This window comes from Argopecten irradians, chromosome 11 (genome assembly GCF_041381155.1).
Source record: "Argopecten irradians isolate NY chromosome 11, Ai_NY, whole genome shotgun sequence".
NCBI lineage: Eukaryota > Metazoa > Mollusca > Bivalvia > Pectinida > Pectinidae > Argopecten > Argopecten irradians.
In genome coordinates this window covers 28,263,620-28,406,403 of record NC_091144.1, presented here as the reverse complement: position 1 = coordinate 28,406,403, position 142,784 = coordinate 28,263,620, and the positions used below count along the sequence as shown (strand labels likewise).

Here is a 142,784-nt window from a genome sequence, read left to right as displayed (position 1 = left end):
CTTCTCCCAGTGCCGGCATTTGTCACGTCTAGAATGGGTTCTGTTGTAATGGTTACCGATAGTGAGGTGTCAGACAGTTTCCGAAACTATATCTCATGTTGTGCATTTAAGCTTTTAACTCTTTTAAGAAATTCAAATATATTTACTTACTTTAACTTTTTGATAAATGCTTATCGTGAAAATGAACGGCCGCAGAGGTGCAAAAACTGACAATGTCGACCAGGATTGAAATAATTACCCGCTTTGACTGTCTAGGTTTATGAGCGAAACAGAAATAAATTTGTAACAATCTTGAGCCGTATGTAGATCTCATTATGGATATCAGGTTTCTTGATTTATGTGCTTTTAAGAAACATTTACTTGCTGTAATGGAGCAGAGAATTTATTATATCTTGGGCACGCTCTCAAGAAACATCGCGGAACACGCTCAGGAGGCGGCTGTTCCTCTCAGCTTCTGTAGCAGACGATACCGGCGTCGTGTAAAATATAGACCCTGACTTGGGTCTCTCTCTGCGATTCTTTACGGGTTTTATACTGAATCTATACGACAACGACTACGCCTACGTCCATTTTTCTTGTCCAAATCCTTCTACAATTGCTTTTCAAACAATTGCTCACCCCCCCCCCCCCCCCCCAAAGAGGAAGAAAAGAATAAAATATCTAATCTAAACACAACAGATTCTCTTCTATCAAAATCTTTTTTTTTTATTTACTTTCAGTTTAAATTACTTCAGAAATCTTTTCTTTGCCCTTCTACTATTATAATTCGATGTTTAATTTGTACTACGGGGATTTTTTTCTTTTGGACATTTTCATTACTACATCGATATATCCTCACTATTTCACCTTCACTGTCAGTGATAAAGCATTTCCCACTATATCCCTGCGTGTATTTTAAACGTTCATTATTATTTTCCAAACCACCTACTGGACAAAAATGAATTTATTTTTGCCTTAGTGAACAATGATGTGTAATAATATAGTTTCAAAACCCGTAAAGTTTTATAAATGATGTTTCGATGTTAAAGTATACTGTTTACACAACAGTGCCGAAATCGACATCGAATATTGATCTTCTATGTAACACTTTTACATGTGTGTACTTATGCTGCTTGGCCATAATTCTGACTATTACTATTACTTATGTTTTATTCTACAGATATCTTAACGTATGTATGTATGTATTTGCTTTTTATATCTCATCAATTGATCATTATAATACGCCCTAACCATTTTTTCCGATTTTTCCCTTTTTAATTTAATTCATTTATTTTTTCTCTTCTTAATTCCTTCTTCTGTCCTTCCCATTTTCGAAACCTTGTTTCACAAAATGCTGAAATATTGAACTCCTTTACCTGCATCAACATCATTTCACTTCATCTTCCCTACACCATTCTTTCTTCACATTTCTCATTTTCCATCTCATTTTCTACTACCTATCCCATTATTCTTCCCATATCTATTTTAATTCTGTTCTTCTTCTAGTTATGACCCTAATAATTTTTCTTTATGAAATGCCTCACTTTTCAGAAATTTTCGAAAATCCAGTATTTTCTTTTAGCTTTTCCATTATTCTTCCTATACCTGTTCTAATCCTTTTCTCCTTCTCGTCTTCATGCCAATAGATTTGCTTTCTTTATCAAATACTTCATTTTTCAAAATGTTCGAAAACATTAATCCAGTTTTTCCAATATGCCTGTAATGAATCCTTGCCTAGCTACTTTCCCGCCTCCGAAGACCTTTGCCTTATCACTGAATCTGATCTCTGAAAACATAACAAAATATCATCAGTGACAAATATATGCGTTTTTGTGTAAGTAATAAAAGCCCAGATAGCCAACTTCTGGCATTTATAACCGCGCCCGTCAAACAATACCGGACTAGTTAAGTGAAAACACGTCGGATTGGAGTCACTCTGGGTCCGCAGGGCCCAAGGGCGAGCTCGACAGCCGCGGTCAAATCTTGTTTACAGCGAATGTACGTCAAACAAAAAAATAAAGGCAAATAGTTAAGTTTGGTAAGTCAATTGAAGATAATGGTTAATATATTATTGCGAGTAGATATCTACATTACCAATTTGATTTGGGTAAAAAAATAATTTTCATTGTTATGAAATATGGTAAAAAGTGAGCGAATGTAAGTGGAATACATAAATGTTTTCCTTCCATACTATGACAAACTAGGCTCTGCGGACAAATGTTTCCCTCATTTCCATGTACTCTGGTAAAATTCGAGTTGTCTCCTTCTTCGCGAATGAAGGCCATCCGTTTACTCTGTCGGTACCCGTATACCTACAATGCATATCTAAACCAAGATAACGTCACAACGTCATGATGTAAACAAATTTTATTGCAACAAAAATACATATGTAGATGGTTCTGATTTGAGAAATTAAAAACTGAATGATTATTTAGTGTATTTGTCTTTGTTTGTTTATTTTTTATCCCCTCCCGCTTTTGTTTCTTTTTTTTCTTTTTTTTTAATGTATTTTATTTTGTATTTTTGATTATTATAGTTTGATTAACAATGTATTAACAAATATGACAAAAGCTTCTTGTGAAAATAAAGTTGATAAGATTAATATTTTTTGTTTTCAAAATTTGAAAAAAATGTAAAGGTTCTAAAAAAGCTTGCCTTAGTCGTACTCGCAGAACATTTTTGAAACTATGAAAAACATGCACACGTTTGCGCATTTTTATCCCCACCCTTGCATGCCTGTTTTTGATGGGTATGGCGATTTGATACAAAATAAATCAACAAAAATATCAAAAAAGTCTAATGCGTTTAAGAAATTTATACATTCTAGCGATTTTAATCAAAAGTAGATATCCAAGATGTCGAGATTACGCGACTCTTGCATATCCCGAAGAGGCGCCAAATGCCCCACATCAAATATACATTAAGACAAGGACTTTAAAAAAACGTCAGAGACTCGAACATAACAAGATTATCTATACGATTGGAAATAAAATATAAATTGATAATTATCCAAATAAATCTGTGATATTAACCATTCGAAATCAAGATATATTCACTAATGTGCGATTGTATTTGCGATTGCGTTCCTGTTTTTAACTATCTGGACTAACAGAAGATAATCAAATTACATTTATGCACTATAAACGTCGCGCAGTATTACGTGATAATTCTTAATGTGAGTTTCTTCATATTACGTAATTTAGTAATTGCCATTATCAACAAGTACAGAGAGAGACAAGAGTGCACCTCTTGAACGCATTGCATCAGCTGGTTTTGGTGCAGTTATAGCGTATCATTGCCATGTCTTGTTGTATAAATACTGTTGACATCTTTTATTTCATTTTTGTGTTAAACTTCCGGGTCTTTTTTACTAACACTCATAAACTTCAGGGGATGCTTAACTTACATGTTTCCATAAAAATAAGTTTCAGAAGTCAGATACAAGGTATAAGAATCCTCTTTATTTCCTGTCAATTGAATATATATCACATACATTGTATAACTTGAGCTATCGATAGCTTGTATGTCGACAAACATACGCAAATAAAATAAATAAATAAATAAAAAAATAAAAAAACTACAAAAACCCACATATAAAAAAGACTACAAAAAAGAAAAAAAAAACATACATGCACTGCAACATATAAGGTCCGATACTTATATGAGACTGTAATTTGATAATACGTTCACAATAACATCGTCGCTACAGAAGTATAGTATCAGTCTGTGTCTGGCAATGAGGATCTGTTGACTGCCACTAGCTAAAAAATATAGCACTGTATATTATTTACAATACTTACAGATATTTTTCCTTATTTTCTGACTAGCCATGTTTTTATCGTCACTTTCCCAATATTTGGCGCCATTTTTAAGTCATTCTTTTGTATCCAATATGACAATCAAAAACGAAATTTGACCTTTTAATATTTATGTTTAATTTTTTAGTTTTGTCCTAACTCTTAGAGAGCTGACAAATATCGTAAAACCTAACAACCACACTATTTTCGTTGAAACAAAAGTACATTAGGGTACATGTATTTGTATATTTACAATATTGGGAAAGTGAACCGTATCTTTTGTCCGTTTATTTTGGGCGGGCTATTTACTGACAACATATAACTCCTTCAACACAGCAATTAAGAATCACCATGACAACCATGTAAGTCGGTTTGACCAATGATGGGTCTGAGATAAGCAGAACGATATGCGCAGTTGTCCAATAACGCTGGTTTTATTGGTTAATAAGGGCAAATGATGATAAAGCTTTCACATAATAAGTATGCTCACAGCTTCTGTCAGCGGTCGCTGCCAAGGTGTTCCTAATGGCATGTAACGCCGACATATCGCAGTCTTCGAGAACATATACCACTCGTAGATAAGGCCACTCGGGCGTTATTGTCCAGTTTCTTATCGTGACTGAATCTAATCGGTTTCCTGGCGTCTGCGTCCACTGGTCATTACCGGTACTGATACGGTCATTAATGGTCATTTGACACATCACGTGATTAGATAAACCTTTTATAGAGTACAGAAGACTGACCATTTAATGATCACGGTTTTATTAATCGGAAGATGTGCTTGGGGACCAAGAAGAAAATTTGACCTTAAATTTGTAATGTCTTATTTTGTTATATTTAATGCAATGAATTTATAGCGAACCCGTTATACTTAATATTGGTCACTACTCTTTTATTCATTGTCCTAAAAGGCATTTTTGTAAGTTTTGAAAAAGTAATAATAATAAGAGAAATGTTCATTTCAAGAATTATTTTGTTTTATGTTTATGTATACAACGAGATTAAATTAAGACCACTTCGGTGAATTTTCCTTGCGATCGCAGCCAAAACTCATAATGAATCCTTATTAAATAAATTTATTTATCACTCCTGTTTTATATCACAATTATATACAGTAAATAACCGGATTCGGAATTTGAAATTGACAGGTATAGAAGCTCGTATATGTTTGGGAGTTTGGGTATAGATGTTAGGTATTTAAGCCTGTATTCGAATGGTCACCAGTTCGAATCACAACATGGTCACTTTACCCTTATTCAACAATACTTATTCTAATAAGGGTGTTATATCAATGGTTAACAAGAACGTACATGTAGAATGGAAGTGGAAATTATATCGTTTACATTTTGTTAGGACGAAATGGCAGCTCCGTTTCGGATTTAGTCTCCACATGACATTTGTCTTCTCTGTGATGATAGTGAGCCAAGTCAACCAGGCTTCTTCAGTAACGTAGCGGCACTATTGTAAAATAACTAAAATATACCGATATGAATTATGTCCATGACACAATGTATACATTGACTTCATATAAAATGAATGAGTCAAATACAAATACAATTATTTACCATATGCGTCCTTTAAATAAAATGAATTGACCATTATGTACGTATAATATTATTCCGGCCAAACATATAATATATACAGAGCACTCTATCACGTATCAGACAGACAAAACAATATATAAGTACTGCTAGTTTTACCTACAAATAATGTCTCACGTTTCAGCAATGACGGGGTGCGGGAGATCGATACGTAATTATCTCCCCTTGATATATCGATCTGTCACTGCCGTCGCGCGGGGACAATGGGCAACCGGAGGGCCACGTCCGAGATTGTCGTCCAATCCGAGAAGAAAATGCGAGGTTAGGGGCAATAGTGATCAACCCAAAGTCATCTTTGGTCTGTTTGTGTATGACAGTGAAGGATCTGGCAATTAAAAACGTAAATTGTATCTATAATTCTTCTCTCTACTATGGCTTGTGGTCTGCCCAGAACTGTCTTTATACCGGCTTTCACTCGATGGTTTTATAAGCTAGTTTTCCGTTGAGGGTGTATGCTACCTTTGTACGAACACCAGTAATGATTTCGAGTCTCGCATACCATGCACAATATCGTCATAACATCGCAAAATCTCCACTGTTTTTAAAACAATTATGCATTTTGCATATAATTGTCCATGGTGACCAGGATCCAGTTTCATGTACATTCCTTAACTTAAAATTCCCAATGAAAAGCATAACAAAAGTTATAGAAACAATTAAAATTAAGGTGCTTTCCTATGGAGACTTTTAGTTATGGAGTCCCTTAAATTCGAACTAAGAGCCCTTCCTACATTATCCGAGTAGTCTTTATGATCATACCACTGCAGTATACGAAAAATATGAAAATTACAAGGTAAATGAAAAAACTCTGTCATGATATTTCGAGACAGACTTCTAAACAAAATTCAAAGAAAACGCATTTTTCAAAAATTGAAAAGGTACCTCTTATAATTGATTAGATAATTGATTTTTGCACAAAGCAATTAATCTTCTTTCTTTGCAATGCAAAGCATTCAGATTTATTCCACAAATGTGCAAAAAAAATAATGCCGCTTAATGATGTTCAATGTTTTGATGGTAGAGACCGGTTTCTGGAGAAAAAAAAATCATCGTCGACTGTCAGTACCCGAAATCAGCACGTGGGTACTGTATATGCATAAAGTTCAGGACCAAATGGGTGAAATGCTTGTGTTATTATGACAAACTATTTTTAAAACCACTCGACCACCACGACAGCCATCCGTGAACTTGTATTGTGTATAGAGTTACAAATGTACTGTAAGTAATATGATGTTTATAAAATGAATTATGATATGAAAGTAATTCATAATTAAGCTTTCCTTCGAAACTGTGAACAATTGATAAATATTTACGTACTAGCTTGTTAACTGATAAAGTGTTTCGAACTTCAGAGTCATGTGTCGGATATACCACAGATCGTATCTGTAATTATCGATCACACATCACAATAAAGGCTGGTTAATTGATTGTGAAATTCAATTAATTTCAAATTTTAAATCCATAGGAGCAGTCAACATTGTAACGTTATAGATCCCGATAGGTCTACCTGTCATCCGTAAGTGGTCGTTTAAACGTTTAAGTAACAGAGTATAAAAACCTATTTCTTACAAACACACAAGGGACGTCAAATGGCAGACTTTGCGATGGAGGACATCGATATTATAATTATAGTATATGTTACACAAAGCTTCGAAATAAAAGGAATTGGCGACATTTTCACACGGGCTAAGTGTCCAATGTAGTTTATTGGCTTGTTAAAATGGAATGTATTAAACTGGTTACGACACAAATTTGGCCTTATGACGGCACCTGAGTCATACTTCATTTCAACCAAAAGATAGGTCGAAGTAGATTGTTACCAAACTGTGAATAAGTTGTTGTCAAAATCTTTAAATACTTAAATACACCATTAAGTTGATCACAAAGAATACAATTATCTTTGATCTGAGGTATTAATTATAACAACAACTTAACCTATAATATACTGACATATTCTCCCCTCTTGATAAATAGAAAACTAAACAGAAACTATATATTATAGTGTTAGCAAATATCAATAAAGACTAGCATACTTATGATACAAGTCTATAATATTTATTTTAATTATGAATATTTCATTTATTAATTGTTGTACATGTATTTGTTTTGGTTGTTTGTTTATTCTTTCAAGTCCTCGAAATGATCTGTGTAAATATGGAAGGGCTAATGGGACAGCAGGCGAACAAAGAAATGGAAGAGATAGGACAAAACAAATAATATAATAACGTAGCCGGAAAAAAGGAGAAAACATTTTTGATAACATGCGTAAGATAATTACGTATAATTTAATCAGAATAGGAATCGAACCGAGGACCTTTATCACACCGACCCCCGCACGATGTAGAATCTGATCGATGTCCTCCCACACGTAATGAAACGATAGCTCTGTTTTCAGGCATTAGATCACATCATTATTCATCATTCATGTCACACTGTTTAGTCTGCTATCAGCGGTCGACTGGTGTAATTATCGCCCGGATATATAGCGTTCTCCACCAGAACTAACTACCCGATTACGAATGCATATTATTTGGCCATAGTTCGTATTTATAAGATACTTAGGCTGGAAATGACAGAATTTGTCGGATTTTTATTTGTTTTTCTGCGGGCAAAACTACCCATTTCAATTCAGCCACAAAACCAATTTCCTTCTTATTGCACATGGCAGTGTCAATTTTAGGTTTATCAGAAGTCATTAAGACAAGCATTTCAGGAAATCGTTTGATAGAAATGTTTAAATCTTCTGTGATTAGTTGATATCGTTTATTTTACTTTGTGATAAATTTACGACAGCTCCGCGCCGACGAAAAGCCGGCAGTGTCCTGCTACTGTGTCACTAGGGGGCGCTCTGTAGAACGACCTCACGTGCTACAATACGACACCAGGGGGCGTGCTGCGGAGCCAATTCACGTGCAGTATTATAGTTCGTAATGAGAAATGGAGAGATTAGCGATAATATGTTTACACAGTAGGAGACTACAGTGATGGAGGTGGACACTCCAGAGGGTCAGATCCTGCACGAGACTTAATCACGTGCTTATAACCTCCACATGGGCCATTTGGTTTTGTTACACTGAGAACCTGGCGCCAATCAACGATGGTACACATTGATGTGTACTAGCATGAAACATCAGGACACTTTAAATATCTTACATATTGGTTTTGTTAATCTTCATCAAACATACCTCCCTCCCCCGCCTCTAACACCCAATTATAAATTCTTGTACTAAAGTATACTGAAGATGTTAACATTCCAAAAGGAACAAATAATTCCCACTGAAAACTAATTATATGATAATGCTTTGTTTGTTTGTTTGATTAATTAACTTCTTATTAACGGTTAGAGTCATGTTAGGACGGCTTCCCATGTATGCGGTATGAAGCGTGTATGAAGTGTGAGGTGTGTGTTTTGGGAGACTGCGGTATGTTCGTGTTGTGTCTTTTTGTTCAGCGGAACTGTTGTCCTTTTTATAGTGCTATTTCACTGAAGCATGCTGCCGAAAATACCAAGCAATACACCCCACCCGGTCACATTATACTGACAACTGCGAACCAGTCGTCCTCCTCCCTGTATGCCGAGTGCTATGCATGAGAAGAAACTATCATTTTTAAAGACTTCAGCACTACGTTTCACCATTACTAAGAAACACAACACGGCAATACCGCAGACTCCCAAACTGCACCATTCACATATGCAACACAATGCATGGAATATGCCTAATCAATAAACCAACTAAATATTATGAAATTTGATAAAGAAAGATGAATGAAAATGGAATTCATTTTTGTTTATCATATTTATTATAGTTAACATGCAAAGCTAGTCCAAATTATGTATTCTGTCGTTCTAACATCCTGTTATATATCTTGAGCGGATGTACGGCCTATGTACGTAAAAACAAACGAGGGAATAATACAAGATATAATCTCAGTAGAGTCCCCTTATACGCATCTGATCGCAAAAATGTTATTTTGGAATGCTCTACCAATACCGACTTTGACATTGAATGAACAAACATAAATTATACTGTAAACCAATTATGTTTCGCGTGCGAATTATTTTCGCAAAATTCGCGATCACGGTAAATTCGCGAAATTTTATCTCCACGAAGTCTATATGTTCCAAAATTCTTGCACGAATAAATTGCAAAGCATTTCCATTTAATTTTAACTCTGCGAAACTTAATCTCCGCGAACATGCTTTGAAACGGAAATCGCAAAGTTTAGTTGTCACAAAAGTGAGCTCATTTACAGTAATGAGTAACCAAAACAGGAATTGCAATTCTTTGTCAAGTATGTTCTCCCCCAAGTGTTGTTCTCAATCTAGAAGATGGAATTTTCTTCGAATCGTCTGTGCTGACGTGCGGACAGGTTGATACGATAAAGAACCCCAATTGGCCTACCTGCTGGGATCAAACTCGCGGTTCCACGGGGTATGGAATATCAAAGTGTCAACGTAAGGTCAAGGTGGCCGCTGGTCCAGCCCTCTCCATATGATGAAGATATCAACTGTATTATTTAGACTAAGTCTATCTTAATAACGCTCTTTAGGACATTAATACATGAATATTTCTAGACTAGGCTCATCACTGGTCTTTAAATAACATAATATACAATCATCGCCCTCTGTGGAGGGATACATGTATCCCGACACATAGGGGCATAATTATTTTATTAAACCGAACAAAATTAAAAGAAAAAAATCTCTGTTAAAAGAACCCATGAAGATATTTCCAAACAACAACGTTGCTAAACTCGTTTTGCTACAAAAAATAAGCAACAGCGTTGCCATTGTTGGTTGACGATGCAGATGACGTTAACTTCCGGTCACGTGCGGAGCTTCCAAGGGGTTATTTCCCTGGGGTTATTTCCCTCGGGGGTTTGTTCCCTAGGGTTATTTCCCTCGGGGGATATTTCCTTGGGGTTATTTCCCTTGCCTTCCTATTCCGGGGAAACATCTAACTTATTCGATGTCATGTGATCAAGTTTAATCAAATTAGAACATTCTAAATGAAAGTGAGGTGTAATAATATATATTGTTTGCAAATATCATTATTTTCAGACAAATAGAACCTCGGCTGAGATAAAATTCATCACATAACTGCATACAACTTAATGAAGCATATAGTATAGAAGCCAGAAAATACATTCATGGCTGACGAACGTCAAATCATATATTCGAACATTCTAGCTAAAACCACATGAAAAGCTCCATGTACTTCGTCACTGCCAGATCACTTTGTAAATCAGTTTGTATGTAACGCGAAAGTAAACAGGCAATGCAATGATTATATAAAGTGATTTTAGAAACAATAAGTCACGCTATTTAAATCTAATCTAAACCCTGAGGTTTATTGCTAACATAGAAAAAATGCAACAATGTTCGAGTTATCCCCCTTAGTACAACGTGTAATGGACTCATTTGAAACCAGCATGCATATTATTGAATTTTTTACTTTGGAACATCATCCTCAAACAAGCGAATAACACACTAAAAAACTATTTTGCAGAACTGTTTCATACAAAAAACGAATCGAAGTTCGTTCTACCATATCTTATAGCCAACACATCAGACAAGAAGAAGGTTATTATTCTGGTTTATCTGATGTTTGGGCAGTGTTTGATAACATAACATTTCACACAATTATATAGAATCTGAAATTAATTGACCTACCTTCTTCTATTCATATACATGTTATGTAATCTAATAAACAAACATCATCATTTTCAGCCAAATAGAACCTCGGCTGAGATCATCACATAACAAAGCATAATAAAGGTCGGTCTACCGTGTTGTGGGTGTGTTTTGGGAGACTGCGGTATGTTCAGGTTGTTGTATTGTAATAATACAATTATTGCCAACTATAAAGTGTAATGCCAAAAGTATGTTGCCAATGACCCAGAATAGAAAATCTCTTCTTGTCACATAAAGCACTTGATATTATATTATTTCATTTCATTACTGTAAACACAGTGTAATGTAATCAAGAGGTCGTGTTCATATTATGACATCATTGTTTTCATTTTGCAATGATACAAGAGCATTTAAAAAATCGTGAAAAAATAATACAGAAAAAATAATAACAAAATCAAAACTTAAATGCACACCTTAACATATATGAAAATATAATATAACATAATCGTCATTAAGTTTCATAAATAGACGTGTCTGAAGTCGATAATGAAAAGACGTAATAACAAGTGTCTGAATAGTGGTACTGTTAGTGAAGTTACATATATCGTAATAACAAGTGTCTGAATAGTGGTACTGTTAGTGAAGTTACATATATCGTAATAACAAGTGTCTGAATAGTGGTACTGTTAGTGAAGTTACATATATCGTAATAACAAGTGTCTGAATAGTGGTACTGTTAGTGAAGTTACATATATCGTAATAACAAGTGTCTGAATAGTGGTACTGTTAGTGAAGTTACATATATCGTAATAACAAGTGTCTGAATAGTGGTACTGTTAGTGAAGTTACATATATCGTAATAACAAGTGTCTGAATAGTGGTACTGTTAGTGAAGTTACATATATCGTAATAACAAGTGTTGAATAGTGGTACTGTTAGTGAAGTTACATATATCGTAATAACAAGTGTCTGAATAGTGGTACTGTTAGTGAAGTTACATATATCGTAATAACAAGTGTCTGAATAGTGGTACTGTTAGTGAAGTTACATATATCGTAATAACAAGTGTCTGAATAGTGGTACTGTTAGTGAAGTTACATATATCGTAATAACAAGTGTCTGAATAGTGGTACTGTTAGTGAAGTTACATATATCGTAATAACAAGTGTCTGAATAGTGGTACTGTTAGTGAAGTTACATATATCGTAATAACAAGTGTCTGAATAGTGGTACTGTTAGTGAAGTTACATATATCGTAATAACAAGTGTCTGAATAGTGGTACTGTTAGTGAAGTTACATATATCGTAATAACAAGTGTCTGAATAGTGGTACTGTTAGTGAAGTTACATATATCGTAATAACAAGTGTCTGAATAGTGGTACTGTTAGTGAAGTTATATATAAGCAGAATAAAGAAAAAAAATATACCTTCAATTTATTATACTGTAGCAGAGCTCCTGCTGAACCACTAATTACATGCTTGGCCAAAATAAGTCAACCAAATCGACATAAAGCAATAAAAGAAATACTGCTTTATCGGCAGTTTTATTTTGATACATGCATGAAACACTTCAGCTGATCTACAAACTTCAATCAGATCGGGTTGCCTGCCCAATTTGACGCGAGAGAGTACGGAGAGGAATAGGTTTAAGGTTTTTGCATGCTATATCGACTATTTATGAAACCAACATCCCTACTCACATCTTTATGTAAAATTTATTGGCATTCAGATAATAATTTTCATTGGCTATACAAGTACCATGGCTTTTTTATGCAGATTATTATTTTATCAAAATAACATTTGTCTGAAAATTACGCCAAAATATATCTAATATCATCATAAACTGTCGACTGCGGCCTTACCAGTGGTGAAATTCCAAGTTTTCATCAATATGAACTCAAATTTCGCACTTTAATGTGGGAGGAAAGATATTAAAATGTTGCAGAAACTCGTATTATATCTGAAACTTATCTGCGTCAGAATGCTCTGTTAGCGACTTGATATATAGGCACCAAAGCTATCGGTGATGTGCAATTTTAAAAGTACATTATTATATATACCTGTCGTTGAATGCACTGTGGCAAAAGATACCATGACAAGAGATTCTACCGAATTTTATCGCTACCAAGACACAAACGAGCGATGCTATCCTCCTTGAAGTTAGAACTATTAAAACTCGCAGTAGTTTTCCTATTCGTTTTATTATGAGTCCTTTTCCCGGAGATTTGGACCCAAGATAATTGTTTTAGAAGTCCCACAGATCAGCGTAGGGGTGCGCCGTTCATACATTATCATTGCACTTTGCAGCATACTGTACAGATATTTTCGCACTTAAATATGTACTTTAGATGTAATCAGGATTTGGCTAATAGTGCTTTATGTGAAATTACGATGTTTTTGATTTCTCTGTCGGTCTCGAGATCTGGTTTTTGTTTCGAGGGGTTTCTCGATACCCTTTATCGACTGCATTTCTAGCACCTACCTAAACAAATCTTGTCATATCCGAAAGGATATGATACATATACCACGCACACTCGGTTACAATAATAAAGCAATTAACAAACATCAACGAATAGTTTATATGCACCTTATTGCACGATCTTTTATTTAACATTTTAGTACTGTACATGAACTATTCATTGATACTTTCGTTCATGATTTTGAGTTTTGAAAATATTCTGTTGGTCAATTTGTTCGACACAATTTACCAAATAACATAGAACGTCATAGCTGTCATGTATAATTTTCACTTAATATATTCATGATGACGTAAGGTCATTATTTGATTAGATTTTATACTGATATAATATGATCTTTATAATATATGCTGCCATGTTTCTAATATATGATTATATTGCCAGAGAAAGAAAACGTCAATAACTCACCATAATGATAACACAACAGCAAAGTAAAAAATGTTAAAAAAACAAACAAACAAACATTTAATGCATATTAATTTGAAAAGCAATACATAACAGCAACCACATGCACGGACCACTTAGACGGTGGTGCAGTCAGAACAAAAATGTATTTCGTACATTGTAACATCTTTTAAACACAAGTATCGCATAGTGAACACTATACTCACATACAACACACATATATATATATGATATACATACATTTAAAAGTCCGCAGCACCCGAAAATTATCTAAGACACCGCAAAACTCGACACGAACGCACGCCATCCCTCCAATTAGCAGGTCAAAACTAATTTTCGGAGGATATTTCAAATATATTCAAGAACATTTTTATATATATATATCCCTGATACGAAATACATATAAATGTTGTAATAATTATTCTGATTGCCTTAAGGAAAATATAATCAAATAAACAAACAGATAGAAAGTGAAATAGCGTGAAAGAGATATTTTGATTGATTGAAAATAAAGAATGAAAGGAGAATGATATGTGAAAGCCCTCCTGCTAGAGGACAAGATTTGTAAAAAAAAAATGTCTTCGTTTTTGAAAATAAAATATATTGTTAAAAAATATTATTAAACATTATCAATATTGTATTCAGTTATGATGATCAATTATTTATTATTTTACTAATATATGCATCTCTGAAGACAGCGAAAGAAAAAGAAGCAAACGAAATAGATCTGTACATTGTATGTATGTGTCTTTATATCAAGGTCAATAGTCCTGAAACCAATACATTGGAATCCTTTGTCTCTTTTGGTGTTTGCTTCTCAACCATTTGATTGATGTCTACAGCAACCGAAGACTACCAATATCAACGTGATAGATGTATTATTGGCGTTTTTGTTATTTGAAATACTGAACTGTGTTTGAAATGTATTATAAAACTAGCAGGGAAATAGTTAATTTCACGGAGAAGAAAATAGCCAGACTGTTTCGACGTTTGTTGTATGACTATTGTAATTCGCAACTGATTGTAAAAGATGAACATATTATTCAAGCGTCTGTCTGAATCAGAATCCAAGTTGATGGAACGCTTGTGCTGCAGACAAAATCTACCGTATGCCCTAATCGTCCACGTGATCACGTGATAAAGCCTTTTCTTAGGATACCACTCATAAATTCCTTTAAAATGTTTCTTTGCGATTCCATGTGGAATTTTGCGTGTTACTTACAAATTTAAACAAATTTTGCATGAAAAATTGTAACAACAATCATCATTTTGACAGGCATGCATGTTTTGTTGAATGTTTTACAAAATTATTCTACAGAGGTAAATTGATGACTACATTTAAAGATGATTTGGTTTTCGTGTTGGGAGAACTGAGGCCGATAGGGCGGCTTGCACGAGCTAACAAAACACATCCATTACAGTGACAGGCTGTATTTATTGTCCAATCTCCCCAACGTCTGAACACTCGCTGTATTGACACAAATATCTGTTAAATAATTCCCATCGCACTTAAACTGTATGAAAACGTTTGAATTAGTGTTCGAGTCTGAGACGTAATTCCTTTCGGATAAGGTGATTTGAAATCATTAATTGTGCTTTAAAGTATCCCAGCATTGGGACTTGTAACTGCGCAGACTGTCGAGAACCTGGACCAAGTCAGATCTGTTTTGAAGAGTAAGGACGTCTATTTATTCCTTCATATATAAAAAAAATGATCACCAGATCTCTTTACCCGTTTATCAATACATATACCAACGGTAAGGTTGGGAGAAAATTATTCCATACTTTTTTTTAAATAAGCGCAAGCATTAACACCGTTAAAATTATGAACCATTTCAACTAATACTTAGTATTTTTTGCATAGAGATTATCAAAAAAATTGTACTAATTCAGGTACCACGTGATACCTTATATATAACGTTGGTGCGGGACTAGTATCTCCAGTGGTGATGGAACGTAACAACATGTATTTGTAATCTTCACGCTAAAATTACGTTAGCGCGGAATATCATTTTTAACGGCCTTCCATCACCAATAGAAACAAAAGCCCCGCACAAACGTTATCGGGTATCGATTCCATATAAATATTTTATGAAATTTTACGTGCAAATAAATTTCGTGTATGTTGTGGACATCTGCAAATTCGCGAAAACAAATCGCCTTGAAAACGTTTCAACTTCTGTATAAAGTTTTAACTGTAAACTGCAAAAAATAATTAAACGAACAAGTTGTTATACATAAAAACGTGAAAATAAGTTACCTCAAAAATAACTTGATTTACAGCTGTTCTTTAAAAATGTTTGAACATCAGTTTTAGCTAGAAAGTACGCCCTCACCTATACCTTTTGAAACCATCGCCCAAGATTACATTCAATCTTCAAAAAATCATCAAACTGTAATTATTCTACATGATTCGATCTATAAAGAAATTCTAATTAATTAATGTTCATTTGATTTTAAAGAATACTACGGTCACATTGCACACAACAACTTCAGTCGTGGTTTTTAACCAATAAGATATTTCGTTCGTCACTTAGATTTTCCAGAGTAATTTCTGCTACCGCCTCAATCCCACGACAAAATAGATAAATATTATTCATATTACAGATATCTTACTACAATCAGTGTAGTAATTTTCAATGTTCTTGTAAAAACGTCACATTCATTGTAAAGATAATTCTTACTTCCGTTACTTTTATCTTTAAAGTATTTTTTCTATTGCAGAATCCGCCCGATAGGCCTATCTATCGACTTCGACCTGGATCACCTTTTTTTCTAAATTGCTCGAAATTAAATTTTGACGTCACGACTTACCGTCGGTAAACATTGACGTGACATCAGGATTCGATAACGTCATGACAAAATGGGAATCGTTGATGAGTATTTGCTATCAATTTTAGAGTTGAAAGGTTTTTAAATGTAGGTCGTTGTAGTTATGTGATCAAAAGTATCTTAGGTTCGAGTTCATTTGATACGATTTTTGTAAAATTTCTTACTCTCTTTTCATAACATACATGTAGGAAATGGACACTCATTTAAGATAAAAAAATTGTTATCACAATAATTGAATCAATTAAAACGAAGCTATTTGTTTTGCTATTGTCTATTTCCTTTGAATAATTTTTTTTCCGAAAGATGAATTGTTGAATCTTTTTGATACTTTTCAATTGACATTAACGTCTATTTAATTCATAAACATCCTCTATCGCTTTTTTTATTGAAAACATAGCATTTCAAAAATAATCCAAATAATTTCAAATAAAAGATATTTGCCAAATAATTTGTTAAAAGATATATCTTGATTTTTGGAATAGATATATGGCAGATGCCAAACGGAGTTTTTGTTTAAATTTGTTAAATTAAGTTTGTAACATGTTTATCGTCTTTCCGAAGTAACCTTTCCATTTGTTAAAGTAATTTTAACCGTTATATAATATTATTTTCGATTAATGAAAATAAAAAATAAAACAAAAACAAATTAAAAGTAAATTCTTAAATTTAATAATTGTATGCATTTGTGATGCCTAAACTGTTTATGGACAAACCGATTGAAAAACATAAATCATTCCCCATACGATTAGAACTTTTAAAATACTAGTTGGGCTTTAGAATAATTTTGTCTCCAAAACAATGTCTCCAATAAATTTTATTTTTGGAAAATTGTCTCATTACAGAACTTCCTTCAAAATAGTTTGGCCTCGTGAAAACGGCGTTGGATGTGTCTTGTCCTCTACAAGAATCGGCAAAAGGATGAGGTACCTATCTTCCAGTGTGGGATTAAACAGTTCGTTTTCCCGTGTGGCTTATAGCTAACGTGACTCCTACCATTCCGCATCCTGGCCATGATTAATAGTCCTAAAGACATAGGATAATTACACACACACGCATCAATTTATTTCAATATTCACATCGGCGTAATTGATCAATTACCTCTCTTTCTCGTAGTCCTTTAATGATGAAATTACAGATAAAATTGTAGGGAGTATTTCCGTGGTAATATTTTGATAGGAAATTAACTGTTTTATAGTAATTCTAACGGAGAACCGTCGATTCTGGAACTATCCATAATCCTCCACCGATTGTCTGGAATCACACCAGTTCGGGTTCCGTCTAAGTTATTGTCACACGCTACATTTATCGATTACATTTGCCTAAATCGACTCTTTGAATGTGACTCGTTCCATATACTATGGCAATAACTTGTGCTCGAGTTATAATTAGCCGTCGCCTATAACTGATGATTCCGTTTCAATCATTAACTGCAAATTAAATTGAAATGAAAGTCAATAAAAGTCATAGCATGGGTCTGAACCCTATAATCAGTATTTGGATGATTCGGGAACGCTCGGTCATCGCTGGAGGAAAACGTTCATCTTCAATGTTGATGGGTTGCCGCAAAACGTATAGATAAGCCAAATAGCGTTTTCTTTTATCGGAAAAAACGAGACTTTTCTTGATGGTGATAGTCACGTTTTGTGTTGTCCATCAACGGCCTAATCACAGCGGCCATGCTGAAACTTAAAGTGGCTATTCAGCGTAGTGATCGAGTCTACAGCACGAGTTCCTCGGCTGGGATTGGCACGTAATTGTTCAATTAAATAGAAGACAAACTGAAAATATTTATAGTCATGCGACGGAGATTTCACCCCCAGGTTCATAGACCAACACGATCGGTTTATAATATCATTTGGTTCGTATTGGAATTACAAGCGACGGATTTTTCTTAATCAAGTGCATTTGAGCGTAAGAAAATAGTCCCGGTCATTACCCAAACGCAGGTTCTTAATTGAAAAATTAAATACTCAGTTTCAAGGTCAATATACAGCGAATATGCTTAATCAACGTGCCATAAGCTTTAGTCTTGTGAATCAACTATAAATTAAAGTATAAGGTTTACTTGTTTGTGCAGCGTGTTATGTAATTGTGCTGTGGTTACCGGTTTCAATCAATAACCAATCGCGGCTTAATACACAGCGGATGTAGACATGCATTTCTTCTGGTCACGATGAAATAATAAAGCCGATATATCAAATAAATGGAGACAAATTGTCGATATTTGTTGTAATGTTTGTAGCTGACTAAACAGTAAATCTGCCCTATCTTATCGGCAGGAAGAAAAACCACTGCACATGTAAGTATAACGACATTACAAGGGTAAACTGGTATGATTATATTAGTTTTATCTCCACGTTATCAAATAAATCTCCAATTGCTGTTGCCTATTAATATTTTTCAAAACTACGAAATCTGCCTATCATGAATTTATGGAACGATAGTTGCATAATCGTAAGCTACCCAAACGACACGGGAGTTTTTAACCCTATTAGTTGTTTCTTTGATGCCTGCGAACATCTTTCATTTAGATAATGCATAAGATAGTTCAAATATTCCAATGCCAGTCTAGTGGCATACATATTTGATGTTTACACACAAAAGTAAATCCCTAGGTCTTAATGAATTAAAAATAAGATATACTCCATTAAAATGACATGAAACCTCAAATGTGTGTCATTGGAATACCAAAGAAAATCCAGAGTTGAATTTTAAATATGGCTAATTCCAATCGCCAGCTTATATTGCTAAGCGTCAGTGTCTGTATTACCGTGTGCAGTAACTGTATCAGCATTTATGAAAGAGAGCGGTGTATGCAAGAACCTTTTTAAGTTTTTTAGTTGAGCTCACTGAAGAAAGCATTGGGCAGCAAACCCTATTTGAGGACTTCATACATGGGTTTATGTTTATTGTTTGAAAAATCGTAATCAACAGGTATTTTCATTTTAAAATGTTCAAGATTTTAGAAGGTAAAGGTAGGCAGGAGTACCCATTGTAGACATTTGGCCACTTGCGCACTGTGGTCTTATACATGGACTGAGCAAACCATTGTCGGTTACCCACGTTAATATAAGAGGGTAAAGGAGCTTAGGCACAGGGTTTTCCGTGGTGGAGCGAACCATTTACAGACTTTAACTTAAAACAACGATATTATGTTGTGACAGTATTATTATTTTCCGCTCTTTTTTTCAGGCTTTATTATCAGACTTTGTATATGATGATATGAAGGATAGGGATATTCTACCCGGTGATCACAGACTATATACAATATTTTGTTATCCCGATGACATGCTTTTCCTATTCTTCATATATACATATCATACACTGTACCTCGACGCTTTATTGTAATTTTACAATTATGATATCCCGCCATTTCGAAATACATTCAATGAAATCCACAAGTCAATTATCAATACATGAAAATTGAATACAAATATTTTCAACGTAAACTGTCTTGTTTGCATCTTTTATAGTAAAATAAACCTAGTTTCTGAACAAAATTTAAAACTTTAACGGAGAAACAAAAAGTAATTTTGTTGACGCCGTGACGTCATGTGACCTACATAGAAGTAAAACAGCCTCAGAGGGCTGGCGAACATAGCATTGCTTAAACCATTATTACACCCATACATGTATGAGAAAAATGCAACTATTTCCCAATATTTGGGCGATACAATTTCGTTGAAATAATATTATTGTGCGAACTCGCGAAAATGTCTTTTCCGCGAAAATAACCATCTATATCGTTATAACGTTATTTTTTCCTTGCTATAGATAATTTTTTTTAAATCTTATTCTCGACAATTCCATATTTGCATGTAACAGAGTTAGTTCTCTTGCAGGTAGGTATCCATTGTGACGGTATTATTTTGTGGGCGCAATTCACATCGTTTTCTCCGAAAAAATATGACTTTACGCTCATAAACACATGACGTCACATCCAACCTACCCGTAAGTGCAGATAACTTTGCAAATACAGACTATGAATATGTAATTCAATTTTCCTTAACTTCTTTTTGAAAATGACGTTATCATGTCATATGGATGATTAAAGGTTAATGTTTTCCACTTTCAATTTCGAAAATCTCAATAAAAAATAGACCCCGTGCCTTATTGATTTTATGGTGTAATCAGCTCCATTGACAGTGTAAGCACAGATTTAGCGAAAATAACACTATCCTACATTTAACATGACAAACAATATCGTTAAGATCCCAAAATCATTTTATCATCTACGATAGCGTGTCAGATTAAAAACTAAAACGTTTGCCAACAGTTTAAGCAAAGAAACATTGTCCATCAAGAGTATAGCAATTTTCCATTATTAGAAGTTTGTGGTTGTAATTGGAAGGACACTTTGTATAGTAGTTTTAGACACTAATTGTCCCATTAAGTGTCCTTATACAGGCAAGGACCGTCTACATTGTCAAATAACATTAAGTATAAATGGATAATGTTGACATTATAAAATTGTGGTCCAACGCATGTTCATGGGAATTTGTCTGACAATGACAAAGTAAACTAAAAGAACAATAGCATTATCAAAGAGCTTTCTTATCATAATGGATTGATATTGCTAAGTTTAGGTATGTTATTCCAAATAGATTAAAGGCATATGGCAAAAAAACTTAAGTACAAAAAATTAAAATTCTATTACAACCAGTTTTCAATTGTCCATGTATCGCTTTGATATAAAAACCAACTTGTGGGCTGCATTGTTTTATTGCGTTTCAGCAAGTTGTTATCTCATATTTGGTTACTACATGTATCAATGTTCTATAAACCACATTGTTTTATCAGTGTGAGTTGTTAAATAAATACGCATCTAATGAAAAGGTACTTAAAATTAATATCGGTTATTGTAAAAGTCCCTTTTTAGCGGTTATTCAGGATAATATAGATATCTCTATAAAATAAGTTTACGCTAAATATATTTTCAGACTGTTTATATTTTATAAAGCTACATGCAGTACGGTGATTCTCCTCTTCATCATTAGGTAAACTTGTCAAGGATTCATGATAAATATCATAACGTTACTATTGATGATAAGATGTTTTGACATATCTAAATAGTGATATAGTTCGAGTGCTAGATGAAGTGTGTATGCTTTAAGGTTAGAATGAAAAAGACAAAGTTTGATGGTATATAGTTTTTCTATGTAAAAAAGACAAAGTTTGATGGTATATAGTTTTTCTGTTTAATATACATATGTAAAAAAGACAAAGTTTGATGGTATATAGTTTTTCTGTTTAATATACATTAATTTATTGAGTATTATTTATAGTAGTCATGTGAGATGTCTACGTAAGGTGTGAGTGTGTTGTTTTTGTGTATTTGTGTGTTATTGTCTGCACTGTAAACCATATACTACGTAAATTAACTATTAGAGATATCACCTGTTGGCACCAATACAAAACATCATTTTGTTTAAATCAAGACCTAGCCAGTCCATTTAATCATGGTATTCGTTCCATGTTTGACTTAGTAATGTGTTTTACCCCATATTACTTTGATGCCGCAATATGAATAATAAATTAGTATTATCTTATACACAGACGATATAAAAAAGAAGGATTATCACATAATATAACTTATTTAAATTATTAATGATAAGTGTAACGTATCGTATTTCAGTCGTCAGCCGTAAGTCTCCGAACAGCCTTGTGTGGCGAAGACGGACTCATTGTAATGCTCAATTGTTGTATCACGAGTTGTGGTTTCATCATCTTGTAGAAAAAATAAACAGGATTACGAAAAAGAAATAATATGATTTAAGAGTGTGATTATTCACAAAGTGTTAACACCAATCAGCTACTTCGATTAGAGATATGATAACTTAATACATATATTTACCACTTTGATAAAAATACCCAAAAACCAATAAAAGGGGCGCTACTCTTAGAAAAAATTTTTAAATGAAATATCGATCTTTGGTATTAGCCATAGCCTTTTTCGGTAGGATCGCAGCATCCAAGAATATTCTTCTTTCTACTCTATATTCTCCTCCATTCGGCTCCTCCTCCATTTCCTCCTCCTCTTTCTCTCCCCTCCTCTTCTCGATCCTTGATTGTAGCATCAGGTCTGAGCTACTCAACGTGCATATAGTTGATTATATTAATACTCTGTAGAAAAAAATAATGCGTTTAAAAGCTACAAAGAAGATTCAAGCAAATATAAATCCGCACGAATGTCCCATTCAGTAAGTAGCGAAATCTTGCAACTACTGTAAACTTTGTTCGAATTCGCGATTTATCTTCGCGAATTTCATGATCTAGGTAAACTCGCAAACGTGTATCTCCACGAAGTGATATATTCCTCAATTCTTACACAATTCATTTCAAACACATTTCATTTCAATTTAAATCCAAGAAACTTAATTTCCGCGAAAATGTTTTGAAACGGAAATCGCGAAATTGAGTAGCCACGAAAAAAATGGTTTACAGTATACATAATCTTACCTAACTAATTACTCATTAGGCTAGTTACTCTAATACACAGCTTAATAAACGGTTATGTACATATATTCACAACAACAGGATGGTCGTTAAAATTTCAAATTAAAGCTACCTAACGGTATTTGATGGTTATACGTAGTTCCATTAGTAGCCGAAATTTTAGCTTTGATCATTTTTTACAAAAAATACCTCAAACCAATTTACTTTAATCCAAAACTGTAATGTCGGCGTCATATCTTGGATATGGGGGATATCGCTTAAATTTGCTCTGACAGTTGTCTGCGTATGGTCTCTGTATTCAATGATCCACACAGCGGGGTAAATAAAGCCGTCAGACGGAGAGGAATTTCGGAACCATTAAACAAACAGCAAGAAACATCATTATAGCAAGTAGATCACGCTTAATGTCACCGATAGGTTATCTTGCTAATATTGGAAAAAATGGCCGTTTTACTAGGGACATTACTCAGTTAAGATTTACGCAGACCATCCTGTATTTTTATGAGCATATTTGGGCTTTATCAATAATGATGAATATGTTTTGCGAAAGCCTGCCAAAACCATGCCCAACCGTCGGCATAAGCCCTATAATCTATAGTTAAATGTCTGTGGTATACTTCCGGTATAAATCAATTAAGAGCGAATGGTAATTTTTTGTTTATAAAAGAAAAACAATCGATTTATATGTTTATTTGATATCATTAAGAAAGTGGGATGTGTCGTTTTATGTGTCGTTTTATTTGGAGAAAACAAGAGCTAAAACTTGAACCTGAAAGCATAATTTTGTGTTCACCAAAGTTCAGAAAAATAAAAACCAAATCTGAGATTCCTTTCATAAAATCTTATATGAATTGGACACTCCTAGATACATTTTTTGTCTCATAATGTTTTAGTAAGGGTATCCAGCAATCCCCTTCAATCTTTGTCTCGAGGCCCACATAGAACAGTTGTTCGGATACATGTGGTGGGTCTATTTTTTTCTACGATTTCTGATTTGCACAAATCAACAAAAGCTCTGAAGTAAAATATGCATGTTGTTTAAATTACTATTCCTGGAAGAAATTGTAAAGAAAAATATACTGTCATTTGGAATCGGGAAGGATAAATTGTTAAAAACAAACATGAAAGGTTGGCCTAGCATCAGTTGAAACTTTAATTGCGTTAAGTAACTAAATAAGGCCATTGAATTACAGTCTAAGTTATTGGTAGATAACTTATACAAATTAATTGTAGATATATAAATCAAAAGCACAAACATTTTACATTTTAATAATTTATTTTGATCACAATATCGCCTCAGCTATGCCATAAATAAGTAGGAATCATCGTATATTACTTTAACTTGTCATTAAATCTTATTGATATAGTATTACAGTGTGCAATCAACATTAAAACCAATCAATAAAAGTATATTAATATACACTGGGTTTTTTTAATTTCAAATTATAAAAAGAATATAACAACGATCAATGCATATAAGTAGCAAGGTAACATTCTATATATCACAGAATATGGTGATTTTGAACAGTCCTATAGGCCACACTCATAGACTCAAATGTAAATGGTCTGTGAAGTGCACTAAAGAATCACTGACCGTTATGAAGTTCTGGAAAATTTCAACATGTCGGTTCGAGCTAGGATACCGCCAGATGTCAATGGCGAACGAGCACGTGGAGCAAGACCCCCGACAATTCCTGGTAATCGACGAAAATTAGAAAATGACGACAACCTAATCGCAGCAATAGAATCCATTTAAAAAGGAATTTGTACGTAAGTTTTTTGATGAATGGAACGAGTAAAAAAGTATATTTGTCCCGCAGCGTTACTTTACCACTGTATCTAGTAATGTCAGCAGTGTTGGCGCTAATGGCTGACGGTGAACAATATATAACAACCTCCCGTAGCCTCTGGCAATGATGGGCTGAAGGGGTTCCGTATCCACATGGCCGTCCATTGGCTAATGGTGTAAGAAAATGATTCATTTCGTACGCATTACCTACTAATTCTTCTGTGGCATTCTGTATATAAAAAACTGTGCTCTTTATTAGCAAATATCCAGTAAATGGGCCTATCCGTTCTTCATAATTGCTTTTAAATGGTCGTGCCTCGGTTTCCCCTTCCTCATACCCACTTTTGATATCCTTCGTTGGTAACAGTTTCATGCCTGCTGGTCCAGAGCTTTCGATGATTGCCCCTAGGTGTATGCCGATAGAGAATCGCACTTGCTGTGCTTGTTTGTGTTGAGTATTTGTGATCAATTCAGGGGGCCCTAATCCAAAACAATTTACACACTATTTTAGAGAACCATGAAAATTGGCCACACGTATATTCTATAAAACAATTTTCACTAAATATAGACAAACATGAACTTGCTATTTCGATACGAGAAATTTATCAAAGGTAAATTGTCCACGGGTTTAATTTATACATGTACAAGTCCTTTCCATATAAAAAAAGTTGTAAATGTTCAAATTCGATAAGAGACATATGACAAAAAAACCTGTCATTTATATTCAAATACTTGTCGCAAAAGGAGTTATTACTTACTAATCGTTGTTTTGATCACCAGTTTAGTATCTATTGTGTATTCTGAAATATTATCAATAGTTCATTTATATCAACAATTTTTCAATTGCTCATTGTTTCTATGTCTGCAATTATACCTAACCCCATGGTCACAAAAAGCGTAAAACTATATAAGCGTTGAAAAAACACAATTTATTCGATTGCATGATATGAGGATTTTATTTTGAACCAAAATTTGCACTCAAAGATCAAATAGTAATATGGGAATTGTTGAACTGTCTGTATAAACATATGTAACAAACAAAATTAGTTAGTAACACAAGCGCCAGGAAAAAAACCCGTTTATATTCAATGACATCATACTGTGAGGGACTCGTAATATTGAATACATTTACAGAACATTCTATACAAATAATTTGCTGAAGTAGATGTCCTTCTGAGAATGTTTATGTCTCTGTAATGACTACATACTGGTGTCATAAAGGTGTGATTGCAATGTAAAACAATAATGGGTCGCTCTTGAGCACTTAGCACATTCCATGGCAGAGGAAATCTGGAGGCGGGTCTGATATTATATTAAGTATGTAAGATGGCATGCATTTTAAAACAAAAAACTCTTAAAAATGGACCATATGACTATCCTGCTGTGACAAAAATAATTTGGAATTTCAGAAATAGGCATGGATAGTGTCAGCAAATTTTTGTGCAGAAACTTTCATTTTTTCTTTTAACGACGAACATGACATTTGAAAATGAGTAAACCGAGGTCAACATTTGGTATATGAATGTTACACGTTGAATAATATAATAACTTATTTAAAATGTATAATTTGATAAGAAATTATTTCATAATAGATGGATTTTCATATTATGAGTTTGAAGATGATTTTCGTTATGAAATTTAATACCTTTTTTATCAGTATTTTATTAAAATGTAAATATAGTAACTGAGGTAAAAGAAATATATTTTAGCTGACTATTAGTGTTTAATGCATATACAGAAATGTACAATATACTACCAGCATGATCTGTCTATAAACACCACCAAAGGTAAGGGACAGTGGCCTCTATAAATAAGTGGTCTTTATACGTAGGTCAAATTGTGTTATAAATAACATGACTCTTAATACATTGTAGTTTGTTTATTAATAACAATGGTATACATGCAAGCAATTATTTTACGTCTCAGTTTTGTAGGCATGTCATAAGGACATAAAGACAGAATAAAGAAGAAAGATATTTTTTAATCCAAGAAAAAATGTCTACTTCAGCATTCATCTGGATAAATGGCATAGTATTGCACGTGCTTAAAATATGAAATAATAGACAGGACGACTGTTAATAAATAAGATAACACTATAAAATGTAATAACTGTTGAGAAATAGGATTTTGAACAAGAGACATAGAGGTATTTGTGATGGTGGTGGTACAAGTAGTTAAATAGGGGGAGAGGAGAGGAGGATGAAAAGAAGGAGGAGAAGGACGATCATAATGACATAGTTGAAGCAATGGAGGAAAATGAGGAGGGGAAATGAAGGAGGCCGACAAGGAGGAAAATGAAGAGGATAAGGACGAGAAAAAGAGGAAAGACGAAGTGGAGGAAGAAGACTTAAACGAGGAGGAGTACAACAAAGTGACTGAAATACAAGAGGGGAAGAGGATGACGAAGACAAGACGAGGGGAGGCGGAGGGGTGGAGGAAGACGACGGGGAATTGGATAAGGAGGACAAGTAGAAGGAAAAGGAGGAGGACAGCGGGTAGGATGACGAGGAGGACAGCGGGGAGGATGACGAGGAGGACAGCGGGGAGGATGGAAGACGACGGGGATTGGGATAAGGAGGACAAGTAGAAGGATATGGAGGAGGACAGCGGGTAGGATGACGAGGAGGACAGCGGGGAGGATGACGAGGAAGACGAGGACAAGACGAGGGGAGTCGGACTGGAGGGGGAGGACGACGGGGAGGAGGATTGCTTTCTGGCATGCCTAAACAATTTTAAAATGATGAAATATACAACACATTATCAAAGACATGCATACATAGCATATCACATATAATGAAATACCCATCTACACACCATTAATCGTGCTAGGAGATGTACCATGCGCACTTTTCTACCATTCCTTAATTTTGATCAATCATCTACAGAAGCTCTTCTGCTAGCCTATGTCAATTAGTCTCGGTGGGCTATGATGCAGTTAACGTTGTTGGTTCTGTTCATTCATTATAGAGGTTACATGCCCAATCGTTCCTCACCCATAAATACCTGTAAAATGGTGGAGGTACATTGGATGGGAGGAGTCGACATATGTTTACATTTACTTACGTGTTTGTCTCTGCACCTGTTTTTCGTTGACTACAACATACACACGTCCTCGAATTAGCTGATATTCTATAATTATTAAGAAAAAAAAGATAAAGTTAATGTGTGGGGTTTAACCTCTATAGCTGACAAATTTATTATGTAACTATTTGGTAAAGCTGATTAAATGAGTGGTCTCAGTAAACGTGTTTCTGAAGTGTTTCAATCATCAGCGTTCAACATATTTATTACACACAATACCGTCGTTGTTAGAATACTGAGACAATATCATAGAATTTACGCAGCTATATGTATAGCTAACGCGAAGGGAATCGGACATCAGCTATGGACGAGGTAATCCAAAATTAAACTTGTGTGAAATAATGAGATGATAGGTAGTCAATCAGGGTTCCCTAATTCGATATTCTTCATATACATTGCGGCTACAGATGATCAGTATGACAGATTTACCGGCGAGACGATATACTAAATGATCACTTTCTGCCTTAAATGATCGGTAGCGTTGATTTACTTAGTTTCTTTGGGAAAACATAACTTTCCACAGCACGACTGATAGGTCCTTGTAAGCCATGAATACATTTTATTCAAACCATAATTATATATTGTGATTTCTCTTTCATAATATGATAGTACAACCCAACTTTTGATAAAATAACCAGTAAAATAAGTTGTTTTTTTTCTAACAAGTTTCCTTTTATGATATTATGATTATAATTTTTATGTTTGGATACTATTTTATTAACGGTATATCTCTCGAGTATATTTTCGTGCGAACATATCAACAAGTTCTTACTTTGACATGTCAATAATGCTATCATTAATACACGGCGCGAAAAGCAGATAGTGATTGGATTTCGCTTTTATATCAACCATGCTTGTAAATGTATGTAGCAATTCTTCTAAAAATATATTCTATGGGCCGCGTTATGCAGTTATGGTAAACAAACTCGGCTAGTATTTGCGTATAGTAAACAAGCCTAGCAATTGTAACTTTAACACCATGTAAAGTTTGTTGTTGTTTTTCTATGATAGCATTAAGAAGTTATATTAGCCAATCAGAATCGACTTTCAAACAGCAAAGTTATTTTCCTTTTTTCGTTGATACAATATTTTAACCCAATGAAGATGTTCGCTACAAGCAAACACTTGAACTTACAAGCAATAACAGATATAGATGTTATGATTTTTTTTCTTCCATCAATAGCATCTATAACTGGACAGATAAAAACACAACTGCGTTGTCTAATACCAATTACGCTTTGATTTTCACACAAGCAAAAAATATTTACTTCGTGTTTATGTACATGCATCTAACATGCATCTTTATGTACTTAAAGCAAATTTAAGTCTGTAGATATATGATATATTACTAATAAAGCAGTAACTGTCTGTGCTACCGGAGATAAATGTGGTAGACTAAAGTAAAATGTTGTAAACTTAATGTAAACACTACACACAATTAATGTTATACTGTTATACTTCTCAGAAAGAAAACGCAGTACTGAATAGTCGACTGAAGGGAGCCCACTCGAGTGAGTTAGTAAATCTTGATATATAGTGGTTATTTCCCTGTACGCCTACGGATCGAATGAATTTCTGATATAATTGGAAATCACAACATATGTCAACACCATTTACTTTTTTGGTCATTTTCCGTGAATGTTTAATTTGCTGACATCGTATATAGCTGTATATGTATCTTAATCACTAATAATAAATGAATAGGTTCAATTAAAAAACGTCGGTTTCGAAATATCAAAACCAAGTCTAGATCTGGGTAAAGTACAATTAGCCATCGATTAGTCACACCTTTCAGTAATTGTAACGTCAGAAATATTACGTCAATGATTTTACAATCACCGGGAGGCGGGACTAATCGACGATGAATTGTACAACATCTACGTTTTTCGATTTTTTTTTCGTATCTCGAAATCGACGTATAAAATTATTATATTATTAAAAAGTTTCTCATGAGTTTTAGTCATAAATGCATAACATAGAAATTGTGATAGTGATATTCCAAATAACATTTCGACAAATAATAAAATAAACCTTTTATGCTAGCAAACAAATTTTGTCAAGATGTGTTTTAAAGTTTATTTTGATTTTAAGCATACAACATCCATATATGCCATACGTAATTTATATACATATAAATGAAAACTAGAGCGTTTACACAGGAAAAAGTGCATACACGTTTTACGTACGTTATAAAACGCATGTAAAACGCATGTTGAGGACCACGCATGTAAAACGTACGTACAAAACGTATGTAATACGTGTGTTAAACATGCGTAATACGCATGGTAAACAGACGTAAAACATAAACGCATGTAAAATGGATGCATCAAAACATGTGTTATACATACGTTTGATCCTATTACAAAATCCACTTTTTTTAAAATTATATACATTTACATGGCCTTTGAAGTTGCATCATATATTTGTCATTTTCAAAAATAAAGTTCCATTTTATTTGTATTATCGGTTCCTGTCCAATGACTGATATTTTTTTCATACATAGTATGATGTATCTACAAACGAGTGACTACATATTGATAACTTTCATACTCTTGGGATGATTTTATTTTTCCTACATCAATTTGTCCTTAACATCACTTCATCACTTACATTTTTAATAAAGGCTAAAATCGTACCCAATGTTCAATTGTTTTCAAATGCTGGCTCAGTGAGTCCATAAATTAATTTATGTTATGTTTGCATATTGTACGTGTAAATACATTTTTTTTTCCTTTACATATGCATAATGAAGCTACACGTATAATCCTTAGCTACATAGGACATATACCCATGATCCCATTGATCAAAAATTATCCTCGATGCTCCAGGGGTTCTAATTCTTCATTCAACATCTTATCTTAATGAAATGCATCCGATATCTTGAGATATGTTCATATTCTCACGCATTTTTCTCAGTTTTGCACGGATATACCATCCAGGTTACATGTTTGGATACAAACCAAGAGACTTTATTCTCATTTTCACATACAATGGTTGGACGTATTAAAATGGTAAGCTTTCATTGTTCTAATTTTTGATAGGTTTCAATACACAAATGAAATAATATCGAGTTTTTAAAGCGATTTAGCACGTACCCCTCTCATTTGTTTGGGTACGATATTTCCGGAAGTAGATACCAAACAACCGGAGCCGGATCCCGTTACCATACAGTGTGTATAATGACAATTCTAGGACATATACCCATGATCTCGTAGATCAAAAATCATCCTCGATATTCCAGGGGTTCCGATCACTTTCGATATCTACATATATCGTAAGTGATCGGAACACCTGGAGTATCGAGAATGATCAAACAACAGTTGTAGACCTACTGCATTGTACATCATGAAGCGCTGGTCAGCTGATATTGATCATATGTATTCAGAGCATTAGTTTTCAAAACTGTTCAAATTAAAATTTCAAAAGACGGAATCCACATTAGCGGTTTTGCTTCTGTTCACAATCAGTAGATGTACATATAATTGTAGACCTACCTGTATCATCATACGATATTGAAGCTGCATTATTCTATCATGAGGCTAGTATATATGAGGTTCACTAAAAGTCGGTAGAAGACATATATAGATAACATGAAACCAAAACATAGAGGCTATTAAACATGTATTAACCCTACTGCAGGTCTTCAAAAACAATAAAACTATTGTTTTACATGTATTTAGTAGGTTTTTTTTAAAGTCCGCTATACATGTGAAGGAAAACAAACGTACGTAAAACATATGTTAAACATACGTTTAACGCATGTTTTTTTCAAACGTATGTAAAACATGCGTTGCACTTTTTGCTGTGTAGGACAATTTCGATAAAATAATTGTCTGCAATGATCTGACATCTTTGTTTACCATAAATATCACATCGAGATGACTTATCTTACATGTATTTGTTCATTCTTTGTTTATCTCAATGTTAATCGTGTATACGATCCTGAGGTTAAAGGAAGAAGGAAAAAACTTAGAACCAATAATCAAATTCATGAGTCATCCATTTCAACAGTGATCAGTTGACATGTTAATATTATGGACGTCATATGTAATATTTTACATGATGCCATTTATTGTCTGTTTGACATCAGTTTGTATTGCTGAGAGGCGGCAGCAACATTTCATAATTACATTTAAAACAAAATACGTTTCTCTTGCTGTTTCTTTTGGTATTTATTCCGCATCCAGCATCCTTCTAATTTTGTACACAAATGCCGGAACACCAATTCAGGAAAACATTTTAACTGATATATATATATATATATATATAATATAGAGAACCAGTTTTATAGACTGAGTTCTATAGTACATCACAAGTTCTACATGGTTATCATTGTGATTTACCAGCGTTGCTCTCCTTCGTTTCACTTCCTCAAGCAAAGGGAAGTAACTCTGATAGATCAGAACAATTGAATAACAGTAACAATGAACATACATTTTATAGTAATATTGACTGGATATCTATCTCACAAAATAATAATGTAAACGAATTTAATAATATTCTAGTTGAAACAATTAACACACAAATAAATGACCATAAAAAATAGTTACAGTGCGACCAAATGATAAGCCTTGGTTTACAAACACGATTAGATTAAAAATTAGACACAGGAACCGCATCCACAAAAAAACAATTAATTCAAATTCCCCTACTCAATGGGAAAGGTACAGATTAGTTCGAAATGAAACTATTAACCTAATTAGAGAAACAAAACAAAATTATTTCATGAAACTTGAATCATCGTTGAATAATAATAGCTTGTCTCCAGATAAATGGTGGAACATTGCTAAATCTTTGTTAAAAATTGATAAAAAGCAAACGTCTATCCCCCCTTTAAGACATAATGAGTCTTTTCTCCAGCATCCTTTTGAAGAAGTGGAACACCTAAATACATACTTCTCTTCAATCTCCACTTCTTCTAATGATCTTGATCCTCTTCCCCCTCCTCCCGAGTTTCCTTTTAAGATTGACAATATTGTATTTACTGAACAGGATATCAAAGATCAGCTTTCTAATCTTAATGAAAAGAAACCTGCGGGACCTGATGGCATTGTCCCAAAATTCATAAAACTATTGACACCCTCTATTTCTATTCCTCTTACCCTTCTCTGCAATAAAACTATGGAAACCGGTTGTATTCCCTTGCCATGGAAAGCTGCTAACATCAATGCCATATACAAAGGGAAAGGTGATGTAAATGATATTTCCAACTATCGACCCATATCTATCACCTCTTGCTTCAGTAAAATAGTAGAAAAAGTAATTTTAAGTATCTTTATAATTACCTACGTGATTGTGAAGTAATCACCAAACATCAGTCCGGCTTCATTCCCGGTGATTCAACTGTGAACCAACTTCTTTCGATATACAATAATATCACTGACTCATTAGACAAAGGAAAAGAAGTTCGGTCTGTTTTCTGTGATATAAGTAAAGCCTTTGATAGAGTGTGGCATGGTGGACTATTATATAAATTAGAATCTTATGGTTTTAAAGGGAAATTATTAGGGTGGTTTAGAAAATTATCTTACTGATAGGAAGCAACGTGTTTTAACTGAAGGCATTTTCTCTACATTTAAAACTGTTAACGCTGGAGTCCCCCAGGGATCTGTCTTAGGCCCTTTTTTATTTCTATTATATATTAACGACATAACTAATATTGTTACTAGTGATTGCAAATTGTTTGCAGATGACACTTCGATTAGTGAAGTAATTGATAATAACCAAATCTATGCTGCCCATACACTTTCACAAAATCTTTCGAATATAAGTACCTGGGCTCTGAAATGGGACATAAAGTTTAACCCCACTAAAACTGAATCACTAATATTTTCAAGGAAACGAAACGTCATTCATCCCGATATATACTTTGACAATAACACGGTTCATACAGCTAGCACACATAGACATTTAGGAGTTTTACTTTCTGACGATTGTAAATGGACTCATCACATAGATTATGTATACCAGAAAGCATTTAAAAGGATAAATATTTTAAAAAACATTAAAAAAGAGTGTCACGTAAAACTCTTTTAAAACATTTATAAAAGTTATATTTTACCTATTTTAGAATATGCTGATGTTTTATGGGATAACTGTACTGAACAATGTAAACTTCTGTTAGAGTCTGTCCACTTAGAAGCCGCTAGGATTATAACGGGATTGCGCAGAGGTACCTCCAATCATATACTTTATAAAGAACTAGCTTGGGAATCTCTCTCTGATCGGCGTCAAAAACACAAACTTATTCTTATGTTTAAGATACTCCGTGGATTTTCTCCACAGCATTTGATTGAAACTGTACAACCATTTTTACATCAGCCTGAAAATGAGAGATATCCACTAAGGATGACAAGATATTTTAATATTCCTATCTGCAGAACTGCAAGTTACTAAACTAGTTTTTTTCCAAGTACCTTTAGAGAATTTAATTCTTTCGCTTTAAAACTTTGACTTATCGAATGTTAATACTGTTGCACAATTTAAAACACTCCTTTTTAACATTAATAAAATGGAACCTAATATAACAAATACCTTTATAAACAAAGGTTCTCGAATTATAAATATTACTCTGTGCCAGCTCAGAAATTCCTCTAGCAATCTAAATTCTGACCTATTTCGCGATCATCTGAGAGATTCTCCAATTTGTTCTTGTGGCCTTGGTAATGAAACAGCCGAACATTATCTTTTCATATGTCCTTTATTTAATGAACAAAGATCATCACTCAGAACCAACATACATAATTCTAATATCCCCCACTCGCATTTTAACACAAAAAATCTACTGCATGGTTGTGACAATTGTGATGTAGAAAAAAATACATATTTATTGCAATGCATATCAGAATATATATCTGAAACTAAAAGATTTTTTTTAGATTTTTCTACTATGATAGGTTGGGGAGATACACTAATAATACTATTCATTTATAATGTAATGTTAAATGTTAAAATATTTTGTTGATAATTGTACTATACCGGATTTGTTTGGAGATGGCTAATATAGGCTGTGCCTGTTGCCAAATCCATTTGCATATTTTTTTTTCAATAAAATTTGTTGAAATAAAAAATACATTTTATATTATGTATATAATGCGATATTTAATATCGTTCTTCTTTTTATTTTGAAATGATGATCAAAACCAGTAACTCTGAAGCGATCATTTGAATGCATACCCATCTGTCTGATAAGTGTTGGTGATAGTTAGATAAATGTTTATCCCAAATTATCAACAAACAGCTCAACAGCGAAACAAAATTAGAGATCTAGGAATACACATGCTTTTATTCAGAAATGGAGAAATAATATGAAATCAGTACGTTTGTTACAAAATTTAGTAGTAAACTAATGCATTCTTAAAGATTATCCATCGCTGACAAATGAAAAACACCATAACCACCATTGAAAAGTTTGAGCTTCTAATTTTTCTCCAAGATAAGAATATTAAAAATGATTTATTGCATCCCTAAAAAAATCTGTGACACTTTGTCCTTTATGGAATGAAGAAGTGATTGCGCATGCACCGAACGCAAAATACATGAGTTTCTATTAGTTTTTGTGTTAATTAGACATATTACGATTAAACATCAATTATTGTTCATATGATTAGTATTATTTATGCTTTGTCGGTGGTGGAGCATCTTTAAATGTTTCTGGCGGTATAAATTAAACCAACAACTGAAGATATTAAAACGTTTATCAAAATTCCCCTGTTACGTTCACACTCATGTTGATCGATTTATAAGTCTTAAATAGTTCAGATGATATCAATTGAAATTACTAATGGTATTGGGGAAATAGCAGTCGTTGTGTATTATTTTAAAGAAATAATCTCTGTGTAATAAGTGTAATCTACTTAAAGGTTTTGTTTAGAATTGATATTGTCATTATTTTTATTGATTTTGGGTTGCTACAATGGGTTTTATCGAGTCTATAGTTAATATGCTGTTATCATTATAGACAAGGTACATATGTACATCTGATGTTAATTAAATAAATATTCAAATGGACCTTGTGGTAACCTTTTCATTCGATCACTACCTCTAGGCTACTACATGTAACTTATAGTAACTGATTATTATTAACTGTTAGCAAAATATAACTTTCCTATTCATGAAATAAAGATTTTGATCAAAGAGGTTATGGTTTTGGCTGATGTCCCTTTAACAAGAAACGTCATATTATATGAAAACATCTGGTTAATACTGATTATAAAGACTTATTTACCTGTTGTCAGTATAATATGACCGAGTATTATGTTTTTGGTTTCTGGAAAGAAACTGCATTATATATATGGACGTCTTTTTGATTGAGCTAAGCTTATATAGGTTGGTAGGAATAGTTAAGTCACCAACCACCGAAGAACCAATTTTAAATAAATATAAGTAATCGAAATGCCATGATATCAGGATGGATGATGCCAACAGAATTCGTAGGCAAGATGGAGCCATTTTATTTCATATGCCCCCTGTCCGTTAATAGCCAACCAACACCCATTTCTTACACCCCTACCCGCGATACTGCTTTAATTTTGTCACTGAGTTTAGAGTTTGCTCCTGGGATAAAAATCCTACCCTCTATCCGTGTCACGCTATAGTCTATATACAAATCTGTTACTTTGTAACGTTCCGAGTAAAGAGTGTTTACAATACACAAGGAGGTAGCAACACTGACAATACAACGATAAACCCAGCTACGAAACAACCACTGCATCTCCCATACCCCTTCTAGCACTTTCCATTATTATATGGATACACAACACACCTATGTCGCAGCCTCCCGAGAAGCATTTGAACTTTCCACACGTAGAACATAAAATACATTCATAGGAGCTATATCCTCCTGAAAGTATAATGAATGCCATTATGACGTTAGACATAGTTATCTTAACAAAACAATCCTAACCTAACACAACCCCAGCTTTCTAAAATCACGTTATTCCTACAAGAAATCTATTGTTATAAATATTTCAAGATCAAAGACCATTTTTATTTCTCTCTGCAGTCTCATTTTCAGATAATTCCTGGGTCAACAACAGATAGATATATCAATATTTTCCAAGACGATTTAAAATTAAGACATTAGTCACGTTATCGATCATTTACAACGGGTTTGACAGCACGATTGCTTTCGTTTTCACCTTTTTGATAGATACCTATAATATCATCAAGGATATTTTGATTGAATATTAACGAAAATACCATACCATTGGGACTTTTGGGTCATTAATCACACCCTGCATGAATCGTTATCTTTTTGAGATAGGCATTCAACACAGATATTAGACGTTATTTTCAATTTTACATTCGGAGATAACTTAAAATAACATTGTCTGATCCAACAGCCAATAGTAAGCCTGCAAAATCAGACGTTTTTACACAGCTTCAAAGCTTCATTAATATGTGATACGAAATAAAGTGATTTTCTTCTCATACTTTTAATAATGGCATTATTATTAGTGTAAAGATTTTAGTGTAAGATACCTAGCAGTGACTTACAGTCTAAACGAAAATTATCTCAGATGCACTCATCTTAGACTATCCGCATAAGCAATGGGCAAAAAAAAATTAAATCAGAAGTTAATTTGAAAATCAGTTCTTTTGTTTTCTTTTTGTAAAGTTAATTACAGTTTCATTCCAATAAATTAGTTTATAAAACTTGATTTTTCGAACTTTCAGTATTGTTGCTCTAGAAAAACCTTAAAAATAAAACAAAAATAGTATATGAAAATTAAAAAAAAACTGTATTCAGTTCTGGAATAGTCATATATCATTAACAATGGTTGTCTCTACATGTGAACACAGAATGAAATATGCATAAGAATTGCAGTCTTTAAGTCTAACCTTGGTAGACCCCGTATAAAATATTCAAATTTATTAAAGCTAAAAGTATTAAAATATTTGGCCATGTCACGCAATCTAATTCTAGTCTAAGAAAACAACATAGATACCGTTCTATTTATAAATAAACTTTTCTGATTATCTGTCTAGCACGAGTAAACAATTTAATTATTGATCTTGGCACCAGGTAAAAACAACAACTAATTTCAAAGATGTGAGATTTAATCAAACATAGAACACAATAGGGATGAGCACTAAAAATCATTAAGTGATTGTCTTTGTTCTAGATATAACTGCTTTAATTGTTATGATGTACATTGTAATATCCGTACGTAATATTATTATTTAATTGGAGAAGACTTCTTTATGGACCGGTAAACCCATGTCATTGGTTTTCATTCTACGATGTATTTTTTATAATCGTCAGTCACGCAAGCTTTGTTATCAAACTAACACACACTTATTATGCCAGTCGTCAACATTGATGTAAAATTTTGTAATAAGACGATAAGCCATCAAAAGATCAACAAATGGTGTCTTACTATACACTTGTAATGATTGCATTGTTGGTTAAAGAAACGTTGTTACACGTTTCTTTGCTAATACATTTGTATGTTATTTATCAACTCTATGCTACATGTATATTATGATTTTTATTTATTTATATCGATTACGACTTACAACTTATACAAGTCACTTTCGATGACCCGGATGGAAGCGCAAGATTGGTCTTAGAGTGGGAGGAAACCGGATTGCCCGGCGAAAACCGAACGTGATGGGGCAGGTGACGCTTGAACGTTTCCTGTCCGTGCCGGGATCAAACCCGGCCGGCTAGGTAAAAGGCATGTTTATTTATAATTTGGAATTTCACTTTCCATCCAATCGTTTTCCATTACCGTTTGATTCTCAAATTGCATTCGCATATGTCATACACTTATACACAAAGCAATATGTATTAATAATAAGTCAATATTGTTTAAGACTTCGATTATTCTACCAGAGTCGAAACAATACTAGGGACACTTACTAATCTGGAACACATGGGTCTATTATCAAAGCTGTCTCGTTTAAAATGTTAATTTTGTTCATACTTTCCCTTGTGTGTAGATCATGATATCTCACGATGTCCTCATTTTCAATGTTTTTTTCTCTATATTACACGATGTGAAGAACAAAAATATTTCGCATACATTAATTTAAATAGCCCAATCAATGGTAGTTGTTATGTCACAATGAAAATGTTACACGATTGTTAAAATACAATTCCAAGGCCAAAACTATGAGTTATATTTTTTCTTGCCACGGGAATATAAGCCTATTACATTTGTCCGTGTGGTAACAGGCGATGCTAGATTTGAATCATAGACTTATGTTTGTCTGGTCTCAAGACAATAAACCGATTATTATTTCTATTTAGAAACCAAGCCATGCAACATTTGAAACCTAGAATTATATTTGTCTTGCCTTAAGCCTATTGCTGTGTTCCTGCAGTAACAAAGACATGCAACATCCGAAACATAGAATTATGTTTGTATGGCCTTCGGTCTATTGCTCTGCCCGTGCAGTAACACCACCATGCTTGATCGGAACACTAGAATTAGGTTTTTCTGGGCGGGCTTAAGCCTATTGTTTTGTCTGTGCAGTAAAAGCCATGCTAGATCTGACACACATAATTAGGTTTGTATGGCCTTAAGCCTATTGCAGTGTCCGTGCTGTAACACCACCAGTCGTGTGACTGAGTTGCCTCATCCAATTCAATAATCAAAGTGTAAGGTTTGGTAGGTAAATAGCTTTTCATTACTCACACTTTTTCACTACTACATAATGAAATAATCATTGAAATGTACTTGTACTCTATAATTGCTTCCGGCGGGTTTTCGTCCAGGCCTTCATAAAAGAAACTACCAAAGGCTGAGTCAGACGAGACAATGCTAGTCTTTTTTATGTAGATGGAAGTATGATCCTCACTTAAAGTGTGTGACAATGAAGTGAAGTTATATAGACTTTGCCATTTGCATATGATTGGAATTTCATGTGCATATGTGTTAAACGTCGGCCGCTTGATTGAGAATACTTCAGTTGCAAATTTGAAATGCATTGTTTTAAATTTTCGATGAAGAAGGAAAATGAATGCATTTCAAACCAATCTGGGTTTATTAAAATCAACTGTCCCCCCTATATAGTAATTGTTAAACTAACCTATAGTAAATACCTTATAGTATAACGTTGATATAACAATGAAGATATTGGCGAATACGATACCCGAGGCGTTGTTTGCAATCGATAGTAAATAAGCATGTGTCGATGTGGAAGTAGATAATAATTATCATTCTTCGGTTTTTTTTCGGTTGCAAAATAAACAGATAAATCAAATGTCACTGACCTCAAACGATAGCAGATAAGTCTGCATGCAAAGCTGAGTGTAGTGGCTTGGAGTGACAGGTTTGAAAAGCGTTACTGCTGCATTGCCATATAAGTTAATGTGAGATTGTATAGTTTACTACATATCGGAATCATACTTGAAACATCGACATTTACCATACGGATGGAGCCAATGTAATGAAAAACAATTTTAGAGAAGACCGACCTTTTCTCAGACCATTCAGACATGTACAAGTGCTAGGAATGCAAATTTAAATCCTGCAAACGCACAAAGGCTGGCCAAGGAGTTATTATTTACACCGTAGAATAATTGAATTGGTTTCCCAGTAAGGAGATGTTCTGTGGCTTAATACCATATCGCATCAGCGAAACATAACCCCAAGTAAGGAGCAGTGAAAAGAGGATCGTAAATTATTTACATGCTCTCAGACAGAATGGAATGTCATCGTAGACCATTTTGGAAGCTTTCACCCACCACCATTCCGCCGAAAGGGAATATTCTAGATGGGACCTCTTCGCCAGTTCTGTGTGTCGATAACGAGGCTGTGTAATTTATTAGCACGTGTAAATATGGACAAGTACGTTACCGATAAGACAATATAAATCAGCCCACTAATAAGCCACCTCGCCAGTCCTGGGCCGGGAAGTAAAGTCAATACTCCTAATTATAGTCACGCTAAATAGTCTGCATCGGAGGGTGTATTGTGTGTGTGCTAACTAGTACTTCAACCCCAGAAGATGATTGGTACAGACCAAAGCAAACGAAGAACGGGTCAATTGTGACAAATTAGGGGTGGTCGTGATGGTAAACATTTCAATCGTATTTTTGTTTATTGTGTCCAACTGTTAACAATGTACACTAGTATAATCTGTATATAACATCATTGATTACAAATGTAAATAGTTTTCTTCGACATCAACGGATGTGTCCACAATGCCATTCGACTTGTGATGTTTCGTAACAACACCTTAATAGATCATTCGAGATTTGCAACAGGCATAAAGGGTTATTTTTAGTGTTATCAACTGCAGCGTTGGTTCATCTGGTAATGATAACTGATTTGGAAACAATCTGATCGCTGTTTGGAGATTTCACGAGGCCAACTGAATATAAAAACATGGAATCACAAATTCTATAGTCTGAATCAACCTTTGAAGTGATAATGGCGCAATCCATTCCAGCATTGAATAATTGAAGATGAATTAATACCATCTTAGGCGCTGATTTATATACATTTTTTGAGAAGTGAATGACATTGATCACGGATCATCGGGATGGATTTTGATACTCTATAAATCTTATACCTGGGTTTTGTGTTGTTGATTTCTATCAGAATGGGATCATTGATTATTGATCCGGAAACCAACAAAACTGTATTTACATTTTTCTCGGAGTTTGGCGAAGAATGGTCGGGTAGGTACTATTTCTTTATTTTTAATTATTAAAGAGGAATAAGAAAATACGTCGAGTGATTAATCAATAGTATAAACCGAGTCTCTAATTCTACATCAAAAGGATATTTCACGACTTTTATTAAGTAAATAAGAACTTTTAAAGAAGAACACTCTACTCTTCTTCATTACTCTAAGATATATTTGTTTTTACTAAATGGTTTCCTGAACACAAGGTTCTAAGAACTGTATGTTGAGAAAAAATGAAAATTGAACGATGCCAATACAAATCTACATGTCGTCTAAATGTTGTAAAAATGTAGTTTAAACCATGATCAACAGAGTGTCTTAATACAGAACGATCGAGAAACTTACTTGTTTCACTAAACTCTGGCAGACTGCCAATGCATTAGGCCTTTTTCCCGTTACAGATCTTTTCTAGTTACACAATGTATTCATACAAGCGCTATTCTTATATATGTGCTATACTCTTACAAATAACGATACAAAAATGAAAACTTAAAACACTAAAGTAATGCATGTGTGACTTGGTGAAGATTTTATTGAGAAGTTCACAACTTATCAAGGCCTTATGATAATGTCCGACATTCCATCAACTGTCCATTGTGACAAATAGACAGTATATGGAATTTTACGCATGTCGAACCGTAAAGATGCCAATACAACATAAATATATCCTCCTTTTTTAAAGGATTTTACTGCAAAGAATGTGTTCCATTGCCATTATAGTGAAACGATATTTACCTGTACAATAGTGGCAGAAGATACGCATATCAAACGCTCTTCTCAACACTATCGATATAGCAGAATAGTTACTCCACAGTAGTTGTAGTATAATTTTACATAGACCACAGTGTTAAACTTTGTTAAAGTTTTGTACTGTATTATTAAAACAAAGGAATATTAGTTAGCTATTGTGTTCTATAATTAAAGTCTAGGTTCTCATATAACACTAAATAGAAAAAAAGTTTGGGTCCTTCTGCTCAAACTCCAACCAGGGTAGCTTTATTGAAATCAGGCGCATTTTGCACTAAAAAATCCTGAAATTCTAATATTTTTACCTATTCATTATCAAAATTGATATTTTGAACCTAAATCTCAATATAAATTTACAAATTCATATCATGGTTATCTAGGAATAATTACCTGTCAGAAAACATTTTTACTTTTGAAATTCATAATTAGCCAGCCAATCAGCGGCCGGGTTAAAATTCTATCCTGGGCTCAATCTTGTATACATAGGGGCCATTTCGAAGGTCTTTTGTTATTTAGTTTGTTGTTCCCTAGTAGACATGAATAAATGATAAACATTGTATGACATTTACAATAGTGATACTTTAATCACTATTTAGCTGTTCGGTTATGACTTCCAATATAATTGTTTTTTTGTTTTTGTTTCTTTGTTGTTTTTATTTGTTGTATCGACTGATACCAGTGTAACAATGTTAAAGCCACAAAGGTCATCAAGATTTTTTACCATAAACAATTAACTTCATGACTAATGATGCAATGCTGAAATGAGACTGGTAGTCAGTTTTTATTTTCTTGGTGCAGAAAGAAATCAAAGTGATTTGACTATAATCCTTCAGTACACCTAGTCACGATTTCCACCATAATCAATAAAATTACATAACACAACCTTGTTTGTCTGGGATGTTTGGCCGTCAGTCAGTACACACTGACGAACCAGTCCAATGCGGAACAATACATCTCAATGTTTCTCTTATTTTCAAAAAAAAAAAAAAAAAAAAAAACACGCTACGAAGCTTGAAATTCCCTCTCTCTCTGTTTCTCTCTGTCTCTCTATCTCTCTCTCTCTCTCTGTCTCTCCCTCTCTGTCTCTCCCTCTCTCTCTCTCTCTCTCTTTCCCTCTCTCCCTCTCTCTTTGTCTCTCTCTGTCTGTCTGTCTCTCTCTCTCTCTCCCTCTCTCTCTCTCTCTCTCCCTCTCTCTCTCTCTCTCTCTCTCTCTCTCTCTCCCTCTCTCTCTATCTCTGTTTCTCTCCCTGTCTCTGTCTCTGTCTCTCTCTGTCTCTCTGTCTCTCTCCCTCTTCCCCACTTTCCCTTTCTCTCTCTTCCAGGTTTTCACTCGTCGGTTATACGATTTAAAACATTTCAAACTATATCCTGCATATTATCTTATGGAACGAACCGTCAATAGTACTTGAAACCTATGGAAAATGCCGGCTATGTGAAATTATCATACACGTCTATCACTTACTAATGTATGTTATTAAGGGATCACAACTACCGGAAATTAGAAACGCTTACATTATATATACCTGATGATAATTTCTATCATTTCTATGAATACATTCATCCTTCAATGGCAGGTGTCTCATAATTGCGTACAAGTAACCCAAACTTAATCTTATCCTCTCTTGTCATTTTTGTTAAGAGGATACCCTATATTGTATATCGTTGCAATGCATGTTTCAAAGATAAACTACTGTCAAACCTTTCTATAAAGACCATCCAAGGGACAGAGGATTTTTTTTATAACATATGGTGTTTAAACAGAGGTGGTGGCTAAGGAAGGATGCATATATATCAACCGCTTTATTTTCGCTCATATAGCATTTGCGGCTTCGTTAATTTTCGTAATTTCGAAAACATAACTTCGCGATAAAGTATGCTTACCTTATTGACTTTAGAACATTTTTTATAAGTTGTATCAATTATTTGCGCAACATTCAATTTCGCATTCGAGATCTCTTTCGGAATAAAGTTAAAATTTGTTAAGTCGCATGAATAATGTTGTTCGCAGTATAACAATTACTTGTGGACAACGCAACAATGCATGCTGTCCATAGCATTAAAACATACACCATGCATTTGATCATCGCAGTGGATCTACTGGAGCGAGAATTACGCAAATAAATAAGATGATGGAATTTGCAGTCGGCCATATTTTCGGTTGAACAAATAAGTACTTTCTGACATGTTACCTTCTTTTTACACCATTGTCAACTTGATTTAAAACTGTGGATTACGAAATTGATTTATTACAGTCAAAGCCGAAACCTGCTTGTCCAACATGTAAAATCTAATAGACACATGTGAATTTCAAGCAACTACTATCTGGTAGTTATTTTGACAGCATAAGAATCTTATCCTTAGATTTGAGATCACCTGTCTTACCATAGACCATAGAGGGTGAATGATTCTTTTTCTCTTACCCTATATGAACACGTGAAATGATCTCGTGTAGCGTGACTTTACCCTAGAGAGAGATAGACTATATTAACACTAGTCATATTGCGGATATCCATGTCTAGGGTAAGATAATTATACATCCCTTGTGTCGTCGACTGTAAACATTTTCCTATTCATACAAAATCCTTTAATTAGCGATATACGGTTGTTACTATATAGAAACGAAAAGTGAACAAACAATTTGACAATTTTTAAGAGTTAACCATCTTTCTTACTAACATCCAGCTTAGTCGTAAGGTGACCCTGCTAGAAATTGTTAAGAAATATATCTAGGTACTATATTAGTATTGGTTGATCTGTTTCTATAGTATGATGTTTGTATCACTGTGTACAATCGATAGGAACCAGACAAGTGCAGAATCCTTACACCTACATTGATTTTTTGTGATATATGTGTAGGGAACCCGCAACGGAGAAATATTTTTTTCTCCGAATAGACCTTACCAATGTAGCATTTGTTTTCCGTTTTACTGTTAGATGTGTAAGAGCAATCCCTCACAGCTATATATTTTCCATACAAAGCGAAGGGATCTTTGTTGATTGTGTTATACAGCACTCTTATAATATTAGTATCGTTATTGGCTGCCAGTACATGAAATCAACTTCCTATTTCCCATTGACGAACATGTTATTGGTTCAATAAAAAAAAACTTATTAAGTTTACAATCGTGTGAAGTACGACTTATTTAGGGTTGTAGACTATTTTATTGCTTGTATTTTTGAAGTATTGCAGATTCCTACTGGTTCTTAAAGGTCTAGTGAAAACGCAAACATGATCTAATATAAGCTCAATAACAATGTACAAAGCCAGCCTAACATGTCAAAACTATGTGTGCTTTCAAGTTCAAATTCTTCGGAGAGCAATGTAGGCTCATCGCGCTATAAACAGTAAACGTGTCACGTGATTCCGTCGTAATAATCTGATTGGATGCTAGAGCAAGAAAATGAGAATCCACAAAGTAATTTAAATTATCGCTGTAAAATAAAAATTCTGTTTGTCTTTAGAAAGATAGAAATGGTTTGTTGTGTTGTGTTTCTTTCGGGACTGAACACCACAAAATCCCATTATAGCAAAGCTGGAAAGGGACACTTCTCCTGTTTATATGGTTTATGTAGACATCTCGAGACTATTCTGGCTCTGCGATATATGTTGTACTTGTTACGGTCGCGAGACTTACACGCAAGCAATATTTCAAGTGCCTTTAGGCTTTACAAATAGTTTGGGTAGTAAATTATAATTTGAAATCCGCTTAAAAGGTATTTATAAATATAACGTGAATGCATGAAATAAAAAATACATCAATCACTCTATGTTTTTTTATTGAATAACTTGTTCTGTGTGAAGTCAAATGGTCCCGTACGGTATGCTGATTTATTTATACAATATTGTTATTCCGTCTGTGTCCCAATTTAGATAAATTTTGACACCTAAGTTCATTTAACTATTAATTTTATTTGAAATGACGTTAGTTCGTAAACGCAAGCATAGTTACAGTAATTTATTGTATTGATACATGATGTTTAAATGTTCTGTTTAAGCAATTAATTGATAATGACTAATATACTATAATATACCCAAACCAATACGTCAGCCTGTAAGAGAGCTGAAATCTATGGATCATATATTCCTGGTTTTGAATAAAACGCCTTCAATCACCGCCATGTTCAGTACCTTTGGGTTTTGTCTGAATTCCGAATCGTATCACGTGACTGACGTCCACACGTCCTGCTAGTGGTCATGTGTTTGTTTACGTTTTCCTTCTGGCTAATATAACAAATCGTGCTGGTATATGTCCACAGAGCGAGTATTTGAAACATCTAATTCACGCATTGCCGTAATTGAATATAGTGTGTATCAAATATTGTAATGTGCGAGCATTACATGTTTTGTTTACGAAAAATTATTGACATTTCTCTCGGTTTCACAACTATCGTGTTACTTTGAGAGATTGTCGCGACGATGTTCGGAAGAGTTCGGAATGAGTCGGACTCTTTCGAGCCTAATTTTCACGTGTACACGTTAAAAATATTTTTTTACATTTTTAATTAAAAATACTCACAGTGCTGCAACTTTATAAAAAGTGGTAAAATTAGAAAGTTTAAAACTCAGACAGACGGAAAAAAATATGTATAACACTTAAACAGTTTTCACTATGACAAAAAGAGCGACAGTGATAGACCATACAACTTTAATATGTATACCTCTAAATGTTTAACATAACAATCTCTATATGATACAAGAAGCAGAATATGCTACTTTATGCTACTCAATTTGCCTTTTGATTGTGAATTTGGAAAAAGAGAGTTTCTATTTAGTTTGAGGAGTTCAACTTTATTATTTCTAAAGATGTAGTCGTCAATTCGGTCATAATTGCCATGCTTATCAATTAGATATGTAACTAATTATACTTATTTAAAGGGACAAATCAGTCAAAGAGTACTTTAAAATTTGCACTTATATATATAGGAAGCAAACCAGTTCTAATAGAAATTAGATAAGTTGGTTTTACTTAGATATGCCAGAAAAGCTCACTGTAGTGAACTGTACGTGAAATGTTCAAACTCGCTTACTGTTCGCCATTATATATTGTGGTCGGATATCTTGTATGCCGAACCCTGGTCCATGCCAGTGTAGTAAATATTTTTGTCTAGTGCTGTACTACTTAAAGCGTTCTGTCTAGTGTGTTTACCTTATTAGATGCACGTTCTTGTCTAAAAATAATTTCATCAACTCCTCAGTGGTTATGTATTGCATTTGTTTGACATACGTGACTATTGGTCGGGTATAGGTACTGCGTACATGTTGCACCTGCTTTATCGCATTGATCAACGATTTGGAATTTCAACGGTGTCAATCAAAATACTTAACAATGTGAAATTTGTCAATTTTTTTTTATATGTTTCAAAAGGAATGTAGAACAAAACAATGTCATATTTTGCTTCGTGGTTATGTAACAGAATTAGTCTCACTGAATTGTCCCTTTAAAACGTTGTTTACTTTTTTTTTTTCTTTCTAAATGACTGACATAGACATGTTAAAGTATGCTTATTTTACAATGATATGTTGTAAAACAGTAGCACAAAACTAAAATAAATATACAAAACAAAACTATAAAAAACGTACAATACAATCGGTTTCAGACATCAAACCATTTCGGCTATGGCGGCGAGATTCCTTATAGAAAATAGTCGAGGTCATACACAGGCCAAATCATTATCTCAAATCTGTATCGAATTGCAACAATGGAGCCTCATGGCATATCAATTGTCATTGCGTTAGTGTGATTGCAATTCTCGAAGAGCAACTGGATATTTATAATAATACCATATATGTTGATCATAAATCGTTGTTGATCTCTGCCAACTTGCGTCTCTTGAACTTAGCAATAGATGTATGTGACGGGTCATAAATGGAAATAGTACTGATATTATGATCTTCGTATGACATTCACCTCAATGTCTCCGACAAGTTTGTTCTTTTTCTTGTTGTGAGACTCGATACTATGTTCAGTTACCTAATGGATGTAAGCTTATATCAGAAGTATTGAATCATTTATGTTTGTTTGGAAAAAAGTTCTAGCTCACATGGGAAAAATCCATTGGATATGTTTTGGAATGCACTCATTTACTATCTAAATTAAATATGTTTTAAAAGTTACACATTTTTATTACATTTTCACTTTTGGCCCCTAAATGACCCTGGCCTTTGATGGACCGTTAAACGTACATAAACAAACAAACAAACAAACAAACAAACAAACAAACAAACAAACAAACAAACAACAAACAAACAAACAAACAAACAAACAAACAAACAACAAACAATCAAACAAACAAACAAAAATACAGTGTATCATTCAGACAGTTTAGAAACTAGAAATAGATGAGAACGAAGTGTGTTGTTCCGGTACTTGTTATATAACCTCGGTTGGGAAGTCTTACTGACACCTTGTGTAACGATGCCATGGAATGTTCCAGAATCCAATAAATCGTATTGATTCCCATCATTCGATATGACAATAGGGTTTCAGAGTGTCTAACCCACAAGGGGAACACAATTACAGCTGTGTAGGCGGTGATCACACGTTAAATCCGTGACTTTCTTAGTACGTGAGGACCGAATTAAGTTGTATTCGATATTTGCTATTGATGGTGGACAAATTAAAAAGTAGGTCAATGTTATTTTGTGGAATTCAGTAAAGATATTGATATGTAGAAATGCTTAAAACGTTAAATACAATGATGTACATGCACTGTATTGTTGTAACCAAACGACATTTTAAAACTATCTTCCTAAAGCGGTATCTACAGCTGCCCGTTGATGAATAATTTCTCAATAAAATGACTACAGTGGGACACACTTGACACTAACTCAAAGGGTTCGAGATAAAACTTCGAGTTATCCGAACGTTCGAAATAAGCGAGTTCTCAATTTATGTACATTGAACCCTAATCATATCGTGGGAGTTGTTAGTATTTTTACATGTACAATGTACCTCGATATCCCTTGGTTCAAAACCAAATGAATTTTTTTTTTATTATTTTTATGGACATTGTAGAATAAATAAGTTTATTAAGTTACAAATGTGAACTAGATGTGAAAAGTTCTATTTTAATGTCGCAAAAACAACTTTTATGCTTTTTCGTCTGGTATTTTGTATCATTTCGAAGTACTATGCAAATATTTGCATTTTTAAAACCTTCACATGCCTTGGAATAATCAGTAGAGTTGAGTTAAAAGACAATGTGTAGGAATGAGAATATAGGAAACATACTGTCTTTGATAATATATTCGAAGACGTACATGTAACTTATGTTTGTTCATATGTTTTTTCGTGGTTTTAGGACAATCAGCCATCGAGGCTCTCGTTCTGGGAATCATTATGGTGTTTGCCTTCCTTGGAAATGGAATGGTTTGTATATAATTCCATTTATTACTAAAACAATGTCTTTATTTCTTAAATGGGAGAGGCCCATATCCCTTTGAATTTCAACCTTACAATAAACTATTCTGCAATGAAAATTCTTAAATTAGCTATTACTTTCTTTTTAAACGATTCTTAGAAAAGAATAACTAGTACGTTGTACTTTACCACTTTCTTTTGTCGTAGTTTGATTCAAATTTAATTAAATCAAATGCCATACTTAAAAAAATTGTTTGGTTTAATCAGCTGATCTATACATAGTAACAGCACGTGCCTGTCATCCTTCAGTCACATGTAATCAAGCACACGTGAACATGAATAGTACAATGCAAGGTTGGACGGCAATCAGCTAATGGAGAAGGAAATCTTTGACTAAACACACAATATATCGGTTAATTATCCTTGTTATTCTTTTATCGGTCTTGTAACCTGACCTTGTGGTATATGTTCGTTTCGGGACTGAACATATCTTCTTTGGTGTAATTGCAATGTTCTTATATGAATTGCAAATTATTTGCTAATTTATTTCAATGTTTATTACACCAGATGCCGAATTCTCTCGAAACAAAAATGAAAACTTTAGTCAAAATTTCAGTTTTTCTCCTTCTTTAACTTATATGAAAACTTATGACTCAAGTCAATTTTTTACTTAAGTTTGTTTTATAAGAAAGTCAAATATTGGTCTTCTATACCATTTACATCGGTTTGGTTGGGTTTAAATTGATCAAATACAATTTTGCTTGCAATCAATAATTTTGGGTTAAAATAAATTCTTTCTTCTTTTCTTTGTTTTGGTCCTTTCAGTATTACCGCATATTGTTTGTATCGGATATTTTTAAACGCAAATATAGGCAATATACGCCTAAGTGTTGAGACTAAATTTAAAAATTAAAGTTCTGTTAAAACTGTTGAATAGAAAGAAATGAAATTTCATCTTTAGCTTGCTTGCTGTATCTCCAAAATAAAGATTTGGTCAGAAATCACTTAATGCTATTTGAATTTGAAATTTCAGGTAATATGGGCGATTTACCGGAATCCAAAGATGCGGAAAACTACCAACTACTTTATTGGTAACCTTGCTGTAGCAGATCTTCTGTTTGCCCTGTGGATACCATTTATAATGGCCACGCGTATAACGCGGGTATGGGTGTTCGGCGATTTCATCTGCAAGCTGGTCACTTATGTCCAGTTCGTGTCCGGAATATCTTCTATACTTACCCTAATGATGATCAGCATTGAACGATTCTTCAGCATCTGTTTGTTGTCCAGTAAAAAGATGACCAAAGAAATAGCTTGCTTCGTGATACTTGGTATATGGATATTGTCGTTGAGCTTCCCGGTCCCAATAGCCTGGGCACAACTGGAAAGGGAGTTGGTCTTGAATGACGTCACTCTTACGTATTGTGGTATCATCTGGCCGGAGCATTTCCATATCGATGTTTACCTCTCATTCATGGTCACGTTTTTCTACATCGCACCTTTAATGATCATCCTGACAAATTATTACAAAATTTTTAACTTTGTTCGACGGTCATTGCGACGCACCGGAAGACTTACCAGATCAGAGCTCAGAACGAGGCGGAAACTCCGACTCACAAAAATGTTTGTCGCTATTGTAGTATCTTTCCTTATCATGTGGTCTCCATTTTTCGTCGTTAGTTTTCTTGCCGTGTATTTGCATTCCATCACGTCTACACAATTCACCATCACTATAATTGTAGCTTTAGCGAATACGGGCCAAAATCCAATTATATATGGATTCTTCAACAAAGCATTCAGGAAGGAGTTTAAAAATATTTTTCATTGTAAGCGTCAACTGCAACCTGCTGAAATTACTGATGTAAGTAAGAAATATGTCGCCACGAGCGAAACATCAAAGTATATCGGTACTGGCACTGAATGTTCTGCGGGTACGAGTCAAACAGTGTGATTGTAATTATCCTTCCTGTTAACGTAATTAATTTATCAAGAACATCAATGTACGAGGAAAGACACAGTGTTTGGAACTTACCTAGATAATATTATGTTTCGCAGGTTTATCAGTATAGAACTCAACAAAGTATTTGACTGTGGATAAAATACTCTTGAATTGTTCTACAAATGGACCTCCATTTTAACTCAATATATATGTGTGTTTTGATATTAGTCTTTCGGGACCACCTTAGACTTTTATTATTATATGTTTCCAAAGCAATTCAATTCAGTGTTTTAAGACCATTAAGGTTGAATCCATATCACGGCAATCAATTTTCGCGAATTCTAAATCTTTGCAAATTTCATGGAAATTATTTACGTTTCAAAATAAGTTTAGGTATTGTATGTATATAAGTAAGTCATTACCGATCTTGTATGATAATATATTTGTTGCATTATTTACCAATATCATTTTCCAGTTATTGTTTTCTTTCTGAAGACACATACTTTATTTTAAAGTACCGTATATCGATTTGTTAAAACTTTTAAGAGCATTAAATGAATGCATGTGTATGTAGAATTAAATTTTGTATTTGCAATGTTCATATGTTTTCATTTATTATACATATATTTCCACAATAAATACGGTCCTGAATTGTGTGTGTATTTAGTGAGGAGCGGTGTTTTATATTCTAGAACACAGATAGGTCCCGTTTTTATATGACTTTCTGTAAACGTGGCCATTTACGCGAGGGTACAATTTATTAATTTAACGCGATGGACTTGTAACCGCGAAATTTTGCAAATACGTCATATGTTGTGCATAGATGAAGCAGTGCTGCTAAAAAGTCGAATATTTCCCTATCGCGAAAATAACATAGGGCGGTACATAGAAGTATTACACTTTCAAATCACAAAAAAATAAACACTCGCGAACAAATTTCATGTAAAATACATTTCAGACTAGTATCTCAAACTATCATATATTTTCTTTTATTACATGATAGTTATACGCATAATTAGTAATGCTTAACAATTAGTACTCCTGTTTTCTTTTCTTGTGTGTTCGTTGAAATAATAATTGTGAACTATTATGTTTTTACCCAGTTTAGAAATTGAAATAATTAATGTTCTTAACTTTTATAGGAGTGGATATTTGTATAGTTAATTATATAAAAGCAAAACATCAGTAGTTAGCATCAACATATTCAGATCTGACTGAGTATCTGTCCTTGTATATTGTTCTCTATGTTTAATATGATATTAACCACTAATGTGTTTTACAAATCTATTATGATATAACTTATATGTAAATATCCCATGTTATGTACGTTTTGTGTATATTTTACAACTGTGTACGCTTTACTAAGAATGCATTCAATAAACTTTACATTCATCTTAATATTTTTTTACTTAATCATTTCTCCTCTTGAAGAAATTGGTTCCTTGATTCGGAGACAGTTTGGGCTCATAGTGTAAAGAATGTTTCATTTTTTATTAGTTTAACATCATTTTAACGATCAGTGTTTGACGGTGGAGGAAAGCAGGATAAAACTATCGACTAGCGATCATTGCCAAGCAACTGCCCCACATGGAATTCGAACTTTCAACCCAGAGGTGGAGGGCTTTGGGTAATATGTTGGGACATCATAATCACTCGGCCGCCGTGGCTGCATGTCATTATTGCATTAAGCTATCTTCCTATGATATTTATGGTCTATGCCAGATGCCAGAGCTTAGCAGACAATCTTCATGATGCGCGCTAACCATAGGAAGATAGTTTAATGGTTATATTTACATTATCAACTCTTTTGGGGTCTCTGCATTAACATTGTTTTAGCTAGACCAGGAAAACCGTTTATCAACGACGATTTAATCAACAAAATAGAACAGCCATTTTGAGAGTGACAACACCACGTCAACATTAATGACGCCATAATGGTCACGTTCTGTGTCAGTTAAACCGTCATATACTTCACTTTACCTTGGTTAGTTTATAGAGTAGAAGTGAATGTAAATATAACGATTTAAAGTCTAAGTGTCTTGTAATAAAGACTTCATGATGACAAAGTCGTAATAACAACATAACTTACGTGTATTACACTAAGTCGACATTACCAGATACCCAGTCACTATGAAGACATCATTGTCTTTCAATATGGCCCTAACAGAACTCTGACTGTAACTCCCTCAGAACGTTACCAACTATTCAATTACATTTCTGTCAGAATCATCCAGGCGCTTTTCGCCTTTGCGATGATCCACTCGAAACAGCTCGACCACGTCTTTGAATGGAAGGAAGAGTTGACCCTATCGCAATGACCTCACACTTGTGGCGATTATATTGTGCCGCTGTTAATACATGTAAAACTACTGATAGTTTCGTTTAGCGTTATATTAAATAAAATTTAAAAAAAAAACATAACTGAGGCTTATTATCAATTGAATGTGATGTTCGAAAAGACATATGTATGATGAGTGTACATAATGATAACGAATCTATAAGGATATTTGTTGCGCCAATCCTGGATAATGTTCTTAAAGTGCAATGTGGCCTTACCTAAAAAAACCTATATAAATATATGTATATATGATGATATTAAATATCTAAATATCTAATTCAAATCGCATATACCTGCGGCAAAGTTACACATAAATCTATGAAGTCAATTTCACAAATTTTATATATATATATATATATGTTATCCCCATTTCATGAATGTGGAATATAGTATTTATAAACTACAAGAGCAAATATTTGTCATATTTAATGCATTGTCAGCTTGAATGTAAACACATCATTTGCCTACAAGGGAAACATCCAAGACAACTCCATGTCAATCTGACCATACTCCATGCGGATATCTACAGATTACATCGCGAAGTTTTTATTTCGTAACTGAATCATTGATTATCATAAACATGGAGCGGGCACTCTAATAAAACTCACGACTGGGTCGATGATATTTGTCGATTATGGTATTAGCGAATTATCTATATTTGGACAGTATTAGATTGTCCACATATTCCAGTGCTGACTCAATTTTATAGCCTAATAAACTTGATAAAAGTAAACACATGTATAAACAAATGACGTAGTAAGTAGTACCATGTAGTTCATTAAAGCTGACAATGTAAAGAAAACAGCTTTCAACTGAGATTGAAAAAATAAAGATAAAGAAAAATAAAAATAAGAATCGTTTTTAAGACATTCCCCTGTTACCATTTACTTTATCTCTCTACCATTACTTAATCGCGACCCCTATATAAAGCGCTCTGTTCAGTCTATTTGTACATTGTGGATCACCCACCATTTTTTGAAATCCATAATGCATGTTCTTTAACTTGCATTGCCAGCTGTAAAAAACAGTAACGTTATTTTTTTAAATCCCAGGAAGAACTTTTAACACTATCATGTTAGATAATGAAAAAACAAATGTGATTTTGATTACATTTAATGCAGAGCGTGTGTTAAAACTTAAAATATAAATATTATGTTATGGACAACATAAAATGCATAATATTAACTCGTGTATTTTTGTTTGTTTGTTTGATTGTTTTTATGTATACTTTTTTATGGCTAATTGAATTCGTGATCAAGACCCTTTTGGTTTTATTTCATCTGTATTTTTAATATTTTAACGATTTATAATGGTTTGCGAAATTTAATCCCACTCAAAAAACCGTCCATTTTCATTACAACAATGTTTGTTATGTCATTAAAATCTAAATAATTGATTATACAACTTCAAATTTTGTCTTTTCGTAGAAACATTGCATTTCACCTAGCCGACCGGGCTTCGATCCCCGGCACAGACGATTAAAATATAGGGAACATTTAACCAAACACGTGGGTTTTCTACGGGAACTTCTGTTTCCTCCCACAAGACGATCCCTCGCGCGCTTACATCCGGGCCATCGAGAGTGTTTTACATAAGTTGTAAAACTTGTTTTGAAATCGATGTAAAATAAATAAAATTTATCGTTATGGACCTATTTCCGCACGAAATTAATAAATATTTCAAATTTGATTTTTTTTTTGTTATGTTGTCGTAGTTTCGTTTTATTATGCAAAACTTAATATAAATATTATGTTATATACAACATACTTTACATAGCGTAGATCGTCGGATAAACCAAGTAGCTCTCATATTAAAATGAAAACGTACGTATGACGTCATAAAATCGCTACTTATATTGTTCGGTCTATCACCTCTCAGACAGAACAGATCAACCAATAAAAAACAGCGATACAAAACACAATTAAATTATATAGCTAGATGCATTTTGGAAAATGCTGTGCATCTCCCTAGAACACAGTTCACTACTTTCTTATTAAATCAGGTTGGGTGTGTCGACGATGTTTCAATTTCCCTACGAGATAATGTCTTGAGAACTCGTATTAATTTGAAATGGGAATGAAGGGTCTATCTTTAGTTCTATAATGAAAGTGCCCCCTTCCTGTCCTCGACAACTTAGCGATATCCTATTACCCAACTTACTCGTCCGTGAAATAGATAGAAGAGCAGCGAATGTATTTCCATGACAACTCGGGGACGATTTCCAGATTTGTTCTCAGTTTGTCCGAAGGTTGAACGGTTGAAATTCGCAATGGTAAGTTTTTTTAATGTATCTGCTAATTTGATTTTTTTAAAATGTATCTGTCAAGTTGAAATTAATTATTAGCTTTTACATAGGTCTGTAATGTTTTAGAAGAATTGATAAGAAATGATATTTCATAGAAATTTTGAATAACAAAAGTATGAAAATACAAAAAAATGGTTTTAAGATCACTTGATAATCTTGATGTTAATTCCCATGTATCTTTGTATAATTGTAACATTGTAAATGGTCTGGTCTGATTATGGCATTTGTACTAAACAGGATTTATCATTTCTGGGTTATGATACTTTGTAAATATTAATATATTTGTACGAAGTAAATGACAACGAGGCACATAATTCCTTTATACGTTAACATTTTTATTGATGATATTCATATGTACACTGTCATATCTTGAGATAATCTACTTATTCTTTATAATCTTCAATACATACCGTTCTGTGTTGGTCAGCCATTGTTGAGGACGAGTGTTGTCGAGTGGGGAAATTCTATATTGTCACAAGCTAAAACATCTCGAGTGTCAATACTTGTGCTTGTTTTCTATACCAATATGCTGGACAACCTTCTACTAACAGCAGTCGGTAAGTCTTTAAAGATATGAAATAATATATATATCTATATGTATCTATAGCCAAAGTTATTAGATGCAATTTATTATCAAGACTTTATAATGTTTATGACTTGAATAAATACCATACACATGATTATGCTAATTTTTGACAATTAAAACTTATTTTCAATGTTTAATGAGAGAGGAGTCCGATCAAAATTAAAAATATTTATGAAATAAGGTATATAATCTCTATAGCCAATGTTATTATAGGCAATTGATTTCCAAGACAAATTTGTGTTTACTGAAATACAGCATTTAAAGCTTATTTTTAACATTTAAAACTGATTTTCAATTTTTTATAAGAGAGGAACCTGATAAAAGCCATTGTTTCATATACTTAATACAATATTTACTTTTGACTTTTTATGTGACAAATAAGAAAATAATTACATACAGATTGTTTTTGTTTATTTGTGACTTCCTTTACGCATCTCCTCATTCATTAAACATCGGTTCAAAGTCATTATGAAAACATTATTTCACATGCAATATGCAGTCGATTTTTTTATGTTGCATATCTATATGCATTGGTGATTTCGATATGCCTCTTAATGTTTTTTCTTTGGCCTTTGCAAAATTTCAATTGACGTCTGTAGCATACGAAGGGAAGGAAAACTTGAAGAGGGCGCCTTTATGCTTAAACATACTTAAACATTGTTTTATGAAATTAACTCACAATTCGTGTATTATTTTCGTAGTTCCTGTGATCCCAGAAATACTGATAGACTTGGATAAAAAGTCATTAGAGGAAACCATTCGTCAGGAACATTATTTTAATTACGTAAATGTAACGGATAAAGTGATGATGATAAGCGCGGATGTGGAACAACTCAGCAACGTCACTTCCGGTAATTCTATCGGTTTGGCCAAACGTCTGCTCATGTCTTTTAGTGCCGTAGACGAAAACAGCCGAGTCGGATGGTTGTTGTCATCCAAGGCTCTAATACAAATTATAGCTAATCCAGCAGCTGGGATGTTGTGTAATAGGTGAGTCTGTATTGAAATATATTGACAATCGTCAACCATTATGATCAGAGTTATTTCCCTTTGTTGCATTCCGCCAGGGAGTAATTCTTGTAGTTCAGAAGGATCGGCATATATCCAGAATTGCTTTCAAACGTCTTACTACATATTGTTGTTGGTACGTAGACTAGAACAGTAGCATTTGCCTTTAGTAGAACCATATTTGATTTGTAGAGAGAATACCAGTACAAAACGTTTAAAATTTGATTATTCGATGTACCAATGACATCAGTCATATATGGTTTTTTTTTTGGTTTTTGTTTTTTTTTGTTTTTTTTTTTTACTATTGCATTAAGATGTCATTTCAAGTTTTTTAAGAGTTTAAGGGTTTTAAATACATAGCGACTATATAGTATACTTACCCATGATTTAGAGTTTAGATTATGGACTATTCTATACCTTGTTGGTATCATTCTTTGTACTTTGAATTCATGTGTTGTTTTAGCGTGAATACAATCAAATAAGCAACTAAAGCACTTGTACTCAGTCAAGTTAAGTCTCTTCGAAAAGTATCCACAATCACCTTACTGTCGGAAGTCTTTTTATACAAGGTTCGGTATAATGTAAAGCCAACTTAAAATATTGCGGCTGGCTTATTTTTGTTATCTTCGCGCTTTCACTCACATCCACAAATTCTTAACACCATCGAGATATTCAGAATTTCATTGACGTACATAAGAGCAATAGTTAAAAGAATTGAAAATTTACCTGCGCATATCTCGTATAAAAACATGGGAAATATTGACCCCGTTAAGCTAAAGCGCTGTATGGTTTATATATCTAGATACATTGATATAGATTTGTGTGATAATTGGCCGTTTATATACATTACAGATTTGGCTATTCTGTTCTGCTTTTTATTGGAACCAGCACATTACTCCTGTCATCATCTAGTGAGTATGCATTGATTTCTATCGTGGCGATAGTGTACAGTGTATTTAACCTATCAAAAGCGTTTTCGATTTGTAATTAATTAATATTCATTTTCGTTACGTGATCTTTCTGAGAAGCAAATGAGTCGGAATTAATGGATCTTAATTTGTTCAATGTTTAAATCGTATAGCCAGTGTTATTAATATTTAGTACGAGAAAAACTTTTTTTTTTGTTAATCAAAAATTGGCCGTTTGGCTACATGTGATATACGATTTATTATTGTTAAATTATCTCACACATTGACCTTTCTAAATACTGCAATGTTCTACAAAACCACGAAAATGTCATCCCAACGAAATGTTGTTAACTATACAGTATACATGTTTTCACCTGTAGTCTACATTTTCGCGGCATCTATGGTCCCATTGCTGTTGGCGAGGTGTATCCAGGGAATTGGGTCGGCTGCCTCTACCATAGCAGGTAACACACGATATATTGCTGATAAAATACTTGATTGCGTATGTATGCAAATACATGTATGTATCTACGTTAGTTGAATGAAAACTTCAGCCGTTCAGCTGGTATCACTCCATATCATATTAACTTTTATAGAACAAGTCTAAAAAAAAACTCCGCGAGTCGTGTGGAACAAAATTTAAAACTTCATAAAGTTTCAGAGAAAGAAACGTTTTTAATAACACATCTGTAATAGTCAACATTTTTAACGTCAGTAGAGGATCTTACATGAGTTGCCATGTGATATTTATTAAACAAGTTCAATAATTTATATGTCACGATACATTTAACGGCTTTGATAAATTTCATATCACAAAAGATTCAATTCATCACACAAATTTTATTAATCGAAATAAGTTCAACTTTAAACTTTGTCTCTATATAAATCAGTTGAAATCCGGCTAAGATGTGACTTCATATATAAAATATGACGTCAAAACTACATGGGACGTCATGCTAGTGTTATTGCACATGCGTTCTTACACGATAGTTCTGAAATGGCCGGATGGCATGGCTGGACAGGCCAGTTATGGGATAAATTTTAATTTCAAATGATGCATTTTGTCTTGACATCATGTCATAACGGGTTATGTGATTGAACTCTATCAGTGTAATCTTTAATGAACCGTATTGTACAATTTCACGTCTAATTGATTTGCCGAAAATGTACAATTAAAAATACATGATCCAACGTTTTGACAAGCAATTACTTTGTTTAACTGGCAATTTACTTTAACAGGAATGAGTTTACTCGCTGATCGTTACCGGGACGATAAAGAAAGAAGTCGTGCTATGGGAACGGCGATGGGTGGAAGTGCACTCGGTGTTGTTGGTGAGTGACACAGAACATATTCTTTCTGTTGTTTGTTTACAAAACATAAAGCTTACAACTAGTACATGATATGAAAGCATCTCCTTTATTATATTAACTGCATTCCATTTTCCTACTATATAATAGCGTGACAATTATCAACATGTCACTTGGAATAAGAAAGAAGCATGCAACTTGTGTGTTGGAAATAATCAATGTTGTGTTTTTACGAAAATGATTAGTACCATACTGTGTGACAATATTCAACAGAATCATGTTACATAACACTACCTTATTGATATGACTCTTGTCTGTTCCAGTCGGCTATCCTTTTGGTGCTTTTCTGTATTCATATAGCAGTAAATACACGCCGTTTGTAACCATAGCTACATTTGTAGCGTTGGATATGGGTAAGAATATTTTAATCATATTCAGTAGCCTTACTAGTCATAATTACACTTTTACTCTTAATTAAACAATAACTCAAGTACTTAATCCAGTTTGATTCAGCGATATTAAAGGCCACATACCAAAATAACGTGTACAATTTACCGTTGAGTATTCCCAATTTCTGGTAATTATGACGTCATGTTTGACGTGATTCTTGTGACGTCATACTCATCGGAAACTGGGGTTCTTCGATGATAAATTTTACATTACACACGTCGTTTTTGATTCTCGAAACCCACATATTCAAAAGATTGGATTCAGAATCTATATTTAGTAAAGCAACACAAACCATAGCGAAATAATCATGTTTTATTTCAGTATTACAGATAATGATTGTGCGACCAACACTTAACCAAAAGGTAAGATGGTGCATACCATTGCACTGGTTTCAATAAAAAGTATGTGTCTTGCGCATGCGCAATGCAGCGCTCCGGTCGATTTATGACATTTTGTTAAGTTATAAACCAGATGTTCAAGATCATAGTATTATTATCATTGAACCCCGCGTAGTAGAAATAATATTCACAAATCACAAAAAAGAACCAAATGTATTTACTTCATTAGAAACATGTTTTAGAAAGAGTTGTGCTGTTTAACCACGATGCTTTACTTTCAGTTACCTGTATTAGGTACACCACTCCATCGACTGTTGAGGGATCCATACATTCTTGTGGCTGCAGGTACGTTATTATTCAGTTTTACATCTGTGTTACATTCTGGATGATTCAGGTGTAACATCATTGTCCAATGTCGTATCAATATTCATATTAATGAATTTCTTAAAATGCTGAGTTCATCCATTATATTGAATATATTGAATATATATCGCGCTTTTCACTTATTTGACACAAATTAGTATCTCCAATGAAATGCATCAGAGCAATAGAACGTTTCAAACCAGCTTAGTTACATAAATGCCTTTACAATGCTAAACTGTTTGTTTTTATTTGAGTTTATTTCCATGCCTGGCGTTAATATCATAAAGCATCTTGTAATCACTTTTTGATTCCTTATTAGATTTATCTCCCCTATTTCTACTGTTAGGTGCTGTCATGCTGACAACCACTGCCATGGCAACCCTCGAACCAACCGTTCCTTTATGGATTATTGATACAATGCATGCTCAAAAGTGGGAACTAGGTATGCAAACATATACTGTTGTTAATTACTATTTGAATGTGTAGATTTTCTTAATTTATTAGTGCCGATGTCCTAATTGCATGTATTTAATCATTTTATTTACGAACACCTCTTAAAGGCCCATTACCTTTCCGGAGCAAAATATAAAGGTTTCTTAAAAAACATTAATAACACCAGAAAATGCATACCGATGATCTAAAATAAGGTTACGACACCAATCATATGCAAGATTGCCTGCGTAATATATGAAAACAGTGGAGAGTCAATTCGCTGTTTTGCCATCTGGCGCAGTGATAGTCAACTACCGCGCGGTATTTAGGACGACGGCGGGAAACATAATACGACCCGCGTTATGAAAATAAACATTTTATTTATTTTAATCAAATCGTTCAGAAGGTGATGATTAATGTAGTATTAACGGTAAGTTCATAACTTTTAGGACTCTACAAAATTATCGATCTTGTTTTACATTCCCATTTTAAAAATTAAAAGCCGTTTCGGAAAGGTAGTGGGCCTTTAATTAAAGAATTGATTGAGTATACTCTAAATAAACTGCGACATGTTTTTGATTAGACTATTCACAGATGTTTTGTCTTATATCTCCATATCATACGATATTTTTGTCCGTGAAATAATTACTTAGTTATATCAGCCAATCAGAAGCGACGTACTAAAATGTGCTTATAAAAGTATTTAAGCTAATGATTATGATCGTTACAAACAAGTTTTTGTTTTCATATGGACCTCAGAATGCAATTACGATTATAAATTTAACTAATGTTTATTTTAAATAAGGATAAAATCTTGTACTATATGTCATGATTATGTACATTTTCTTCGCGATTGCTACTTGCAATAATGAGTGTCATACAATGAGGGTGTCTAAACGACTGACATTTATTTTTAGGTTTGGTATTCCTGCCTGATAGCATTGGATACTTTGTAGGCGCGAACTTTTTTGGAGTTATTGCTAAACGAATAGGAAGGTACGTGTTGCACTAGGTTTTCAGCTATCAAACTACAGCTGAAATAAGTAAAGATTATAACAAAGGAAGGGAGATAACACTTGCTTTCTTATTGATGAGAGATGAGCACTTTTATTCAAGCGAATGAAAATATCATATCGACACCGTGATATTTCGTCTTTGCATATTACAGAGTTAGTTCCCTTGCGGGTAGGTATCGATTGTTACGTCATTATTTTGTGAGCGTCATTCACGTCGTTTTTTCCGAAACGCATGACGTTACGCTCGCAAACACATGACGTCACAATCAATACCTACCCGCAAGTGCAAATAACTCTGTAACATACAAATTCGGAATAGATATAACGATTTCAATCAATTAATGGATTTCTTCTTATATATATCATGTCTAAAGCTCAATTCTCTCACAAATTGTTATTCTATCATCCTTTTTTCCAGGTGGATTTGTTCGTTATGCAGCATGCTTCTGATAGGCCTATGTCTGTCGCTTGTAAGTATAAGATTTTTTTTTAAAATAAATTTTCAAACAATTTTATCACCGGATTTTTTGACTTGCATCTTCCGAAATTATTTTCAATTGTTTTTATATTATTTGCGCTATTAATAATGATGCAATAAGCCACATCTGGGTTTTTTTCTCCTGATTTGTTGGTGTTTAATGACCATATGTTTTCAATATAATTTTCTTTATGTCATGTAGTCGATAATTATAAACAAATATTTAGGCTAATAATTCGCAGAATCATTTTTATCTGGTTTGACATCCATAATATTAAAATTTGGATTCATATAATAGTCTCTGTGCAAAGACGAAAATCCAAATATAATTTATATTGATACGGGCTCTATCTTTTGTTTTTAATTCAAGAGCACTGCATATGTTTTTATTTCTTATTCAGATCCCACTTGCTAATAGTGTTGCTGAGCTAATTCTTCCACACTTTGGCCTGGGATTGGGCTTAGGTAAACGATTGTTTTTGTAATTTTTATCTAACATTTAATTTGAGGCACAATAATTGAAATAAACAGCCAAATATAAATAAATAGTTTACATGTCAATTTAGCGGAAAAGAGATCGTTCAAAATTTCTCAAAATCAATTTTACTAAAATGAAAATGTTTTCATTATTTCAAAATTAATTTAATAAAAAAAATGATAGAAAATGTTTTCAGTATTTCAAAATTAAATACTACAAAATTAAATTATGATTTCAAAATAAATTTTTACAAACATAAAAAAAACGTTTTCAAAATTCCAGCTTTTAACAAAACAAAATAAGTTATAAAACTCACTACAATCGTGTGGTACTTTGTATTTTGACAATTAAATACAGTTATGTAATCTACAGGTATTACTGACGCCTCTATCATGCCGTTACTGGCTCTGTTGGTGGACACACGCCATGTGGCAGTGTATGGGAGTGTCTATGCTATAGCACAGCTCGCGGTCTGTCTCGCCTACGGCATAGGTAATACATCATATAATCATATAAGTACACATGAACTAATATATCCTTGTATCTGTCTTCAGAAAAAATGACAAGGGCGTAGAACTACGAGTCTTGGTCATTTTCACGTTCATTCAACACTAACGATTAATGCATCCAAATTATCAACAGAAAAAAATAAACCATGACATACAGTAAGAATATTATTGAATGACATATTGCTAACTAATTTTCTTTCGCTGCTCTTAAATTGTGGGAAAAAACCATAAATGCATCCAAAACTATCAATGGAACACAAATGAAATAACGATATAAAACTATAACTAAATGGCATACTGCAATCTGTATCAACTTTCTTTCGTGGCTACATGTACTTAATTTTGAGATTGTTATTTCAAAAAATTCGCGAATATTACACGGTGAATTGGTCAAGCAAGTCGTTAGTGAGGGAACCAAGATTGTAACATTCACAGTATTGATAAAAACGAAAGGACATTTCTCTAACGAAGATATTATTCCGCGGATATCTATTTTCGCAATTTTACTGTGATAGCAAAACTCGCGAAATTAAATCGCATGCGAAAGAAATCTGGTTTACAGTAATGTATATTAATCGTCTATCTTGCAATAACTACATCTGAGAAATGCTCAGCGTCAAATGTGTTAGTTACTGTCGTAGAGATATTTTTGTTTTTCGTTTATATCTACATTCAGCTATTTGACTATTTGCATAGCATTTGATTATTAATATACCACACATATCTTATGCATTGAATCACTTTTCATTTTAGGTCCGTCAATTGCTGGACAGATTGTAAAGCTAGTAGGATTTTCATGGTACGTTACCGTAGGACAATCACTGATTTAAAAAAACAACTAATAATGCAAACAGATCATGTGAATAAAAATCGATTTGAAAAATAATATCTTTCCAATCAACAGGAAAGGAAAATACTTTTTTTCAATTAAAAACCTCGTGTGTTCCATACTTGTTTTATTGGCATGTAAGTAAAATATTGATTGAGATAAATAATAGTTTATCTGTTTTCGTGAGATATTGATTCACATGATACAGTACGATCATAATATAGCTAGATAACGCTTGCATGAGGTAAGCTATGTATTCAAATACATGACAAATATTTAGATATATTTCTTAGACTGTATTCCTCAGACAAAACGTGATTTATATGTACTTATATATGTAGTATGTACTTAATACATATTTAACAGTTTTAAATATTCTTTATTTATTTCCTGTGTCTTTTGAACTGCATAATGATGCGTTATTCACACACTCAGTAAAGAAGTTTATATCCTTTGTTCCTTACAGGCTTATGTGGGGGATAGCCATCATAAACATCGCCTTCAGTCCATTGTGTCTTCTGCTAAGAAATCCCCCTCTGAAGGACGAAAATAAGGTAATGTGTTTGCCGTTCTGTGCCTTTGATAGTACACTTCAGCGAGATAACACTATAATATATCTAAATGTTTAATTATCTACTAAATGAGGACATCTTGAATGTGTTGTGTATCCTACTAACACATGCACTCACCACAGGCAGCATATAACATACGGTTGTCTGCAAATAACCGAGCCAATACAATGTAAAAGACATTATAGCATCGATGCCCCCGCTCCATCACGGGGGCATCAATCGTTTTATTATACGAATATTATTGTTTCTATCCAAATTGGACTTATTGAAAACATTGAAATATTCTGTTTCAATTGCCCATACCATCTTAACTTCGGTGTTTGCACAAAAAAGCTAGATAGCAGGATACATGTATAATTTATTAAAACAAGATGTGAAAAATGTAACAAAACACCCAAACCACACAGCATATGTTGTAACTACTATCATTTCCCGTACTTGTTGAGCTTCGTATTCAGAGTAACACGTTAGGTATACCCTTACCGTACATGCACATACATGTATTTCCGATATTTACGACTTTGGCTGTGAAGGGGACATGGTGGGTAATTACATTCAGTTTGTAGATTTCAATAACTGTTTTAATTAAAAATGTTGAAAATGTCGAGCAGTAATCTACTGTGTTAATCGTAAGCTTTAGGCACAATGTTACGGAAAATATACTGTCACCACAGATTGCCTTCATGTGTCATGTCCTGGAGTCTTAACAACTGTCAGACCGTCTCCGTTCAAATTATACACGTGAAACAGAGATGAAGTGATGGTTAAGAAATACTAAATAACATCTAGTCAATGCTGGTTTTACATTTAATCAGTTGTTAATATGATATAAATGTTCCGTTAACCAGAGTAAACTAACACATGGATGAGGTATAATAATAAGATTTAAGAAGATGAGGTAAAATAATAAGGTTTAAGACCACTAGTGATTTTTATATGCCTATATATCAACTCTTGGGTATATATGATGATAACTTAGTTGATATAAAGTGGGTATGCATCCATCCTACCCTGAGATATTACTTCTGACTCATAGATTGGTGTGTTGTTTGTGTAAAATATGCAGAAAATGTACACTTGTATTGCAAGTCCACATGGTTCAGTATATATTTATGTCACCAAATAACCATGTCATTATGTTTACCCGTGTTTATCAACTAAGTTATGTTCAAGTGCACCTAGGAAGTGATATATAGTCATACAAAAAGTCACACGTTTAAGCGGAGTCTTAAACTTTAACCGCCAAACTATTCTTATGTCGCGGAACTTCAAAATACATTTTGATGATGTTACTTTATCATTAATTAAGAAAGAAATGTTTCATTTTTTCAGCCAATACTGGATTGCCAAGACAAAATGGACAAAATCGACAACTACACAGAGACAAAAGCTGAATAAATGAATAAATGAAACTAACATCAACTTCATGGATGCCTGATGCTATATCATAAACCGTAGTACATTATCATCTCGTAATCATGTAGCAATATTGAAGAAAATGTATTTTATCTAATAGATATACTGCAAAAACATACAAATGTCTGATGTTATTTTTATTTTAATTGTTTATTGATTTCAAGAATTTATTTTTACGACACAACGATAATTTTACATTAAAAAGTTCACATACTTGTTTCAAATGACTTTCAAACCATTCCAAAACTGTCGACATAACTTATACTTTTCATTTAAACGTATCTGTTGGCTAAGTCATGTTGATCATCTGTACGAAACACACAACAAGAGAAGATAACTCCTTTACCGACAATTGCATAAAGCAAATATTCCAAATATTTACATAATGGAATAAGTTCTTCTCGAAGAATAAAATATCAATTCCAATTATCATTGCTATTAAAATAACATTCCAAGGGTTTAGAATAAGATTTTGACCAAATCACATACTACTTACAGATATACAGTATAAAATCCAAAATAAGCAAATAAAATTATCTTTGGAATTTACCTTTGTGCAAGGAAAAAGTTTACAAAAATGGCACCTTGAAATGCTGTCCAATTTTGCTCATCTTTGCATTTGTACTGAACTGAAAATTCATAGTTGAATTAGATGTATTGCTGTGATATTTATAAATGTGTATTATTTGCAAACCACCTCGAGCTCGTTATCTAGAACACGGGAGTTTTGAGATACCAAGTTGATGTGGGTAAAGTTCGATTTACCGTCGATTCATTCCACTTTCTGGGAATTGCGACGTTATAAAAAATACCGTTAAAATATGACGTCACAGTAACCGGAAAGTGAAACTAAGTGACGGTAAATCGTACTTTACCTACCTTATGTTATGGTTTCTTGAAATTGACGTATTCATATACTTTGCTTAATTCGAAGTACTTTATTTGTCTCGACTATTCTTGTAACTACAGACATACATGTCTGTCGTTATGGACACTAAGCCTAGTACCCTTTTCTCCCTCTATCCCCATCCTACCACCTAAGCTGACATCTTACCTGAGATGATGATCAGTAAGGCGTGCGTCACAGGTAAGGTATGCATATTTTCTTCAACCCTAGATGGTCCATTATAGCAATAAATTCAAATGATAGCATGCTGTGACAGCCTATGTACCTGATTAGTTTAGTAAAGTCTAACTGTCTACTTGACCCCAAGTGGTTTTGTATCAAAATGCGCTTAGTCTTTCCATTGAGAACAATTGAAATTCTGATTTTTCTCCAAATGAAGATAATATAAATATACACATTGTTTTATATCATGTTTTCATTCCATTTACCTTTTTGATGAGACTGAGATGGGTTTATCAATCATGTACCATAGTTAAATGTATACTACATGTGTACAAGTATATATGTGTTTTCCAAACATGCTTCGAGACAATACCCCTTATGTTACCTTATATTCCAGCCCCACCCCAAACCTTCCTAGCTACTGTATGTGTATTTCGCCACTTTGACACTAATTCTGTCCTCTGGCCATGAATTGTTTCACCTGAAATTTAACTAACATGCTGGCTCATTTAAACATACTAGTCCAACAGATCTAGTATAGAAAATGATATGATGGCCTGAATGAACGTACATAAAACCAGGTATTTAGATAATATAATATTAAAATTTCTGGTAGAAGCGATAATCTAGCTAGAATAAATGTAGTTATATGTACCCTGTATCTTTCAAACTATTTTGTGTTAAATTTAATTATCTAATGAAATTTCTTTATGAGATCACATGGCATTATTTTTCATTAATAAAACTGTCCTGCTTTAAAATATTTATATATTTTTTTTACAATAGTTTTTTATGTACAATCAAACTTTAAAGGGACAATTCAGTCTAAGAGAACATTAGAATTTGTACATATATCGGAAAAAACTATTTCTAATGGAATTTAGATCAGTCGGTTTTACTGTGATATGCCAGAAAACTCAATGGTGGTGAAATGAGTGTGAAATGTTCAAACTCGTTCGCTGTCCGCCATTAACACATTGTGGTCGAACATCTTGTATGCCGAACCCTGTCCCTTGCTCGTAGAGTAATGCTACTTTTGAGACCGCAGAAACAAATGATTTTCCATAGACGATAATGTTAACGTTTGCCAATGTCCAGGTTAAATGAAGTTTTCAAGTCTGGTCAACCATCACTAATTTTGAAGAAGATCATCTCACATACCTGTGAATAAATTTTTTTTCAAATCTACCATCTTGCTAAACTTTTAAGTGGGGGGTGCCATCTTATGTTGAATTCCGCACCAAAAAATGACCAAAATTTTCATAAAATTCCAATCTTTATTAACTCACCCTGTCGGAAACAGACATGATAGAATTTTAATTTTTTTTTACATATTTTACATCTACATGTATTGCCCAAACAACAAATAAAACATTTGAAACTGATCCACCCTGAATACCCAATCAGCAGCCTCCGAAACATTCACCCCTCTATGAAATCTTAAAAAGGGGATTTCCAGGATTCTATTTTTGGTTTGATTCTGCGGTCCCTTTTGTCTTGAACTGCTCCAATCGCTCTGACAGTAGTGTGTTTACCTTGTTATGTGAATTGTCTTGCCTAAAAATCATTTTATCACCTCCTCAGTGGTTATGTTGTCATTTGTTTAACGTGCATGACTTGGCTCGGGTATGGGTACAGCGTACATCTTGTACCTGCTTAATCGTATCAGTATCAATTAAAATACTAAACAATGGCGTGGAATTTGTCAATACTTTAAGTTAAACGTTTCATAAGAAATGTAAAACAATATATTTATGCCATATTTTGCTTCTTGTTTATGTAAAAGAATTAGCCTGAGTGAATTGTCCATTTAAAACTTAAATATTGTTCAAGTTTACAATAGAAATAAAAGTTTGAAGATGTTTATGTAGTAATTCAACATTGTACGACAATGTTTAGTCAAGTGCACTAAGTTGTTCACTACGTGTGCATCACAAATTGCACTAGATACCAAGTTTAGATTGCTCCCATCTGTATCTCTCCATGTTGACTTTGTGTTATCTCGGCCCCGCCGACTTTGTATAATATACACTAAATGCATTATATTGGCACCTAGAATGTAATGACACATGAGCGTCTCTTTAACTTGCCAATTATTTTGATTGTCAATATTGGAGTGGTGTTTATACATGTACAATGTATATTACACTGGGAAAACCCAGAATTACGCGGGGTTAATTCTAGATATATGTTCAAAAACGAAAGACACTGAGAAAGGTAGGTTGGTTAATTATATTCTACAAATACAGAAATGATATCAATGAAATATGTTATTATTTATTAGATATGAATAATAACTTCCCAGAGTTGAGGAAGTAATTATGAATAATATAGAACAGCACTACATGTATACATAAGCAGTACGCGTATACCATAATAACAACTTTGCATATCTCGAATTTCACAATCTGTGATAGCTTTTATCGCATTCATAGATCGATCAATATTGAAGTTAGATATTGTAAATCATTGTATTTATCAGTTTATACATACATTATACAGATAACAGCACTAGTATTATATACTTGTGAGCGTGTCACAATATATAATACATTTGTAAGTCCAGTTTACACCAGGCGTCACGCTTTGCTGACTCCGACTCCGCATGGCCTATCGCAGTACAGGTACGTTCGCATACATTATTCCATGAAATATATATTTCAATGAAGTATAAAGAAATGTTGACATTTATTTGTATTTCTGTTTTGTGTTTACCTGCACAGTACATACAGACATACAGTCACAATATATGAAAATGATTGATCTCATAACATGCTAAAGGACAGTGGCGTGAGCTAACAACGTTAACGCGTGGGTAGCGACACGTGACATGTGTATGGGTGTGTCACATAGACAAATACAAGATGTATATATACATGTGTTTCGTTAACGGCAATGCACTATATACATGGACTTATATTTAGACAAGGCATATGACCTAATTACGGGATGGAAATCGAGATAGTTACGTGTAATCTGACCGGCTTTGACACAGTTGCTCATAAATTGCACATATTGAAATTGATCACTCGTACACTGTAGTCTATCCATAAGAATATAAATAAAGACATCTGCGCTGCTATCTCGGTTAATTCTTTCTTGTTTGTGTGCCTAACTATGCTAGGAAATTTAGATAATAGGACAGATTTTGTAACATTTTGCTACAGAATTGAGAGATTGATTACTCGTCCTCTTTCCATGATTGCAATGTTCTAACAATATCAGGAGTAAATAAAGATGGTTACTCTGGTATCTCGATTACTTCTTCTTAAATATTATGAATAAACGAATCTTCCAATTGACACTTTTAACTGAATGTCATTATTCACAACTTCCTTGTCGCTACCATCACCGCCACTCCTTTCGACATATATAAGGATATGAGCTGCATCCGCTTAGCTGATATTCACTTCCTTTGAGATCCGTGTAACCGACCAGATAGCTTTTCAAATTAGTATTTGAACACTCTTAAGTATGTTTATATGTACTTCAACGTAGCACGGTATGGGTATCTCATACTCATTATATGATTTTTTTTATTAAAGAAACTACCCCGCTGACGAATGATATTCTTACGCTATCACAAACAGAATAAAAATAATCAGGACTGCATTCCATATACATGTAGGATATAAATAGTGTCACGAAATTTTTATTCGGGACGCAACTAATTATTTTTAATATTTTCAATTTAAAGTTAAATTTGAAGCTCAAAATTTCAATGGTGGTAATAATATAAAGTAAGTAACTTCAGTAACTGAAGAAAAATACTTCTTTGTCTTTTCCAGTTTTTGACGGAGAAAAAAATACCATTTGTCAGCGGTGTAACATCTTTGATAGAATAATCGTGTAATGAGTGTGAAATACTGAAATACCCATACCATGTCTAAAGAAACGTAACAAATAAAAAGGAAGAAAATTATTCAGATCTATTTCATATTTTAAATGTGTTTTCTTTGTCTGATATTTCTTTTATTATATATGTATGTTAGTTTATATCATGTATTTTGTTTCTGTTAGATATTGTGTCGAGGGCTCAATGGGGAGCCAGGGAGACGAAGGAGTCGGACCACATGGGGACGCCAGTGAAGATAGTTTTCATTCATCACACTGCTGGACAACACAGTACAACTCAAGAAGAGGGTGGTAGAATATCACGAGGGATTCAGAATTTCCACATGGACGATCGACGTAAGAATATCGTTCTAATAAAGAGAACAACTAATCAGTTGAATTGTTTGGATCATATTAAATTGGCAACTTCCGACTGACAAGTCAATATCGATTTTACATTGGCATAGCAAATGGGGTCGGTAGATCGGATTTTTTTAATTATTTTTTAGTGTCTTTCACTCTAAAATAATGGCCTGAACAGGAGTCTGAAATCGAAATCACGACTTTTCTTTATTTTTTTTTTTTTCGTAGAGAAGAGGGGAAAATTAGGGTCGGTCGAGAAACCTTAAACAGATATATATTTTTTTGCCTTAACTATATATACGCTACGTGTAAACTGACATGTAGAAGGCATTGAATTGATAACCACGTTCTCTTGCGATGTTGATAAATAAATTACACATGAAATAATATTTTTTATGATCATATTTACACATACAGACGACAATGAGAAATATGTCGAGCGTATATTTGACTAATCCCTCTTACTTTATATAAAAAATCTGATACAATTTACTGCTTATCTTTTAATCCGGATTTGACCTACATTTAATGATGGTTGTTGACAAGATATAATTGGAGATTAAATTGAGTTTTCTGTTAACTAAATAATGATTCTATCATTCTTACATTTTTTACGCAAATCTGCATTTTTATGACATTAAGGTATTTTTAGATACATAGTTTCATATATGAATGCGTTATGTTTCCATCTATCCAGAGTGGGCAGACATAGGTTACAACTTCCTAGTGGATGAAGGCGGTCACGTGTACGAGGCAAGAGGATGGGACCGAGTGGGTGCTCACACGAAAGGCTGGAACGCCATGTCTGTTGCATTTTCTGTCATGGGGAACTTTGAAGAGACCAAACCGGATGTTCGCGCTCTTGAGGCGGTGCAAGGGATGATTCAACTTGGTATTGACAAGGGCAAAATATCCAAGGACTATAAATTGTATGGCCACCGTGATGTTGGTCAAACTGCCTGCCCGGGGGAAAATCTTTATAAAATTGTTAGAACATGGGAGAATTATTCTGAGGAAAAACCAAAGAAATAATCGCCTGTGATTAAATGAATGTGACTATTAGATTTTATTTTTTTAACAATTAAACGACGATAAAGAATTGATTATCTAACATAAATTTTATGAGAGTGGTTTATCATTTTTAATCGTAAACAATTTTTAATTTTTGATAGTTTTGTATAGTTAAATGCATTATTGACAAATAATTATTCTAGCTGTTGGAACATGCGTTGATAGAGACATTTACATGCAGTCTATCAAAGGAATGACTCCATGGATTTGACTCACTCTGTTTCGGGTTTCCTTCTTCGTGTTGTATTTTTTGTCTACTTTTAGTTGGAATCATCATTGCATTCATGATATGTCAATATCGTTGTTTCATATATTGCATTTTTGATATTTATTTTTATATTATATGAATCCAGTTTATGTGTGTCATTTTAACCTTTTTTGTTATAAATATGTAATATGTCGTATTAAAGAAATAATCACAAACTTTGTTTCGTGTAATAATATAACAGAAACCATGTCAAAAAATTTACTGCAATTATGAAAGTGAAAAAACCAAGATCACTCAGAATCGTGAGACACGGACTCCAATCAATGGGGTCAATCGAGTACTTTTTGTTGAAAAAGACAGCCATTTTTTATCATAATCTCAACTTGGTATCAGTTTTTTTTATTTTTATTATTTAAAGATGATCCACCGCTGACAAATGATATTTTTTTTCTCTATCAAAATTGGAGTAGACTATTAAGTATTTTTTTTCAGTTACAAAAGCTACTTACTTTACAAAAGTAGAAAAAAACGCAGGTCGCAAATTCATTCAGCAATTTAACTTTTACGGAACAATTTACTTTGAAAAAGAATGTGTTGTATGTAATTAAATTAGTTGTTTATTATACGTCACTATTTACGTATTCCAGTGTCCATAATGTACATGATTACATTAGGAAATAGAAGATATATAGCAATAAATATTTCTATGGACTGTCGATGTCAAATCCATCTGTAAATATTAACTATGATGGAGATCATCTCAAAACTGCATGCGTTTTCATTTGGTTAAAGTGTTTATTGAATTAGATAACCAATATGACAAACAGAAATACCATCAAACATATTTTGAGTGTGGTGGAATTGGCATAGTTCATGCGTTTTCCCCTGAATGTTGTCGCTTCGATTCCTCTAGTAATTGGCGACTTTGATTTTTAACTTTTGAGACGCGAATCAATATGAGCTCATGTTCACAGCTGCTCATGTCTATTAGTCCTTTTGATTACACAAACATGCCGCCCATAACATTATTATTCGTGTTCATCCATAGTCTTGCAAACCCCATTAGCGGTGACATCATCGCCTGGTTGGTTCTCTGAGAAGTGTACGCATTACTGTAAGCACATTCGCCATTTTGGGGTACTGGGATCAGAGACGATGGGTACACACAAACTGACGTCACGGCCTCTTCGATCTGTTTTAGCTCGTCCTGGGTGTGTCCTTGCCAGTACCGGTTTAAGGTATAGACGATTGGTTCTCCGCACGTGCCGTCCGCGAGCACGGAAGCACACGAGTACACTACGGCGAACCCCTTATTATCGGTGCGGAGTATCCAGAGAGTGTCGCCAAATGCATCTCGTCGCAGTGAGTCGTCGCTGTGGGATACGATCCTGAACTTTGTCCCATTCGAAGAGGGTTCGGGTATTGCTGTGGTTTCGAATCGCAAACAACCAAACATCACAGCCTGGGAATCTAAAAAAATAGGCAACATAATGAGACTTTCTCAATTCACACGGACATTTACATTGTGGTCAGTTTGTAATTATAAGCATGCAAAGTGTGTCGATTAAATAACATCAGTTCTACCAACAATCTATTTTTGTATCTTGAGATCAAAACATTGAAATATTCGCAATCCAAAAAGAGCAGTAGATTTTTTGATGTGCATAAATAGCAAGCAAATATGTAAATAGTTGATAATGATGAAGTTAAACAATGATTAAATTATGTAGAACTAAACGTTTCCATTCATAGCCTACCTAAGACAGATAAGATAGTAATATATACCTGCTTTAAGGTCATTGTTTAAATGAGGGCAAACATAGACCGCTGTCAATTTTTGTATTACATTTCGTGGCGACATATTTTCGGCGTTTACAGGTAAAACGTACTACTTCAATTATTTTCAAGAAAACTTAGCATGCAAATCTAATAACCAGCAAAATGCTCTAAAATACGTCGGTGTAGATTATCATGTTTCGGCTAAATTTTGTGTCTGTGATCTTGTATGGATTACATTATGTTTTTACCGTTTTTATATAATTTTCTAAGAAAGTCTTTCTATTAAAAAATACAAAATTCGATATCGCTAACGATATTAGATTTGAGGAGCGTTTGGTTATGTTTCAGATTTATTTTGCTTAACGTTCAATCTGAAGCTTAGTACAGTTGTATATAAAGAGGGGGAAAGGCATATGTAATAAGGAAAGGTTAATCCAAATTGAAGTAGAATAATGCCAAATTCAATGAGGTAAGCACTACCTGAGGTGCAACGCTAAGTTAATAAACCAATAATAAGCATGATATCTAACTAATATAAAGTCGTGCTCGATTGGGATTTTTGTATATTGCGGGTGCTCAGAATATATGACAATTGATCAGAGCTAGAATATATAAGATGCAGTATAGGGTCTCCAAAAGTCTAATTTCAAAATTAATCACCGTGAAAAATGGTAATCTATGGAAACGAAGTTAGCCTGAAAATACGAGAATTTGCTAATACTTACTTGTTTCCATCATCAATGTTCCCCGAGCACCTATGGTATATCGCTGTCTCATGCTTGAGGCCAAATACTCTTCGCCATACTGCGATGTCCATGGATTTCTAATTGATATGACATACCACTCGTCCTGAAACGCACTTATGTTAAAATTTGGCTCCATTTTAAACTGATGTATAGAACATGGACTATTCAAGTTTGCAATGCAAACTTGCATGAAGCAAACAAATACGACGACGTAGAGTAATTTCATTTTGAACTCTGTGGCTGCTCGGTAATGTGGTGCGTGCCAAAGTGCCCACTGGTCGAAATGTAAAACTGCTTTTACGTGCCGTTAAACAAAAGAAAATGATCGTTGGCCAATTGCATTCCCCGAACAGATAAGGCGACACAATTATGTGTCAGAGGATAGGCAAGCCATCAATGTCAACGTGTCTATGTCTAAGAAATCCAATACTTGACAGAATAGAGCGTTTTCACCTTCAGCTTCGTAGTCGCCCTGCAGCCAGTATACAGTTGAGTACCTTGACCATACATGGCTTATCTATTATGGTATCTGCCACCAATGAAGCAGTCCACGTTAAATCTCTCAACATCTTGTCATTTATTCTACATACTCCTTAGCTACATTCCTTCTGGCTGTGGTCAAAAAGACTGTATTAATTGTCTGCTCTTCTCGTTGTAACCCAAGTAGTGAATCACATTAGTCTTTAAGAAATTGCAACGTGGTTAAGATGCGACTGATAAAATAAAATTTATGTTTGATTTTTTTTTTTTTTTTTTTTGTGAAATTATTACTTAAAAAATGATGTCACTATTTTTCATTTCATGGGGCATGAAAATAAATTTGTTTGTAAATATTGTGTAAATCTGCTTAACGGATTCCCACAAAAGCTCGCAAACCAAATGTATTCTTTACCAGAAGAAGTAAAACAAAATAGCGATATAAACTAAAATTACTTTTTCAGACTAGTTGAGCCAATAACAAACATTAAACGTACAAATCCGTTGCTTTTCAAAGGGATCCTTCTCTCCCAAATAAATACACAACGTCGATGTTGTGAAGTCACAATAACGAAACGTTTTCACTTTCACGCCATTCACGTGTTTGTTTTTTTTCATAGAGGTATGAAGAAAAAGAATCGGTCAATCAGAAAAGTCGGATGTCCTTTGGTACAAAAATGATTATAAAGTTTAATTTCATTTTGAATTTGCGTGCGATTTCGCTCGCGTATGTAAGCACTAATTTGAATTTCGAAAAAATAATTTACAGTAAACGCAGTTTAAATGATTTGTATTTAAACAGAAAACGTTCATTTAAATTTGTGATCGAATTCCTCAGGGTACATTTTGTACCAATCTACATCATCATTCTGCCGTATTTTGGTTGGAATGTCGGCCATTTTGTAACCAACGCGTACGGTTGTTAGTGAAAATTTTATATTTTGGATGAGAATACTAAGCTACAATGTATATTTATACTTATATTGCATATACTTATATATTTATATTGCACAACATATTTTTTTTTATCATTATTATTTTACTTGTGACCATACTGGTTGACAAATGGATTGGTGTCTGCTGATATCAGTTGAAAATGAAATATTATCTATCTTTTGTATTAAAGATGCTCCACCGCTGACAAATGGTATATTTCACCTATCCAAAACAGGAGCAGACGATTAAGTATATTTCTTCAGCTACAAAAGTTATTTATTTTACACCATTACCACCATTGAAAAGTTTGAGCTTCTAATTTTACTTCAAGTTAAAGATATGAAAATAATTAATTGCATCCCAAAAAATCCGTGTCCCTATATCCTATATGGAATGAAGTACTGATTGCGCATGCACCAAAGGCGAAACAAATTATTTATTTTTTATTATTTTTTTATGTTAATTAGACATATATATACTCGATTAAACACCAATTATTGTTCAAACGAAGAATATAATTTATGCTCTATCGGCGGTGGAGCATCTTTAAATGTTTGTATTGAAATTAAAGAACACGTCGTGTCCTTTGGATTAAAATACTGTACATAGCACATAACACATGGCCTTTCAACGCCATTTTTTCATTTTTGTTTATTCAAGGATTATTTAGAGTATACTCAGATTTTTGTGCCATATAATGTATTTCCATAACATACATATTAAAATATTTTAGCCAATGAAAATGCTCCTTACAAGTAAAATTGAATTGTTTTAAAATAATTAAAGAGATTATTTTAAACTTAAAATGCGGTATATTTCTTGAGAAGTAGTACAACAGTACATATTATAAATGTTAACATACAATGAATGTACACAAACCATGTATTCATATTTTGATAGCACAAATGTTTAATGCTTCCATAGTCAGCATTGTCCTGTCATCTAAATCGTATCTTTAGTGAATTAGTATTCGCTTTAAGTATTCATCTGTGAAATAAAGATGCTCCCCCGCCGACAGAGTATAAACGAAACTCAGCAATAATAGGTGTTTACTCATGCAAATGTATGTCTAATTAACACAATAATAATAAAAGATTTCGGCGGATGCTTAATCAGTTCTTCATTCCATGTAGGATATAGTGCCACATTTTTTTCAGGACGCAATTAATTATTTTTTTGATATTTCTGTCTTGAAATAAAATATTAAGTTTAAAGAGCCGACAAAGTATAAATGATAATCATCATTTGGACAATAATTGATGTTTAATCATGTATATATATGTCTAATTAACACAGAAAATAATATAAAATAGTTAATTTTGCTTTTGGTGCATATGAAATCATAATTTCATTTCAGTAAGACATAGTGCTACGGATTTTTTTCGGGATACAATTAATTATTTTTGATATTTTTGTCTTGAAATAAAGACGGAAGCTTAAACATCTCAATGGTGGTAATTAATGGTGTAAAGTAAGTAACTTTTGTAACTGAAGAAAAGAACTTATTCGTCTGCTCCTAGTTTTGATAGAAAAATTACCTTTTGTCAACGGCGGAGCATCTTTTAACTTTTTCAATGGTGGTAATGATTTAAAGTAAGTAACTTTTGTACATTAAGAAAAATACTAATTCGTTTTGAAATAAAATATGAAACTGAAACTTTTCAATGACAAAATTGGTTTAAAGTAGGTAAACTTTTGTAACTGAAGAACAATACTAATTCGGTGCTCCTGTTTTAATGAGAATTCATCAGCGGTGAAGCATCTTTCATGTTTGTAATATCATGTTGTACTGAAAATCAATAGAGTATATATGTATCGTATTGTTTCATGATACACGTTATCGTTATATGATATCCACCATTACCTACCGCTGTGATCAGGCATTGTCTACCACAAGGTATGTATATTAGTACGACAAAACCAACGCTGACCTATAAATGGTTTGAGGGCATCATGCGCATGTATTATATAAATGACAAATATGACACTGCCTGCTGACAATAATATGACCTTATAAATTTGACCCTGACCTAGATAAATCCTATTGTCTTTTATCACATTTGCATAATGTGTTTGAATTTAATGTTGTTGTATACAATGCGAAACAGAATGAACTGATCCGTAAAATGGGTCTATCACATAATCTATAAAATCTGTAATTTTGAGATTTAATCAAAAACATAACAACAGTTTCAACAAAGCCTTACTTCAATGTCCTATCTGTGAACGTTAATACTCGTACGTGGGCGACCACGTTTTCGATAGAAATCAACTGCCGCTCTTTTCTAAATGCTATCGGAAACCGACTGCGCATGTCGTGCACACAAGAGATGTTCATCAATAAAAATTATGTATTTTTGATTTACTTATACTTAGAACTACATGGTAAAGTTTGTATAAAACCAAAGTTGATACTTTAGGCACTAAGGAAAATACATTTTTATATAGTTAAAGATATTATGTAGTTAAAGCAGGGACCTCCAAAATAAGTAGATGGTGTAAATGTAAACATTTTATCAATCCCTAATGTACAAGGGCGCAGTATGAAGATTATCTGCAAAGCTCTGGCACATATAACGGTAATAGATTTCATAAAAAAGAAAGTGAAATGCACAATTAAGAACTATCGCCATTTTGGAGGTTTTATATACACAGTGGAACTTGGTTAATATGAACTCGGATAATTCGACAACCCGGCTTAATACGAGTACTTTGCCGGTCCCGGCCGAATTCCCACTTTATCTTTGTTAAAAGAACTCGGATTATTCGAATTCGGAAAACTCGAAGATGTCGGATAATACGAAGTAAATTTTGGGTCCGAATGACAAAAATCATACATAAAATGTTCTAATCACTCGAAATGAGATTTTTTGGACAACGAGTTCGCCGAAAATGCCGATTTTCTTTTTCATAAATGTGCTGTAGAACAGCATTTCAAAATATATATCTCGGTTTTATTTTTGTAATTTTGCAACTACCATCGGCGATTTTGACATCTCTCTTGTTCACATCATTTTACGACATGGAACTAGTCTAGATATACCAAGTAAAGATATCGTCAGTTGACATGAGAACTCGCTTAATTCGAACACTCGGATAACTTGAAGTTTTATCTCGGTCCCTTTGAGTTCGTATTAACCGAGTTCCACGGTATATGTAAATATGAAACTGAATTGTCAAACAAGCAGATGTCTACGTCACTCTACTAACGATCGCGTTTTAACGAGGAAAGTAGTTCATTATATTTTTTTTTTAAAGTGAGGCAAATGACTTTCGTTTGAAACTGCACGAATAATTAGATTTGAGACAACAAAAATCTTACTTTTGTCAGTGTTCATAACTGCTTAACTGTTACATGTTATTACTAGGTTCTGTTAACTTTTTCGTCCGTAATAACTGCATACTAAGCTCACTTCAAACGAAGTTTGTCGTAACACAAGCAAGGTGGGACTAAACAAATGGCTGGGAAAAAAACTTAGTACCACAAAAAAAAACACAAAAAAAACAGATCCTTTGCAAACCCAAAGAACACCATTTTCCGACAATTTTATAATAACTTAATACCTTTCTACTTATATAAACTGTATGCCGTCCGTATTGGTGTGTAAAATATAGTTAGATTTTCATATATTTCTGGAATTAAATTTAGATTAAGTTTTTAATTAAATTTGAGTGTACATTCAATTTTTGGCAATATCTTTGTATTATTTATTTGATTATAGACATGTTGGGTGATAAATGTTGGAATTGTAAGTTAAAAGCTTCGTTTCGTGTATTTTACATATACCCTTATACAACTATGTGAAGTCCAATAACCTTAATGCTTTTCATCGCGTATACATGTATATGCATGTACAAAAACAACAAACAAATTTCGCTTTGATCCAATTGATATAATTGGGAATCATATCAAGGTATATACATATGTATTTAATGAAAATTATGTCCATATAGGCCCTGAATTTTATTATTTAAATGCAATACTTCGTTGAAAGATACACGGATCTTTTTGAAAGTCATAATCACTTTTTAAATATATGGTATGGTGTAACGCATTTACCCATGTAACTTCACAATAAGCTTGCAGAGCCTATGAATTATAGAAGAGTCCAATTATATGTATATGGGGTAATATGTTAAGATGTCCTCAAAAGATAAAGAGAAATCCAAGTGCAATAGTTCTCAGTTTATCTTTTGTATATATGGGCCACCCCTCTCAACCAAATGTATTTATCCACTGCCGGGCAATATTCATCCAACCGGGCATGTTGTTGTTGTTTGTGGGGTTCATTTGGTTCATAGGATTGTTCAATTGTGTTGGACGTGTAAAACCAGGGGCGTCATTTAACGCACAGTCGCCATCTTGGGATACCGGAATGAGAGTGGACGGATGAACACAGATAGACGCCAAAGCTTCGTTGATATGTACTAATTCGTTCGGAGTATGCCCGTTCCAGTTTCTGTTTAAGGTGAACACAGTCGGCTCCTCACAGGTACCATCTGGGCGAATATACCCACACGAGTACACTACAGCGAAACTCCTGTGGTCCGTACGTACTATCCAGATAGTGTTCCCAAATACCCGGCGTCTTAAAGCCGCGTTGTTGGATATTATCGTGAACTTGGTCATATTGGAATAGGGGTCAGGTGTTGCTGTGCTATCAAAACGCATGCAGCCGAACATTGCATTCTGTAGATCTGAAATAGATTAAATGTATTGGTACAATAAATATATCTATGCGTCCTCCATTTTGTCACATAAACAACGAAACATAGATGTTTGTGAAATGGTGTTAAGAGGTTATAATGTATATTAAATGTAAGATGTTACAATAATGTACAGCACATATAACACAGAGTCTTGTAATTAATCGTAGAGTAATTTCAGGTTTAGGTCTTTTCGATAGAAGGCTAGTTCAGTCCTTCACGTTATCATCGTGTGGCACATAGAGAGACAGTCAGCGCGTGATCGAATTTGCTGGACCAATCAGCGACATTCGCATCTATGGAGGACCAATCATTTGGGTTTGCACTACTGGGACCAGAGTCTGTCCAAGCCCCCTTCTCGGTGGTAGACTCAAAATTTGTCGACCCCGATTAGTCACATCTTATATCTACCTCACCAAAAAATCTCACCCATTTGATACATTTGCGATGCTGTAAGCCATACGTGGCTGTATTTTGTACAATTTATGACTATTTGTCTGTGCCTAATTTTGTATCCCATCTTTAACTTATTATCTTAACTCATCGTATTTCACATTCATGTGTTCAATTTTTTAGTGTTTTACTTCTTTGTTTCGTGCCATTGAGAAATGATCTCAACAACGTTTTCTCTCCCTTTTTCACGTTGTACAACAAAACTAGATTCAGTCACTGAACAGTATACCTACCTTTTATAAATGTATTTTATTGAAATTAATTTGATATTGAAATGGTCATATATTGATTAAATATTTGTATAATCTAAAGATGCAAATATTAAATTAAGATTTAAGATTAAATTTTTCCATAAGTTAAAGTCAATATTCTATCATATCTTATTTATTTATTTCCATTTTGATTTGTTTTGCATCAATAAGTGTGAACATTTTAACTCCAGTAATCTTTATTTATGTGACATACAGTATAAACTGTATTAAATTTTACTTTAAATATCTTTCATATCAATATTAGTAAATAATCAAAATTATGCTTTCTTATCTGTTAAATTTAAGAAATAATACAAAATTTCGAAAACATTTAAATGATTTTATTCATTATTTATTCTTCTATGAAATTGTTTTATTTAATTTGATGTATTTATTGGTGTAATTATTTATTTATAATGATATGTAATTCAGAACTCATTTAACTCAAACCCAATGCATACTTGTTTCTAACGATAAACTTCCATATGCGCCCATGGTGTAACGCTGCCTCATGCTGGAGCCTAAATTTGTCCCTCCGTTCTGTGCCGTCATCCGGTTCCTGATCGAAATGACGTACCATTCGCCTTGAAATTCACTCATAGTAAAATTAGGTTCCATTTCAAATTCGTTAACATAACACTTCTGATTTCCCTGTCCGACAGTGACCTCCGTGAAACAGATCAGACCTAACAACAGAACAACACAATGTGAAACTTTCAATGGCGGATCCATGGCGGAAAGTTTTAAAAGATACGACGTGTTGTGGACGACTGTTACTTGTCAAATGTTCTCTGCCGATCTAACCACGGATATAAGTATATTGTTATTTCTCTTTTTTCCCCAAAAAATATACCTACTTAATGTCTTTTGACCAATGGTCATTCTCAGAGAGCCTGTGATATATGTATATGTCAGAAACTTTATTTATCATTATTAATTATTGTCAGTATTATTGTCTGCATTCTACATCGCGTGACAATGGGACATGCTTATTTTTTTACTGGTCGCAGAAGCCATATACTGTATTTCTTTATACCTTTCATAGCAATGTACGGGTCATGACCCCTTCAAATATCCATATTGCCCATGACTGACCAACGCCACTCATGTTTATTATCATTACATTTATAAATATTCCACAATCATGACACTATAGACATATATATTTCCCTTGACAGTCGCAAAACTATTTGGTATGGCGAGCTAGCAATTTACTGTTTTAGCATTTTTTAGTATTATTCATTCTGTTTGGAAACTTCTCTGAAATATCTATACGAAAGCCAAATAGCACCACGTAGAAATAAAACATGAAACGTGGTTTTTTCTTGTAATATAAAAAAAAAATCTCATAATAACGAGAAAAACGCGTTCCATCGGCTTTACTTTTTATAATACCATTAGCCTTTCTTAGATATCTCTAGAATGTATTCGTAGCTTTACAAAATGATACTATTGTGATGGAAAAGAGGCATGTGTCTTACATAGAGTTAGGAAATGCTTCAATTCGATCTCATATGTAATTTGTTTGTTTGTTTGATTGATTAACGTCCCATTAAGAGCCAGAGTCATGTAAAGACGGACTCTCATGTATGCGGTGTGTTTTGTGTCTTCTTTTATAATGGAACTATTCGTTGCCTTTTTATGGTGGTATATCACATTGATTTCATTTGATTACTAGAGAACAAAATAGCATGTGAAATGTCGCCCACTTATGGCACATATACATGTAACTTTATGATGTTTATCCGACTACCTGTCATCTGTTAATACGCATGTGTAATGGAAATGTCGATATATTGTTCACACACAATATTTTTTATACCTATTGTTTTCAGTACTACTAACCTCTTATCAAAGGACAAGAGACAACAAGGGACGTTATGGGCCACCTGGCTTTTTAAACCTCGTCACCGACTTCGTCAGTTTTTTGCTCCTAAACTGCCTTTAGTTTTACTATGAGATAGCACAGAGATGGATATTACGTCAGTGATAGTAACCCCTGGAGTATCGACGATGTACCCATTCTTTCTATTTCTCCTTCTATCTGCTTATTGTCAAATCTAATGAACAAACACTTCATCTTCCTTTTATTATTCTTTCCCACTGTGTTATGTTTAACAGCTTATTTTGTTTCCCCACATTTTGCATGTTTACGTAGTTACAAGTAGATGCGGTACACATGATGTACACATTCACTTCTACTGAATCAAGTATTGTAATAAGATTGTGGTGTCATCCATAGTACAAATCTAGAATCTCTTTCAAGTTCACAGTTTGGGAATACACACGAACACGTAATGGCGGACTTATTAGATACACCGATGTTTTGGGACTCATTGGTCTGAACGGGACTTTGAACCTTGGCTGGGACTTCTACTCAAAGCTGCATTTTCATTGGCTCATTAGTCTACATTTTCATTGACTCATTCATATTTGAATGATCGTTATCACTATCTGAATAATAATAATAATTTAATTCTTATTTCATTTACTGATTATTAGTTTTTCAATGGTCGTTTTTTTCTTCTTTTATTTCTGTTCTATCCTTATTTGAATTAATGACTATTCACATTTCAATTATTCTATTTTTCAATTATTTCTTTTCATAATTTTGTGATCGATTATGTATTGTTTAAAGAAAAACAAAGAAGGACGAGGTCGTTTGTCACAATGCTTTGAACGTACAAAAGGTCGCATGTTCACGACCGGAAGTCGTCGTATAGTGTTAGTAAACCAGGTAATTATCCACGTATAAGCATAAACAGTCAACTATCAGCCAGGATGACACACATATATGCATTGATATCATTGTTTGTTTGTTGGTTTATTTATTTATATATTTACATATGCCCCTATATGTCAATGGGAGGGGAGTTGCGTTCAAATTAGCGTAAACGAAACGACGTATGAATACAAACCCAGAGTAAGATCGGACTACTTCTAGTTCACGCTTCGGTAAGATTTTGCGTCATATGATAATCTAAATAAACTTTAATTACTTAATGTACATTTTACCTTTTCATAGACGACAGGTTTGCTTTGAATTAATAATAAACTAAAAAACGACTTCGGTCTTCTATTTATCTCAAGACTGATCCTTAGGCGGCACAGCCAATATCATGCTCGTCATTAGCCTACTCGGTTGGCCTACTGCATGAAGTGTAAACAAAGTTTCCTCGTTGTCGGATTCAAAATCATATTAAAGAGTTGTTATTAGATCCAATTAAAATGTATTTGACATCAAAACAGAATAGATTCTATGTGTTCAAGCAGTGTAACGGTAATAAACAACAAAATGAATCGCTGGTCGAGGCTACAACCGGGGGCTTTCCTCAGGAATGTTCGAGGAAATCCATAGTTACGTCAGTCACACACCATGCAAATACTTGTCTGTCATCCGTTCCGTACAATAAAATAAAAGTCGTGACTATGAAGAATTTAGTCTATATCGCTTACGTAGAAAGATACATACATTACAAACATTCAGCAGCTCAACAGTCATACCATTTGATCAACAGGCTATTTCACAGATACATGTACTTTCCTCGGTTGAAAATCAAATATGGCGGCTCGCTCCACTTCGAGCCGCATCACTACCCTGACAACGATACCGGTAGTTGTCTGCCTCGGTTATCTCAATTTTTATTCGAAATGGACATTCTTGATACATTATCAAATTGAAAAAAAAATTAAAAAAATAATTCAAGGTGTCATTGTTATATTTCAAATCAAACTGTACCTATAACATTCAACAATCGGAACTATATCTTCGGTCATCCTGACTACCGTAGTTACCCAACTTAGCAATCATCACCGTTTTAAATTTGACGTAAACGTAGACTTATTTATGTAAATATAAAGATTGAACAGTGTTTTGATTGCGTTAAAGGTGGTATGAACGCAATGGGATACAGACATATTCTACATGTTTAACGCGCTACATTGAATATGTCTGTATCCCATTGCGTTCATACCACCTTTAACGCAATCAAAACACTGCTCAATCTCTATATTTAGTTATTTATTTATTTATTTATAACTCCGTATGAACTAAGTTAACCAAGTAGATAATGAACATCGAAATTTGATTAGATTTTGATGTTACAAGTTAAAGCTCTGCATCACAACAATACTATATTGTATTATTACCTACTAGACTATCCAGTTCCGTGATGAAGGCCGGAAAAAATCGGGCTACATTTATCTATGGTTTCATCGAGGGTATTATTGTATACACCGTAAAGCCATTCAAAACCGAAACTTGAGCTATTTGTTATCGATAACAACACCACGTCAATTGGAACAACACCGCGTATCTATTTCAATATTAAGTTGCCCCGTCTATTCGGAAAAAACGATCCACAGGTATATTTGTAATGTAAAGGTAAATGCTTTTTGTGCAGGCAGATCGTGTATATGTATATACTGGGTAGATTTAAAGTACAAGTCAATGTCGAACAAGGTGTCTATTGACCGAGCACTTCGAAAACAAATTATATCGTTCTGGGTATATGTGTCCGGGCTTGCATCAGCCCATACGTATGTTTACAAAGACATAAATTAGCATGCTGTGTACAAAGAGTGTATATGTTTGTTACCTATTTTATATATGTGATACTGGGGAAGAATGAGGGTGCTGACCAGTTTTATAGATTAAATGGTCATTGTGCCTGCTAAACACTGACCTGAGGTCATTGGGCACAAAACAACTTATTTTTTCCAGGGATGGAATTCTGTGTTAAAACGTGTACAGGATCATGACGAGAGTAGTTATAAAATGACGCTTGAAAGGACTTTAATTTTTCTGAGCCTTATAACAGGTAAGTATATAACTGACGATGTAATACAATTTGGGAAGTGGGTTTGAGGTATAGGGAAAAGAGCCCAGGGCACGTGTTGGGGTGAGGTTCTTGTGATGATGAGTTTGAGTGAGAGTGAGATGACGAGCTAGTAGGTCAGGAACTGGTTGGTGAGGGATGAAGGTCCCGACATGACGTGTTTAAATAGACATGGGCCCCAAGATGACAACCTGATTAAAATCATATCTTGATTAAGTATCTGTTACGTCATACTTGAGGGTAGTGTATCAGAGCGAAATCGAAGATCTGGTTTTAATCGAATTGTCCGAGATAGTAGACTGAGTAGGACCCCAGGAACTACTTATTGTGATGGAAACGATACCCCTAGGATGACAGTCTGGAGTTTAAAAACGAGATCAGGCTGTAATACAGTTACTGTAGATGATATACAGACAAAAATGTAATGTACAATTTCATGATTTTATCAATTTTTAATATACAACACACAGTAAGGCTAAAGTACTGTATCCTAACCGTTGCAATAGTTCGAGTTTCCTTTCGACCTCGACCTACATACTTAGACTAACAGATGTCCTTTGTAGGTAACTTTAGCTTACACTTCAGGTAAGGCGTTAGACTGGTACAACTGAACCGACTTCTTTAACAATAATCCTTACTTAATGTTCTCACTATCTTTTGGAAACCATTATATATAATTCAAGGAAATTCCCCAAAGAGTTTGCAATTGAATACTGTAATTCTTCCCTATAGTGAATGTCAAACTAAAGAATTTTCTGAACGTTAAAGAACCTTAGACATCCTAGCCCATCCTCTTTCATATTATTTTATAACTGTTCAAGATATAAATCTTTTTCTCTCTCAGTATGGTGATACCCTTTTACTTATTGTCATTATCTTGAGAGCGTTCGCATAAAAGTGGTACTAGTAAGTATTAGCATAAAGTGAGTGGAACGACTGGTTTGCCCATTGTTAGTATAATGTGACTGTGTGGAGTGTTCTGTCCGGTGTCTTTGGCGGCATGCTTTAGTGAGATTGCAATAGAAAAAAGAAAGATTTCCCACTTCTACCTGGAAATGTGTAACTTAAACAAATCCCAGTCCTAACAAATACACACGTACCTACGTCCTTTCTTAATCTGGTGGATATGTCTAAGAACAGGACTAGATAGCTCTTTACATGTTGCAATGTTGCATAATAAAATAACATGTATGCAGGTTTGAATTTACATACCCCCCCCCCCCCCCCCCCCCAAAAAAAAAAAAAAAAAAAAAAAAGGAAATCATCAGCTTTTTAAGTGTTTGGGTCTTTGTGGGGTTTTACTGCTGTTTGGCTGTGTCTATAGCAACCAAGTAAATATACACAACCACTTGTACTGAATATCATGATCATCAGTCTGTATTAAAACTAGGGCGGTTTATGGTAAAAGTATATATCTTGTAAAGATATGTACTGGAAAGGAATGGCATTTAAATGGAATATAGATTAAGCATATTCTTGAATAGTAAATTGATTTTGGTTATTACTATCGTATTACGTATGTAAACTCGTAAAATATACCATATCATTTTCCATGCACATAATTTTCCAGAATGATTTTTTTTCAGGTTAAATTATTTATGTTTTGACATTTAGTGAAAATAATATACATTTTACTGTAATTGATCTATTCTTACTATTTGTAGCCTGTTCTTAGTTTATTTTTTCGAAATTTGTTTAAATTTATATTGATTGAAATAGTTAATTCTTCTCACTATTAGTTAATGTCAATAAAATTAAATGAACCCTTCTCTCCAAGTACAATTGTCGTTGAAGTTATAATTAATTACGAAAGTAACACCATTTTAATTTAAAAAAAAAACTGTTGTAACCCCATCCTTGTCTTGGTAAAACATATTATCTACATTGTATCATATGTGTAATTATATGACGTGTATCAAAGATAAACTAGTTATATCAATAAATGTATTTTACTACCCGATGGTATTTGCATAATGTTTGGCAAGGCCTTACGGACAAGGCCTTACGGACGAAATTTGATCGTAATCGAAGACTAGTAATAGTCGGAAATAGTCAGAATTTTTTGTAGAACATATAAACACGATTAATAAAATCGTGAAATGAAAGAAATTGTATTAAACTTACCTACATTATTCTCTTTATCTTTCTGTCATTCACTTATCCACCATTTCCATCTCATAGAAAAACATCACACAGTTCAAAACTTTTTCGATTAGTTCAATGTCAATAGTTGTCTGAATACTACTTGATAATACTACCATCATACATTTTCCCATCAAATGTACATTATTTATCTATGAACAGAATGGTGATGTATTTTATCGCATAACAAAATTTAAATCGATCAAGAACAAGCAACTGTTATAACAATTTTCATATTTTAGGTATCAATACAATGTCATAGAAAGTAATGTCTTAATTTTTCGATTGTGAATCTTTTTTCTTAAAATGATTATTTAATGTAACCCAGCGTTTTGAACTGAACTTATACTCTATGTGTTTCACACAAATTGTAATTCATTATAATTTGTAAATCAGCACAATGCAGACGAAATATGTTGGGCTAAATTTCATTAATGGCATACATTTAACATACTTATCTAAGGTAAATCTAAGGTAAAACTGAAATAAAAATCTGCGTTGATTGATAGTGTTAAAATTTCTTAAACCTTTATCACCCTGGAACCTCTTATACAGATGATATGGCGATATGCCGATGCTATTGCATTTGGGTCTACGAGTTATTTCCCTTGATCCATACAATCTGTGCATAAACATATAAGCATATCTTTTTCTTTGTTTTTAATGAAATTACGTTAATTATGCCACATTTTTCTGTATGGACCTTTATTTTTTTTCTATATGGACTTTAATTTAACATTTCCACCTGTTTCAGTGAGCCAAGCTTGGGATTACTGCTACTATAACTACTATAGCTATATCTATAAGAGGAGAGAGATCGGCCAGACATACTGTGAAGCATCATGCTGTGGTTACTCTCTCAGAAGGCACTGCTGCTCTTAGTAAGTATACAGAGAACGCAAACTGCGTTTGAAGATACAATGCACATATACAGTATGACAAATTGTTATTTTAATTCATTAAAACAGGAACAGATGCATTCGTTACTTACTTTACACTATTACCATTATTGAAAAGTTTTAGAGTCTTATTTGACTGCAATATCCAGGTAAGTTTTTGACAATTGATCCCTGCTATGTGTTGACAAATGCACTTCAGTTATACATATATATAATGGATAATCCACACAGGGGATGAAAAACTTTCAATGAAACAATATTATATCATTGAACAAATTCTTATGTTGATTTTTTTTCTTTCTTTCATGTTTGTATTTTAATCCATTTAGTACGAAATCCGCATAATACGAAAAAAATCGATGTGTTGATAACCGGGATAGACTGTAAAAGTATTTACAATAATTAATTGCATCCCGAAAAATCCATGGCACCATATATCCTACATTGAATGTGGTACTGATTGCGCAGACAACTTTAGCAAAAAGATTATATTATTTGTGTTAATTAGACATATGTATACACGATGAAAGTAAGAATTGTTGTCTAAATGATAAATATTCATGCTCTGTCGGCGGTGGATCGACTTTAAATAAAACAAAACAACCAAGAAATATGTGTGTGTAATTATCATATATATGTATTTATATAACTGTACCTTCATCAGCTTTTGTAAGGTTATAAAGATGTAGATAAAGGAACTTCTTTTGACAAAGAATGTTTTACCATTTTGTCATTTTAAACCACAATGAGTTATAGATAAACAAAACATTTGTGATTGTATTTTATAATAGTATCTTAAATTTGTAGTTAAGAATCGATGTTTTGTGTTGGTATATTTCAGTGATGGAGCTAAGGCCGGGGCGATTGTAGGAGGCTTAATATGTATAGTTGTTATCGTAGGGATCGTGGCGTGTTGTTTAAAATCCCACTACTTCCGATACCAAAGGGTGGTTAGACCGCAACAACCGCAGTCTCAAGTGACTTCCGGCAATATCACAATCGGTAAGTACAGCGAAGATTACACAACAATAATTTGGGAAAAAAGGACATAAACAAAAGATGTTTCGTGATTCACTACCGGACACATCACATAGACTAGTACAGAAATGATTGGATCTGATATCGATGGAATCATGTTTGGAGGCTATTCGCATAGAATTGCAACTTCGGCAGTTTGCTCCTGAAAGAGTTTAAAGGGCTACATGGAAAGGCCCAAAAACCAAGACTGATAACTTATGAACGGCATGTAAATTTGAAGGTAGTCGCCCATGTATCATCTAATGTAATGTCGCATTTTTATAGATCACATATAACTTAGATGTACCTAAAGATAAATATGTTGATAAAAGTATTTATGCATTGTGGCCATCATTATGTATTACTGTTGAATCGTAAATTTTTGTGTAGCCTGTGAATTTTGACTATGTACTTTCAGGAATACAAGTCTACAGAGTTCTGTACATATTTCGATTACCAAAAAAAATGTTTACTAGATTAAAGCATGTACAAAGAACGTTTATTTGACCGAATATGACTTTAACAAAGCATACACATTAAGTCCTTTTTGGCCTTGTCATTTCATTGGCATACAAGATATCACTAGTTTGAACAGGATCAAATTACCTTAAGAATGTTGTACCATGGATGGATTAAACCAAACACATTTATGTGGCATACTTTTAACCCAGACTCGGTTTTAAGTTTTTTATTAGTTCTTAGATGGTTTGGTTATTTTTTTATAAAATCACATCCTACGTATCAATGATATACATTTATGTCTGAAAATTGTGTCCATAATGTCAATTTTTTTTTATTATTATTTCATCATTTCACAGTCCAAGCTCCTTCAGTGCTGACTATGCCTCCGCCTTATTCAAGCTGCCAAACAACTCAAAACGGTGTATCTCCGGGTTCAGCCCCTCCTTATGACTACCCTACGTCGGCTCCTCCTGGATACACAGCGCCACCTGGCGACGTAGGATCATTTCATCCTCCGCCTTATACAGGGCCACCTCCCAAATACTGACGCCATCAAATGCAATTGATTTCTAAAGTCTGCTTCAAGCGGTACTGTTACATATACTCGTGACACAGATCTATACTTCCCTTTGTATTACTTAATCGGTACTAATTATCATATAGACTAACGGCGACAATTTAGCCTCCTCAAAATATATTACACATCGCAACAAATTTCAGTGCCAATCACTTCAGAGTTGTTCTCAATGTTGCAATTTCATTTCAGCTTTTAATCATTTCTGTATATATATATAAATAGATTGTCATATTGTTATATGTAGCATTAAATACAACGGAGATAACTCGTGGCTATACAATAAAACTATGATATTGATTCGTTCAAAAGTATATATACAAATTCTTGTTATTTAATTATCGATTCATATATTCATGCGTTTGGTTTGATTTGGTTTGATTAGTTTAACATCCTATTAACAGCCAGTTATTTAAGGATGTGCCAATTTGTTGGTGGAAAAGCCGGAGTATGTAGAAAAACTGACCAGCGGCCAGTACCTCCTGCCCACATGGGATTCGAACTCGCGACCCAGAGGTGGAAACGTGGTAATATGTCGTCATCGAACTGCAGCGGCCCATATATTCATGCGTTTTGCTGCAGTGTTATGAGAAAATGTAATGTGCTAAGTATGTACTGAGGAAGCTCCTATAAAAGTACTTCAAACGTTGACGTACGCTTAATGCAGAAATATAGTATACGTCAAATCAAGCACAATCCATCTAGTGTAGGTTTTTGTAAAAGAAAAAAACAAAATGTTACGCAACTGCCAATCATGGGATTATGCAAACTTTAAGAAAGCTATCCTAACCGCGAACTCTAAGGCAATAACTTGATTTCTATGTTCTATGGTTTTGAAATGTTTGTGTAGAAATACGCTAACCTTGTATTGGAAAATGCTTTGCTGATCGAATTATCATTTGATGGGTTGTATAGAGGTAAGTTCTAAAACGTCACAATGAAGGTGAGTGGTTTTTCGATAGTTCTAAAACGTCACAGTGAGATTTTAATGACTGTAAAATGATAGGCATACTGATACAACATTTTATGTACTGTTTAGTCTATATAATGTAATCTTTTAAAAGTTATCTCACTTTATTTTCATATTTTGTGTCGAAAGAGAGAGTTTTCTAACTCTGTAAATCATTTATGATCATGGTGCATAGGAGTAAGAAATACTTTGTGTACTTTAAAACAGTTCCTTTGTCATTATACATTGCGTGTGACCGACTATAACGCAGTATTTGTATGTTTTAAGAATGTCAACGAGTTTCTGATGAGATGTGTATGCTTTAAAACAGTTGAAACCACCTGATTTACAAATAATTTTATCGTGGAAGTATACATAGTTAGAAGATAAAGTAATTTTTCTTAGGTCTTACCTTCCCTTACATGCATTGAGTTGTCTTCGATGTAACAATGTTGATTTATACAGCCGTAATGGCATGGGCCTTACAAATATATGTAAAAATGTATCTCACAAAAATGTATCTTACTTCCTTGCCATGTATTCCGCTTCTGTATATCACAGAGTTCAGATTACCCCCCCCCCCCTCCCCTTTGCGGGTAGGTATCCAGAATCCATTGTGATGTAATTGTTTTGCGACTAGAAAGTATGTCTTTTTTTTCTTAAAATAATGAATGACGTTACGCTCGCAAACACATGACGTAACAATCAATGCCTACCCGCAAAGGCCGATTACTCTGTAATACGCAAATACAGAATAGAACGTTCAAGAAAGACTCATATATGAATATAGTCTAACTTTGTCACAAATCACCATGTTCGTATTTGTGTTCATAAGGACCCTAACCACTACTCGGTGTTTTGGTAACTTTATTTGAATAAATATACTATATTATACAAATGTGTTAATAAGCTCACTTCCTTTTTTGAACAAATATGTTTGCATAGTATTTATGTACCTGATAGTTGGATAGCTGGATTAAATGATTCCGAAAATTTTACATTAACATAACATCATTACTATGTATAATTACTTATTGCTTACACGTAAGTGTTTTATTTCAATATTAAAGTGATATGTGCCATAACTGCTATTGCTTCTTTTGTAATATATTGAAAATCATTAGTTTTGATAAATTAAGTTGTGAAAAGTATTCATATTAGGGAGGAAAAACATGTTTGATGTTTTGTAGACTTTAGTTTTGTTTTTTACGGTTAATTTTCTAATTACTGATACCACTGTCAAAACGTGAAACTTTAATGGTAGATCACAACATGGCTTTTTGTTTTGACAGGTTATACTCATTTGTTATTTTTTTAAACTCTCATTTGACTTTATAAAATGAAAATTTTGCAGTATATACTTTTTAAATACTTATGTACGTATTGTATTAATTGAAAAGATTGGTAGTTTGGTCACCTTAGTGTCATATTAGCAGTAAGCTAATTTGACATTTGCCTCCCCTGTCTGCATGTTATTCCTGGGAGGCTGCAATATAGTGATTATTAGTGTTATGTCTCATTTTGTGGTAAGTGGAACTCTTGTCCTTTTTTATAGTGCAATCTCACCAAAGCATGCTACCAAAGACACCAAATAACACATCTCATCGCGTCACATTATACCTACAATGGGCTAATCAGTCGACCCTCGACCCACTTCCTTTAAATATTGGCATATAACTACCAAGTATCATGCGTAATACATGTATGTTCCGTCGTATTACAGCAGCAAGGTTTCAATGATATTCATTTATTCTTATACCATGTTAGTTAAGACAAACAACTTAGCACCTTTAAATTGTCAACAGTTCATCAGAGGCCCCTGATAAAGGATATATTTCACAATCTAGTATCCATGTCGCAGATCTGAGGTTAATGGAGAGGGGGGTGTTCCCAGTCTTTCCATTGAAACATGATTGTGACAGTATATATTTTCTATGATATTTTTTTCCCTGTCAAAAGTATGTTTGGGCGGGCTATTAAAACCAGTATATAAACATTAAATTGATTTGGTTTTAGTTTAGTTTTACATCATATGAACAGCCAGGATGAAGGACGTGACAGATTGGAAGATAGAGAGAAACCGGATAATCCTGAGAAAATCATCGACCAGCGGTCAATACCTTCATACTGCCCCGAAAGGGATTCGGAGGGTTTGTGGTAATATGTCTGGACATCTTAACCACTCTGCCACCGCGGCCCAAATAGCTTTTCAAGGGCGATACATGAGTGTCATGCCTCCTGATGATGAATTATAAACGGAAATTTGAGGCACCTATTTGTAAGATGATACCGCATAAACCACATGATTAACATTGATTTAGTTCAGGTTCATCATCCGTGGTCATGGATCTATATTCAAACCCCTAACAATACCACAAAAATGTGTCATCGTGTTTAAACCAGAAATGCAAAGAAAATCACAATAAAAAAATCAATAAATTGATAGATAAAATAGTCTGATTACCTCAAGCTGTTGCAGCTTTTAATTAAAATAAAACATTAATAAATATGTTCATTGTTTCTGCTTTTTAGTTCCCTGGCAGCAGCTGCGAAAGCGCTAGGGATATTAGATATTAGCTTTACGTTATACTGTTCAATCTACATTGTATATGCACTTATTACCAGTAGAAATGAGATTATATTGTGCTTAAGATCCAATGTATCCTGATAACATGATCTTTGTGCAGTATTTACAATCTGTTTTACACATAGCATTATGAATTTCAGTACATTGGGACCTCCTTTGTCTCTCCATTTTAATTACATTTATCTTCTTCTTTTTATCTACCCTCTTCTACTTCTCTCCTAAAAGGATGCAGCTTGCAAATGGATGTTTATATTGTTCCAACTAAAACGAAAAGGCCCACTTCCTTTCTTAAAAAAAATACAAGAAAGTAAATATAGATGGATAAAGTTTTGCGACTCTATAAAATGATCTCGTTTTACATTTACATTTTTAAAATCAATAACAGTTTAGTATGTTACAATTCATTACTCAAATATCTTCAAGTATTACATATTGTAGTTTGTATTTTCAACTAGAGGTTATATTTGGTGGCAAATCACTTACGAAGGGAGTCTATTTCAACAAATGTGATTGCAAATAATATATGTTGAAAATGTTTGATACCGACAGACATCAAGGAATTGAAATTCATCTGTAACTGGTTCAATGTCATTGACTTTTCCGCAGATTAAAACATAATATGACAAATCTTACATTCCATCATTTATACTCTTATAATCATTTACGACCATATAATTTAACCCATATGAACTAAGTATTAATCGCTTTATAGGAACCAAATATGTTTTTAATAATATGCTCATAGATGTAGCGTATATACATTATAACAAATAAATGGCTTTAAAATTATTATTATTATTACTAAAAATCAGTCTGAAACACTACAATATTTTTTTCATTTCTTTTTAAATTGTTACCTCCTTGGACTAAAAAGAAGTACATTGTGTTATGTTGTGTATACTAGTTTACCAGCCGTCGACACACTTTTAGACTAATGGTGTTTGTCACTGGCGACCAGAAAGGAAGTTCATCACTCACCTTGATGCATGTATGTACGAGCGCACCGAGGCGTGGATAACTAATGTCATCGATTACAGCTGGGTCATCTTATTATTCTTACCTTGGACCGCCTGACCCCGATATCTGTTACGCCAATCATTTATATCATCAGCTTTAATCTCTTTTGAAAATCAGTCATCTGCCTTTTAATCTGTTCTTTGATCAACTTTGAATGCAGTGATCAATCTATAGATGTTTTCGTCGTTTAATTATAATGTTATATGATCAAAATGCATTTTACCAAACTCACCCATCGGAAAAAAATGAATGGGTCGTTTCAGACTTTTATGACTTATTATTAGTATTGTACATGTATGTGATGTCTGATATGCCAGTTTTAGGAATTTTGATATTTTTTTGTATCATTATTATTATTATTTTAGGAATGTATTTATGTGTTTTTGCGATAAAAGTCATCGTTACATAATAAATATGAGACATTAAATTAACGGTAACATATTTTCATGGGTGATATCACAAAGTACCAGTACATTTAAGGCGTAATGAGAAGAACGAACTGCCATATACTTACGACAACATATCACTTTGTTCTTTTTTCCAACGATCACTCAATTAACACGGACTCCAATCTAATGGAGTTTATTTTGGTTTTATTTTGATAACATATATAAACCACAATTGGGCGTTGAATTATATTCTAGATATAAGCTTTCGATGTATCTATGTGGTGATTGGGTTTGAACGGCTGTGGTTTAATCAGTCTTATCCCTATCCTTCAGAAACACGGAACTTGTTCTAACGTTACGGTCTATAGAAACTTACCTATGTAACCTAAACACACATGGACACTTAATGTTTGAGAAGTTAGTGACCTTCCACATAAAGGTGCATGAACGATTTTTTTCAAAACCGACATACGTGCCGACGATCATTCGAATGGAGTTAAGATATTTTTTGTGCATTTGCTAGGCATATAGTGTCATCGTTTTAAGCCAATCTGGCTTTAATATGTTTTAAACTTCAATCATCTGCCCCTTAAACTGATTTTTAAGCAACGTTGAATGTATAACGTAGTGGTCAATCTATTGGTGTTACGCCCATGATATACAAACGCAACAATTCAATTGTCAGAGTAACTGTTGTCACGGTAACGGTTGTGAAGATAATATCAGAATAATGGTTGTCGGTGAATATATTGACAGAGTATCGTTGTTAGGATAAACATACTGAATATATTGAGGCTAATGGTTGTCAGGAAATGGTTGACTTAAATAAATTATGTACTTGGCTACAAAGTTGTCATGATGTATGTATAATGAATGCATGATTATTTGATTCAAAAACATGAAAATATGCAAATTATCTGCGTTTTTTGTTATTTCAACCTGAGGATAACTAAATTAGCATAGTCTTCCTATTTCGTATCTTAAATATAGACATGTCGTTTTCATCATCTGAGTCATCATTAAGATTTTTATCGATAATACTTTTTAACCATACTTCTCATCACAGGAGTTCAATTCGAGTGTTATCCATCATATTATTTCCTTCTGAAGTTAATTAAGTCAATTTTGCTTGAATTATGTAATGAAACTCGCATATCAATTAATCAGTGAGGTAAACATCTTCCGTTATTTGGAATTTCCTTAAAGACAGGTACGAAATGGCGTATGTAAATTACATGGGCGATTGAATTTGATGGATGAAGAATTACGAAGTGATTATATAAAGCGTTTCTCCACACAGGCAAGCAATCAAACTCAGGTATCCACGTAGAACCCACAGGTATGTAGATTTTACTGTTGCCTTTGTAGAGATAAATTTTCATTCGTGGTCACTAGGACTATCTGAACCAATGAAGAAACCACGGACGGGTTAGCGGTCAAATTGCCTCAAATATGTAACATTAATGTGGTTTTGGAATGAACGTTTGATGTGTTAATATTTTTAGTCAAGTTCAGCAAAAAGTACACTGATCATTAAGATACTCGAACCAGATTTCGGCCGTATGTTGTATTATGATAACACATCATATACGCAATATAGAGTTATGTTTATGTGTATATGCCTATGTTATTTAAATTGAATGTCAAATGACACCATCGCCAAAGAAAATATAATATCACTTTTTGTTTAATAACAGCAATAATTACTTGACTTTGAAATAAATGATAAAGCATAGTTAAGACGTACTTTTTGTAGCAAGATCACATCTATTTCAAAAGTGATTTTAGACATGTATGTTAGTTGGTTCATGATAATAACGTCCTATCTCCCATAAATGCTGTTATGATGTGTTAATATTTTTACAGTAATGATGTTACTGTATGAAGTACGTGCGCATTTTGGGAAAATGCAGCATGCTGGTGTTATGTGACTCTTTGTAATAGTGTAACTCTTGCCCTTGTATATATGTATGCTGGCAGAGGCACAAAACAAGCACATTCGATTACATCATACTGACAACTACACACTGTATCCCACTTCCACTCTCTCAATACTGAAAGCTAAGCAGGAAAAGAAACTACCACTTTTATAGGAGATTGTGTGTCGGGTCTAGGGGACATAACCCTGACGAAGATCTGTTATAATTGATAGAATAACCAAATATGACAAAAGACAGTCAAATTAAAGTCCTAAAATGTTAAGTTTACAATATTTCTGACTCTAATCTAGAATATTTTAAATAAATGCTCTTCATTTTTTACTATTTTTAAATTACAGACAAGATATGGGCCTTACCCAACTGATTCTGTTGTTGGTTGTTATGGTGATATGTATCGCCTTGGTAACGGCAGACTTCCCATGGTTTGACTACGACTACGGATTTCGACAACCATTTCCATTTCGACAATGGCGTCGACGACGCATGATGGAGGAATGGTTCGATGAAATGTATGACGATTGAGTTTCCGTTGACATTGTAAGTACTAAATAAGTTGAAGCGTATATTTTACGGCTTCTGCGTCGAACTTGAATTCTCTTTGAATCATATCAAAATAGTGAGACAGATTCATTATTTTAATAGTTCCGGCTTCATTTTAACAAGTTTTATTGAAAAAATGTAATTGAAAAATGGATTGAATAACCCCCAAGCCTATATCAATTATTTTGTCCAAGTTCATACAATTAAACCAATATTTAAGAATGAGTCAAAGCATATTAAGATGGTGCTACACGTTTTGATTTTCTACATTTAGATACAGTTAGATTTTAATTAATGAGAGTCATAATTTTTAATTTAAATTAATCTTTTAATGACCGTGTCATTTTACCTAACTGCCACAAACATTTTATTCATATCAACTGTATTCTAAAATTTGAAACAAATAATGCTACAAATATTTTATAAAATGCATATTGAAATAGTAATTTTGATAATTATATTGAAGCATTACCACTACCGATAATCACTATTATTACATTCTTACGGAAAGTTCCGTTATTATACATCTACAATTTATAATTGTATGACCAGTATGATGTTTAGCACATTCATTAATGTAATGTTAAATTAAAATGACTCATATTCAATGATTCAATGATTCATATAAAGTGATAAATGTTGACATTTATGATGGTTTATTTCCAGGCCTCTGCCACTGCTCCTTGATGTGCTACCTGCGCTTTCATGACAAACATATCGCTGAATAAACATAACCTTCACTATTAAAATTAATTATTAACCTGTATACCTGTTCTTGTAATTTGTACGTAGCATAAAGTTCGTTACCAATAACAGTGAAACACCTATAAAGTCAGAAACATGACATTGCCTTTCTTTCAACATGAGCAACGGTTTATTTCACAGAGAACGAATAATTGATTCAATCGAATGTAACACTGCTGAAGAATTTCTCATGACTTATATATATGACTAAACTATGAAACAAATACTGATGCTGGATTATATGGGAAATGAAAACTAACTGTTCCTATTAGAATGTGCTGTCAACCAAGAAATTTATGGACGAGTTAATTTCGCCGTTAAGTTACTGTATAGTTTTTAGTTTTTACTGGAAACCCTTTTACCGGCGATGTGTTATTGTGTGCAGTCGTCTATGAAATATGCGAAATTAAATCACTTGCGAAAATAAGTTAGTTTACAGTAACTAGAAAAAATTAAGAAGGCGATTAAATCTGCAATATTAACTCGAATCCATTGAATTGGAACAAATATGATTCCATATCTCGAATTTTTGTAACGAATTTTTCACTATACATGTACATCAACGTGAATATATCTCGAATGCTCTCTAATTGAGTTAACGAGGGCTGCTTACATTATGCAATTAGAAAACGTTTTGGATTCAATTTAGTAATGGTTCATTATTCCAAAAAAGGAGATGTACAGTAAGAAACTTAAATATATGTATTATGTCCCAAAGGTCTTTTCTATGAAAAAGTATACATGTATGTAAATTATGAAACGGTGATATTTTAACGGTACTTTTGGCGTCATACGCACAAATAATTTTGCACTAAGCCGTGCTTACGCATATGATTTTTTTTGACTACTGAAAAAATAGCAATTAACTCTCAATTGCTGTGATGCACGTGCCACACATTTAATATAAATTAATTAATATTTTGTAATTTCGCTGGATCCTACAAATGTTCGCTCCGCGAGCATTCTAAGCTGTACGATAATTATTGATATTTTCATTTTACACCACAGGTAGTTGTTTGGTATTCTTCTGATAAGTCAATAACGATGTTAATGTTATTATATTCCGAATTTGCACAGTACAGAGTTATCTGCACTTGCGGGTAGGTAGTGATTGTGACGTCACGTGTTTGAGAGCGTAACAACATTCGTTTCGGAGAAAACGACGTGAATTGCGCTCACAAAATAATGACGTAACAATCGGTACCTACCCGCAAGGGAAGTAACTCTGTAATATGCAAGGACGGGATAGGTATGTTGGCATATTAACTAGTAATTCACATCCAAGTAGTACAAGTTGGTGTTTTCACTCAATCACGCAAGGACTTCATAGTTCACGTCGCTATCACACTTCACTCTGTATAGGTAGCACTGTATTAATTGGCCTCGATAGAAGACTTGACGGCCATGTAAGTGAGGAAATCACAAGACGTGTAATCAATATAACCTAACCGAAATCGATCGTCGTGAGATATGTCCAACGGCACAGATCTTCTCGATTTATTCGTTCATAAACACGTTTTTTTCATTCGACACTGACAGAAAATAAAAACGGTCATGCGAGGAAAAATCGAATTAGTCATCGATTCAGTCAGGTTTCGATAAAATACAATTAACGTAAGCTGCACCAGCCCTACACGACAATCTGGTTAAAGCAATAGATTAATGATGTGGGGCTATAAAGTCTTGAGACAAACGGATAAAATTGCAACATATGAGGAGCGTTATTTGTCCACTCATTATTAGCCAGTTGTTAAATCATTTTAACGCCACTTGGAAAGACATTTCCCCTATTTTGACAATTTATGTCCATTTTCATTAGTATACGAATGGATAACTGTGAGTTCAAAAGCAGTTCACTGAGGATTCAGTAGTAGCGAATTTCATACATGTGTTATCACATAACTGGATCGTCCAGCCATGTCATACGGCCATGTCATAAATATCGTAAGACACATGTGTAATAACGCTATTGTGACGTCACAGGTAGTTTTCACGCAATAATCTATATATGACGTCGCATGATTGTCTCGTTCGACGGAAACGTCACATCTGAGTCGGATTTCTACTGTTTTGTATAGAGATAAAATATAAAAAAAAGTTCCAGCTATATATCTATTAATAAAAGTTATGTGATAAAAAATTACACTCGTGACTATGTAATATGAAACTTATCAAACTCGTTGAATAATTTGATATGGCATTCGTCTAAAGGCTCGTGACATATCAAATTATTGAACTCGCTCGATAAATTTCATATTACATATCCATTCACGTAAGATCCTCTGTATCTTAAACGATCACCATGGAGACTTTACACATGTAATAATTGAAGATGTTGTAATCGATTAGTTTTCATTTTTCTAATAAAAAGACGTTCCCCTCTTTTGGCCCTCAATTACTAGCTGTGTTACATAATTTTTTTAACAATTCGACATATTGGAACTCATTATGATGACGCCGAGACGGACATCAAATGTGAATTAACATAATTATACAAAGGTTAGATATTCATATTTATGGATATTACTGGAAAAGGTTACGTTTGATATCATTATCTTATCCTGTAGACCTGTAACTACAATATTGTAGTATTTACAATTACATTGTAGTATTTTATAGACAATGACATATCTAGGTCAGCGGACGAAATAATTGTCTTCCTTTAATATATTGGCGCAAACACAAGACAAAAAATGAGATGTGGTGTCATAGTTGAAGTTAGAAAAAGAAGAATTACATACCAAATTTAGTCGCCTTTTACGATCTTGCAATAAAATCAGCAGGCACAATACCATTACAATTGGACAAGAACATAATTACCCTCAAAACAAAACCCACATTCAGGCCACATGTAGAAGACGCCGTCCTTACATTCAGCCAACGATATAAGATAAGGCACTCAGCAAAATAAAGGCCAACTCTCACCTGAGTAAGAAATATTTTCATTCATAATTAAAGTTACGATTAAAGCAAAAATGAATATGGCTGTCCGTCTAGGTGGCTTGTAGAGCTGAAGTGATCATACCTCTGTGTAAAATGTATTTTATGAATAGCAGGTAGTACCGCATTTTTGAACAACATCTGTCTGGGAGAACAATCAATTAGTCCTGTGTTAGGTTTATATTACAATAAGGACTACATTTGTCTCTAGGCTACAGTGTATCCGAACAACTCCACTTAATGTACCCAGCAAACGAATCATCACGCACAAAAGATGTAGTTTTACCTTCAAACGAAAATGCCAATCAGCGATTGTGTATTCGACCAATTGGTTTTGTTTGCCTTTGCCATACCTATGTATTGATTTCCCTCGAGTGAATAAAAATGTGACTGTATTGCTTGGTGCAGTTACAATTCAAATGTTTCTATCATGGCATACTACAACGTAAATCAGATTTCCACAAAAGCCGTCTAACGTGTTATTGTTTCCAAAAATAAGTTGTTTTATTCATCGAGTAATGTAATACTAATTTGATCATCGAAATCAAACTTCAGATGACATTGTATTGGATATTGATAACAAGCGGTGGCAATGCCATCGTTTATGGAAATATCTTTTGTCACAATGAATTCCTGCACCAGTGATAACATACTGTCAGATTCCCATATGGATAATCGGTAACGTCATTTTTACTCTTAGGGCATACGATACTGTCATATTTTCCCATAGGTCTCTTTTTACATTATATGTTGGTGTTGCTTTAGTTGAAAGGCCACCATTTTGAATTGCCTCGGTGGTGAGTGCGCATATTAGTCATCTTTAAAAGCCATTAGTGTAAAACAAGATAGAGTTCACGGACCCCAGACAGACTAGTGTAAAACAAGATAGAGTTCACGGACCCCAGACAGACTAGTGTAAAACAAGATAGAGTTCACGGACCCCAGACAGACTAGTGTAAAACAAGATAGAGTTCACGGACCCCAGACAGACTAGTGTAAAACAAGATAGAGTTCACGGACCCCAGACAGACTAGTGTAAAACAAGATAGAGTTCACGGACCCCAGACAGACTAGTGTAAAACAAGATAGAGTTCACGGACCCCAGACAGACTAGTGTAAAACAAGATAGAGTTCACGGACCCCAGACAGACTAGTGTAAAACAAGATAGAACTCACGAACTCCATACAGACATACTGTAACTGCGTATCATCTGTTTTATTTCACACGATGTCTGAATTGTTAGATTACCCTGTCCACCTGTTGCATATTGCGGCATGATCATTGCCATCGCTTGAACCTCAAAATCAATGACGTTATCGACAATATGCGCCACGTTTACGCTGTATGAACTCATGATGTCACGTAAGTGCTTTCACATAGTCCCGGTTCAAATGGTAAGCTCAACCAAATCTGTCAAACTATATGGGTTGAAATCTCTCACACCTAAAACAGATCACAAATCAGTAAACTTTGAGAGAGACACACATGATGTTGATTGGCATTGATGGATATTTTGTAATTACATAGTATTATATGCGCTTACACAAAAATGTACATGATAAGCAATTTTGATTTAAAAATTTAAAAGTGATATCAGATTTGAAGAAATTTCAAAGAAATATCTTAATAACATACCATATGTTTGCTCTAGATAATTTAAACGATAATTTAGTCAATTGTGAATCAGATGTAAAACTAATTCTGTTTCATCTGTGTATGACAAATCTTACAAAAAGAAATCAGAAACCTGATTATTTATTAGTGTACAGAATTATCCATTATGTAGGTTTAATTTTATTGTGGAACTGGGGTCTCGTTTTTGTAATCGATTATTTTTCATTCGTGATATGTGATATGCCCTTGTGTGAAATCAAGGACCATGTTTTACAGCAAAATATGTTATAGATAAATCTTTGTGAAACTCCATTCCATACTATCGATTCATGTGTAATTATGCAGTTAAAATGTTACTTCAAATAATTATTGTTATTATATCCCATTGTAATACGCGTCATATATTAAATGTCATATGTGTAATAAGGGTGGGGTGTGTTTTTCAGTGTCTTTGTTAGCATGTTTCAGTGATAGCACCATAAAAAGGGCAAAAGTTCCACTATACAAGAATTTAATTTCTGCTCCTGCAAAATGAAGTAGGGTCAAATGTGACCGACTGGGGTGTGCTTGTCTGGACCCAGTTTCCTTAACGTTTAGGAATTTCTTATCTCAAATATTCCCAATAGAAAAGCATTACAAAAACTAAGGAAAGAATCTTAAGTTAAGAAGTCTTCCTTAAAATCTGTAACGCTTTCCATTGGAGAATTTTAAGTTTAGAGTTTCTTTGAATTTAAGGAATGTTCATGGAACTGGGCCCTGGTGTCTTTGGAAGCGTCCGTCAGTAAGAATGCACTATTCTGTCTTCATAATACAGGGTTAGCTCCCTTGCGGGTATGTATCGATTGTTACGTCATTATTTTGTGAGCGCAATTCACGTCGTTTTCTCCGAAAAGTATGGCGTTACGCTCGCACATGAAGTCACAATCAATACCTACCCGCAAGGGCAGATAACTCTGTATTATACAAATACAGCATAACAAGAACATGAACTACCACAAAGAGCCCAACAAAGAACAGTGTCTCAAAACACACATGTACTTCATACACGCAAAACACACACGTACTTCATACACACAAAACACCACATACAGACGTTGTCGTCCAAAAAAACCTCTGACTATAAATAGTTTGTTAATCTAACCAACTTATCAATCCACAAACTTTGATGACGTCATATATGGATTATAATATAAGTGGGTTATGACAATATTCAGTTTCATTAGATCAATATATACAACGAACTAATAAATTCATTTAAAATGTTCTCTTGGATTTCGTTATAAACTGTACTAAGTGAACCTTGATATGTATTATGTCTTATATGGGCCTAAATATGTGTAGTTTCATACATGGATCTTGATACATAATCAAACGATATCTTACGTTAATATTCCCATTTGTTGCCATGGTTACGGATCTAGTTATATCCACAACACCCCGTCTTTTGTACTACATTGTAAAAAGATTCATTATTGATGAAGTCGTTATGTAGTTGTCAATATACCTTAATGCCAATACTACAGGTGCATCCGCACAGCTTAACGCGCCATATACTGACATTACAAATACATCAGCATCACCAAACGCTTGTAGTGTGAGAGAAACCAAAACATGTTCCGGTTGGCTGGTTAAATGTGGCATGGTTAGTTCAACTTAAACGAAAATACGAGACACCTTTGCAGGTATAACAGCGAAAATGGTGTTTCTACCTGATATGTTGGTGACAAACGCGCATATATATTGATTAAACAGACCTGATCAATGTAGACAGGACATCCCTCTTTCATTGGGGATTCGACCTGTAATGAAAACGCGGACATTTAAATTGCAGCGTTGACGTGCCATCGATACACTGCTGTCACCGGTAGTTGATCAGTGAATTCCAGTCCGGTCCACTGCAATGAACGCATACGTAAAGGTAGGTCGCATTTCTATATTTGCAGTAACGGTAATATCTTTAAAATCGATTACATATAAGTATTAGTGGCTAACTCTCTTTTTATCTAAATCAGCTCCCATTAAGGAGTAGCATCGCGCTTTCTATGTCTATTTTCAACATAGCCTCCTTCATGATGCTGATTTGTTTTCTATTGTTGATGTGTTTGTTTTTATTTATCTGTTAATGGTATAGCTTAGTATTATACTGAGTCTATGTAGCGACATATCCAAAGCGTCATACCTTTGTTTATATTGTAATTTACGTGTTAAACAAACGCACACTTCCTTAACGATTTTAAAATGCAACGTCCCGCTGGTTTCGATATTTTGCCTATTCAGTAGTATATTATAGATTGATTTAAATGCAGGTGACAAGGTAAGCATTACGTTCGGTAAGGTTTGTTTAAGTCTTGAGTACATCGTACGAAAAACGCGAAAATTTTGGCCTGTTATTTTATCTTGTTTCTACTGTCTTATGTATGGTTAGATAAAACCTCCTCTACAATCACTTACTAGTAACACTATGAAATTGTGAAATTAAATTGTAGACCACAACTTGGCTTCATAGTTTGATTACATTCATCAGTACTCATTTCAGTGTAGATGTAAAAATAATGATCTTCAGCATTCAGCCTAAAAATCCTTTTCGGGTTTATTTGTACAATAAAACCTATGCATTGTAAGTATTATGCAATGTAATTCTCAAAACACATTTGCATATCATATCCCAGCAAACGATTATTTCCGGTTGTTTCACAGTGCTTTAATGTATAAATTTAGAGTAGAAATAAAAACTTCCAGCTAAAGGAATAGAACAAAGACCACATTCGATCGATGATCACGTTAGATTGGTATTAATAAATCATGATAAAAATACAATACCTTTTGTAGTCAGTTAACATGTTGAATGTCTACAGTAGTTATTAGTTGTCTCCTATCAGTGTATATCAGTGAATCAATGAATTGACATCTTCTGTAAGCTTATTGAATTTGAAGATTTTACTAGGTAGATAGCATTATATCAACATGTTCTCTAGTCTCTGCTTTGGTTGTAAAAGGCAAATATATATATAAAATTAGTAATTAATTATTAATAATTTATTAGTTAAATGTGAATCATTAAAATAACGCAGCAGGGTTAGATATACCATAAGATGGTACGCTCTTACAAACACGGGAAGATGGGGAAAACTGCCAAACAACACCACAAATAGTATCTTGTAGGTTACACGTACAATTTTATTATAAAACTAATTTAAAGATACTCCATCGCCGACAGAGTATAAATGGTATTCAACATTTGAACAATAATTGGTGTTTAATCGTGTATATATATGTCTAGTAAACACAAAAAATAATATAAAATAATTTGTTCTGCATTTGGTGCATGTGTAATCAGTACTTCATTCCATATAGGATATAGTGCCACGGAATGTTTTCGGGATGCAATTAATTATTTTTCATATTTTTAACTTGAAGTAAAATAAGAAGCTCAAACTTTTCAATGGTGGTAGTAGTGTAAAGTAAGTAACTTTTATAACTAAAGAAAAATACTAAATCGTCTGCTCCTGTTTTTGATAGTAAAAAATACCATTTGACAGCGGTGGAGCATCTTTAATTCAGTAAAACGTTGAATAAAATAATGATAAACTGTAGAGCTTATTTTTCTGAGATATTGACAATGAACGAATAATTCTGGCCATTAATAAATATCAAAGAGGAAATTAAAAAAAAAATAATGATCGGTTATCGATATTCCAATGGCTACTATAGTAGTCGGTATATCCATCCCTGGACTATGGCATAGCATATTGCAACAGTAATTTCCAGTCCACAGTGTGTACCCTCTTTCATATGTGTAAGACAAGAGTTTTCTCCCTAAGGTCACAAAATGTACAAAAACACTCGGTTGTATCACAATTGCCGTGTAATAAATGTCTAAGACATTTGAATGTTCATTAAAATACTTACTGATGCATTATCTACCTGCTCTATTGGTGGTTTATGAAAAATAACACATGTACGCAATAATATCAAAATTGAAATTTAGAATCGTAGTCGACAAAATAAGAGGAAAACGTAAGATAAGGTATGGATTTTTCCATTTCTAATTATCACAGTGGTGATCAGTTTGGTCTTCAGATGTGTGTTCGCCCCTGTTAAGGGTTCGGCCTCCTTACTGAGAATTCAGCATATTCTATATCTTGCTGTACCTGCTAAAGGGAGGATTGGAGTATAATGTGACCGGATGGGTTGTGCCTGTCTGGTATCTGTGGCAGTACCCTTCAGTAAGATCGCACTGTACATTTTAATTATATTTTCACAATACAATTTACATGTTTTTCACTAAAATAATAATTTAGTGATTGACGATGAGTTTATTTTCCCTCGGGTAAACTAAAATGGTTATTAATGGGTTTAGATTGTACATAACATCTCCGAGGCATTTACATAAATAACTTTTTTACGCTCAAAAGTGTATTATTTACCTATACCTATAATATGTACGGGATCGTATTTTTACACGAAAGTTTTTGTATCATTATTTACTCTATCACATAAATAATGTGGCAAAATGATACTTATTAACCAGTTTAACAAGTTTACGTCAGTATTAACATTAGCACATAAACATTGATACTTTATTGTTATATCCCTATAGGCTACAACAGTTTCTATATAAACTCTATTGACAAAAATGCTAATAAATGAACTGTTCCGTCGAGCGGTCCAAAGAACTGTTAAAATCGACTGTTAAAATGTGCTGTTGGACCGGAGTGACGTCACAATGCGGTATAACAAAACATTTGGTGATAAGCCTTCAGCTTCGGGCAACAGTTTGTTTTCGGGTACAACAAATCATTTGTTGCCCTCAACCCCAGTCAACAACTGTATAATGTTTCATGGATTAACGGTATCATAATGAGTCATTTAAATGCTTTATACAGCAGTCACGAGCATAGCTTTATTGCTATTCTTTCATGTTTGATATTTTTTTTTAAATTCATTCCCGTTTGAACGATGTTGCATTAATATTGATACGTAATATTTTAAGTATTTTATGCCAATGCGAATAGTTTATACTGTTATAATTTGCCACATTACGCCACACTTAAATATATAGCGACTATTGAAACAGCCTAGCCACGCTAGAGAGGTCAAATTATTGATTGATATAGACCTAATTTAAAATAGATTGATGATCAAGTAATGTGAATAGTAATGATCTACAGAACCAGCAACATCAGTATTAATGATGTTGAAATGCTGGACATTATTAATTCATAAACATGAGCTGTGCTTGTCCTCAGATCACAGTACATCTGTATGAATATCCTCAGCTAACCGTGGTTAGGCGAAAGTCACAAAGAATATTTTGCATCTCAGCTAGGAGACAGAACCATTCACAGGGGCGAACGCTCATTTCTAGACCTTAATTGACATTACATGTAATTTACCTTATGACTATTTTAACCTGATCTTATGCACATTAACATTATAACAGGCTAACAAATCGATAACTCACAATTGCTGAAGTGATTTGCCTATTACCACACCTGACTAACTGATATTTCACAAATCCTGCTCGCATATGTAGAAAAGTGTTGTAAATATACCTGCTTGTTTTTAAAACATCTCGGTTGGTTTCCGTTCATTATATATCCGATAACCATTGAACTGACCCATTCATAGATAGATGATTTATCTATACAGATAATTGATCTTTCCTGAATAAATGCTTCATATTCATTCATATTTCATGAGTTATCGTGATCAGGACTTTTATACAGGTGGCATTATTTTACATGACATTAAAGTGAACAGTCGGGCAAGGATGACTAAAGTCGGTAAAAATGGTGTGAATGTATCCAGTATAATTTCTCGTCAAAATCTGTCTGCGTAAGTAGAAATTAATTTAAAGTATAGGAATCCTAAAACGTCCTCCCGGCTGACTATGTCCGTGGTTACATTTCCACGCAGCCTCGCTTTCAATGCTCTCAACTTTTCTTTATTCCAATGGCATGGGAAACGTAAGCAGAACTTAACCGTCGTATTAATTTGTGAGAACTTTTGGAAGGCCAATGAACGCATTTAGACTGGTTTTCTTTGCCCGACTATTCACTTTAACAATTCGCAGTATAATTTACATGTGTACGTGTACAATACTATTTTACCTATCGCTGGGTATTATATCTTAGGTAGATGTGATGTGGAATCTTTCCTTGTAAATTTTGAATGATATATTCCGAATTTGCATATTACAGAGTTATCTGCACTTGCGGGTAGGTATTGATTGTGACGTCATGTGTTTGCGAGCGTAACGTCATACGTTTCGGAGAAAAAGACGTGAATTGCGCTCACAAAATAATGACGTAACAATCGATATCTACCCGCAAGGGAGCTAACTCTGTAATATGCAAAGACGGAATACGTTGATATTAGCACATGAATATCAACTTCTCTGATATATTCCAACATGTCCCCCGCCTAGAACTATGATAATATGCTAGATAACATATACGTGTATACCATTCATAAACTACTCGGGTGATCCATACATTTCTATTGATAATTGTATTGAAATTAATTCTTTGTACTTGACTGTCATGCTCACGTCAAATTAAATTGTTTACCATAGTTACAGCTGTGTGAAATGTCGATTTCATATCATATGATAATATATACAAAAAGAAATCATTATCTTTTATTCAATAGGTAACTGTTCAGGTAGATTAACTAGTCGATCAAAAACAGAAAAAGACCACTTTATCTTAGTGACATGCCACGTGTTCTGTACTGTGTTTGAAAATACGACAATGTATATTGTATTTTTTTATTCACTTGGATTTAAATTTCGCTTATTCACCTTTTAGTTAATCTCCGCGAGCTTAGTTACCAACTTATACAAAAACTACATATAAGAGAATAAAAATATAATCTCCCGTTTGGAAAGTCCAGAAAACGGGTAATGCATTCCGAACGATTATGAGGTTTCTGTTCGATATACAAAAATGTATCAATATAGGCAACACTGTGGCGAAGGATTTGTTTTAATTTTTTAACGCCAACAACTGTTGTTCTTTTTCAAGGTAGGCCCGTATTACTGTTTCTAAGTCTATATAGATATATATATAAGAAATAAAAATAATAACGACTGACTAGTGAGCGCTATCGCCTCATTCTACGGAGCTTTTCAGTCTGAAGAGATTATTTCTTATAGATTTCGTCCGTAAGGCTTTTTCTTCAAATAAGCAAATATTTTGATAAGACTTTTATTTTGAGTCTTTCTGTGCCCCCCAATTATGAAGATATGTTAGTGTTAGCTTCTTGGTGTATGATTTTTAAACTTAATGATTTTTTCAGAGCTCATAAAATGTCAAGGGTCAAAGTTCAACGCGTGAACATTTCTAATCATTGATTTTGAAAATATCAGATAAGATAAATTGTTTTATAAGTTTATCACTGAGAAGCATGAACCTTTGTTTTTCCATTCTAATTTTAACTTAGAATAAATGTAAATGATCAACACCTCAAACTGTAGAACAGTCAAAATACTAAATATTGTTCGAGGTCCATATACTTATATTTCCATGGCAGTCCCAGTATGTGACCTACCCAAGCGCAGTTGGCATTACTAAGTCTACGAACTGCAATCCGTTAATTATGACGTCATCATAATTGTGAGTCACAATTGCTGTGCCAGCAATCACGGAAAATGACTGTTCAAATTGCTGTTCCACCCTTGAAGACACCGAATTAATTATTCATTATAAACGCAAATCACTTAAAATTTCGCCATGAAATTGTTATCAAATGTAAATATATATATTGAATGTCTCTCAGATAGCATCCACAGCCAATGTGAATGTCAACTGGACAGTGGCAAATTCAACAAATTGAAGTGCGCTGCATGGTAGATTTCATATCCACATTTGAAAGAATCTTATGTTATGTGGCAAGTGTCACGACAAGGATGTTACGCACTCTAGGATACGATCATCAATGTTTAAAATACTTCACGTTTCACTTCAATACAATCTATCGCGAATAAGATAATCCATACAGTATAGGATAAAGTAATTCCATACCGTCACGTATGAGAGTTTATAATCTTAGCAACGATAAACTCATACGGTTTATATCATAAAATAATCGATTTGAGCTACAATTTTGAAACATGATATCCCAGTCGTGAGAGAAACCAACTTTGCTGGAAATGTCGCCAATATATGACTATGAAATAGTTCCTCATAATAGACAAACACTAAGTTGTAATTGATGTTTAATACATATTCTCTAATTTAATAACTGTTTGCTCTTTTAACCCGGTCTTACGTTTATACATCATTAAAAGGTCTCTTCATATAACATCTTTTGATGTGATGCTGCCATAGTTACTGAGAGTAAATGACAAACATAACCAATACAGAAAAATCGACATTACTTTGAATCATCTGAGTCATTGTCCTTATGGTGACTGATGCACTATCGTTTTCTGCGTTTATTAAAATGACTCATGAACGTCTTACATGCAAACTGCAATTGATTTTTTCCCGGACGTATTAAACTATTTTCAAATATTTTTAACTAGAAGTAAAAAAGAAGCTAAAAATGTTCAATGGTAGTTATGGTGAAAAGTAACTTTTGTAACTGAAGGAAAATACTAATCCGTCTGCTCGCTCCTATTTTCGATCAAAGAGGAAAATACCATCGTCGGCGATGTAGCATCTTTAATATTTAACGCTTTGAGCATTTTTCCCAATTAATTAAAAAAAACACTTTGATTTGAACTGTTTGTATGGAAAAGACTTAACTAGATATTCCGAATTTGCATATTACAGTGTTATCTGCACTTGCGGGCAGGTATTGATTATGACGTCATGTGTTTGCTAGTGTAACGTCATACGTTTCGGAGAAATCGACGCGAATTGCGCTCACAAAATAATGATACCTACTCGCAAGGGAGCTAGCTCTGTAATATGCAAAGACGGAATAGAACATCAGGGGAGGCATAAATGATAAATACTGTAGTTGTTTTAACAAAGGTTTCGATGAAATGAGAAAATAGATGGTGATAGAAGCTTCCATTAGGAGTAACATTTGATCTGGGAAAACAATATGCGCTAATAATCATTAAAATACCACAATTACTTATGTTATCATTGATATTGATCCATGGTCTTTCGTGCAGTCAGTAAAAAGTTATTTGGGCTTTCAGGTATCTTAGTTACCAATGTCAATATTGTAGATATTGTAAGGAAAGCCAACTTTTTATATACATATTTTCAAAACTTATTTTATAATAAAAAATGCGTTAATATCATTTAATTACACTGATTTAAAAAAGCACGATCAAACCATTTGATTTTATTGACGAAACGTATATATCGAATAAAGAGAAAAATCGTTAGAACGTTATCGGCTCTATGCGGCAAACGCTTACCTAAAGGCCTAGGTTTTAAGTGAAGTCGCCATTTAAAATCATGCACTTGGGATTGAAAGTACATTTCGAACCATGTGCATGTACTTCCCCCAGATTCATATTACATGTACAATATCCCTATCCTTCACATCCACAAATGAAAGTCTTACAGCCATGTTTGATATTTACATTGTTTATACTTTTAATATAGTCTTTCGCTTGCTTATTTTTTGTATGGCACGGATCCCAAAACGATGGTTACCGTCGATGAATCATAGCGTTTGTAACGTCATCTTTTGGCGTGATTTTTGTGACGTCATAATTACCGGAAAATGGTACCTACGATGCTCTACGATACGCTCCAATACAAGATCTAACAACTCCCCGTTTAAGGTCACCTCAGCATGACCCCTATGGTGAGCCAATCAGCGTGTCGCCTATGAAATATTCAGTGTTATTGAATATCTCAGAAGTAGAAACGGCTACTAGCTATGATATGTAGTACGCCCCGTGATGTTCAGTTTAAGGGAGCAAAAAATAAATATAAACAACTATTTAATTGATAATCAAGGACAAAAGTAGATTCTAAATTTGTACACAAGCTTAAATGGCAACACAATAAGACAAGTTTGTAAATAGATAAAGAATCAATACCTTTCTGAAGTTTATCTTATACAACAAGACAACAATCTAGACGTTACATTACAATCTATTATCAGTACCATTTACGTGGCCATATCGAGACAATAAATTCTAATGCAATGACTTCCTTATACGCCTAATTATGAATTATAAATACAATACCAATTACTTCGTACAAATGTGTTTGCCAAATTGATTGACATAGACTAACCCCTTTAGTAAGTGGCAATTAAATATTCATAAATCGACAGCAGGTATCCATAAATGTTGTCCCCGGGGTGTATTACAATATAGACTATATACGGATGCGAGCAGAGTAGACACTATCTATACAGGGGCTGAGTTCATTCATAGACAACGTTATGCTCTTTGACGGGGGAACTATCAGGGAGTGATATCTCAGAAAGCTGTGTTATTATCCAGGCATTTCGATATAACTTACAGCTGAGGTGGTGAGTACTATTTTTTACATTGGATGTATATTTTACAAAATAAGTATCCAAGGTATACATCTTCAAATGTCCCTTGGTATTAGGTATTTCATCACTGTTGATTACTTTTGTTTGCAATGGATGTTATGTTTTACAAACTAAATATCCAAGGTATGCATCTTCAAATGTCCTTTCATTTCAAGTATTTCATCTTCGTTGATAGCTGATAGCCCTTCACAAAGCCATATATATTTTGAAATACTATTAGAAAAAAAACTTATATTTGCAAGTATTCATAGCTCTGCCATCGCACTTCAAATAAACATACTTAACTAATCTACTGTCTCTCTTCTACCAGCTGCTCTCTCTCTCTCTCTCTCTATCTATCTTTTTCTGTCTTCCTTTTCTCTTTCTACCAACCTCTTTCTTTCCATAAAGTCAATACATTATATTGATAACATCAAATTACTTAATCATGAATGCTTGCATTTGGTATTTTATTTAAATTATTTGTAATAATTGTATGTATTAAAGTTTTCACACTTTGAAATCATAATAAAATACATAATCTTCAATAACTTTAAACTAATATATGCTAATATAAACTAAACGCAATATGCAACCTGTTAGGAATAAATAGTAGATATATATGTGTTTATGTGTGTTAGTAATGTATTTGATTACCATGTAAAATATTTTTTGAAAGAATATAAAAAATCAATATCTTTAAGTGAGTGCAAATGTATGAAAGATGAGTGTAAGCATTTTCATACATTGTATATTGTACATGTATTGATAAAAAACCTGAATAAAAAGTAAATTTAAAAAAAAATCATCTTCGTTGTGAAATACTTTGGTTTACAACATTTAAATATCGTTATGCAGCTGTAAATTGTAGAGTTTGTAAAATGCCTTATGGAACTGTATACTATAGTTGCTTCAGAATTGTGATTGTTTGTGTGTCCTGCAATATGCCGATCCTTTAATTCGTATTTACGATATAAATAGTTTGGTATCCTTTGCTAATAGTGCTTTCATAAAAGTCAATTCGAACAAGCAAATTTGTGGAATTTCCATCCCCCGCTTTCTGGACATATTGTAGGAAATTATTATTGAGGTTAGCTTTAACCTTGGTTGAAACGTGAGAAAATACATCAAAGGGCCATAACTCTGCTAACTAAGATCTGCCAAAACTGGCGATCTAACTTGACTAAGCCCTTAAGGCATTTAACTTTGTTAACAAGTTTTAACAATATTAGTTTTAACATTTGTTAGTTATTTCACAGAAACTACAGAAAAATGACATTTGTAATAAATTAAAGGGTCATATCTCTGCTAAATAACATCCGCTGAAAGAGCTGATCGAACCTGGCCAGGCACTTAAGTCAATCAACCTTGTTACCAAGATTGAAGAAAATCGGTTAATATCTATTACAGTTATTTTACGGAAGTGGCAGAAACTGACTTTCATTTAAGCAAAGGGCCATAACTCCATAACTCCCCCGTTTCGGAGAAAGCGGGGGTTAAAAATATATGCATTGTTCTGAAGCCGAAAACAAAAGTGAATAGCAATGCAGCTGTAAATTGTAGAGTTTGTAAAATGCCTTATGAAACTGTATACTATAGTTGCTTCAGAATTATGATTGTTTGTGTGTCCTGCTATATGCCGATCCTTTAATTCGTATTTACGATACAAATATTTTAGTATCCTTTGCTAATAGTGCTTTCATAAAAGTCAAAAATACGAAAAATATATGCATTGTCCTGAAGCCGAAGACCACATAAGTGAATAGCAAAGACGATAGGCTTATGATGTCTGAAGTTAAAGTATTGTCTATGTGCCTTTTAACACGCTATTAAAACTTAAGGCGGTTTAAGCCTTGAGCGTACTAACACAAGATTCAACGATATTGATAGGAATGGGGTACAGGTGGGGATTTTGTGTTAAAACATACCTATTTGTGAAGGCTATGACGATATCTACTTCGTTGCTGTCACAATAGTAAGAGTTTCTTGAGGTTAACCATGTTCTGTCAACAACAAAAACATCAATTTTTTTAATCATTATCATTTTATTTTATTTTTCATTTCAATTTCATTTTAAATTTAACAGTACACCGACCTCTTTATTTCATGAATCAATGTAATAACTAAAATCTTACGTCTAGTGTTCTTGACAACTAACATTGAATGATAATCACGTATAAAATTATTTTTTGAAATGAATCTTAAATGTTCTTAATTCAAACAGAAATGTCTTCAAGTTAAATGGAACGTTATTGCTATACTCAGAGATCACGCTTTTAATATGTTTTTAAATATTACCAATACTTTGAAAAGTACAATACTCAATTCATTGGTTTTAAAGTTACAAATACAGATAAGAGCTGAAAATTATTTTGGCAGTACTAACAAAAATCATTATGTTTACATAATTATTTTTTAACTTTACAGTGCAGTGAAATGAGTACACATGACCATGCCACAAAGTTGTGGCCTACAATTTCATTCACATATGTATAGTGTTTATATTTATTTCTAGGTTTAGGTTTGTTTCCATCTGAACATACATAAGGCATGAAAAACAAGAATTTTACAAGTGCATAAAGCATGTGTCGTAGGTAATGTTTATAAGGCATCATGCATTTTTGTTTGTCAATTTGAAGGATTTTCACAGCATAATTCATTTAGCAGGACGGTTTTCAATAGATTTGAGAAGGACAAATAGCATGTCACTATTTTCTACGAGATATTGCACATTTCACTTTAACAATACTTGAAATGAAATAGATTGATAACCAGTAACACAATAGAATAATTCTCTCTTTATAGCTGTTACCATAAAATCCAATAAATATTACAACACTTGTCGGATATTGAATCCATCATTCTTTGAAACTCACAACGCACCTATTGAAATTGAAATTACTAATAAATAATATACTACTAAATCAAGGCAATATATATCAAATATCTAATAAACGATTCACAATTATATGACATTGAACAATGGACGCAAGTCATGCAAGTTTAATACTACCATTATTATCTAAAAACTGATAATCATAGATTTATAATAGACGCTGCTATTTCAACAACAATATACATATATTTTCTACGCAGTATTGATATTTGTAATTACCCTGTCCAACCGTGGACTAGGATAAATAGAATCTTACATGGGTCTGTGAAGTGGACAGGGATATCTCTCCACTTCACAGACCCATGTTTGATTCTTTTTCTCCCATACTAAGTAGAAAAAATGATGAAATTACACTTGGTTTCCAGCTGTTTTCATCGCGCCATTCTCGCAGGAACGTCGTTATGCGTGAAAATTGATGACGTCAATGTATGCATTATCATCTATGGGCATAACAGATATCTTCAAAACCAACTTCCAACTACAGGTACCTTTTGGCTTCACTTTAAAAAGGAAGTAGCTTACGATTTGTGTCTTTCAATGATTTACCTATAAATGATAACTACCTCAATATTAATTTATCAATCGCTTAATGTAAAATACACATAGCCAAGGTTATTTGCACAGCTATATTGAAGCTTTTATCCCAATATTTGAAATACATTGTTCACACATTTTCATGGAAAGATGAATCATTACAATGGTCAATACGACGTTAAAATGACCATTAGCTGTCAAAATGTTTATCAAAACTATGCTCGTCATCAGTCTAACGGACATTTGACAGTCACACCATATACTTATATTTCTATTTACAACTGTATAGTTTCCAAGCATAACTGTACTTTAGTGTTTAGTGTTTTCAGTATATGACTTATTAATCAATATTAATATTTGTCAAATATTCAATTATGTTTATATTACATATTTTTTATTCATACAGTATATGTTTGTATTACTAATAGCTATAATGTCCAATATGTTACTGTTGATCAATTTATTTGCAAACTATATATGCTTTGATAATAAGTAACACGTTGTTTTGAATAGAAAACACGTACTTTTAAGATGCTTCATCACAAACAGAGCATCATTTTATTTATTATTTTGACAATTAATAATGTTAAACCGTATATATTTGGATAATTGATACAAAACTATATATAAAATAATTAGTTTTGCTTCTGTTCTATGCGCAATCAGTGCCGCTTTCCATATGGCAAAGGATGTTTTTGGATGCAGTAAATCATCTTAGATAATTCTATATTCAAGTACGATAATAAGCTCAAATTGTTCAATGATGATAATAGTGTAAAATAAGTAACATTTTGTTATCATCTGCTCCCACTCTTAAGTACATATCACCATTAGTTGGTAACCAAATCTGTATACTACTATATTAGCCCAAAATATGATCAATTCATATAACTCATATAACTTGACAAGTTAATACTTGATCGTCACGTCTCGAATGAAATAAATGCGATTTGATACACACAGTTCCAGATACCTTTTTCAAGTTGACCTTTCTAATGTATTTAGGAAACCAGACAAAACATAATTCATATCAAATTTATCATAACCACAAAACATTATATATTTCATTTGAATTATCATAACCACAAAACATTATATATTTCATTTGAATTATGATTAACTATACTTCAGTACGGTGGTTTTCTTTTGTCAATACATATAATGTTTGGGACGTCCTTCCAACGACTCATTCCTTTATTTAATCAAACAACGTTTGATTCACTTTATCCATTTATCATTTCAGAAACAAACCCCATATTTCTTAGGACCACGAAGAGGAGATATTTACAACGATATTATCATGGAATTATACCACACTACAGCATGGTAACTGAGATAATTCACCTGTGTGAACCACATTGTAAAAGACATGTTGCAAATGGGGAAAATGAAATCATGAGAATGCTACCAACATGAAATACTTGTATAAACGTTTGTGCACTACCCATTGTATCGTGTAAGGAATTAAGTCTCCAACAAAGATCACCAACTCCGTCTAGAAACGTTTGTCGTTGAATGTCACAAATATGAAGACACATCATTACATTTACTGGATATGTCGACGATCACGAAGTGTGTTGGTGCCCATCTTGCTCCTATTCACAACTCTCTTGACTGTATCTATAATCCAGGAAACTGGACCTATGATACAAGCCAGAAATAAAAGATTACATGTGTTGCTAGCGAACATAACACAAGAAGCACTAGTACAAAATTCTATAAAAGTTAGTCCAATAAATATAACATCAATTACACGCCAGAAGCCACCAGAGCATCGTCCAATACTTGTATCAAGATTGAACAAGACGGTAATTCAACCAGCAAAGAGAAAAGTACAATCTTTGGCTAATTTTCATTATCCTATGAATATAGATTTGCCGAATCTTGTCGATAAAAAGATCGTAAATGGTACTGAGATCACTGCTAAACCTATCAACCCTCATACATTCCAATATCTACATCAGCCTAAAGTATGTTCTTTTTCTGTACCAGATGACGCAGTAAAGATTCTGGTGCTAGTGAAATCCGCTGTTTCAAACGATAAGTTACGTGAAAGTATACGCAATACATGGGCGAAGGACTTGCTGTCAAATTTTCATGTTGTATTTCTTCTGGGATACACGGACAACTTTAATCAGAGAAAAGTCGACAAGGAAAGTAAGATTTATGGTGACGTGATACAAGAAGACTTTCAGGATAAATATATAAATAATACTTTCAAAACTATTATGGGATTCAACTGGGGCGTGACGTCATGTCCAACTGCGTCTTTTTATTTCTTTGTCGATGACGATCATTACGTGTTCTTGGATAATGTCTATCTATATCTTAAGAACGCACATGCTTCCAAAACTAGCATGTTCTCGGGTTATCTACTGCCCCATTCTAAACCCTTCCGGGATATAAAATCAAAATGGTTTGTTTCTTGGGAGGACTACGCTTATGACTGGTGGCCGCCATATTTAGCCGGAGGGGCTTATTTGGTATCATTTTCAATAGCACAAAAGTTCCAGATAGCTTTTCCTTATGTCAAATACTTAGGAATAGACGATAGTTATTTGGGAATTGTAGCTAATAAACTCAACATCCGTCCGAGACATAATGCACACCTTGCAAATAGAGTTAGTGTTGTCAGCGAAACGAGGATAAAAAGAGCGAATATGTTTGCCTCACACGGCTTTAAAGATCCAGAAAAAATGCAAAAGGTTTGGGAGATGATTCATACTAATGACGCTAAGGATGTGTAGCAATTAGAAACACATCTGCTGAATATAACACGTAGGTGAGATAGCCTATTATTCAACTTCTTTAATAGCCCAAAATATGATAAATGTAAATGTATATGATAAGGAAAGGTTTTTGTAAAATAATGAAAAAAAAATAAAATAAAAACATTTACAGAGATGGAAAGTCAACATTTTGTATGGATATCATCACGTTACATTATGATCGAATTGACCTTTTTATTTTATTAAAGATGCTCTACCGCCGACAGAGCATAAATAATATTCACCATTTGAACAATATTTAGTGTTTAATCGTGTATACATAAGTCTAATTAACGTATAAAATCATTTATTTTTGCCTTTGGGTCATGCGCAATCGGTACTTCATTCCATATATGATATAGTGCCACGGAATTTTTTCGGGATGCAATTAATTATTTTCTATATTTTTAACTTGAAGTAAAAATTGAAGCTCAAACTTTTCAATGGCGGTAATGGTGTAAAGTAAGTAACTTTTGTTACTGAATAAAAATACTTCATCGTTTGCTCCTGTTTTTGATTATGAAAAAATACTATTTGTCAGCGGTGGAGCATCTTTAAGAAAACCGGACCAAAACATAACCAAACATAATCAGCGGTGGAGCATCTTATCGATTTCATGAACGTTGTTGAATATACTTTAATACGATGGTTTGTTTGTTGTTATTTTTTCATTAGGTTTATTAGTCCTCTGCCGGTGGAACCGGAGGGGACTATATAGTGTTTGTTCCCGTCTGTCTGTCTGTCTGTCTGTCTGTCTGTCTGTCTGTCTGTCTGTCTGTCTGCCTGGTCTGTCTGTATGTCTGTCGTTTTCATAAGATTACTTAAGAATAAAAAAAACGGATTTTGATCAAACTCCACACAATGGTAGCATATGGGAAAATGCAGCTTGGGAATGACTTTGGGACCAAAAGCACTACTACAAAGGTCACTGTTACTAAAAAAATTGATTAAAAAATTTCGTTTCCAGATGATATCTTGAGAAAAAAATCAAAACGAATTTTGATCAAACTTCACACAATAGTAGCATATAAGAAAATACAGCCTGGGATTGAATTTGAGGTCAAAAGGTCATCTACAAAGGTCACTGTTACTAAAAATAGATTTATTTTTTCATAAAATATAAGTTTCCAGACAAAAACTTGAGAAAACATAAACGTATTTTGACCAAACTTCAAACAATGGTAGCATATGCAAAAACACAGCTTGGGATATAATTTAGGGTCAAAAGGTCAACAACAATGGTCACTGTTACAAAAAATAGATTTTTTCACAAAATTTTTAGTTTCCGGATGATAAGTTTAGAACACATTAACAGTATTTATTTAAACTTCATACAATGGTAACAGGGGATAACACAGCTTGGGATGGAATTTGGGGTCAAAAGGTCAACTACAAAGGTCACTATTACTATAAATAGATTGTTTAAACATTTTTCATTTCCAGACGATATCTTGAGAAAAGAAATCAACGCACTTTAATCAAGCTTAACACAATGGTACAGTTGTGTGACCGCACAACGTTACACGATGTGCGGTGTGTGCGCACGATGTATGCACGATATGCGGTGTGCGAACGATGAGCTGTGTCTGGGCGATAGTTATCGTGGTCAATATAAATATAGGAATACAATTTTATTGAGTAAAACATGCGGAACCTTGATGGAGTTTTATTGCTTGTTTGCTTGACAAATAACGTATTTGAGGCTACTAAACAGTCAACTGTACCGGTTAATTAGGCCTTTACAAGGTTGATATACTACGTATTAAATTAACATCTTCAAACTCTTTTTTGTATTGTTAACTTGAACAATGTTTCAGTTTTGAAATTTAATTGTATATAAATATCTAAAACAAAATTAGAACAATAGGAGATAACTTCAGATAAGGCTATAGGCTGTTTCATAAAACTTCAAAATAAAACTTAGGGGTTTGTACTTTATTCAAATTTTTGTGTTAGCAGTAAGTTTTTCAACTTTTTTGCATTTTACAAATATAAGAATAATATCTAAATACAATTAATATACATACAGGATAAGTGGAGAATAGACAATAGCATTACATTAATGTTATACTTTTGTATAATACACATGTACATATATCTACGTACATGTAATATGATATATTGTATTGTATGTGTATATGTAAACAATAATTAAACAGATCTACACGTATGATTAAAATGTCTCTTGACAACATGAATTATATATAACACTAATATATATATGATTATTTTAATGTATGTTATCACTTTTAGTTAATAATCTTCTAATAAATGTACACAACTTGTGCTTTATCTAAATATAAATTTCATGTTTATATATCAAACAAGACAACTGATATTCTCTTCGTTCTCTTAGACGCTTGCAAATATGTTCCTTTAATGTAATATATAGAGATATCGCCCCAACTGACAATGCAATGAATAAATCAAAATTAAATGTATGTCAATCAAACTATATTTCTAATATTTCGATAAAATAATACATGTGTAGAAACATATGTTTAAACAAAAATTAAGTATTAGTCACTGTTACTAAAAATATTTTGTTTCACAATATTATTTTCCATAAAACGACGTGAGTAAACATCAAGGGATTTTGAACAAACTTAACACAATGGTAACATAGGAGAAAACATAGCTTTGGATTGAATTCGGCATCAAAAGGTCACTGTTGCTTAAAATAGTTTGTTTCACAACTTTTCGTTTTCGGGTGATAAGTTTAGAACACATTAACAGAATTTGTTCAAACTTCATACAATGATAGCATAACTAAGTGTATAATAACAACTGGCCATACATTAGAAAAATGTAATTGACGGCGAGGGACGTGTGTTGCTTGCAACACTGACTGAAAGCTTGTTCATTTATTTACTCAAACTAAGTTTTAACAATGTTCAAATCACTGATCAGTCCTCGTTTGTAATCGGTTGCCAAAGCTGCTCAACGACAAAATCAGAGCCAATATTTATACAAACTCTGGCCAAATTTGGTTACAATCCATGCAGGCTTAGTAGCGATTTGTAATATTTATCAAGTACTTATCAAATTTTACGAATCATATAGTATTATACACACGGCGAAATATTGATCGTGACAATGCGATTCAATACAGACAAATTTCAATGTATATCTTACTTTTGAGCATAGCAATACAATAATTGGTGTTTTAAGTTTTAAAAAAAAAACTCTGGTTATCGTACCTGTCATAGCGTCCAATTTTAATCTTGGGTAACAAAGTTAGCGAAAATGATAAATGCGAATAAAACGAAATTTTAGTTTCAAGCAAATAAAAACAAAACAACCATACAATACGTATTGTTATATTTTCAAACAGAGTGCCGAACACGTGGCACGTCAATGAGATAAAATGGTCTTTTTTGTCTTTGATCGACTAGTTTATCTACCTGAACAGTTACCTGTTAAATAATAGATAATGATGTGCTTTTGTACCTATGATCATATGACATGAAATCGACATCCACACAGCTGTAACTATGGTTATCAATTCAATTTGACGTGAGCATGACTGTCGAGTACAAAATAGAAATTTCAATTAATTTATCGATAGAAAAATGAGATAGTAGTTGATCGAAGAGTTATATATGTAATCTCACATATTATATTGTGTATTGTATTATATTATAGTGTGTTGATGTGCTACAATTAATGTATATCATTCACTATTTTCAAAGAAAGATCCCACATCACATCTGCCTAAAGATAATAATACTCAAGGGACATGCATATTAACACTGTACACTTACAAAATGTACATTGGTTTTGTTAATATCATGCAAAATTTATGTAAATAATGGCACCTGTATAAAAGCACTGATTCCAATAACTCGTGAAATATCAAAGAGTATGAACCATTATATTATTATTTTTTCAGGAATAATCAATTATCTGTTCAAATATATCATCTATCCATGAAAGGTTCAGTTCAATGGTTATCGGATATATAATGAACGGAAACCAACCGAGATATTTTTAAACAAACAGGTATATTAACAAAACATTTCTACAATGGTGTGGAGGGGTTGAGAAATCAGCAAGTTGTTGTTCATTTCTGCAATTGGGATTTATCGATATATAAGCCTGTTCTATTGTTAATGTATATAAGATCAGGCAAATATAGTCATAAGGAAAATTACATGGGTTGCCAATCAACGCTACTGACTTTCACCTACCCACGGTTAGCTGGGGATATTCATACAAATGTACAATGATCTGGGGACAAACATAGTTCAATTGCATGAATAAATCATGTCCAGACATTTCAATATTTTAAATACTGGTGCTTGCTGGCTGTTCTATAGATAATTACTATTCACAAAAAGTAGCTTGATCAGCAATCTATTTAAACTAGGTCTATGTCAATCAATAATTTGTCCTCTATAGCTCCTCTGTTTCAATCGTCTTTGTACATTACATTATGTCGTAGTATAGCAGATCATAATAGGTTTATATTATCCGCAGTATCGTAAATTACTTTAGTAAAACATTACGTATCAATATTAATACAAAATCGTTAAAGCGGAGTAACAGTTTGAATAAATTAATATTAAAAAAACATATATCCTCAAACATGAAAGTATAACAGTAAAGCAATGCTCTTACCTGACTTAAATTATTCATTGTGGTATAATGCAGCCATAAAATATTAAGGTATCGACGTTAATGTTTTAATCTTGAAGCGGTGACGACAGTGTGAGTGAGACTACAGCGTAACTATTTACACAGAGAATGAGGAAAACACTCGAACTGAACAGTTTTATCATATATCAACATTGTTGTGTTTCAGATCGATGCATCCAAGGGCGAACTAAACAAAATGGTACCCTTTCAGTTGGATCTAAATGCTCCATATTATCTACTTCTTTTATGAGTATTGGAAACAGTTCATGTGCCATTAGATGCTCTCCTCGAACGTATGGCAATACATTGACTCTATATAGAATTTGTATTCCCCATACCCAGCATCGCTTAATGTACGAAACGCTTCCTCTATGATTGTTTTGTTATACAAAAGAATGAAAATTTTAAGCATTATTTAAACTATCTTCCTATGACATCTATGGTCTGTATAAATGCCAGAGCTTTGCGGACAATCTTCATAATGCGGTAGCGCATTATGAGATGATTTTATGCAAATCTCTGGCATCTATATAGACCATAGATGCCACAGGAAGATAGTTTAATGCTTATGTTTACATTATCAACTCATTTTAGGGTCTCTGCATTAACATTGTTTAAGCTTGACCAGGAAAACCGTTTATCAACGACGATTTAATCCACAAGATGAAACAGCCATTTTGATGGTGATCAGTTGACCTCACCACGTTAACATTAGTGACGTCATAATGGTCACGTTTGGTGTGTCAGGTATACCGTCATATACTTTACCTTGGTTAGTTAATATAGTAGAAGTGAGAAGTAAATGTAAATATGAAGTAATAACAGCAAAAAGGATTGAATAATATGACGTAAACTAATTATTGTTATAGAAATATAATTCTAACAAACTTGTAAAACTAGTTAATAAGGGGATCATTTAACCATGTTAAAGAGTAAATATTGTTACATATTGATACATGGCACTCGTGTAATCAACACTCCCGCTTATTTTATTGGTATAGATACATGATACATTTTGGGTGTAAAAACGTTATCTATGTAAATGCCTCGTATATTACGTTTTAGGCAAAATCTAAACCCATTAGTAACTATCTTAGTTTACCAGAGGGAAAATAAACTCATCGTCAATCACAAAACTACCATGTAAGTTAAATACATGTATTGTGAAAATAGAAATGTATATTGATCTCTTTCTGAAGGATACTGCCAAAGACACCAGACAGACACACCCCAGCCGGTCACATTATACCCAGCTCCCCTTTGTCAGAAAAAAAAAACAAAAAACTTAAATAGAATATTTATGTATCTCAGCCAGGAGACAGAACCCTTAACAGGGACGAACGCTAGTCACAAGACCAAACCTGATCACCATTGTAATAATGAGAAATGAAAGAATCCATATCTTATCTTACGTTTTCCTCTTGTTTTGCCAACCACGAATCTAAATTTTAATTTTTATGTTGTTGCGCAAAGGTAATATTATTCATAGGCCAACAAAAGAACATGTAGATAATGCTTTATATCAATGAGTATTTCAATGACATTCGTATGTCCTTTACCTATATCATACGGCAAATCATCCTCGATACTCTCATAGTAAAATTGGAGGCAGCTCAGAGGAAAACATCTGAACCAATCATAGGCCTACAAAATTTCCTTTGGAGACTGCAGAGAGAGAGAGAGCGAGCGACACCCAACATCAAAGCCACACAGCCAACCACATTGTACCATAATATGTCTCTTTTGATGTACATCAAACGACGAAATTACCTTCTATTCTGTTGCCTCCAATTTTACTACGAGATGGTCCAGGTGTGTAGAGATCGTAAGTGATTAGAACCCCTGGAGTATCAAGGATCGCAAATGTGGTACAACTAAATGTTTTTGTGAGTCCTAACAAGATGTTTTTGTGAGTCCTAACAAGGCAATGCTTGTCTTAAACAAGACCGAAAGACTTTTTTTGTTAATTGGACAATATCGCTGCAATATGCTATGACATATTCCAGGGATGGATGTAACGATAAGAATTTGACCGTACACTAGCAGCAATTTTATTTTGTAATTTCCTCTTTGCTATTTATTCATGGCGAGAAAGGTTCGCTCATTGTCCAGAGTAATCAACTTTACAGGTAATCAATAATCAATAATTTTGCATTCCATTTTTTTAATTGCGAGTAATGTGGTTGCCTATGAATATTTTATTTAAGAATGTGGAGGAGAAGAAAGCAGTTTCTGTTGTATGTTAAAGATAATTAGATAATCTCTGTCAACAATCAGGCACTTTAAATTGACACAAAATGCAGAACTTTGAATATACTGTCATTTTAACTGACAATTTGAGCTTGTGTGTATACATAGACGTTATGCAATGCTATCTACAAAGGGATATGTGAGACAATATGACATTGAGTTAGAGCGATATGTCATTCTCTACCTAAGATTTTTTATTATCTATCTTTAACACCAGTATGTTTCCATCATTAAACCCTGTCATGATTACCTTACTCTCTTCATAGAATCTTTTTATCAGGGTAACCTGAACATTACGTTGTTAAGGCTCTTCTGATATCATTTCGTAATGTGATATTCCATAGAAGGAGAAAGCTACTAATTTGGGAAGGTGTTTTATATTGCATTCTTTTGGACAATTATGATTTGGATTTATTTATCAAAGTATGTTTTTTCATAAAAAAGCATAGACAAGTGTTTTCAAAATGGCGGGATATCATAGTTGTAAAATTATAATAAAAACGTTGAGATATGAGAGATAAATACTATATAGTTGAATATTAAGGATAAGGATATTCTACCCGCGAGATCGCATATGTAAAACCCTCGGCAAGCCTCGGGTTAAAAATATTTTATGACCCCCGGGTAAAATATCCCTATCATTCATATCCACAGGCTAGGATACCGTCATCAATGTTCAAAATACTTCACGATTCACTTCATCGCTAAGTTAAAAATACAATCTATCGCAGATAAGATAATCCATACAGTATGATAAAGCAATTTCACACCGGCACATATGAGCGATAATAATCTTAGCAACGATATACTAATAAGGTTTATATCATAAAATAATCGATTTTGGATACAATTTTGGAACATGATATCCGAGTCGTGAGAGAAACCAATTTTGTTTCAAATGTCGCCATTATATGACTATAAAGTAATTCCTCAAATTAGATACAAAATGACAAAGTCTAACATCTGTTTGATGTTTTATACACATTCTCTAATTTCATTAATGTTTCTACTTTTAACCCGTATCCACGTTTATGCATCATTAAAAGGTCTTTAAATATCACATATTTTGATGTGTTGCTGCCATAGTAACTGAGACTAAATGACAAATATAACAAAAACAGAAAAATCGACATTACATTGAATCCTCTGAGTCATTATCTTGATTGAAGATGACGCTCTCTCTCTCTCTCTCTCTCTCTCTCTCTCTCTCTCTCTCTCTCTCTCTCTCTCTCTCTCTCTCTCTCTCTCTCTCTCTCTCTCTCTCTCTCTCTTAGTTGCTTAGTCACCAATGGCAATACTTTACAATGAATCCATGTAGAAATTGTAAGAATTTTTTTCATGTTTTATCAAAACGCATTTAATAATAATGATAAAAAAGCGTTCATATCATTTTGTTCCACTGACGAAATGTATACATCGAATAAAAAGAAAAGATGAAAAAAGTCTCGCCATTTTTTTTTCTCGATTTTTTTCTCAATCCTTGTTTTGTTTTGTTTTTTTTTTTATCTTGGAACAGCCAACCCCACCTGTTCACATTGTACTGACAGTCACAGCGGCAAACGCTTTACTAAAGATGATCGCCTTATATTTTCCTAGCTACGTAACAAACATCGTCATTGTTATCATAGTTTCCGTTTCGTGGGCGATCGTCCTTCCAATTAAATACGTAAAAGAGTAATTTGAACTTCCATACTTTGCCGACATCACCACCACCTCTATATTCTCAATGGTATGATTATAATAGTCTAACAATGAAGTAGACGATTATCCGATATACTATCGATACTTACAATGTATTTTCAGTTTCGCATTTGTTCAAAATTTGTAATTTAGCTCCACATAAAGGATCAACGACTCGCCGTTCAGGGTCAGCTCATTATCGCCTATGCAATCGTCGGCATGAATGAATACTTAAAAAGGCTACTACCTGTTATATATCCCGAGATGCTTTAATGTGGGCCTGGTGTAATGCTGAGGTGACCCCGAACAGGGAGTTATTAATTTTAATTAGATTGATATCATTTCAAAACATGTTACTTTTTAGGTTACTTACCTAAAATTAGATTTTAGATTTATTGAAATATGATGCTTGTATGTTTGAAATGAATACTCTACATTCACAAATGAAAAATATGAAAACGAAAAATTTAAAATGACAAAGCCAAACTATTCAATCCATAAACAAGGACAAAGTCTAGATTAAAAACGTGCACACAAACTTAAAGTTCAACGCAATCAGACAAGTTTATGAATAAGTACGAAATCGATACCAAATGTTCCTTCTGCAGTTTATCTTGCATAACATGACAGCAGCCCAGACAAGGTCTTCCCTATATACGTCTGATTATAAACTATAAATACAATACCAGTTATTTCTTACAAACATGCTTGCCATAAGTAAGTGGTAATTAAATATTCATAATTCGACAGCAGGTATCCATAAGAGTTGTCCCCGGGGTGTATTACAATATAGACTATATACGGACACGAGAGGGTCCATACCAGTATTTCGCAGTGTCTTCTAATAGTGCTTACAATAAGAAGTATACGTAGTGGCAGTCGTGTACAGTGTACATATTTTACAGTGTGAACTATGTGATACCTAAATAATGGTTAGGGTTACAAGGTTAATGTTATAATGTGTTACATTGTACAACGACCGCTAGATGTTATGAGGTCAAAAGATGTGGTATATTACATATGAATAAAATAGATGGAGCAAAATAGAAAATATGGCATGTTTTTTTTTATAAATAATGGTCGCTCCCCTTTCTCATACATATCCGTATACGTATACCGCTTATTGTAAGTATCACTGTTACGCGTACTTGTCGCGGGGGTTAAATTTTTGAGTGTAGAGCTACTCCTATATTTCGCGAATCAATTATATTACTAACATCGTAAGTGAGGGTTCTCTTGATTTTGGAAGTACTGTAGCAAAGTTATGGTCAACAATTCCATGTCACTTTTTATAGTTTTATTACTAATTGTATAGTCGTAAAATTCGTAGGTATATTTCCATTAGAACAAACATAAAAACAGGAATTTTACAAGTGTATAAATTCTGTAATGTAGCAAATGTTATAAGGCATCATATATGCTAGTTTGTCAATTTGAAGAATTTCTACGCCTTATTTCATCCAACATGATGGGTTCAATAGATGGCAAGAAAAAATACCATCTCAAAATTTTCGACGAGTCATTGCACATATGACTTTAACAATACTTGAAATAGATTGATAATAATTAACATAATAGAATAGTTCTCCCTCTATACTGTAACAATAAAATCCAATACATTTTGAAATATTGCAACACTCGTCAAATAATGGATCCATCATTCTTCGAAATTCACAATGTACCCATTGAAATTGAAATTACTGATAACTAATGCACTACTTAATCAATAACAAGTAATATTATAGGCATTATATATCAAATATATAATAAATGATTCACAATCATATGGCATTTTAACAATGGAAGCATCATAAATAATGCACTATTAATCAATAACAAGTAATATTCTAGGCATTATGTATCAAATATATAATAAATGATTCACAATCATATGGCATGTGAACAATGGAGGCATTATTTAAGTTCAATGGCACCATTATTATCTAAAAGCTGATGATCATCGATTTATAATAGACACAATATACATATATTTTTCCTTATATATGTACATGTACGTACAGTTGTTATGTATATATTTATTTTTACCTGTAAGTGGTTAACGTTTCGGAATTTCAACAATACTTGTATATAAATTTAGCATTATGCCCAACGTTAGTGGTATGTTAAATGTTGAAATATTGAGAAATCATAGCGGAATCATATTGTAACCTGCAGTTTGAATACAAGCAAAACAAAACGGACATGGAATCACATTTATCATCTCGGAATAATTTGTATGTTTGAAGATAAGATTACGTAGATTGATTACAATGTAAAATTCTCTCAATCTCTAGTGACCATTGCCGTACGCGACAGGATTATATATTGAGAGAAATATATTTTAGTCTAATCATAGCTTTTGTATGTATTAAACAAGTTAAAGTATGTGATTGAGTGATATATCAAGTTTCCGGTTTCCCTCGAACTTGCCTATTTCCCTCGGCTCCGACTCGGGAAATAGACAAGTCTCGGGAAACCAGAAACTTGCTATATTCCTCAACCCCATACTTTAACTGTATAATATCACCCATGAATAAATAATGCACTACTTAATTAATTACAAGTAATATTCTAGGCATTATGCATCAATTATATAATAAACGATTCACAATTACATTGCATTTGAACAATGGAAGCGTCATTGAAGTTCAATGCCACTATCATTATCTAAAAGCTGATGATGATCGATTTATAATAGACACAATATACATATATTTTTTCTACGCAGTATTGATATGTGTAACGCTATATCCTATCCAAGCGCGGACTAGGTTAAATTAATGTGTGATACATAACGAATTGGAAAAAAACATTCTTTTCTTGTTTGATTTGTTAAATTTCACACACATTACACTATTCCTTAGCTGAGATCTATAAATACTTATTTAAGATAAGTATTTATTCCAAGCGGGCGATATAACATCATATGGACCTCAACAATGGTCCATTTTTGATATGTGTTTGCTGTAAATCATCTAAAAGGGCGGTAATCATTGCTCCTTCTCGGCGCTCGGCATAAAAGTAGTGAAGCGATAGGCATAGCAAATATGGAGATAAGCCGAAAACTGTACAATATGTGGGAGAGAGAACTGTGTCGAGGTCCGTCAGAGCCGAGATCTGTTCTCTCTCCCACATATTATAAAGTTTGAGGCCTATCTCTAACTTAAAACATAGCTAGTCTTTGTGTTAATAAAGTACACTTTCATATCTGATATGAGCCAGTTTTTTGCCTTTGTCTATGAGCTCTGGTGTCTCTACGAATGTGCATTCAACCATGACAAATCCAATATAGACAATGGTATCATAAAGTTACCTTTGCCTGTATTATATGTGATAAATAGCATTCATAAACTTGGTTGGACAACTACCTGTAAATTCATTTTCACCATGTCTGCCAACGGTGATGGAGGAATATTACTTTCTCGATTTAAGCGATATATTAAGGTGGCTTTAGTGACTTTTATTGCTAAAAGGACATTTCTGTCCAATGTCTGATGTGGTAAAGAAATGACATATGAAACTAGACTTGCAATTTAGGCGTTTGTTCGAAAGTGTCTTGCTAAAATGATCATATATAACAGTGATTTTCAGGCCAGTTCGAAACAGTCGATCCCCCGGAACTTTCGTTGAATTCAGAGGATTTAACATTTCGACTTCTCTAGGGACAATTTTGGATTTATTTATATGATGTGCAATTTCATTCAATAAGCCAATGGGATTTAGGTGAAATTTTGAAATATTGTTGAAATAACGCCAAAATAATTGTAAAACTACAATGTATGGTGATTTGGTAATTTTAAATCAAAAGTTGTGTACAAAAATAACAAGGTTTTAGAAAGCGGAAATTGGAGTTAATGCTGTGGATAAGTGTTAAATGGTGAATTCATAATAAGAAGTAAAAACTCTATCTGGGATATATACAGAAATTATGTGGATGTGTTTAATTCCGCGTCAATAGAGGATTAAATTCTCTTCATATTCATTGTGTGGGATTTTTTTTTCGTAATTTGGGTTAAAAAATAATGGAATTTTCCGGCGCAGGTTGTGTGTTGTGTGTTAACCTAATTATGGGATTATGCCCGGAGACATATACTCACCCGAATTGTGTAACTCTCCCATATGCTTCCTTTTACTGTCTTATAAGTGACTGTCTTATATTAGAGTCACATGTAAGCCCTATGACCTGACTGGACGAGCCAGTTATATGATAAAAATATGCAATACAAGAATCGAACTTTGAGGAACAAATAAACAATGTAATATCATCATAGCGTAGATTCCCTTAAACACCCAAGCCGGAGTTCCATTAAGATTAAACGGAACTTGGAACCAGGACGAGTTCCGTTTACGCTTCCAGTTGTATATGCGTATTTATTAATAAGGGCGCAAATCAATTCTAAGGTTACAGATACACGAAAATATAAGAAAAACACAATCTTCAAAATTCAATCCTACACACTGACAGCTTCAGTTTGCGGCCACCATTTTTTCATACATATGGGGAGGTTGTGCGTTGCTCCGGTACTGCTCTCCCCATTAATTACATATTTAATTAATGCAAATGCATAACATTTTTTATTATTTTTTTAAATAATAATAATAACACTTTGAAAAGTTAAAAGGTATAGAATGCAGTCAAAATATCCACCAAGGCGAAATGAGCACAAGAAATCATGACGTCACATAACGTCAACAAATGGCACGAAATCATAGGATTTGCATACGCGCCCCTCCAGGCCTTGAATGGACAAAGAGAAATCCGAATCTTTGAGTTCATTTCTTTGAGTTTATGCTAGAAAATTATTACATCATATACTTCTATAGTTTAAAGTGCATCCTTTTATTTCTAAATTATGTCTTCTACATGAAATAGAAAATAAAATAATCAAGTAGAGCTTCGCTCTTCCTGAGCCGTGCATGATTCATATTAAAACATCTGACTACGCCCTGTAATGCCTATTAAGTCATATTAATACTAAAGAATGTTCAAATGTTTATTTATTACCGGATCTAACATCCAAATCAGAGTTCCGTTTGGATTAAACGGAAACACGACGAGTTCCGTTTACGCCTCCACTTGTATATGTTTATTTATGAATAATTATATCAAGGTGTTTTTTATTTAAATACCGGAATTTCACTTGGAACCTTCTCAAACAACATGATACACTAATAATACTTTGAAGTAGATCTTGGAGCTGATACACAGACTCGATTTCCTTTTAATTTAATTTTTTTCTTTGGGGTAAGTACTTTTAGAGCATTTACTCATTTTAGCTCAACTGATACAAAGGAAGGCCAAAGGTGAGCTTGGCGATACCGCAGCGTCCGGCGTTTAGGAATTAGACACGATTTACGTTAAAGTTCAATACATACGATTTTTACCGAAATCTTTATCTAATTCCCTCTCACAATGTTTTCTATAAATACTTAGGTTTCCAGAATATTTTACTCCATTAAATGCTGAGGCTTAAGCTACAATGTTTTAAAAAAAGGGTTAAAAGGTTTTTAATATTTTCATCTTGACGTAGAATTAGAAGCTCAAACTTTTAAATGGTGATACTGGTGTAAAGTAAGTTACTTTTGTAACTGAAGAAAAATACTAATTCGTCTGCTCCTGTTTTTGATAGACAAAAAAATTTATCAGCGATGGAACATTTTTGAGGATTTCCTTACTTATAGAAAAGCATTTCAAAAGTAAAGGAAAACAAATTGAAGTTAATGAATTTGTAAGGCTTTCCTATGGAAAATTTTTAGTTTCCTTAAGATTCCTTAAATTTAAGGAATGTTCATGAAACTGGGCCCAGCTATAAAGGTATGGCTAATTTTCGTTTCGGTGCATCTGTTTAAGATGTCGAATTGATGTCATTGTCGTTATCACTGTTCGGGCGTCTGTAGATGTTTTCCAATGAGTAATTTATCTTTGTTTTTTTTTAGGCTGCACCATGCATGTTCGTCGAAATCAATTGCAATTAATTCTTCAATAGCGATGAGATTTTTCTTCGTCATAATAAGATCTCCCCGTTTTCCTCCTTTGTTTTGGTGGGTGCCATAAACTGGTATATCGTAGAGTCTCTGATATATGTTTGTGGTGACTTATTGGTAAAGTTCTGTAAGCGATATAATGTCTATATATCCTTTCGTAGGTGATCTTTGACATAACTAAGTTGATAAAATTATGTAGGCATCGTGGCTAACAGAGTACTCTTGATTTGTAAGTCATTGTGTATGTTGTACATTTTGAGAAAATATGCAAAAACTTGTACATTTCAGGAAAACACGACGATGTGTGCATTTCTATTTCTGTTCGTCATTATTCGAATATTTATGTAGCATACGAGGAAAACTAATATATTTGTTTGTAACGTAATTGATATAAACTCGTTTTCTATTGATTAAGGAATATGGCAGAAGACGAAGATTTTGAGAGGCAATGGTTAAAACCAACCACCAAGATCGTCAGTGACACATCTCAAAGGTAAAATTACATTGATTATTTCTTTTAAGATATACTTTAATTCAAATACAGAAGTTGTACGTTTCGGACTGCTGTGTGGTAGATCTTAGTCCAGCTGGAGTGAGCACACATTACAGGTGACAGTGTCGACTGTATTTTCTACAGTAATTTGTAAGGTCTTCTCCAAGACTTTAATTTGTACAATTTTGTAATCCACGAAAATTTAGCCCAGCAAAAACAAATGATTTCACAGTACGTTTATTTCATCGGAAAGTGGAAATTATTGGCGGCGCTTATTACTCTTTCATTAGGTTTCCAGGGACATATTCACAGATTCGAAGCGCGATCATCAAATTCAAATCTTAACACGTGATGATTTAGATTGTTGATGCATATCGTGATACTGTAAAACAACTAGTATTCGCGACGATTTAATTTCGCGTTTTTATGTCGACACCTTATTCCTGGCGATCTGATTTCAAGTTTTTCTGCCGACGGCATATTTCTTACGATTTAATATCACGTTTTCTGCCGAAAACTTATTCCCAACGATTTAATTTCGCAATCTAGACTCTCATGATTCTTATACAAATGTGTTTAAATCAATTTCATGGCGATTTGCTTTCGCGATTTCCTGTCGTCCTTGTAACACGCGAAAGTTAAACGCACGCGAAAGTAAGCTTGTTTGCAGTAAAAAAAACCATCGAAAGCTGGCGTAGCGAAAATATTCACACAAAAAATGTCTGTTTAACTTTTGAACAGTTTTACATTGTATACAAATCAGCAAATCATTATATCATCCACAGTTGTGATGGACCTATGGGAAATAAAACAACTCAGAAGTCGGTGGCAATTATTGGTGCGGGAGTGTCGGGTCTGTGTGCAATCAAAAATCTTCTTGCAGAAAATGGGAAAATCAGACCAAAGGCGTTTGAGAGAAACTCGCGAATTGGTGGAACGTGGGTGTACAGCGAAAAGACTGTTGATGCATTTGGTTTGCCAGAACATTCTTGCCTTTACCAAAACCTACGGTGGGTTATGAGACAATAGGCAGAAATAACTCATACGTTATCAAACGTTTGCATGGGTTTCATAAAGCAGGTACTAAATTGTTTAGACTAAATGCATTTGTGTTTTTCTTCAGTTGTAGTAATTTGGTTTCATAGACACAAGTACCAGTTTATGCATATTTGAAATGAATAATCCATATTGTGAATGTCATGTCGCGATATAACGTCGGATCCATCACTCCGAAACCATCGCCATGATCTAGGAACACAAATGTTTGAACCCGGAAAAATATGCACAATTACATATAGAAAGAAAAATAGCTAATTGTAATGATCGAAGAAGAGGTGTCACATAACGCGAAAAGCGAAAAAAAAATCAGAAAAGAAACAAAAACACATTAAAACTGTTGCTATGGGGCGGCAATGTTCCATTGGTATCCTGAAATTAAATACCTGTTGCAATTGAAACACAATGACAATCTATTAAATAATACCTTTTAAAGAGCCGGAATTTCGTCAGGACATGGTTTTCTAGTCCATTATTCAAGAAAATTTTGTAGCCTTACTAAAATATTTCTGATAACTTCAATAATCAAATTAAAGTACAATGGGAACGTGATATGTTATAAGCTGTAATTATTCGAAATATATATATATAAATATTTTCTTTCAGGTCTAACAACCCTAAACAGCTGCTGACATTACGAGGTTTCCCTCACGATCAGAGCGGCAGGTCTTATATAGATCACAAGGCGATACTTAAGTACGTGGAAGATTTTAGTGAATATTACGGTCTCGGGGAATACATACAGGTACAACATAGTTTTCTAAATTAATTTTCTACAATTTTACAATGTCGGAAACCAATACGTGAAATTAAATTATGATAAAAGGATGGATATTCGAAAAATATTTGATAGTATAGATCTTGAGCTACTATACTCGCCAGAATATGTAATTCAACCCAACATATACAAACTTTTAAATGCATTTATTACCTCATGGACGCAAAGTTGGTTGGTTGGTTTATTTACGTCCTTTTAACAGCAAAGTTCATTGAAAGATTACCTCCCCTATATGCGATGTGAGTGTCTATATAATCTGGGAGGCTACGCGGTATGTTCGTGTTGTGTCTATGTTCAATGGTGCTATATACACAGAGCCTTCGGACGGCATACCTTACTCAGTCACAAAGACAAATCTAGATTTAATCAATCACGTACCTAGCAAGAGTGATGTCTAATACAATGCGTTCGTGTTGTGTCTCTTTACAATAGTAGAACTCTTGTCCATTTTATAGTGCTATCTCACTGAAGCACACTGCCAGAGCTACCACCTAACGGCACGCCTCATCCGATCTTAAAGTCAAATTCAGATTTTATTAATCATGTACCTAGTAAGAGAGATTAAGACTATCTTATGTTTATCTTGTTTAATATCTTATTGTTTATGATTATAGTTCAACACACTCGTTAAGGAAGTACTTCCTGTGAATCACGACGACAACAAGGTCACGTGGAATGTAAAATATTGTACACTAAAGAACCCAGACGATATCACCACGGAGGAGTTTGATGCTGTTATTGTTTGTAATGGGTAGGTAAATTTGCAATTTCATGTAAATAAAAACATTCGATAGAAATGGAGTAACATCTAATAAGTTGCATTACCATTGGATGTATTGTACAACTAGCTTATAGAGCTATAATCCATGTAATCAGAACGTAAAAAGTGACTTATTCCAGATTGGTCAGATTTTTTTCTCCTGAACTGCTTTCAGTTTTACCTAGAATGACAAGGATGTCTTTTAACAATTTATTATTATACTTAGATATGATCATGCAAGGTAAACGATAGCAATTGAAATTGCATGAATACCTAGGAGGAAGTACCCTTTGCGACACATTCCCATAGCGTATCATAAGTAAGGGTGGCCATTTTAGTACTCTCTCTGCTTGGACGTCAACATGTTCAAAGGAAGAAAACATGCAACTAAATTGGCTACACGTTCCTTGAATAACTCATTTTTGAAATCTAATAATATATATATCTTTTCCAACCTGAAACCTACACATATGTTAGCTTTAGATGAGTGCCATAATTGTCGTGACGCCTCATTCTTAGGATGATGGTACCAAAAAATGGCATCATCGGCTTTGCCAAATTACGTCATATATTTACCGTACTTTTACTAGTTCACCTGACCATAGGTTATGGTGACCTATTGCTATAGTCTTATGTGTGTTGTCGTGCGTCGTGCGACGTCCGTTAACATTTCCTTGTGAACGCGATAACTTTAGTAAATATCAACCGAGCTTAATGAAACTTTGTATGTAGACTAACATTGGAAATGTCTCGGACGAGGTCGAAAATCAGCTTGATTCGGCTGTAATTTACAGAGTAATTTCCCTTTACACTTACGATTATGATTGGACATAGTGAAAACGATAACTTTAGTAAATATCAACCGAGCTTAATGAAACTTTGTATGTAGACAATCATTTGAAATATCTCGGACGAGTTCGAAAATCAGCTTGATTCGACTGTAATTTACAGAGTAATTTCCCTTTGCACTTACGATTATGATTGAACCTAGTGAACACGCTAACTTTCATAGATATAAACCGAGTTTAATGAAACTTTGTATGTAGACTAACATTGGAAATATCTCGGACGAGTTTGAAAACCAAGTTGATTCGACGGTAATTTGCGGATCATCAGCGTGATGCGATTGTAACATACAATGCACTACATGCACTTACAATTATTATTGGATTTTGTGAACACGATAACTTAAGTAAATTATAACCGAGCTTAATGACAATTTGTATGTAGACTAACACTGAAAAAGATCTCAGAAAATCATGATGGGATAGTAACATACGGAGTTATTGCCCTTTACACAAATTATAATTGGGCATCGTGAACATAATAACTTGAGTAAATATGCACCCAGATCCATGAAACTTTTTGTTGAGATTAAAATTGGAAGGATCTCGAACGAGTTCGAAATTCCGCCTGATTCAATTGTAACTGACGGAGTTATTGCCCTTTGCATAGATAATTATGGTACCTTATGAACATGATAACTCGAGTAAATATGAATTGAACTTAATGAAACTTTGTATGTAGACTTACTTGGAAATATCTCGGAAGAGTTTGAAAATCCGCCTGATTCAATTGTAACTGGTGGAGTTATTACCCTTTGCAAAAATAATAATTGGACCTTGTGAACAAGATAACTTGAATAAAGATAAACCGAGCTTAATAAAACTTTGTATATAGACTAACATTGGACATAAACTGGACGAGTACGAAAACCAGCTTGATTTGGTGGTAATTTACGTAGTTATTGCCCTTTGCAATTATGATTATGATTGGACATTGTCAAGACGATAACTTAATAAGTAGGCACGCAGTTCAATTTAAACTTTGTATGGAAACATCTCGGACGAGTTTGAAAATAAAGATGATACGACGCTTATTTACGGAGTTATTGCCCTTAACACTACAAATTAAATATTCGACTTTATAAACACGATAACTTAAGTAAATATGCACCAAGCTTAATAAAACTTTCTATATAGACTACCATGAGTTCGAAAATCAGCTTGATTCGACTCTAACTTAATTACGGAGTTATTGTCCTTGCAATAATAATAATTGAACCTTGTGAACACGATAATGTGAGTAAATATGCACGAAGTTTAATGGAACTTTGTATGTAGACCTATTAGATCCATGTTCCGATTTCGTGCACAAAAGACATCAGTTGGCTAGTAAATGACATAACTAATTTGTATCAAATTACAGCCCATGGACCTCTTCTAAAACAAAACTTATAAAGATATACCTTCAAATTCCGAAATATTCAAGAAAAATAATCTCTAGATCAAAAGGTATATCCGTAATTTCAATGTGTTTGTTTCTGCAGTATCTAATTTTATCACTGTATTTAAACTCGTTTGATTGGCTGTTTAAGCCAACAGTACAGTACGTATAAGTATCTTGAAAATAGTATTTTTTTGCCATTTACTCACATGAACTGCGCATAATCATCAGCCATTGTTACAAGACCTACACCCCTGATATACCTGGGATGGAACACTTCCATGGGACGGTGATACACAGTAAGGACTACAGAAGGCCTGAACCGTTCTCAGGGAGGACCGTACTGGTCATTGGAGCGTCCGCCTCTGGACTAGATATTGCCATGGACATCCAGAACCATGCTAAGCAGGTAAAAAAATAATTCTGAATCAAACTATATCTGTTAAAGATAAATGAAACATATCTGGTAATATTAATATTTCAATTTCTGAGTAAAATGTATATACATTGTATGTGTTAGTGCTTTGTATCTTAATTCCTCTTCAATGATAAGTAATTTAGAAATGTTGGGTGATAATAAGTCGTTGAAACTTGTTTGGCATCAATAACCTGTATATTTCAGATTATCCTAAGC

General features: G+C 33.6%; 8 protein-coding genes and 1 long non-coding RNA gene across 11 annotated transcripts in view; 7 read left to right on the top strand and 2 right to left on the bottom strand.

Moving 5' to 3' along the window:
* The first annotated feature begins 40,567 nt into the window (after window positions 1-40,567).
* Window positions 40,568-53,125, top strand: LOC138335204 (galanin receptor type 1-like). Its single transcript, XM_069284187.1, has 3 exons — window positions 40,568-41,689; window positions 49,747-49,814; window positions 50,839-53,125. The coding sequence occupies exons 1-3, from the start codon at window positions 41,611-41,613 to the stop codon at window positions 51,754-51,756; spliced, it is 1,065 nt and encodes a 354-aa protein (XP_069140288.1). The 5' UTR covers window positions 40,568-41,610; the 3' UTR covers window positions 51,757-53,125.
* Window positions 53,126-56,282: 3,157 nt separating this feature from the next.
* Window positions 56,283-67,165, top strand: LOC138334527 (synaptic vesicular amine transporter-like). Its single transcript, XM_069283183.1, has 17 exons — window positions 56,283-56,354; window positions 56,815-56,944; window positions 57,675-57,963; window positions 58,834-58,892; window positions 59,270-59,353; window positions 60,129-60,221; window positions 60,521-60,610; window positions 60,969-61,009; window positions 61,267-61,330; window positions 61,695-61,790; window positions 62,698-62,776; window positions 63,215-63,266; window positions 63,676-63,739; window positions 64,125-64,244; window positions 65,015-65,060; window positions 65,557-65,644; window positions 66,995-67,165. The coding sequence occupies exons 1-17, from the start codon at window positions 56,283-56,285 to the stop codon at window positions 67,058-67,060; spliced, it is 1,533 nt and encodes a 510-aa protein (XP_069139284.1). The 3' UTR covers window positions 67,061-67,165.
* A 3,075-nt stretch (window positions 67,166-70,240) lies between these two features.
* Window positions 70,241-73,838, top strand: LOC138335203 (peptidoglycan recognition protein 1-like). The gene is made up of 4 exons (XM_069284186.1): window positions 70,241-70,364; window positions 70,650-70,771; window positions 72,168-72,338; window positions 73,042-73,838. Exons 2-4 carry the CDS (start codon window positions 70,753-70,755, stop codon window positions 73,374-73,376), a joined length of 525 nt encoding a protein of 174 aa, XP_069140287.1. The 5' UTR covers window positions 70,241-70,364; window positions 70,650-70,752; the 3' UTR covers window positions 73,377-73,838.
* Window positions 73,839-74,623: 785 nt separating this feature from the next.
* On the bottom strand, window positions 74,624-76,717 carry LOC138334526 (purpurin-like). Its single transcript, XM_069283182.1, has 3 exons — window positions 76,646-76,717; window positions 76,128-76,422; window positions 74,624-75,093 (listed from the first exon to the last, which is right to left on the bottom strand). The coding sequence occupies exons 1-3, from the start codon at window positions 76,715-76,717 to the stop codon at window positions 74,624-74,626; spliced, it is 837 nt and encodes a 278-aa protein (XP_069139283.1).
* Window positions 76,718-81,439: 4,722 nt separating this feature from the next.
* LOC138335781 (purpurin-like) lies at window positions 81,440-83,752 on the bottom strand. Its single transcript, XM_069284946.1, has 2 exons — window positions 83,434-83,752; window positions 81,440-82,259 (listed from the first exon to the last, which is right to left on the bottom strand). Exons 1-2 carry the CDS (start codon window positions 83,702-83,704, stop codon window positions 81,778-81,780), a joined length of 753 nt encoding a protein of 250 aa, XP_069141047.1. The 5' UTR covers window positions 83,705-83,752; the 3' UTR covers window positions 81,440-81,777.
* A 3,708-nt stretch (window positions 83,753-87,460) lies between these two features.
* LOC138335202 (uncharacterized) lies at window positions 87,461-93,306 on the top strand. Its single transcript, XM_069284185.1, has 4 exons — window positions 87,461-87,792; window positions 90,707-90,833; window positions 91,693-91,853; window positions 92,687-93,306. The coding sequence occupies exons 1-4, from the start codon at window positions 87,750-87,752 to the stop codon at window positions 92,875-92,877; spliced, it is 522 nt and encodes a 173-aa protein (XP_069140286.1). The 5' UTR covers window positions 87,461-87,749; the 3' UTR covers window positions 92,878-93,306.
* Window positions 93,307-93,577: 271 nt separating this feature from the next.
* Window positions 93,578-101,090, top strand: LOC138335200 (uncharacterized). Its single transcript, XR_011210251.1, has 3 exons — window positions 93,578-99,185; window positions 100,125-100,323; window positions 100,993-101,090. It is a non-coding gene; the product is annotated as an uncharacterized lncRNA (long non-coding RNA).
* A 6,137-nt stretch (window positions 101,091-107,227) lies between these two features.
* LOC138335199 (beta-1,3-galactosyltransferase brn-like) lies at window positions 107,228-122,386 on the top strand. 3 transcript variants are annotated; one of them, XM_069284182.1, is made up of 2 exons: window positions 107,228-107,543; window positions 120,760-122,386. In XM_069284182.1, exon 2 carries the CDS (start codon window positions 121,043-121,045, stop codon window positions 122,261-122,263), a length of 1,221 nt encoding a protein of 406 aa, XP_069140283.1. In that variant the 5' UTR covers window positions 107,228-107,543; window positions 120,760-121,042; the 3' UTR covers window positions 122,264-122,386. The 3 variants fall into 3 exon arrangements, with proteins under 3 accessions (XP_069140283.1, XP_069140284.1, XP_069140285.1); XM_069284183.1 differs by lacking the exon at window positions 107,228-107,543 and adding an exon at window positions 115,921-116,080; XM_069284184.1 differs by lacking the exon at window positions 107,228-107,543 and adding an exon at window positions 119,359-119,466.
* Window positions 122,387-136,404: 14,018 nt separating this feature from the next.
* Window positions 136,405-142,784, top strand: part of LOC138334524 (uncharacterized) — an 8,575-nt gene continuing 2,195 nt past the window's right edge. Inside the window, exons 1-6 of the mRNA XM_069283181.1 lie at window positions 136,405-137,330; window positions 138,116-138,340; window positions 138,993-139,131; window positions 139,779-139,915; window positions 142,382-142,559; window positions 142,773-142,784. The exon at window positions 142,773-142,784 is cut by the window's right edge and continues 2,195 nt beyond it. Coding sequence (XP_069139282.1) covers window positions 137,257-137,330; window positions 138,116-138,340; window positions 138,993-139,131; window positions 139,779-139,915; window positions 142,382-142,559; window positions 142,773-142,784 — 765 coding nt within the window. The 5' untranslated portion in view covers window positions 136,405-137,256. The remainder of the gene's footprint in view (window positions 137,331-138,115; window positions 138,341-138,992; window positions 139,132-139,778; window positions 139,916-142,381; window positions 142,560-142,772) is intronic.

What these genes read in the sequence shown, in the direction of transcription:
- LOC138335204 (XM_069284187.1), top strand. Translation starts at nt 41,611, where the DNA reads ATGGGATCATTGATTATTGATCCGGAAACCAACAAAACTGTATTTACA. An exon ending in GTTTGGCGAAGAATGGTCGG is followed by an intron (nt 41,690 to 49,746) that starts GTAGGTACTATT and finishes TCGTGGTTTTAG; the next exon opens with GACAATCAGCCATCGAGGCT. An exon ending in CCTTCCTTGGAAATGGAATG is followed by an intron (nt 49,815 to 50,838) that starts GTTTGTATATAA and finishes TTGAAATTTCAG; the next exon opens with GTAATATGGGCGATTTACCG.
- LOC138334527 (XM_069283183.1), top strand. Translation starts at nt 56,283, where the DNA reads ATGACAACTCGGGGACGATTTCCAGATTTGTTCTCAGTTTGTCCGAAG. An exon ending in CCTTCTACTAACAGCAGTCG is followed by an intron (nt 56,945 to 57,674) that starts GTAAGTCTTTAA and finishes TTATTTTCGTAG; the next exon opens with TTCCTGTGATCCCAGAAATA. An exon ending in TGGCCTGGGATTGGGCTTAG is followed by an intron (nt 63,740 to 64,124) that starts GTAAACGATTGT and finishes TGTAATCTACAG; the next exon opens with GTATTACTGACGCCTCTATC.
- LOC138335203 (XM_069284186.1), top strand. An exon ending in TTTCCACATGGACGATCGAC is followed by an intron (nt 72,339 to 73,041) that starts GTAAGAATATCG and finishes CCATCTATCCAG; the next exon opens with AGTGGGCAGACATAGGTTAC.
- LOC138334526 (XM_069283182.1), bottom strand. Translation starts at nt 76,717, where the DNA reads ATGTTGAGAGATTTAACGTGGACTGCTTCATTGGTGGCAGATACCATA. An exon ending in ATAAGCCATGTATGGTCAAG is followed by an intron (nt 76,423 to 76,645) that starts GTACTCAACTGT and finishes CATTTCGACCAG; the next exon opens with TGGGCACTTTGGCACGCACC. An exon ending in AACATTGATGATGGAAACAA is followed by an intron (nt 75,094 to 76,127) that starts GTAAGTATTAGC and finishes CTATTTTTTTAG; the next exon opens with ATTCCCAGGCTGTGATGTTT.
- LOC138335781 (XM_069284946.1), bottom strand. Translation starts at nt 83,704, where the DNA reads ATGGATCCGCCATTGAAAGTTTCACATTGTGTTGTTCTGTTGTTAGGT. An exon ending in AAGTTTATCGTTAGAAACAA is followed by an intron (nt 82,260 to 83,433) that starts GTATGCATTGGG and finishes AATCTATTTCAG; the next exon opens with ATCTACAGAATGCAATGTTC.
- LOC138335202 (XM_069284185.1), top strand. Translation starts at nt 87,750, where the DNA reads ATGACGCTTGAAAGGACTTTAATTTTTCTGAGCCTTATAACAG. An exon ending in TTTTCTGAGCCTTATAACAG is followed by an intron (nt 87,793 to 90,706) that starts GTAAGTATATAA and finishes CACCTGTTTCAG; the next exon opens with TGAGCCAAGCTTGGGATTAC. An exon ending in TTCCGGCAATATCACAATCG is followed by an intron (nt 91,854 to 92,686) that starts GTAAGTACAGCG and finishes ATCATTTCACAG; the next exon opens with TCCAAGCTCCTTCAGTGCTG.
- LOC138335199 (XM_069284182.1), top strand. Translation starts at nt 121,043, where the DNA reads ATGAAGACACATCATTACATTTACTGGATATGTCGACGATCACGAAGT.